Here is a 144,179-nt window from a genome sequence, read left to right as displayed (position 1 = left end):
CCTATCTTTTTATCACCAACAGAACCCGAGGCATGAGCCGCAGAATCGTTTTTATGCGGGGTGTTTAGGAACATGATAGGCAGCGCTTGCTGTCGCATGCGTACCGATACCAGCTCCCATCCAGCGACCTTCATGAACGTATTTCAGGCATAGTATCAAAATTTTCTCAAGATGATATTCGCAGGCTGTTTACTTCCATACAATTATCAATATACGTGGGTATTCATGCGAGTAGGGATCTCTCATCATACTGATGCTGATGATGGAATCAGTTCCGAATGGGATGAAAGGTTTAATGATTAATTACCCAATATGTGATTAAGATCTCCACAAAACATGATAAACAATGGTTTGGTGTTTGATGTCGTAACAGATTGAGTTATAGTTACTGTAGTTTAATTATACATTCAAGTATTTTAGTTTCTCTCCTAGATAAACGTCCTATGTTTGAGGCAGTTGCTACTCACTGCTAGGAAATCCATCCCAATAACAGAAGATATTGAGCTTGAAATGGGTCACGCACTTCTTAAAAGCTAACTTCTGCTCTTATACTCTCTCTTCCCTACATGTTTTGTCCACATTCGCATTTAGTTGGCTGTGCTTTGCTAACCTGATTTTGTAAAATCAATGATTTATCCGGCTGGAACCGTAAAACAGTTTGTAATTGTTGACCAAGTAGATCGTCATGGTGGTATTGATAAGAATATGTATATGTTTAATTTTTAAATCTCCACGTTTTCGCAAGGTGTCTAATTTGTTGATTTTCAAAAATTCATCAATTTCGCTGGTTAACTTTGAGTTATATTTATTTGAAAACCTTTGGTACTATCAAAATTTTGGGTAATCAATTATTATTCAGCCTTCGTGGGCCATATTCAGTTCTGGAGTGAAATAGAGGTACAGAAATGACACAAAATAAAAATAATAAAATAAAATTACCCTAAAACAGCTACAGTTTCACACAGTGTGCTCAAATAGAAAAGCAAATGTTACGCTGTCGCCTTTCTTGTGATCTTTTTTTCCCAACATTTTTATTTCATATTTTATTCTGCGTGTAAAAAAAACTATGAATTTTGTTAAAAACTTGAGAACATTTAACTTCACATAATAGTATGCAACAGAGCGTTGCGCTCTCTCGAAAATGGAGAAATATTTTTCAAATGGTGCAAATGGCTCTGAGCACTATGCGAAATAACTTCTGAAGTCATCAGTCGCCTAGAACTTAGAACTAATTAAACCTAACTAACCTAAGGACATCACACACATCAATGCCCGAGGCAGGATTCGAACCTGCGACCGTAGCAGTCTCGCGGTTCCAATCTGTAGCGCCTAGAACCGCACGGCCACTCCGGCCGGCAAATCTTTTTCACTGTAGCTTTAATATTAAGACGAAGATAACTGTAATGAATTAGGGATACTATGGTCTGAGTTTTTACAGATATATGGAACGCAATCGTCATATATACTATTGTTGGTGGCCATCTTAACGATTTTGTAGTTGAGAGAGGAGAGTTTTGGACAGTTATTGTGACTTAAAACGTCAGGGACTGTTAATGACTGATTCTCACAATATACTGTATTAAGTTTCAGCAACGTGTCCTGTGTTTTTCTCACATCTTCCTGAACCCTGGTTTTCATGTTTAATGATTTTTATCCACGCAAATTGTTGGGTTGGATGGAATCTGCATCACCATCTTTGTTTTCTCCAGCACATAATTTCGTTACGTAATTTCATTTTTTAAATACAACTAATTCACAACACGTTGACCCTCCACTCAATGCGCCGCAATAGCACAGGTACGAGCTATCTGCTACTGACAGTCAGAACCCAGCACTATGAACTGAAAGTGAACGCTTTTGCTAATGTGCTATGATTACCGCATTTCACCTCTGTTGTAGCGCATCTTCGCTGAACATATGAAATCACATTCACATAAAGAAATGGTATTCAGATTGGATTTGAACTGACAGAACAAGGTTTCAATGGTTGTTTGTTGAACTGAAGTGATAAAATTTCATTGCTGTGCTATTCACAAGAGATAAACTTATGTGGCACCAAGTTAATTAAAGGCCATTTAAACTGCTATTTCACGCTAATTAGTGAACAATGGAATCAAAATAGTTTAAGTATTACTTAGAAACGGACATAGCTTTCATTAACAATTTTATACGGTATTCAATCCCAATATTTCACAGAAGTTACAGAATTTTGAGAGTTCTATTTTCAGTTACATTCACAGCTAGATGACACCTGCGTCAGATTGCATAAAATATTATGCTAGAAAGCTAATAAAGCGTCTCATCGTAATATGTGTTAGTTCAAATGGAGAATATATGATCAGAACTGGTGCGTGTTACAAATGGACGACAGAGAAAGCTTTAATGTCGTACTTCTAGTGGATGCGTGGCAAAACAATGTAAAAATGATATTAAGAATAGCATTTTATAAATAAATAAGCTCTTGTGTTGCCACTGAAATCTTTGTGTTTGTATAATTCTTGAGTGGTTTCAGCTGAAAAACAATAAGTAAATACTGTATTTTAAGGACTGTGAGACTCTATGGACTATAAGACGCAACTTAATTACTAAGCATTTAAAAAAAAATAACATTTTTGTCATTTATATTATTATACTGCAAAGACAAACTAAAAAAAAATTCTTAGTTTATAAAACCGAAATGACCTTTAAAATGCCTGCAAATCGTCATCTGAACGTCCTTCTTTTTCTTCTTGCTTTTGCCATCATCGTTGTACTCTTCATTTATAGCCCGCATAATTTATTTTCATTTTTATTTTTTTCCATTACGAACCTACACTGAAGAGCCAAAGAAACTAGTCTACCTGCCCAATATCGTGTAGATCCCCCGTGAGCACGCAGAAGTGCAGCAACACGACGTGGCATGGACTCAACTAACGTCTCAAGTAAGGCTCCAGGAAATTGACACCATGAATTCTGCAAGGTTGTCCATAAATCCATAAGATATACGAGGGGGTGGAGATCTTTTTTGTACAGCGCATGGGGAGGTATCCCAGATATCTCAATAATGTTCATGTCTGCGGAGTTTGATGGCCAGCGGAAGCGTTTAAACTCAGTAGAGTGTTCCTGGAGCCACTCTGTAGCAATTCGGGACGTGTGGGGTGTCGCATTGTCCTGCTGGAATTGCCCAAGTTCGCCGGAATGCACAATGGACATGAATGGATGCAGACGATCAGACAGGATGTCACCTGTCAGAGTCGTATCTAGACGTAGCAGGGGTCCCACATCACTCCAACTGCACACACCTCACACCATTACAGAGCCTCCAACAGCTTGAACAGTCCCTTGCGGACATGCAGGGCCCATGGATTCACGAGGTTGTCTCCATACCCGTACACGTCCATCCACTCGATACAATCTGAAACGAGACTCGTCCGACCAGGCCACATGTTTCATCAACAGTCCAATGTCGGTTTTGACGGACCCTGGCGTGGCGATAAGCTTTGTGTCGTGCAGTCATCAAGGGTACACGAGAGGCTCTTAGACTCCAAAAGCCCATATCGATGTTTGCGACCGAAACGTTGAAAGGTTCGCACGCTGACACTTGTTGATGGCCCAGCATTGAAACCTGCAACAACTAGCGGAACTGTTGCACTTCTGGCATGTTAAACGACTCTCTTCAGTCGTCCTTGGTCCTGTTCTTGTGGGATTTTGTGTTTTACCTGATTCCTGATATTCACGGTACATTCGTGAAATGGTCTACGGGAAAATCCCCACTTCATCGCTACTTCGGAGGTGTCGGAGATGCTGTGTCCCGTCGCTCGTGCACCTACCTTAACACCGCGTTCAAACTCACGTCAGTGTTGATAGACATCCATTGTAGGAGCAGTAATCGATCCGATAACTGCGCCAGACACTTGTTGTCTTATATAGGCGGTGGCGACCGCAGCGCCGTATTCTACCTGCTTACATATCTCTGTATTTGAATAAGTATGCCTATACCGATTTCTTTGCCGTTTCAGTGTATCTACTAACACAAATATTGTAGTGTTACCGATATCTAAACAAATATCACTATCAATTCAAGTGCGCAGGGTCCGTAGACTGCAATGACGCATGACGGCTATACTGTGTTCTGGATTTGTGATGTAGGGGCGGGAGCGAGAGAATGCTAGCAAGCTTTTGAATCCCTGCAACTCATGTTTGTCGCATGGAGGCACTCCTGCTATCAGTTGAATCCAGTGCTGCCAGACAGAGATAGGTTTCTCGCAGCATCGAATACATGGCTATTTTTAAGACTGGCGGGAATTATAAATTATACACGGGGGATTTTTATATTAACTTCGAGTATAAGACACACCTCAATTTTGGAGGTAACTTTTTGAAGAAAGAAGTGCGTCTTGACACGGCGGCTAGTCAGTAACCTTGGGCCTTCAAGGTATGTTCAGGGTGGGGTTTTTTTTATAGGTCGTAAAATACGGTTAGTTAAACACGTAAAATGTCAGTTATACTTCGAGCAAGTTTTATCATATTGTCTTACTGACGACTGCTGGCATAACAACGTTTTATAGCAAAAGTAACAAACATGTTCCCTTTGTACGTATACAAATGAGCTCAACTACACATTACTAAAACCTGCTGCTTACTCATGTGGTACCATCTCGGTGCACTCCCCGTGTTAAGCCACAGATAGCTTCGTGTGTTAACTCTGCCCAACTGTAGCAGTGAAAATAACACATTTCTGATAAGCAACAAGGTAGGTGAAGGCAGAAATGTTGCAAGTTGACGTAGAAAAACGTGTTTTGTATGAGATTCGAATGGGTTATTCAGTGAGGTGACAAAAGTCATCGGATACCTCCTAACATGGTGTCGGATCTTCTTTCGCCCGGCATAATGCAGCAACGTGGCGCGTACTCAACAAGTCGTTGGCATACTGCCTCTGTAGCCGTCCATAATTGCAAAAGTGTTGCCAGTGCAGGATCTTGTGCACGAACTGACATCTCGATTCTTTCTTTCTTTTGCTTACGCCGTAGGCCCGCAGTGATCGCAGGGTCGGTGTGGTTAGAATGGATTTGGCAAGGTTAGTTTTAGGGGTGGCCGGATGCCCTTCCTGCCTCCATCCTGTACTCCCAGGGATGGAATCAGTGTACCCCAGCTGTCTGCATCTAGTGTAAATCGTGAAACAGTGCGAACGTGTTGCAAATGTCTGCTACGCGTGTAACTGAGGCGGAACGTGGGGACCAGCGCGGTATTCACCTAGCGGGATGTGGAAAACCGCCTAAAAACCTCATCCAGGCTGGCTGGCACACCGGCCCTCGTCGTTAATCCGCCGGGCGGATTCGATCCGGGGCCGGCGCGCCTACCCGAGTCCATGAAGCAGCGCATTAGCGCACTCGGCTACCCTGGCGGATCGAACTGACATCTCGATTATATCTCATAAATGTTTGACGGGATTCAAGTTGGGCGATGTGGATGACCAAATCTTTCTCTCGATCGTTTGGAATGTTCTCAAACCAGTCGTGAACAACTGTGGCCCTGTGACATGACATCATTGGTTGGGAATATGTAGTCCGAACTGGCTGCAGATGGTTTCTAAATAGCCGTACATAACCATTTCCAGTCAATGATCGGTTCAGTTGGACCAGAGGACACAGTCCACGCCATGTAAACACAGTCCACACCATAATGAAGCCACCACAAGATTCCACAATACCTTGTTCACAATTTGGGTCAATGGCTTCGTGGGGTCTGCGCCACACTCGAACTACTATCAGCTCTTACCAGCTGAAATCGGGACTCATCTGACTAAGACATAGTTTTCCAGTCCTCTAGTATCCAACAGACATGGTTATGAACTCAGGAGAGGCACTGCCTGTAATGTGGTATTCTTGGCACACTCTTGGCGCTGCGTGCCTCGGAATATTGAATTTCGTAATGACTTCCGAAATGGAATGTCCCATGCGTCTACCTCCAACCCATTCTGCGTTCAAAGTCTGAGAATTCCCGTCGTACATTCGTAATCACGCCGGAAATATTTTCACACGAATCATCTGCCAGCTCCGCCAATGCACTACTATACCTTTATACTTCGTGTAAGCGATTCTACGGCCATCAGTATATGTGCATATCGCTATCCAATGACTTTTACCACCTCAGATGTGGCACAGGTGTCAGATGTGACAACCCTTAGGCAGTACATTATGGGCGTTTTTTTTTTCGTGAATGATAATTTTATAGCTCACTTATACTAACAGTAACACTGAAACTAAAATTTTTGTTTAAATTACGAAATGAAACTCACTTTTATACACTCTGGATAAACTGTCCAACCACCGTACCTTAATTTTTTGACCCTTGTTTGTTTGCTTAAACAATCTTAGACGAGGTTAATCAGTACTGCGTATGTCCCAAATGACGTTTATTGAACAGTTCTTATCATTAACGCTTTAAGAACTCTACATTGAAGCCAGAGGACTAAACTCTGCCGTTTTGGTTGAACATAGATACGCCAAAATACGCTGACATTGCCTGGATGAACGTCTGGAATGTTAAAAACCAAAGATTTTAATCGCAGACGCCCAGTGTTCCTTCAAAGAGCCAAATGCAGTCTCTGGTCTACTTCTGTGGACGATGATAAAGTACAGAGAACAATTATTAAGAATATATGTGAACGAAAATCGTGGACTGAAGCTGCTTACTCCTGAATCAGAGATTGGGTGTGTAATTAATTTGCGTTTTTCATTTTTTACTAGGTCTAGTAACTGTATGTTTGAGGTAGTCTTGTACTTCGATAGTTAATCTGATTTCAGCGTTTATTGATAGTGAAAATGAAGAGAGCACTATTCTACGTTCCGGTGGAGGCCGTTAAACGATGTTTCTTTCAGAATGAAACAAATGCACTCATACAGAATTTGCAACTAACTTACACAGTTAGACAATAAAACTATGCGGAGAGTCGCCATAGCAGTTTATTCTACAACTGAATTGCTAATTTCAATTTACAAAAAATTCACAGAATTAAGGTATACAGGGTGAGTCACTAACTGTTGCCACCAAGAATAACTCCGAAAGTTTGAGAGGAGCTGAAAAATTTGTGGGAAAAAAATTGCATGGGACAACGGGGGCCAAAATATGATGTTGGTTTTTTTGTTGCGAGGTGGGGTCGCTTCAGAGATATGAAGGTCAACTTCGTTTTTTTAAATGGGATGCTATAGTTTATTTTCTCATAGTAGCTATCGAGACGAATCCAATGATGAGTAACAGCACGGTCTTTGAAGGTCAACGAAGGTTACAAAGGTGGTATATATACTGTACGTCCATTTACAGAAGGTGTTCGAGCGAGGCGGCGCAGTGGCTAGCACACTGGACTCGCACTCGGGAGGACGACGATTCAATCCCGCGTCTGGCCATCCTGATTTAGGTTTCCCGTGATTTCACTAAATCGCTCCAGGAAAATGCCGGGATCGTTTCTTTCAAAGGGCACGGCCGACTTCCTTCCCCGTCCTTCCCTAATCCGATGAGACCGATGACCTCGCTGTCTGGTCTCCTCCCCCAAACAACCCAAACCAAACAGAAGGTGAAACTTCCTTGCAGGAAGTTCATATCGGCGCACACTCAGCTGCAGAGTGAAAATCTCATTCTGCAAACAGAAGGTGTTCGAAGTGATGATCATTGGTATCAATGCAGTGCTGCAATCTTCTTATCGTGGGCTGAGTGGTATTCCTTATCACATCGGCACTTATCGAAGCACATGCTGTGACAATTCTCTCTCGCATATCTTCAGGTGTAGTTGGAACGTCCTTATGAACAATGACTTTTACGAATCCCCATAAGAAAAAATCCAGAGACGGCAAGTCTGGCAAACGAGCCGTCCACGACACATCTCCTCCGCGTCCCATCCTACGATTTGGGAATTGCCTCTGTTGCTCATTTCTAGCCATCAGCAAAAAAATGTGCAAGGCACCTTCGTGTTGATACCACATTCTGTTTCTTGTTCTTAAAGGTATTTCTTCCAATAACAGACCTAATGTTTCTTGCAGGAATGTGGTGTACTTCCTACCATTAAGATTTCTTTCGATGAAATAGGGGCCTATAATTCTGTCCTCCAGAATCCCACGCCATACGTTCACGGACCACGGTTTTTGGTGTGCAACTTGCCGCAGCCGACATTCATTTTCAGGTGCCCAATCATGCATGTTATGCAAATTCACATTTCCATGGTTCGTAAACGTAGCCTCGTCAGTAAGTAAAATCAAATTAATGTATGTGTAATCTCTCTGGATCTGAAATCGAGCCCATCGGCAGAATTCAATGTTACGCATGCAATCCGTACCAGTTGGCTGGCTCTGAGCACTATGGGACTCAACATCTGTGGTCATCAGTCCCCTAGAACTTAGAACTACTTAAACCTAACTAACCTAAGGACATCACGCACATCCATGCCCGAGGCAGGATTCGAACCTGCGACCGTAGCGGTCACGCGGTTCCAAACTGACGCGCCTAGAACCGCACGGCCACACCGGCCGGCCGTACCAGTTAATTCTTGGTGGAGACTGATATGGTAAGAACGATATTTATGGCGATGCACAACACAAACAACACCACTCTGGCTCATGCCAGATTCCCTTGCGATTTGACGCGAACTAGCACAAGGATCTCGAACCACAGTGGAAAGAGTACCAATTTCCGTTTCTTTAGAAACTTTCCTTTGCCGGATATCTTTAGAATGCGTTAAAGATCCAGTTGTTCTCAATTTATCACAGACATATTTAAATATAGGACGTGTAGGGTGAGTACGTCGAGGATATATTTCAGCGTATAAGTCTCTAGCTCTCAATGAATTTCGTTGGCATCCTCCGTAAATGAGAAGCATATCAACTTGTTCTTCGAAGGAATACATCATTCACATTCGCTTGATTCGACGATAGTAAACTTACCGTTCCTATTAGTGTTGTATTGCGAAACCGTCGAATGGTGTTTGCATATCAATGGCACGTTAGATGGATACGCCGTATTCGGCGAATATTTGCTATTTGCGCGATATATGAGAGAGAATTGTCAGAGCACGTCCTTCGGTAAGTGTGCTTCGATAGGTGCCGAAGTGATAAGAAATACCACTCAATCAATAATAATAAGATTACAGCAGTGCATTGATACCAATGGTCATCACTTCGTACGCCTTCTGTAAATGGACGTTCATGCCACCTTTGTAACCTTCGTTGACCTTCAAAGACCTTATTGTACATCATTGGATTCGTCTTCATAGCCGCTATCAGAAAATAAGTACGGAACTATAGCATCCCATTTTAAAAAAACGAAGTTGACCTTCATATCTCTGTCGCGACCCCATCTAGCAACAAAAAATGAACGTTATATTATGGCACCCGTTGTCGCATGCAACATTTGTCCCACAACATTTTCAGCTACTGTCATATTTTCGGAGTTATTACAGGTGACAATAGTTAGTGACTCACCCTGTATAACTGATATTCGAAAATGTATGACGACCGTATTGTATTATTCAAAACCAGTCTTTTGTTTTTTTCCCTTTGTACGTCCTTGTCTTAGATATCAGTACATTAAAGGCTCTTCGCGAGTTAGAGGGTGCCTAGTTCCTTCAACTGTCTCTCTCAATGGGACGTTGGTACTCATCTTCGTTACTTTCTTAGTTCGTTCTATTGCACCAAACCGAGCGAGGTGGCGCAGTGGTTAGCACACTGGACTAGCATTCAGGAGGACGACAGTTCAAATCCACGTCCAGCCATTCTGATTCAGGTTTCCCGTGATTTCCCTAAATCGCTTCAGGCAAATGCCGGAATGGTTCCTTCGAAAGGGCACGTCCGATTTCCTTCCCCTTTCGTTGCTAATCTGAGCTTGTGCTCCGTCTCTACTGACGTCGTTGTCGACGGGACGCTAAACGTTAATCTCTTCCTACTCTATTGCGTCAAGTAGTCTTTTGTCTGCGCGAATCAGACATTTTAGAGAAATTATAAAAAATAGCACTTAGTATAAGTTAATTGCTTTGGTCCCTAGTATTGTTCTCTACGATTCACACTATGGACTCCTTTGTACGTCTCAGGGTCATCACAGACATTTCCCAACTGCAGTCAGTAGAGATAAGCAAAACGTGCTCGTCATTTTTTGTTCATACTGTACATATGTAGTTCTTAGACTTCTTTCTATTTCGGGTCTCTTTCCTCAGGATCTTTCTGCTGTATTTAGAGGCAACTTTTTCTTGTTTTCCACTACTTTTTCTATATACGTATGCATTTTCTTTGCTATAGGCCGCTATTCTCATTACATGGCTATACTACTAGAGTTTAAGTATCACTCTTGTATCCACAACTAATTTAATAACAGCTTCTTGACTTTAAGTCTTCTGTTTTGTTTTAATCTTCCCTATTTTATGGCTCTTGGAAGCAATGAAAATCATTACGATGTTGGAGTGAACAATTTTTCTCTACCCGCAAGTCCATGTGTGGCCAGAGGAAACGCATATTCTACAGAAGTGTTGCAAACCAGTATCTAAAAACCGAAGGGTAATCGTCAATTTCATTGTTACTGGTGTACAGTTTTTCATATTGATATTTTCCTTACTAGTTCTCGCACCAGGGCATTTCACGATATATTCAAAATCATGTTTCTGCATTCTGGAAAAAGTACGTATGCAACATCAGCTCACAAGTTAAAGTTCCCTGCGCATGGTTGTTCATTGCTCTCCCTCACTTCCGTGTCCACACAGCAGCAACCTCTCGAGTGGAATCATTTTTTATGTCAATTAGTGTGCGTAATTTCGCTGCGTACACTCTGGTTTTCACATAACTGCTATAACAAGATATAACAAACCAGTGATTTGAGAGAAGATGGACGATACATAGTAGCGCTGTTCGTTATTGTCGCCTTCGCCATTTTCCGACTGCATGTGGAATGGAAGTATTTGAACTGAAAATAATGGGGCCAACGGCCTCGTCACAGTGGTAAAACAGGTTCCCGTCAGATCACCGAAGTTAAGCGCTGTCGGACAAGGCTGGCGCTTGTATGGATCACCGTCCGGGTCTGCTGAGTGCTGTTGGCAAGCGAGATGCACTCCGGCCAACTGAGGAGCTACTTGATTGACAAAAGCAGCGGCACCGGTCACGAAAACTGACAACAGCGGAGAGATAGTGTCCGATCGAAGGTCGATTTATAGCCGATGTCGAAGCTGAATAATCGGCTATCGCCCTAAACTTCGGCCGAACCAGAGAGTTTAACAGCTCCACGAAATTCCGTTCAGGTTTGGCAAAATGCGAATAAAATAATGACTTTTTAACCCTTTCGTGGGAAAAATTATTGAGCAGTTTTTTTTAATGAATGGACAGCAGATAGTTGTTAACAGATAGGTATATTTATCATACAGAATATCAGATTTGCTCCAATTGTGAAAGTGAGGTCACACAATAAGGTGGGAAGTATTCTTCCCACTGCCCTTCCTTGGAGTTAAATGACAAAAACAACTTTTTCAATATATGTCATATTTATTTGATAAATTTACTTCTCTTGTTACAATGATTGTTCACAATTACTTGCCATGAAATTTTCTGAAACATGGGTCTATGCAAAGTGGTATTTGAAAATGTGTACAAACACAGCGAGTGCTCTTTTCCGCAGCTTTGGTACTACAATGACGGCTCGTCCAGTAGGTTTCTCCTAAACTGGGTTGACATGACGAAAATCTTCAGGTACTTTACCCCTTTTTGCCGGAAAGACAGGTTTTTGTCCATGCCTTTTTTGGCACGAGAAGCCAGCGATCAATTGTGTGGCTAGATGGATCCTGTATGTGGGCTGATCATGCTGTCAACTTTCTCTTTTACTTATTTTCCACAGGATAAAACTGTTCACTGCAGCAACGTCCACCAGGAAATAAAATATTCTGTGCCACCATTTCACAGAACGTCTGCCAATAGCATACCTTTCTAGTAATTGATCAAACTTATCGACACGACCCATTATTTTGTTGTATTCTGCCACAACTTCAGGACAAAATGGTTCAAATGGCTCTGAGCACTATGGGACTCAACTGCTGAGGTCATTAGTCCCCTAGAACTTAGAACTAGTTAAACCTAGCTAACCTAAGGACATCACAGACATCCATGCCCGAGGCAGGATTCGAACCTGCGACCGTAGCGGTCTTGCGGTTCCAGACTGCAGCGCCTTTAACCGCACGGCCACTTCGGCCGGCTTCAGGACAAGAAATCTCTGTACTAGTACCATACTTGTTTTTCCTTTTCACTGTGGCTGTTTCTCATGGGTCATGAACTGAGGGCAGGAAAGTGACTGGACGGCTATCCACCCATTTTACTCCAGAAATGGCTCCTTTTGTTTCAAACTGGAATTCCCCTCGTTCCAATTTTACGTTTTCCTTCATAAATTTGGGTAAATCAAAAGTATTTACCTTATACTATAGCTTTGAGGAAAAAATCACAAAATGTCACGCAAACAGCACTGAAAGGCTCCTCGACAGAGCAACACTCAGCTATACAATGTCTCTGCGCGAAGGTACAGCAAAAACGGCGGGAACTTCCGACTGGAAGTAGCACCCTATACTGTTCACTAGGTAGTAGCACCATACAGAGGTGGGAACTGTAAATCCCATGGGACTAGGAGCGAGTTCATTGTAATGGGAAGCATGTTTCCCACGGCTCACGAAAGGGTTAAAAATATAATATAAAAAATGTAACGAGATGATTAAAATTATCTTGCATCCTGTAAGAAATAACAACACTTTGAAATAAACTCAATTTTAATATTTATTTACTTGAAAAATACTTGAACAATTACAGTTGGAAAAACACGTAATAATAGCCAAATGAATCTTAAATTTCCATTAGCGTTTTGATATCCATCAATGAAAAAGAACTGATAATCAAAATTAAACAGTCTTATGTTGTAACCTAAAAATAATAATTTGTCCACATTTTCGTCAATCAAGTTAGATCACCTGTCCACATATATCTCTCTCGCTGCGCTGAACAATTGTTCACTAGGAACACTAGTAGGAGGGGCAGGTAAACGTTTAAGTGTAGTTGAGCGTAGATAAGTATATGGACTAGAAGTCCATTCCTCAGAAGTAACGCGGATCTACTCGTATTAGAGTTGAAATCAATAAATGCGGTGCATTTCTTGAGTAAGAAAATCTCCTGTTAACGGGCTCGCACAACTGAGTCTTGAGCAATTTTACATTTTGCAAGATCTTCCTCTCTGTGGTCGATTTTGAATTAAGCTTGACGATCAACAGTATTGTTAAAGATACTGACGAAGAGTCACTTGAAATATGAAGTGTTGCTTGATGAGAGAACTTGAGTACCGTTGTACATTAGTTTACTTGCATCCATTGTTCTGCAGTTGGCAGTATTATCTCACCGCTTTCTGTGAGGTATAAATTGATAGCAGTTTTTTGTTCAACGAGTCTTTCCAACATTAAAAAAAAGGTTCAAATGGCTCTGATCACTATGGGACTTAACATCTGTGGTCATCAGTCCCCTAGAACTTAGAACTACTTAAACCTAACTAACATAAGGACATCACACACATCCATGCCCGAGGCAGGATTCGAACCTGCGACCGTAGCGGTCACGCGGTTACAGACTGAAGCGCCTAGAACAGCGCGGCCACACCGGCCAGTTCCAACATTAAATAAGTGCTATTCCAGCGGGTTTCGACATCAAAAATCTAAATGTGTTTGGGTAAGTCGCATGTTTCTTGAAACTTGTTTAAATATCGCGAAGCTTGTTCACATCTTTTCAAACGTCCTACAATTTTTCTATATTTTTTATATTACATCCATTACAGCAGCGTCTTTGAATCATAAATAATTAGCTGTAGCGTATGACCTACTCATCCAATATACGCAAAGTTTCCACAACGCATGGCTGCTTGCATATTAAAAGCATTGTCGCAGGTACCCATGTCGATTTTATTTGTTAAATTAAATTCGGGACTAATTTGACTAAGTTTCTTTGAAATATGCTGCCCTGTGTGATCTTGTTCCAAGATAATGGTTGCCAGTTTAACTTTTTGCCTTTTAGAGCTTTAATTAAGTGGCCTGTGCAACTCAACAATGAGCATGTCTTTGCTGGATTACTCCATGTGTCAGTGGTAAAGCTGACATATTTCCTTTAGTTTCTCGTACGTCGCTGGTATTAAAGTCGTTCTAAAGTATTTCTCAGATTTTCCCTCTACCTGGATAGAGTGTCAGGGTCAGTCAAATTGAGCCTATGAAATGCATCTCCTTCAACAACGTTGTATGGCAGAATGTCAACGATAATGAGATCCATAATACTTTCATCGATTCACAACGATATCGAATGATTATCAGGCCACGGCGGAGCAACTTTTTTCCCAATTACATCCGGCAAAGTAGGTAGTGTGACTACCTTTTTGTCTTGCGAAGAGTTAAATGTCTGGTCCCTATTTGATCAAACTATGGTGTTTTTCATTTATCTTACAATAAGCTGCCCATTCATTTTATGAAGTTTCGACCAATGATTTCTAATATTTGTAATGGTCTGTTCTTTTTGGATAAAGCAGTTCCAAGCGACAGTGATTTAATACACACTTTACAAGTTGCGATATGTTTTTCCAAAAATATTTCCAGATGGGATTTAGTCTCACAGAAGCCACTATGTACCTGAAGGAAAAAATAATAAACAATCACACCAACTATCTCGAGCCCGAATCTAAGCCGAAGCTTTTAATATGGCCAGTAAACAACATAATAAACGCACTTAAATACATAGAAAAATCCATGCTATTGGTGTAAATGCTAGTGCTCATCATACCCAAATTTACCTAGGGGCTTCGAACCCACAACCCCTAGGCTTAGTAAAAAAAAAATGGCTCTGAGCACTATGGGACTTAACATCTGAGGTCCCCTAGAACTTAGAACCACTTAAGCCCAACTAACCTAAGGACATCACACACATCCATGCCCGACGCAGGATTCGAACCTGCGACCGTAGCAGTCGCCGGTTCCGGACTGAAGCGCCTAGAACCCGGCGGCCACCGCGGCCGGCTAGGCTTAGTAGTTCCGAACGCGAGCCACTAGATCAGAGAGGCCGCGAATATGAACTTTCGATTAATTAAAAAAAAAGTGCACGTATAAGGTTACGGTCACAGTGCAACCGACGTCAGCCGTCAGATTATTTTCGACAGACGTCGATCGATATCTTCGGGCGATTGGGTAGTCACAGAGTTTCTGACCGAATTGGTCGATTACACAGGTTTCCGTATGTTCGGTTCGCATCAGTGAATGTGGTCAATGAAATGGGTATTCCACAACAAGTTTTACACTAAAATACAAATTAATAAAGGCAAGGCAATTCGTGTCGACGAGTTATTCTTACTAGAAAAACAAGAAGAAAATCCTGTGCGCTGTTTCAACTTCTCTAAAATTACAAGTTTCTTAGGTATTTGAAAAGTTAATTTCTTATGATTACCAATATCATTTTTTATTGTTCTCATTTTTCAGGACTACCTGTTGAGGCAGGAGGTAACTGCATGTCTTGCGAATTTATTGTTCGTCTTAAAACTCTCACGAACAGCAGCCAACGATGTAGAAACAAAATACACATTTTTTTTTCAAAAAGAAAATATGTGAGGCGAACAAATACGCCATTTCACGTACTGCTCAAACTATCTGGTTGAATAAAAAGGTGTAACATCCGAGTATCTGGCGTCGTTAACATGTAAGTACGTAAGGATAAAGAAAAAAGAACTTAGTATTTTGGTTCTTGTTTGTAGCAGTACAATACGCAACTCGACACATATATGACAGATACAAGCCCTCTTCTAACCAAACAAATGCTCTGTGGTTCAAAATTAACAATTTTTTTCGGTAGCTTACAGATAACTTGTCGTATTAGGACTCAAAACTCTTCATTCTTAAAGTGAACAATGACGTAAGATCCTAACATTCCAAAATATAAATGTAAAGTGGCACAAGAAGAATATTTTGAGCAGCATTTATTTTCAGAAATTAAATAGAATATAGTGCCTACTGTCGCTTGTAGAACAGTGACGCCCACGTGAAAAGTTGTAGCATTTAGAATACTGATCTGAATACTTTTTCGCAGAGATTATGCAGAGTGCTTTTTGAGATTAGTTTCTCTGAAAATTAAAAAAAAAATGTCGCACAAAATACTTGCAAAATCTAACCGGATCCCACAGCGAGGAACGAGGGCCGGCCATGTGAAAAATCGGTACAGCGAAAATACTAATATGTATTTTTTTTTAGTAGAGGTTAAACGGGGTACTTGTTGAGATTTATTTTTAAAAAAAACCAAAAGGAAGACATACGCATTCGGTAACAAGCGAATATGATGCGAGTTAAAACAATCTAAATGTACATGTCCAACTTTGAGAAATATCGCACGCATATAAACCTAACGAACATAGCTTGTAATGTTTCTCCAGTTCCCCGAGCTGTGGGGGACACGCGGCCAGGGGTAGCGAAAACAAAGGCCGCTGCGTAAGAAGAGAATGGCTTCCTCGAAATACTGTCAACACGCACGCAGTTTGGGCTTCGAATTCCTCGCTTGCTGTGGTGTAAATAGCATTAAAGTATTAAAAAAACGGGTTTCGTGAAAGCGTTAACCATAAGATGTGGTACATATTTATATCTATAATACAAAACAAAGAAAAAAATTAAATCCTGCTAAGACACGATTATTCAGTGAGTGATACACTGAAAGCCATGTAAATAATTAGTTTGATACTCAGAACGGGTACAATCATTAACAAGTCAATCTCAGTCACTACATAGTCCACTGCGCACTGAACGGCTGTTCATTATAGTGTCGCACACTGCAAATTGCTTTCATTGGCAGCAGTGCTTAGAGCTACGGAATATTCCGGATTCTGCCGACAAGCTCCGACAGGAGCTGAGAGAGCTCAGGAAACCAGTTAGACATTGGTCATCAGGGTGGAGTTGATGGCAAAGGAGACAAAGAGGAGAATCCGACAAACCGATGTTGTTCGGTCACTGTTTTGTGTCAAATTTCCTGTTGACCATGTGATACCACATTGCCCGGACGTTCTTAGGGAGGAAGGTCTGGTGGATGGTACTCCACACTATGGGCCACTAGTGTAACTGTAGTCGATGAAATAGGGCGGAAGGTGAGACCAATGAGGCGCAATGTGCCACGAGCTCCCAGTGGTAAGGTGGAGGCAGGCAGGAGGACTTCAAGCAAGCTGTGTGTTAAGGATGTGCCCTGTCCATTCCACTGTCTTCTTATAGTATTCGCATACAAGGCTGCAGCTCACCTGCAGACGTTGACGAGTCCGAGACCACCATTCCATGAGGGCAGCTTAAGTGTCTCACAACGAACTTTAACCATGGAGCCAGCTGCAAGATAACAGACAAGTACCACCTGAAGGTTGCGCCCAATGGCCGTCGGCAGAGTGAGCACTTGTGCGAGGTGGACCGATTTTGATGACACATAACAATTAAGGAATTCAACGCGATGATGTATGTCCTGGCGACGCAAGAGGTTCTGCTGGACGTCGTTGCGGATGACATGTAACAGGTGACATAAATTCGTTACGGCTGTGCGTGTGATGGTGGGGATAAGAGTGACGACGAGATACCGGAATGTCCACACTAGCGACAGGGATGCTGCTTCACCTTCCTGGTGGCCTCGTCCGACGTACGTCGTAGAAGATTTGGTGGCGTTCGTGGCACTGCCCGCAGCAACCCCATAACGCGTAATCAATTCGAGGACTGGTCGAATCTCGGAGCCGAAATGGACGAGGAGGAAGTCATCTGCGTATGCCCGGCAGCGAAAGGTGTGATGTTGTAGGGAGAGTCCAGGGAGATCGGTCGTCAGGTCCCCAAAGAGGGCCTCGAGGGCAACAGCAACAGGAAGGTGAGATGCATATCCGGCCTGCCACCGAAAACAGGAAACCGTGGCGCACTGTAATGAAGACGCTATCTAAATCCATAGCGACGACCACTGCATGGAGTCTGCAGATAGCCGCGGCAGTGTCCTGTGGCAGTCTGTACGTTAACCTGTCCCCCCAGGCCTCTTTTGCTCGGAGGAGAGGACACGAGGGAGTATTGTCCAGAGACACATTGCCAGTAAGTAGGCGAAGATCTTATAATCTGCACTGAGTAGGGTGAGCAGTCTATAGTTTGTGAGTGTCGAACCGGGGGGCTGGTTTGTGCATCAGAATGATAATGCCCGCAACAAAGGTGGGTAACACTGCTTTATGAGATGTAATCAGTTCTTGGAACATAGTCGTCCACCATGTTGCCACAAGCTCCTGGCAGGTTTAGTAAAACTCAGCCAGTAAGGCGTCTAAACCGGGCGATTTGTTTCACTGCACCCTTATCGACTGCGTCGTTGGCATCGTCTCGTGTGACCGCCGCTGTTAAAGTATCCTCCTCTGTGCGGGTGAGAGCGCACATGACGTAATGCAAGATGGAGTCATTCTTCGGCATCGGCATCTTCTCCCCTGCAAGTACATCGGTAGTGTTCAACGAACGCGATAACGATGTCATTCTGATTGGTCGCTTGTGAGTCACGAGGCGTGACAGAGTGTCGATGAGCTGTCGCCGACGCCGTTGTTCATCAGGCTCTACATGATGCATGGATGGAATTTCAAATTCCATCTGATCTTGGAGTCACGTCTGGTCACCACCCCCTGAAGTTTCTGGCGTGCCACACAATTATCCTCGCCTTACCTCTTTGCCATTCCATCTGGTTGTCTGGGCCTGACGGCTTAGCGTCAAGATCTCGGAGGACAGCATAATAACAGTTGATGGTATTACGACGCCATTCGGCTAAGAGGCGATGAGTGAATCGATCTCCATCTTGTTACCGAGGGTTGGTTCAAATGGTTCAAATGGCTCTGAGCACTATGCGACTAAACTTCTGAGATCATCAGTCGCCTAGAACTTAGAACTAATTAGACGTAACTAACCTAAGGACACAACACACATCCATGCCCGAGACAGGATTCGAACCTGCGACCGTAGCGGTCGCTCGGCTCCAGACTGTAGCGCATAGAACCGCACGGCCACCGAGGGTTGGGTCAGTGGCTGGCAGCGTTGTTACCGTCAGAGCGGGGTCGATGGCCGACCGAGGCGACGGGCAGTCTGAGGCGCCCTCCATTGGGGTAGGATGTGGCTCAGTTGTGGAGTCCTGTCGTCGTTGCGAGGTGACAAGAGAAGGAAGAGCCGCGGTGTAGGTCACCGGTAGCACCATAGTTTGCGACGCGGGTGGTCCGTCGGCGGTTGGAAGTTGCGTAAGGCACCATTGTAGGCATTCGGATCTAAGGTGCCCTTCTTTGCTACATGCGGAACAGGTCCGAGGCTTGCCGTCATACATAATTATTACTCGGCCATCTGCTGATCTGTAGACAGGAGGGGACGTGGCTATGAAGATCATGGGTGGCACCGTTTATGACAGGATATGTGTGAGACTGCGTCCATTCCTGCGCAGTATGGATTTGGGCTGTCCAGTACCATCCTAGTACCGCAACGACTTCCTCTGCAGGAAATTCGAAAACGCGTACCGTGCGCATACCTGAGCCTATGTGGTCGATGGTCACCGTCCCGACTTTGCCGTCAGCGCGACAGAAGCGGAGTCCCTGTTTGCTTTGACGTAGGATGCGATCGGTGGAGCGTCGTTACCGATTTTAACATAGACTGTGCTGTTCAAGATCGGTAAGTGTATTCCTATGATGTCCGTCGTCGGGATCTTCACTTCATCTCGCAGAAAACGCTCTACCTCGATTGGGTAGGGCATGGTCACTGCAGAAAGTAAATCGAAGTGTAGATTTACGGCAACGGTTCGCCATGTATCGTAAACGCTAAGACAGCACGTAAACAACGGCTGTCAGAATATAAACAAAGCGAGATCTCTCTCTCTGCACACGGAAACAATAGCTTGTCCGCTCTGTTGCCCTGCCAAAGGAAGAGTGACCTCGGCCACGGAGGCGGGTTGTTAAAAGAATTTATTTACATTTCAGGACAGACGTACAGTTCTTACTGTATACAACATTTACAGACAGTAGAAACCCATACAACGACAGTTAAAGAGCTTACGCATACCTCTTGTGACGTCGGGACACAAAAACGTAGCACAAGGCCTCTGATCAAGTATTGGAGCCCCATGCAACAATCTGTTCGGCCAAATGTTTTTTTTTTTAAGATAGATTGCTGATTGCGTATCTTATTCTATAAATCAGGAGTTGTCAACCTTTTTACCTATCGCCTACTTTTGATTCTGTATTATTAGTAAAATTTTGTGACCGTCCACCGGTTCCTCAGAAATTGTGACTGATAAGGTAGGGAACTCACTTTACAAAATTTACAAAGCCGAGTTACATTAAGTTAAAAAATGTAATAGTAGCTACTTACCAAATACTTCATGACAAAAGTTTGTGAAAATGTAAAGAAAATGTTTTAAGACCCCTACCGTTTACTGTCTGCCATGAAAACTGGAACGCCCGTTAGTGGGTAGTAGGGACCGCAGCTTTAAATGTTCATGCCATTATCGTAAGCAAATTTAAACAATGTGACAGCCTTTTTGTGTTCTACAACATAACAAAACTTGGGCTCCAGAACACAAAAATTTTTTTAGAATAAAGAGAAAGATGCAGGCGACTGGAATTGGTAAGGCCTCTTCTGGTACAACACAGGCTCTTAGGAGTAATCAAAAAGATGATTATCAATCAGAAACAGCAGTACGAATTTTACTTACTCTCAAACACAATAGAGTTTTATAAATTCAGTGAGATGTTTTTGAAATAGTTCATTACACATTCACTATTGAAGTAGTAACGTTACACAGAAAAAGTGCGCCTACATTTCACATATTCTCTTGAGATCCACATCTGTCGGTCTTTAAGATAAATCATTTCAATATCAACCAATTCATTCTACGGCAGAGTACCGCTACTTCACTGTCTACTTCACAGTCGAAGTCAGGCTTCATCCGGTGCGTCCAGTGGCTCGTCTGTGCAGGACACGAGGTTTTCCTCGTCAACCTTCGCATGCTCCTCAAGAAATTCTTTGGCATACAAGATACTGTTGTTGACCTGTACTGGCTGTCACAGTGTAGAAGAGGTTTTTGTAAGACAAGTGGTCTAGAGGGAAAGGGAGGAGGGGGTGGTCCCTCATAACACAAATGCAGACGGTCCCAAAACTGTCCCGATATGCTCAAAATCACCATATTAGTAACCAGTCACTAAATTTTATGTGTTTTTGTTTACGATCTGTTCGCAGGATTTGCTTCATTGTCAGGATAGGACTTTGTATGTTGGGCTCAAGTTTATTGTTTCTTCGTGGGAAACAGACTTTGTAAGTAGGTAATGTGTTAAATGCACTACTGCTGAGGAAAGTGCACAGCTGAGGTCATAGGACTGCAGATATTTCGACATCTTTAGTTTCCCGGGAGTACTGCATATGATGTACACATCAGAACTGCCATTTGACTATGGAGAAAAGTATCAGAAACGTATGGTAAATTAAAAACTTAAAATTTAATGATTGGTTGCTTTGTGTTTTTATTTGTATTAGTTTAGCTTTGAATAACCGTTTCTTCACATCGACGTTGATTATTTATCGACCCCGCTGCTGAGAACTGCAGTCAGCTCGATGAGAGGCGGTCATCCTTCACACTGTAAGGGATCCGTGATCCCACGAACATAGATGCTAGTATCCGACACCAAGGTCGATAGCAGACAGGAGTCGATTGTCGAGTGCTGCAGGAGGCTGTGAGACGAGTGTCGAGTGAGAAGTGGTGTTGGAGAGACGGGCAAGAATGGTGGTTGAGTGAGTAGTAAACGGTAAATTCACCGGTGTATGACAAATGAGCGCGTCCCCCTGATCGTCGTGGGGTGGACCCTCATCGATACCGATTCGCGAGTGATATGAAACCAAAAGTGACAAGTGCCGAATTACGTGTTTCGCGTCAACCGCGTCCGCCAGCAACAACCGTGGATTGCAGTGAGGATTGTTGTGAATGTTAACCGTCATCATTGCGTGTGACGAAGTACCTAAAATCAGCAACCAGTAAAAGATATAACTGTGATTAGATGTGTAAGGCGAAGGTAGCAACTGCCTCAGAATTTGTGTGTTAGTAGAAAATGCATATCAATTTGTACATCGCAATCTTTATGGTCTTTAATGATAGACAAACTTTCAATCATGAACTATTCCCTCTCAGAACAGCCGCACTCGGTTGAGATACCCCCGAAACCACAGCAGAAATACCGATAGCCTTTCATCCGTTAAGCACAATGTCATATAATCATAATAATTAACTGTTTGGCGGCTTCGGTAAAATACATAAAACCCAATAAAGGAATTTAAACGTGGGTGTTTCAACACCTTCCAATGAACTATGCATTTGATGGTCATCATTGTTACCTCTTAATGGTTCATTGTCTCACACTACATCTCTCATGTGAAGTATGTCGCTTTCCAGGTTTTTTTGAGTAGTCCCTGTGTTGTAATGTAGTCCTTTGGTATGACTCTCACAAGATGCGTTTAAGTTAAAGTTGAATTAATCGAAATTATATCTGAAAATATCGTTTTGTGGCAATGGTGCCCAAGGAAATAAGAAATATGTCTCCAAAGATGTTTATTTAAGACTAAAGATTACAAACAATTAATACCACAGTGCTAAATACATGCAGTGCAAATAAGGAGAGAAACGAATTCAAGAATAAATAACATCTAGCCTAGAAGAAATAGCATTTAGCTTAGAATAACCTTGCCATAGGACAGAACAGGGCCGTAGGCCCTGGCGGAAGGAGCGGCGGACACTGCAGGCCCAGAGTATGCCGCTCTGGTAGCCTGTTGAGGGGCAGGGGCGGCCCTGGCGGCAGGGGCGGCCCTGGCGGCAGGGGCGGGGGCGGCAGCGGAACCTGCGGGGGCGGGGTGGGTGCCCGGCTGGCGGTGCACGACGGCGTTGAAGCCGTTGACCGGATCGGCGGTGTAGTCGACGGTGCGGATGGAGCCGTCCGGCTCGGCCAGGCTGTAGCTGCCCTGGACGACGTCGCCGTTGCGGGTCTCCTGCTGGTTCTTGGAGTCTCCGGTGATGGAGTCAGACACGCTGTAGCCGTAGCTGTACTGGGGATTGGGGTCGTACTCTGTGGCGATGGTAGCAGGCGCAGCGGCGGCGACGGGGGCGGGGGCGGGGGCAGCTCTGACGGCGGGGGCAGCAGCGACGGCCTGGGCGAACCTGGCGACGGGGGCGGCGACAAAGGCGGGGGCGTAGCTGCCAACTGGGGCAGCGGCAATGGCCGGGCCGTAGCTGCTGATGGGGGCGGCGTCGATGGTGGGGGCGGCGTAGGCGGGCGCGGCGAAGGCGGCACCGGGAGCGACGATAGCGGGCGCGCCCAGGTACCCGGCGTGTGCCACGGCCGCCACGGCGGCGAGGACGATCAGCTGCGGCAGTCATGCAGTGGCTACTTTACCATATTGTTAACAAAAGTGTGTCCATTATCCATCATAAGAAAAAAAATCAATAGGTGCTCTCTGTCTGTCTGCACCTTGTCTTTCTGTTTGGGCTTTATTATGTGGAACCATTGGGATCATAATTTTTGTCTTTTTCATAACAGAGAGCTGTGCAATACTGCACATCTAGGCTGCGTTCCATAATAGCTGAGACTAGAGTTGTGCTATATCGAAACTGCTGTTCGGTAGTTTTGGAGCAGTACAAAAATGGCGTAGTAAATTGTAGGATTATTAATAGTATTTTTAGCATTGGTAGGAAAAGAAAGATAAACGAATGTGCAAGAGAGAAACCGGGAGGCACCGACTTCTCTATGTTTTGTTTGTTTGTTTAGCTGTTTCCTTTGCACATAATCAGAAACACACATCATTCAGTGTTAGTCCATTATATATTTTATATCTTTACAGAATACAGATTGCATTTTATAAGCAATAAAAATTACTTGATCGCCTAGCTTCTGCGCTCTGTGCATTTATGCAACAAAAGCAATAACTATTGGTGCAAGTACAGTTTACATGCACAGACATAAAATATATGTAGATAAGAATTGTTGTTATTTTGTACTCAATAGAACATTCTTCATCATGATGAAAGGCAAGAGTTTTCTTTTATTGTTGATAAATGCGGAAGTTGTTTATGAATAACAGAAACACGTTTTATATAAGTATGCCGATGTATTAAAGAGATGCTTGATACATTTTTGTTTAGCAAATATTTTCTTTATTTTACCTTTTTCTTGAGGAAATTGCGTTTTCTAGCGCTGTTTGATAAAATGTATAGTTTTCTTTATTTTTTACTTTTGTTGAGGTAAATATGTTTTGTAGCGCTGTATGATAAATTGTATAGTTTTCGTTATTTTTACTACAGTATCCCTCTGTTTTTCTTTACAAACAACAGTTTTCAAATAAAATCTGAATTAAACGTTGAAATGTTTGATTTTGCTATAAATACTGTTATAAGTACTGCTATAAATTCTTAGGTAGCAGACGGGAGAATAATTATGTACCAAAATCTTCCTTAGCTTATGTGGCCCTTAATATATCCTCACTCAGTTTCTAAATGTTTCCTGTTTTTAGAGGGATCTAGTTAGACATTGATTACATACGTAGAGTAAAGAAAGCGATTGTCATGAGGTAACGCCGGATAAGTATGCAACACACCTAACTCACAGATAATGCAAGTACGACCTTAACTGACCATGGTTACTAGGAAAACTACCGCTGTCTACGCTTACTCACGGCAGTCTGAGTAGCCTACGCCAGTTTTGGAACTTTAGCTGAGATACTGGACTCCAACGTAGGAGGACTTGGATTCAGTTATTCGGTCATTCTGAAGCATTTTTTTTATACTAGTGCGTACATGGTGTCACTGCCACTCTTACGGGACGTTAATCTCCAATCATCTTTCGCATTCCCGAATAGTTTCTTAGTCTCCGTCCGGTCATTCCGATTGTGGTTTTGCCGGCCGCGGTGGTCTCGCGGTTCTAGGCGCTCCGTCCGGAACCGCGCGACTGCTACGGTCGCAGGTTCGAATCCTACCTCGGGCATGGATGTGTGTGATGTCCTTAGGTTAGTTAGGTTTAAGTAGTTCTAAGTTCTAGGGGACTGATGACCAGAGATGTTAAGTCCCATAGTGCTCAGAGCCATTTGAACCATTTTTTTGATTGTAGTTTTCCTTGTCTATCCTGCATTTCTTCACGAGTCACATGTATCGGTCACGGTTCTTTCTTAGTCAAGAGTCCGCAGGTCGTGGTCGTGCGGTAGCGTTCTCGCTTCCCGGGTTCGATTCCCGGCGGGGTCAGGGATTTTCTCTGCCTCGTGATGACTGGGTGTTGTGTGATGTCCTTAGGTTAGTTATGTTTAAGTAGTTCTAAGTTCTAGGGGACTGATGACCATAGATGTGAAGTCTCATAGTGCTCAGAGCCATTTGAACCATCATAGTCATGACAGAAATTAACTGAATACTCTGCCTGTGTTGATATCGCTGTCAATCTCTGATCTTTTGATATCGCTGTCAATCTCTGATATTTTTTTTTTTTTTCTTCGAAGTATTAAACAGTGATGTGGTTTTTACCACGTAGACCAACCCTCGTGTAAATGTTGCGCATCCTTATTCCTAAAAGAAGGAACCTCGACTGAGCCTGAAAGTACCCACAGGACATCTGCGGTCTGTCTAACAGTTTATTATTTTTTTTCTTCTGACGCAGTTGTTAAGTTGAATTATCGAAAGTCTGGTATATTTGGATCAGATCGCAATGAAAATTTGGTTTTCGCTTCACGACGGGACATCTTCTGGTATCAGCGAAAATTTTGATGGCTGCGCTGCAAATTGCTAATATCTTAAGGTGGTCAATTCTGCCTAAAGCCGAACTAAGCTCTATGGATATGAACTGAACTAATCTGAACTAATGGCTGCATAAGGGTGCAATAATACAAAATTCAGTAGTACTGCTACTCTTCGCCACACGCGTTAGTCTAACTGAATGTCTTCAGGAGTAATGCTTGCACTTCACAGTAGTCTGCACTGCTCTGGTAGAAGAATGGCCAAATTGTTTTAAAACACCGTCAAGCTGTAGTACACGTATAATTAAGTTACCCCTGCTTTGTTCAAATATTCAAATGTATGTTAATTCCTAAGAGACCAAACTGCTTTAGTCATCCGCCCCTAGACTTACACACTATTTAAACTAATGTATGCTAAGAACAACACACACACGCTTGCCCGAGGGAGGACTCGAACCTCCGGCAGGAGGGGCTGCTCAACCCGTGACATGGCGCCTCAAACCACGTTGCCACTCCGCGCGGCTCCTGCTTTGTTCTTAATAATACTGGTTGTATGCTAAGAGTAAGTAAGCTGTTGAACACACTGATACATTACTATCTACCTTGATGTTCTAAACTGTCGTAAATACTCTGTGCGAAAATGATACCGGAAAACTTTGACGTCTCATAAAAGGTAATGCAGTAACAAAATGAATATATCAATCCATGAATGGAAAACTCTTTCCACAATGCTACGAAGTATCGTAAATGTGTGGACTGACAAGTACCCACACCCTAAGCGGTGGGACAAGTAGTAGATACGCGTAACTAAGAATGCAAGTTTCAAGAATTCGACAGTATTCTGTAACGAAGAAGAAGAGAAATAAAACGCTGAGATAAAAATAATCAAACGTAAGCGGCTGTCTTTGGCTGAAAAAATACGCAAAAAATTTGAATGAACCAGTATTTTTCGCAAGTGGTATTAAGAAACAAAGAAAATCCAAGACGTTAACTTGCCTTGCTTGTTTCCATTATTGGACACACCTGCTTACCATGGACTGATGTACTTGCTGGACGGTACCTGTCGCGATCTGATCATTTTTACTCGTTGCATGTGTACTGCTAACTCAATCATCTCATGACACTACCGGAATTAAAATACTCACATTCTTCAGAAGTTTCGACAAAATAAAGTACGTTATGTCCGGTAAAAAAATTTTACTGTAGCCAAGTTGGCATAAATTCGTCTTTATTTTCGAAAATCGATTTCGACAGACTTTGCTGTTATCTTATGGTCTTCAAAAATTTTTGTTAAAAAACATATTGTTTGTGAATTGCAACCTCAAGGCAGGTTATCACATTAGTGGACAAAACGTAAAACATTATGCAAAGCCTTGTCAGAAATGAGACATTTTCAATCAAAAAGCACTTTGTGCACATGGCAATGTCCGTATGTGCAGTGGTTACAAATGATTGTTAAGGCTTAAGCGCTACATAAACGGACATAGCCATGTGCACAAGGCGCTTCTCGGTTGTATATGTTTTGTTTCTGACAAATCTTTGCACAATGGCAAAATGTGCTACATTTCATCCACTACAGAGTACATTCAAGCCTTTTGAATGAACTATGACAGAAGCCAGAACAATAGAGGACTGGCGTACTAGGACAAGTATTGAAACTATGAAATAGTGCATTGACAATGGCTAGGCACTAGCCGAAATATAAATTGACTTTAGTGAAGCCCTAAAAGAAAGGACGACTGATTGCTGTGCTCTACCATTTTGAAAGTCATATCGCATTCATTGAGTGCATTCCACATTCCTAACGGAAGATAACTTATCCACATTACACCAAGTGGACATTTTATCCGGTCGTTATGTATTTTCTTACGATCGCTTAACGACGATACTTTCCCGTAGTAAACAGCATCGTCAGCGAACTCTCTTGTAGTGCTGCTGACCGTTTGTGTATACTGAGAACATTAAAGAGCCTACTACCATTCCTCTGTGCACTTGTGATGTTAATTTGTTCTGTGTAGAACTTTGCCTCCCAGGGTAATGTTCTGGGATCTGAAATACTCACCAGCAAATCGCTCAACTATGAAGATACTCCGTACGATAGCATCTTGGTTAGTATTTGACGATCCTAGGTAGACGCTTTGTGGCCAGTATTGTACCTGTCGACACCTGATTTCTAAAGTGAAGAATACGGTACCGTTTTTTTTTTTTTTGTGAACTTAGACGTTTTTCGGTTCTGGCAGGGGAGTGCATTAATTATGCTAGACTTTCTGTTATTTGTAGTTTCGTTTTTTTATTTAAAGTTCCTCTGTGTATTTTTTATATGTTCAGAAGGCGTAAATGTAGCTACCTAGAAGAATGGTTATACTTGAACTTTACATGTGGTCTGAAACAGATTTGAATAAAAACAGTAATTGAAAATCTTAACACATATTTTGAAATAACGCGTAAATTTCTACCTTCTGGTGTACATGAAATTTATTTCATAGTTTATATTTTCATACCAATATAACTTTTTGGAAGCCTATCTTCGGCACATGCGTATCTTTGGTTTTTAGAAGCATGGTCGATTCGGCATGTATGTAACATGTATGTAACGGAATGGGTGGAGTGAACCGTGTCAGCGTGCTTGTACCTGGGGGCTAACAGTTCTTTTTTATTTGGACTAAGTTGGCCGCTGTGGCCGAGCGGTGCTAGGAGCTTCAGTCCGGAACCGCGCTGCTGCTACGGTCGCAGGTTCGAATCCTGACTCGGGCATGGATGTGTGTGATGTCCTTAGGTTAGTTAGGTTTAAGTAGTTCTAAGTCTAGGGGACTGATGACCTTAGATGTTAAGTCCCATAGTGCTTAGAGCCATTTATTTGAATTATACAAAAGAAATTTCAGTTTCACTCTTATTATGACGAAATTTGTGTGCATCGTCTACGTCAAATGTATACGAAGAGTTTTAGCTTGCATTGAAGAAATAGCCAAAAACGAAGCTTGCGTTTTATTCAAGCAACTGATAAAAACCTGGACCACTCTCAACACCAGGTCAACAGAACACAGCATCCTCACCGGCCGGAGTGGCCGTGCGGTTCTAGGCGCTACAGTCTGGAACCGAGCGACCGCTACTGTCGCAGTTTCGAATCCGGCCTCGGGCATGGCTGTGTGTGATGTCTTTAGGTTAGTTAGGTTTAATTAGTTCTAAGTTCTAGGCGACTGATGATCTCAGCAGTTAAATCGCGTAGTGCTCAGAGCCATTTAAACCATTTGAACAGCATCCTCAAAACAACGCTCCCGAAGAGTCTACAATCGTTACGTGAATGTACCCCGCTCTAGATTATTAGGAAGTGCAAAAAGTGAGAAGTCTGCTCTGAAGTGCCTTCATCAATTAACTGTTTTCAGTAATATCATTGTGGGAGTTCAATACGTTTCAAGTAACGAACACTTTTCGAAAATCTAAGGACACTAGTCATTTGACTTGGATGTACCTCCTACAGGACATCGTGTATGGATAAAACAATCTGTATTCCATACCAGTGGTTTTTTTCTGAATCTGTGAAGACCGAGAAAAGTCTCTTGTCCTCTAGGATCGTCATGACGGAACTGGCCACACGAGACGTACCTTGTAAGCCATGCTGGAGGTGCCGCTGTCGTGGCGGTGCTGCTGGTGGAGGCTGCTGTGTTGTTCTGAAGCACCCCGCGGCCCCTGCCCTTATATACCTCGTGGTGAGCGCGTCACTCTAGCCGCCTCTTGCTGACACTCCTGTCAGGCCAGTTGTCGCAGCCGTATCGGTTACTCTTTCGTACGCCGCTGCGCCGTGCTCCTGGATTTCAGTGGCGTTTTGCAACCCCTTCGAGATCGGCACACATTTGCACCCACAGCTGACCACTGGCGTTACGTACTGACCAATTATGTGATCAGCTCGTGATTCCGTAAACGTCCGCGTTTTGCTTTCTTTCAATATGAGGCTAACGCTGCGTGCGGTGTCAACTGAAATAAAAGCATCAGAAAACTAAGACTGGGTTTGTCAGTCTCTACAAGCGGTAACACCTATTGCTGTGACTGTATTGGAGCAAGGTTCAAAATGGTTCAAATGGCTCTGAGCGCTATGGGACTTAACATCTGAGATCATCAGTCCCCTAGAACTTAGAACTACTTAAACCTAACTATCTTAAGGACATCACACACATTCATGCCCGAGGCAGGATTCGAACCTGTGACCGTAGCGGTCATGCGGTTCCAGACTGTAGCGCCTAGAACCGTACGGCCACACCGGTCGGCACTGGAGCAAGGTGTAAAGATTCTAGATAAGGAATAAATCTCTCTCTTATTACGTTTACATATCCAGACATACTGTTGAAGAGTGAAAGATTACATTCAGTCACGAACTCTGTTAATTATTCAGAGACGTTAGCATTGGTGTAAGATTTTTGTAGCGACAAGGTGGAACATTCAGTTTCGATGAATGGACAAATACGTAGTTCAGAGACAACAGCATAACTTCTCTTGTGGTGTACTGAATTCATTCAGCACGACCTTTGACCTACTGCAACCGTACAGCATGAGAGTGCTTTATATTTCTGTAATCATCCTTCTAGCTGAAGGGTAAGCAATCATGAGAGTGGCTCAGACAACAATAACTTACTTTATGTTATTAACTTATGTTAAGATAGTTTGCCTAAAACTATCTGTTGATGAACCCTCCCATCAAACACCTAATCAGCACTGATTCACAAAACATTGTTCTAGTGAAACATAAGTCACTCTTTTCTTCTACACAAAATATTGAGTGCTATTGACAATGGATCTTAAGCTGCTTCCATATTTCTAGATTTTCGGAAGGCTTTCGCCACAGTTCCTCACCAATGGTCTCTAACCAAATTGTCAATCGGAGTACCAACTCGAAAATGCGATTCGATTCCTTATTTACTGTCAGAAAGATCACAGTTCGTAGTAATTGACGGGAAGTCATCTAGTGAACTTGAAAATATGTCTGTTGTTCCCGTTGACGAGATATCTGCGTACTGCGAAAAGTAAAATGTGTGACGTCCTCCACACAGCTGCTAAAAAAGATCCACTACATTTCAGTTACATGATAAATCATACAAACTTAAAGATTGTCCACGCAACTAAATATCTAGGAAGTAAATTACGAAAAACTTAAATTAGAATCATTATACTAAAAAATGTGGAGCAGACGAAACAATGACAGTGTGTTTTGGCGGAACACTTAAAAGATGCAACAGATGGGATTGATAGACGACACTGGAAAAGTTCAGAGAAGAGCAGCTGGTATTGTATTATCCCGAATTAAGGAGAGAATGTAACGAATATGATAAGCGAGTTGGGTTGCAATCACTAAAACAAAATATGCTTTTTATTTCTTTTCGCGAAATTTCAGTAACTGAATTTTTCTCTGAATGTGAAAATATTTTGTTGACTCCAACCCACATAGGCATAAATTAGCATCATAATAAAATCAGGATGAGAAATTCTCCTATCATAGTACAAAAAAAGGCGAATATGTCCTTTACAGAGTTAGGGGTTTAAAAGAAGGGAACTAGTTTTCGACTTATGTGGCAGCTTCATAGACATTTAAATTGAAACATCTTGACATGTTTGAACTTTTTACTTGTTAGTATTAGTCCCATGCAATTTAATGTAATGCATCGTGTCAAGTGAAGTAACATGATACATAATGACATCCTTCCAAACAAATCCACCGCCAGAAATTTTATACCCTCAGCTATTACATATATGCTCTTTAGCCTGTGTTATTAATATTGTTTATTGCAGCTAGTGAATCCTCTGTATTTTGGATATAGGATCAGGGACTTTAGTCTGTAAATTGCAGGATGCGGGTGTGGCAACACCTTGCAGCTAAGAGAGCTCACTGCGCTGCGGAAGTAGGGTAACTCGAAAAAGAGCGATTACGTCAAAATGTTTTAAGTGTCTTTGAACATATTGGATAATTCGAAAAGCTAGTTGCCTTTGCTTTCAGTCCTAATTCTTGTCAGGATATATTCGCCTTTTTGTGCTATGATAGGAGTATTTTTCATTCTGGTTCCCAACTTTCACTCTACCATAATTTCGACATTAGGCCGCCATAGCTTGGCACTCGACATAGACTTTTATTGATTCGGGCGACGACTGCTCCTGTATAGGTCACTTAACTTGTCTTTCGGACTGTGCTGCTTATATCGCGGCAACACATAAATGCTTCACAAAACAACACAACGACAATTAATTACATGTGCTTACCTTCCTACAAGATGTTAACCGATTTGCAAAAGATTAAAACATGTCAGTGTAGCACATAAAACACACAAAAAACGTGTTTTTTTGCCCACAAAATCCGAATGACGCTAGATTTTTTTGAACGCAAGCTTTCAATTTTATCGTAAGAAGGCATTTCTTATTTATCTGCATCCGTTTAAGACGTTTCCATGCATTCGGTTCACTTAAGAATGATTTTTATGTGCTACATTTACCTCTACTTTAAACCATCATATCTAGACAATGGATAAAGATTATTGGATAAAAATTTTCTTTTTGATTTTATCCACTTATCTACCTTAGTACAAAATTTGAACAGCTTCGTACAAGTTTGAAGTGTAAAAGTGGTGTACTTCCAAAACCTGCCAGAAAAACATGTTTTTGCACGTAATTTGAAAGGTAGTAGTGGCGCGTGTAAAAAACTTACTGCCAATACGTTTATTGCACGTAAAATCGGACACAAGCTACATTTTTAAAGTGAGTTTTCAATTTTATCGAAAGAATGGATTTTTTATTTGTTTCACTTTAAACTGTTTCCATGCATTCAGTTCATGTAAGAATAAATTTTAAGTGCTACATTTAGCCCGACTTTAAACCATTGTATCTGGACAACGAATAAAGATTATCGAATAAAGAAAGTCATTTTGTGTTTATTCATTTATCTATCTTCGTGCAAAGTTGGAATCGATTCGTACAAGTTTAAAATACAGAAGTGGCGCAGTTCAAAAACCTCAAAAACCTACCAGAAACAAAATTTTTTTCCACGTATTTACACGTAAAATCCGAAGAGTCCACATACAAATTGTGCCACTAACTGAACATTAATGCCAGCCCAATTAATATTTTTTGCAAAAGGAATTAAACGATTCGCACAATTTGACTGGGCGCCAACTCCGGTTCGTCGTTCAAACCTTGCTTGATATACTGCAACAGCTACAGTAAGCTAGATGTTCTAATGGCTATGCAATTGGCCCCTGGGCCGGGCTAAACCAAAAACTTTTCACCTAATGTTCCTAGATCAAATAGGAACCGAGTCCCCCCGACCCCAAAACTACAATTCTGCGCGCGGCCTTCTCAAACATATTTGTTACAGCACTTCTGCGCTGTAACGATAAGAGAAATAGGCGCTCGCGTGCTGTTTGAGTGGAAGGGTAGAGAAATAAAGTAATTCAGTGAGACTCTGCCGAACACTGAAGTTCGAACTACAGAATAATCATAATAGAAATAAACGTTTTACCATATAGTATGTGATGTAGATGTAGAAAGGACGTAGACTGGTAAGCGAATCACAGTACCCCAAAAGTGTGGCTGTTGTTTGAATTCAGGTTACTGATAATCCAGGTCAGTTTCATTTTTTAACATTCGCGTTTTTACATTCCTTTCACAAATTTTATGTTGATCGTTTACTCTAGGTTTTCTACCAGGTTACAGTGCATTTATGTGTGTTTGAAACATGCTATTTACCTGAACCGATTTAGGGAAATCACGGAAAGCCTAAATCAGGATGACCGGACGCGGGTTTGAACCGTAGTCCTCCCGAATGCGAGTCCGGTGTGCTAACCACTGCACAACTTTGCTCGGTAGTAATTAGTGGTAAGTCGAGCGATGGTAGAAACCGGGAGGAGAGGTTACCTCAGTTTACCCTCTTACAAGGGACCGCGCCCACTAGTTATCACCGATTTCGTTCAGATTTGTGGTGTACGCACGGCTGGGCCAAAAATGAAAATGGTAGCAGGGAACCCCAGATGACCGAGCGTTTAGAAGAAACCCCATTTTTGGTGCGTTTCATGTGAGACGTGAGCCATTTATGTTAATGTAGTTCGAAGGCAGCGATTGGTGCTGCGGAACGAGTAAAGAACGGTAATATGACGGTCGTGAGTTCGAGTCCATATGCAGAAACCTTTCTTTATTTTCAATTCTTACCATATTTTTTTGCAAACTAACCGAAATAATACCAAATAAATTGTATTTATTAATATTTTCATAACAACTTGAACGACTAGAGATAGGAAGTTCATAGTCACAGGACGTGTACATCAGTATATTTTGCAGAAATGATTAGCATTTGAACCGTATCGGCCTACGGGTTCAACATCGATGTCGCGGCGCAGCACGCAACACCACCTACCGGTAAAATGTGCCTGCAGCTCTCGTTGCTATTGGATCAGTGTAACTTGATCAGACGTGCAGGATATCTCACAGACGTATGCACGCACCGAATCGTGAGTTTGAAAAAGGGCGCATTATTGGCGTGAGAGAATGTGATACACTCATCCGGCAAACTGATGCTCGTGTTTCGACAGTGCAACGGGTATGCAGCGAATGGTTCACGGAAGGCCGTAGAACACGACGAGATGGATCGGGTCACAGCAACCAGATCACCTTCCGAGTTGATCGACATCTCATCCGAATGGCATTGCAGGATAGATCTGCGTCCTCCTCGGCTCTGGTGCAAAAGTGGGACAGTGTAACGTATCGTACACTATCAGGGGTAACAGTCAGTCGCCGTCTATTACGGCATCGGTTACGTGCGCGCCGTCCACTTCTCCACCTACCTTCGACGAATTTGCGCGCCTTCCACTTCTCCACCTACCTTCGACGAATATGCAGAAACATGCTGTTCGAAGGTCAAAGTGAGATTAACGGAAGTCCTGTGTGCTTTAATTAGAAGTCCTTCTTGGAAACTTATTTGCAATGTCATAGTGAAAGCTGTCGTTACACCCCTTTCTTGGAAATTGTTTTTTCCTTTTCTTTTCAATTCCCTATGGAGATATTAACGAATAAAATATGTTAACCACTATTTCGGATTATTTGCAGTGCCTGTAACGTAAAAATTTAAAATACAAAATCAAAAAGCTTCCACATCCGCACTCGAAACTAGGACGCCCCTATTACCGTTCTGTGATCTCTCGGTGTTCCAAACGCTACCTTGAATTTACATTACCTTAAATGGGTCATGCCTCATCTGACCCACGCCACGATTGCTTTTTTCGCTAAGCGCTTGGCCATCTGGAGTTTCCGCTTCCGACACTTTCATTTCTGGCCGAGCCCTACATATACCATAAATTTGGACGAAATAGGTGAGGAAGAGGAGACATTGTTCCAGAGTAACAACATCCCAGTCACTTAATCAGTTTCACTGTATACACGACCTAAGTAGGTAGTGGTCCAAAATGTTACACTGCTGGCCATTAAAATTGGTACAACAAGGAGAAATGTAGATGATAAAAAGGTATTCATTGGACAAATATACTATACTAGAACTGACATGTGATTACATTTTCACGCAGTTTGGGTGCATAGATCCTGAGAAATCAATACCCAGAACAACCGCCTCTGGCCGTAATAACGGCCTTCATACGCTTGGGCATTGAGTCAAACAGAGCTTGGATGGCGTGTACAGGTACAACTGCCCATGTAGCTTTAACACGATACCACAGTTCATCAAGAGTAGTGACTGGCGTATTGTGACGAGCCAGTTGCTCAGCCACCATTGACCAGACGTTTTCGATTGGTGAGAGATCTGGAGAATGTGCTGGCCAGAGCAGCAGTCAAACATTTTCTGTATCCAGAAAGGCCCATACAGGATCTGCAACATGCGATCGTGCATTATCCTGCTGAAATGTAGGGTTTCGTGGGGATCGAATGAAGGGTAGAGCCATGGGTCGTAACACATCTGAAATGTAACGTCCACTGTTCAAAGTGCTGTCAATACGAACAAGAGGTGACTGAGACGTGTAACCAATGGCACCCCATACCATTACGCCAGGTGATACGCCAGTATGGCGATGACGAATACACGCTTCCGATGTGCGTACACTGCGATGTCGCCAAACACGGATGCGACCATCATGATGCTGTAAACAGAACCTGGATTCACGCGAAAAAATGACGTTTTGCCATTCGTGCACCCAGGTTCGTCCTTGAGTACACCATCGCAGGCACTCCTCTCTGTGATGCAGCGTCAAGGGTAACCGCAGCCATGGTCTCCGAACTGACATGCTGCCCCAAACGTCGTCGAACTGTTCGTGCAGATGGTTGTTGACTTGCAAACGTCCCCATCTGTTGACCCAGGGATCGAGACGTGGGTGCACGATCCGTTACAGCCATGCGGATAAGATTTCTGTCATCTCGACTGCTAGTGATAGCAGGCCGTTGGGATCCAGCACGGCGTTCCGTATTACCCTCCTGAACCCACCGATTCCATATTATGCTAACAGTCATTGGATCTCGACCAACGCGGGCAGCAATGTCGCGATACGATAAACCGCAATCGCGATAGGCTACAATCCGAGCTTTATCAAAGTCGGAAACGTGATGGCACGCATTTCTCCTCCTTACACGAGGCATCACAACAACGTTTCACCGGGCAACGCCGGTCAACTGCTGTTTGTGTATGAGAAATCGGTTGGAAACTTTCCTCATGTCAACACGTGTGAATGCTATGAAAAGGTAATCATTTGCATATCACAGCATCTTCTTCCTATCAGTTAAATTTCGCGTCTGTAGCACTTCATCTTCGTGGTGTAGCAGTTTAAATGGCCAGTAGTGTACTTCTGTTTCATGACTGAGAAACGTATTATTCGTATAAGACAAACTGTATAATTTCAGGACTTCCGAAGATGCTAGTACAGTGCTACACAAGTACAGTGGGTGTGAATTGTGCAGCAACATGCTGTATGTCGTACATAATGCGCTGAATGTTTCCAATATGAATATTATGTGACCATATTTTGTATAAATGTTGTTCTGTGTATGTCCTGTGTGAACAAGATTTCTGATGGTTAAACGTACAGGCTGATGTATAAGAGTTCAGATCCATTTGTGTGCTTGTGTTGTATTGTAGAATATGAGCTTTCGTTCTTTTTCTCTTTGTGCAAAGTGTATATGAGGCGCAAATGCTTATACCGTCCACCAGTGCCTAGATGAATGTGGCTAACCGCCTCACAACCACACTGAGCCTGACTTGCAGAAATGGCTGGGCAATAACTGATCCCATATCGAGGCAGCAGCTACTACATGATCTGACTGCACAGCCACTTCAGAGGGTTAAAATGTTCCTATTGGAATGTGCTGCAAACATGGAGCGTCGTTTAACTGTTTACTTGTCTTAGTAGTGGTTTTGCCAATTATGTAAGGGAGCCAATGGAGATCAAATGTTTTGGTTAGTTTCACTGTGTTGGCAAGCGCTTGTTATATTGCCCAGGTAATAGTTCAAAATCGTGGTATATAGATTCCATTAGTTAAATAAAATGTTTTTCGACGATAGTTTCACATATTACACTCAAGCGCGAAAGAAACTGGTGTAGGCATGCGTATTCAAATACAGAGATATGTAAACAGACAAGATACGGCGATGCGGTCGGCAACGCCTATATAAGACAACAAGTGTCTGCCGCAGTTGTTAGACCGGCTGCTGCTATTACAATGGCAGGTTATCAAGATTTAAGTGAGTTTGAACGTGGTGTTAAAGTCTGTGCACGAACGATGGGACACAGCATCTCCGAGGTAGCGATGAATGGCGGATTTTCCCGTACGAGCATTTCACGAGCGTACCGTGAATATCAACAATCCGGTAAAATATCAAATCTCCGGTATCACTGCGCACGGAAAAAACTCCTGCAAGAACGGGACCAACGACTACTGAAGAGAATCGATCAACGTGACAGAGGAGCAGCCCTTGCGCAGATTGCTGCATATTTCAGTGCTGGGCCATCAACAAACGTCAGTATGCGAACAATTCAACGAAACATCATCGATATGGGCTTTCGGAGCCGAAGGTCCAGTGATGTAGCCCTGATGACTGCACGACTCAAAGCTTTACGCCTCGCCTCGGCCCGTCAACACCGACATTAGACTGTTGATAACTGGAAACGTGTTGCTTGGTCGGACGGACCTCGTTTCACATTGTATCGAGCGGATGGACATGTACGGGTATAGAGACAACTCATGAATCCATGTCAGCAGGGCACCGTTCAAGCTGTTGGAGGCTCTGTAATGATGTGGAGTGTGTGTAGTTGGAGTGATATGGGACCCGTGATATGTTTAGATAGGACTCTGACAGGTGACACATACATACGCATCCAGTCTGTCCACCTGCATCCGTTCATGACGACGGACTTGGGCAATTCCAGCACGACAGTGCGACACTCCACACGTATAGGATTGCTGCACAGTGGCTGCAGGAACACTCTTCTGAGTTTAAACACTTCCGCTGGCCACCAAACTCCCCAGCCACGAGCGTTATGAAGCGTATAAGAGATGCCTTGCAACGTGCTGTTCAGAAGGGATCTCCACCCCCTCGTACTCTTACGGATTTATGGACAGCACTGCAGGGTTCGTCGTGTCAGTTCTCTCCAGCACTACTCTAGACATTATTCGAGTCCATGCCACGTCGTCCTGCGGCAGTTCTAGGTGCTCGCGGGAACTCTACAAGATATCAGTCGGGTGTACTAGTTTTTTCGCTCTTCGCTGTTTTCTTCCTTCCTTTTTTAGAAAAGAAATATAAAGGAATGCATATCGCTGAATAGGGGCCCGCATTTCGTAAGCGCTACAGGCCACGCACTATCTTAAAAACGTTCAGTTATCGTCTTGTTTCCCCGAATAAAGAAACAGACGTTCTCCTTCGTGAACAAGACTATCGGAGAATAGGATGTCATGGCCATCTACATCTACATCTACATGGATACTCTGCAAATCACATTTAAGTGCCTGGCAGAGGGTTCATCGAACCACCTTCACAATTCTCTATTATTCCAATCTCGTATAGCGCGTGGAAAGAATGAACACCTGTATCTTTCCGTACGAGCTCTGATTTCCCTTATTTTATCTAGGTGATCGTTCCTCCCTATGTAGGTTGGTGTCAACAAAATATTTTTGCATTCGGAGGAGAAAGTTGGTGATTGTAATTTCGTGAGAAGGTTCCGTCGCAACGGAAAACGCCTTTCTTTTAATGATTTCCAGCCCAAATCCTGTATCATTTCTGTGACACTCTCTCCCATATTTCGCGATAATACAAAACGTGCTGCCTTTCTTTGAACTTTTTCTATGTACTCCGTCAGTCCTACCTGGTAAGGATCCCACACCGTGCATCAGTATTCTAAAAGAGGACGGACAAGCGTAGTATAGGCAGTCTCCTTAGTAGGTCTGTTACATTTTCTAAGTGTCCTGCCAATAAAACGCAGTCTTTGGTTAGCCTTACCCACAACATTTTCTATGTGTTCTTTCCAATTTAAGTCGTTCGTAATTGTAATACCTAGGTATTTAGTTGAATTTACGGCTTTTAGATTAGACTGATTTATCGTGTAACGAAGTTTAACGAGTTCCTTTTTGCACTCATGTGGATGACTCACTCTTCTCGTTATTTAGGGTCAACTGCCAATTTTCGCACCATTCAGATACTTTTTCTGAATCTTTTTGCAGTTTGTTTTGATCTACTGATGACTTTATTCGTCGATAAACGACAGCGTCATCTGCAAACAACCGAAGAAGGCTGCTCAGATTGTCTCCCAAATCTTGACTTTCCGTCAATTACTGCGAACTGTGACCTCTCTGACAGGAAATCGCAAATCCTCTCACATAACTGAGACGATATTCCATAATCACGCAATTTCACTACGAGCCGCTTGTGTGGTACAGTGTCAAAAGCCTCTGAAACCCCTTGCCAATAGCACTCAGCACTTCATGAGAATAAAGAGCTAGTTCTGTTTCACAGGGACGATGTTTTCTAAAGCCTTGTTGACTGTGTGTCAATAGACCGTTTCCTTCGTGGTAATTCATAATGTTCGAACACAATATGTGTTCTAAAATCCTGCTGCATATCGACGTCAACGACATGGGCCTGTAATTTAGTGGATTACTCCTACTACCTTTCTTGAATATTGGTGTGACCTATGCAACTTTCCTGTCTTTGGGTACGTATCTTTCGTGGAGCGAACGGTTGTATATGATTGTTAAGCATGGAGCTAAAGCATCAGAATACTCGGAGAGGAACCTAACTGGTATACAGTCTGGACCAGAAGAGTTGCTTTTATTAAGTGATTTGAGTTGCTTCACTACTCCGTGGATATTTACTTCTATGTTACTCATTTTGGCAGCTGTTCTCGATTCGAATTCTTCTTTTGTGAAGGCATTTCGGAAGACTCTGTTTAGTAAATCTGCTTTGGCAGCACTGTCTTCGATAGTATATTCATTGCTATCGCGCAGAGAAGGCATTGATTGTTTCTTGCCGCTAACATACTTCACATACGACCAGAGTCTCTTTGGATTTTCTGCCAGGTTTCGAGACAAAGTTTCGTTGCGGAAACTATTATAGGCGTCTCGCATTGAACTCCGCGCTAAATTTCGAGCTTCTGTAAAGGATCGCCAATCTTGGGGATTTTGCTTCTGTTTAAATTTGGCATGTTTGTTTCGTTGTTTCTGCAACAGTGTTCTAACCCGATTTGTGTACCAAGGAGGATCGGCTCCATCGTTTGTCTATTTACTTGATATAAATCTCTCAATTGCTGCCGATACTATTTCTTTGAATTTAAGCCACATCTGGTCTACACGTATATTATTAATTTGGAATGAGTGGAGATTGTCTCTCAGGAAGGCGTCAAATATGATTCATTCCACCGTAGGCGAAATACGTTTGAATTCCAAGTGTTGGACAAAAATTTGCAAATTCCGGGAGAAATGCATGCTTAGAAATAAATCAGATGCTAGCCAGGCCTGAAGACGGTGCTGTTGTATTTGACCACAAACGGCAACTGTGCAATGTTCTCAGTACGTTGCAACTGTCAGTCCTTGTCAGAACAGTGTTCCGTGTAGTTACGAGTGCATTAAATCGGAGCTGAGTGAATTCAAAAATGAGCAAATTTCTTTTTGCTATTCTTGTGATAAGTGTTTCCGTAACCAAGGATGCCGAAGTGTTTCGTATTTCAAGAGGCATCATATTGAAGATTTATAAGGCACACAGGAAAAAGAGGGAAAAACAGTCGCTAAGTCACCATACGGACGAAAGTGTCCGTTAAGTGATCGTGACAGACGGTCACTGAAGAGGTTTTTGAAGAAAGATAAGACGGTAATAGCTCCAGACGTCACTCTAGAAATGAATGTCACACTCACGAACACCGTTGACACCACAACAACACGGAGGGGGTTCCAGGAGCAGGGAATTACAGCACGACCTGGAATTCCGGAACCGCTCATCAATGATGCAAATGTCCGTCACAGGAAAACGTAGTGCCAGAGCTACAACACCTGGACTATGGATCAATAGATGGATATATGTTGTTTCAGACTTTCCACCTTCTGTCCGAGTTCACGTTCCAAGAGCGAAACATGGCGGGGCATCTGTGATGATATGGGCTGCCAGATCGTGATAGTCCATGGGAGCCATGGTTACTCTGGAAGTCCGCGTCCCATGGTACTATGCTTGTACCCCAATGGTGATGCTGTGTTCCAAGACGACACGGTCCCTGACCATACAGCTCACGTAGTCCAGGACTGGTTTTGTGAGCTCTACGATGAACCATCGCATCTCCCCTGGCTACCAGAGTCACCACATCTCAATGTTATTGAGCCTTTGTGGTCTACTTTGGAGAGAACGTTGCGTGATCGCTTTCCACCTGCATGATTGTTACATGATCTTTCCACTATTTTCGAGGAAGGGTGGTATAAAGTTATCTTTTTATCTGTACAGCACCAGTATTTATCCATTCCGAGACGAATGGAAGTTGTTTTGAATGCGGACGGGTTCGCTGTACCGTATTAGGCATGGTAAAGTATTGTGATTATGGCGTTTACATATTTTTGTCCAGCCACCATACAACCTCTGAAATTAAATGAGTGGAAACCGTGGAGGTGGAGTCAGCGTTAGCCAGTAGCATGAACCGGTACAAGTAAAACGCGTTCAGAAACCCTGAACCTGCAATGTAATGATAGCTACTACCACATAAAACCGCGACAGCTCTTCTTACTTTCTAATTACTGTCCGCCCATAGTATTTCCTTTCAACGATTACTTACACCAAGGAGAACCGAATAATAATATTCGCCAGCGATTCATCTACGACACTCTTACGAAGTTTTTTGATGATAGAAACTATTCTTTCACAAAACCGCCTCGTAGTAGTGTCGTAGACGTATTGACGGAGTGTGCTCTACCATTGTCTTCCATGAGGAAAACATAGGCGCCTTCAGTAGTTGTTAGTTACCTCAGAAAGGTTTCAAAATATTATTTAGATACTTATCATTAATATAATTTGTTGGAAAAATGTCGGTCCAGTAATTTGTGTTGCATTAGCTGCAGGCCACACTTCTGTTTTCATATCTTGCACAGGTTCTTGATATAAGTGATGAGGATTGTTCTGCTAGTTAATATGTCGCTCGTACACAGGTCTATGGGCAGATGTTACTGACACACCATTTTAGTGTGTTAAATGGTTCAACGATTTTCTCAGTCTTCTTTCAAAGGTCGCCCTAATTAGTCAGCTTAAAACCAATTGACCATCTTCCACACTAACAGAGTAACGAGCCTTAGCGTCATACAGTGGTCACATTCTGCCTACGGAATATTGTCTCCTGGAGAACATCGGAGACAGTGCGTGCTTCATACGTGGAACACCCTACATCTGTCTGGCTTTGGACAAATCTTGTGAAACTTTCTGGACATAATGAAACTCTGTGTCACATGGAGACTCAAGCTCGGAAGCTTTGGCTTTCGAGGGCATATACTGTATCAACGTGATTTCTGATGCTGGTATCAAAGCTCAACTTGGCTGAGAAGTCCACCCTCGAGTGGCCAGCACGTCTGACTGGTATGCAGTGGGTCCAGGTTCTATTCCTGGCCGGGCTGGGGATTTTCTCAGCTCGTGGACTTGGTATTGCGTTGCTTTCGTGATCAGTGACATTCCCAAGTTGCTCAATGCGGCGTCACCTTAAAAGACTTGCAACTTGGCAGCCGAAGATCATTAGGTTGTGGCTCCCGGCCATCCATGCCATACTATCGTTTCGTGGCAGAGTTAGGGGAATACCTGTACGCAACTATGGTCTACAGATTTGATATAATTTTTCTACTCAAAGGAAGAGATTAACGTTTTTCAAACTGGTAATATTAAGCTCGTTCTTATTGAACTAGTGTGTGTAGTGTCTCTGTTTGTATGTCTGTGAAGGAAACTAGCTTGATCGTCGTCAACTACTCCCACAGCATACGTAATTTCGTACACGTAGACAAGTTAATCTCGTGGTTGAGAAGTAGCTGCCGACTCCGACGGTTGTCTGTAAAATTTTTGAAATATAAGAGAAAGAAAACTTCTCGAATTCGAACACTGCCATTCACATTTGGTAATTCGATGATTGTTTGCGAGTAGAGTAAAATGAGTTTTTAGCAGAGAAAACTTTCTCTATTCTTTTTACCGTGTTATTGAAGCAGGTTCTACAGCAAACGTCGACCACCAAATGTTCGAAGTCCTATACAAGCTTGTAGCACATAATAGTTCATCGCAGAATCCTTTGATCAAAATTAAATATGCTCAATTACCTTTGAAATGCTACAAACTCTACTTTAACATTACATATCTCTTGCGAATCTCAGATAACACAAATTACTCAATGTGGCGGCTAACAATGACTGATTCATTGCACACACTTCCTACACGTCCTCTCCTTATCCTGTCTCGTAACAAAGTCCAGTCACATTCCGATTTTCTTACTTTTCATCGCTCGCCATGGAGCAACGCGGAGTCAAGGAATAAACATTTCGCTCGCCTATGCGAAGCGCGCCACCTCGCGATGTATCTTCTCTTTAAACCAATAACAATAGAAAGGTCGTTGAACCGATCAGTCTCTTCCGGCAGTACGGGGCAAGGGATACTATGCAGATAGGTTACTAGGACGTCTGTTCGAAAACTTTCTTTATATCACTTACCTTCGAGCCAGCGAGATGCAAAAACATTCTATCCACGGATTTCTTCTTCTTGGAACCCCACAGTCTTTGGTCGCTTAGCGAATTCTTGTCTTGGAGGCAACGCCCTGCTGATCATTCCTGTATCACAGCACTTGACGTCTGCGTTTAGCGTGCCTATGTTGACTTAGAGACATGGCACACTTGTGTTTTCGCCAGCCGATGTAGTAGTCACATAGCATGGATGCTGTCAGCACCTTTCACGGTTCTGTTGCTCCAGATTCGAGGACTTGCTTAGTGTTTTTTTTTTTTTTTTCTTCGATGGCCATTTCTGTGCTGCAACATGAAGGCATTTACAGTTAGAAAGATGCTTGCTATCGTACTTTGGCGTAATACTCTATTCGCATAATTTTTAACATCGTATATGTGCTTTCTTTGGGACAAAAGTTAAACCTGTTGTTCATAGCTATAGACTTTGTTCCATGTTCAAGGATCAATATCGGTCTTTCATTAGTTCATTCGCCGGCCGGACTGACCGAGCGGTTCTAGGCGCTTCAGTCTGGAACCGCGCGACCCCTACGGTCGCAGGTTCGAATCCTGCCTCGGGCATGGATGTGTGTGATGTCCTTAGGTTATTTAGGTTTAAGTAGTTCCAAGTTTTATGGGGCTGATGACCTCAGCTGTTAAGTCCCATAGTGCTCAGAGCCATTTGAACCATTAATTCATTCGTGAATATAGATAGTGGCTCACGTTACTACCCCACTTATTTAGAATTGCTACGGCGATTGGAAATTATATGGAGTTACTTGTGTTCTAACTTTGAGGTTTATGCTAACGGTGTTCCACGCCGTCCCACGGAAGACGCCTGTAATCAATCTCTCTTCAATTATTTCTGATCCCGTAGCCACTTAAAATTTATTAACCCAGCCCCAATGTGATCAGTCCCAAACGTGATATAGTCAGCGCCAGTGTGATAGTTTGCTATCAGTCCAAAGTAATAACTGACGCTAGCACACTTAAATAAAAACGTTATATCTTCGGTTGAATCGTTTTTTCAGAGAAGCTACCATGAACAGATTATATTCTTATTTCGTTGCATGCATAACACGTGCTGATCCTGACTATGTTGAGAGTGACTGTGTCATTAATAATTTTTATTAGAAGTTGCGAGGCTATACAGCATGGGTGTTCATTGACATTGGGAATGGCGTATGCTCTGAGGTTGTCTTTCCAAGTTTGGTATTTTGGTTGTAATGAGGTATTAACTGAATAAATGTTCAAGATCTTTATCGTTGCATTATGAAAGTCCTTCGTATCTCCGAATATCTCTGTAAAAATAAGATCGCCTTAATATTAACATGGATTAACATCTTATATAAATGGACAATATTTTCAGCGTGTAAATTGTGACGTCATATCAACTAGATGACGATGTTGAGGTCCCATACTCCGAGGAGCGCAGGGGACGAAGTGGAAGAGCCGCTGTACTAGGCAAGGTCCTAGTGGAGGTGGTTTGCCTTTGCCTTCCTCCGACCGTAATGAGGATGGATGATGACGACGACACAACAACACCCAGTCATCTCGAGGCAGGAAAAATCCCTGACCCAGCCGGGAATTGAACCATGACCCCGCGCGTGGAAAGCGAGAACGCTACCGCAAGATCACGTACTGCGGACGTCAACTAGCTACTCAGATAAACCTTCAAAAGCAGTAGGAGGCTTTCAACGGTAATCACGACGTCTCGCGTCGCAACTGGTAACATTTCACGGGCTTTGTACGATTCTCAAGAATGAGCTTAGAGATTTTTTAGCTTATTTCGAGATCTGGAACCTAAATGTGGTACCTTGTAATATAATTACCTGTAGATCTGAGGTTTCATTTACTCACGATAGGGTATTTCTCCATGTGACTGCCTATCCAGAATAAACTCGATTGATTATGGCGATCCGGAACGGTAACACGCGATTATTTACGGGATTAGCTTAGTGAAAACCGTCGCCCACTTGCGGTGAGCGTAGAGGAGGACTGGCATTGCGAAACTCGTGTCACAGCACAGCACGGCACTGCAGACCGCACCGCACCGCAGAGCAGTACGGGTGTGGGCGTGGCCGCGGCCGGTCACGTCTGCGGCGGCGCCACCGCGCGGCACACCTGTTCCGCGCCCCACTGTGCGACTACCGGCTGATCAACTGCCTGCAGCGGCACAGGCAAACACAAATGCTGGAAATCCATAACACGAGTCAGACTCATGCCTCTCATCGTCACCAGCCATTTTATCTCCAATGCTGCACACAGACCTTCTCGCCTATTATAGTCTCCAGACATAAACGCCGATTCTACATTTTATCTCATTTAATATACTTACCTTCTATCAGGTTTTGATCTTGGTCTCTTCTTATTTGTTGGAAGAAATGAAAACTCCTTGGTCTAGCGACAGTCCATTATCCTGGCTACGTGTCCCACCCTCCTTCATTCCATTTTGGTTGCAGCCACAATCACGTCTTCCAGTCCAAAATATTCCCTCATTCAAATTTTTTCATGTAATCCCTGTATGAATCTCTCCATTATTTTCAGACAACCCTCATATTTAGAATAGTTTTTACATCTAAAGTCAAATTAAATTAAGTTTTTAAAACTAATTAGTCCGCCCTAGGCACTCCCTGTCATTGTTACATTTTGTGTCTTTCTTTCCCGGTTAATTCAGTCGTTATTTTCAACTGCTCAAAATATAAAAATCCGTCATCTGTTTCTGTGACTTCATCGGTAATTTCTACTATTATTTTTTCGATGTGTTAATCATACAAGGCCGGCTGCTGTGACCGAGCGGTTCTAGGCGCTTCAGACCGGAACCGGGCTGCTGCTGCAGTCGCAGAATCGAATCCTGCCTTGGGCACTGATGTGTGTGATGTCCTTAGGTTAGTTAGGTTTAAGTAGTTTTAAGTCTAGGGGACTGATGACCACATACGTTAAGTCCCATAGTGCTTAGATCCATCTGAACCATTTGAATTATACAGGGTGTAACGAGGATGAGCGTAGATTTTTTATTCGTGTCTGATGATAGTGTACTGAATAACATTACATCAGTGATTTCTTCATTTGCAGACTAATAATTACAGCTGTTAGGAATACTATGTTTTTAAGTTGAGTAGCAACCTCAAGTACATGTGGCAAGAACATGCCAATAACGTGTATTTTCCTTTTGAGGAGCAGTTCAGGCGTTGAAGTGTGGGTTCGTAGATGCAAAACGGTTAGCACTGACAGGCATAGTGGCGCAGTTACGACCATGCATAAAACTTCAGGTAGTAAATTGTGGGTGACTTGTGGGAAGACTGTTCTACACAGAGAAAAACAACCAACACATTGATGAGTGCACATATTAAGGTACGACATATAAAAATATCTGCCCTTATAGCCGTTACACCATTTTGTATTACAATGCCTAACAAAAAGTAAAGCACACAGATGACATGGTCAGCTGTCAATGCACCTTCACACGCGTACACACCGTCGTGGGAGATTCCGCATACTCGTGTGAGGCAGCGCTATCAGCACCTGACTGATTTAGAAAGTGGCCTTATTGTGGGCATCCATTTGGATAGCTGGTCGAAGGAAAGTATTTCGGAAACTTTTTACTAGCGCGTATTTCTTTTTCCTTTTCTCCATTAAAAATTCAGAAAATATCCACTAGGACTAATGAAAAAAATTTTGGTGATATGAAATCTATTTACTCGACACCTCTTTCAGTTATGAATGTCCCACTTCCTAGACGTAGTCTGATAGAAGCATATATGGTCTTCAGAGCATTGTAGTGCTAATTCATAGGCCAATCTCACGTGGGGCTGAACGAAACCTTTACACTGCCTACTCAAATTATTACGACCAACTTGCTGCTACCCAGAGGTAATGCCATCTGCAAAATGAAAAGTACGATAGTGGACTTTTCTGCAGCGGAATGGGAGGATCGCTGTTTATAATAGACTAGAACAATGACTGGTACTTCTTACATGGCGTTATTGGACGATTCTCATGAAGGTATGAAGGAAGATCAGAAGTAAGTTGGTTAGTTAATGTTCCATAGATGACGATTATTTTTTAAGATTTACAGGATATGTATACATGATTGGTGTTAACGTTAATGAACACATTATCATTCTATTCGTACTCACGCAAATACACTTGAAAACAAGTCTTTTTTTTCTTTGCCAGCTTCTAAGCAGAAATTCATCAATAAAATAGAAGGAGTAGTCCAGGAGAAATGATTTTAAATTAGATTTAAAACTTGCTACGCTACATTTCAGACATTTCATGTTGTTAGAAAATGATCAAAAATATGTAAATGGCTTAGGAAACTGAGGTCATGCAACTTTAGTTCGAAGCTTACAAGCGAAGACACTGTTGCTTAACTGCAACAAAACACGTAACATACAGTTTGTGGTGGAGAACTCTCATAGGAGTTTCACAAATATAACAATGAATTCCACTATCATTGGCACTGAAACTCGAATTTTGTTTACCTTGTATATCTTTTCTCTATCATGTCCCACCATAGATTTTATTTACTAATGTCTGGGGGCCAAGACAGATTCTTGTGGTTGGTCAGTCAGGCAGTTTCATCTTCCATTAGTCATCTGAACGATTCTTTTATCGAAATCATGTGGAACGAGTCAGTTTATTGGTATACATGAGACATGATTAGCGTTAACATTAATGAACATATTAATTTTTAGTCAAAGTTATGCCACTTCATTTAAAAAACAGTTGTTTTCTTTAGGCTATCAATTTTCAAACAGAGATTCGCCCATGGAATAAAAGACATTGTCCAGGAGAAATGACTTTTAGGTTAGACTTAAAACTTGCTTTGGTACCTGTTGGAAATGAACAAAAATTTTTATTGTTCCATACTGAACCCCTCTCTGAGCCACTGTTAGCTTTAACAATGGACAGTAAAGATCATTTTCCCTCTAGTGTTGTAGGTATGTACATCATTGCTCTTCTAAAATTTTGACGGCGCACTTAAAATGCCTAGCTCCTTGAAGAGATAGCTCCATGACATCCATGGCGGAACACCACATTTTATTCTTACTGCTTGCTTTTGTGCAATTAGTATTTCTTTCTAAGTGATAAGTTACCCCAGAAATTTTTTCCATACATCGCAGTTAAGTAAAAGTATGCAAAATACGTCAGGAGGTTGATACATTTGTTTCCAAGATTAGCAGTTATATGAAGAGCAAAACCAGGTGAACTTAATTGTTTGAGAAGCTCAGTAACATGCTTGTCCTAGTTCAAGTTTTGGTCAGTATGTACACCCTACTCACTGACTACTGCTCAAGTGCTACATCAGTTCTTGATATGGCTCTGTATGTTGCACAGAACTGAATGTAGTGCGTTCTTTTTTTTTTTTTAAATTTAGAGAGAGCATTTTCAGAGAACCACTTAATAATTCTTTAGAAAATATCATTTACCAACATATCTTTTACTTTCTCTCTAATGAGATTTATTATAACACTAGTATTGTCTGCAAAAGCTACCAATTTCGCTTGTTGGATGTTAAGTGGAAGTTAATTCACATAGATAAGGAGTAGGAGTGGACCCAAAATTGATCAATGTGGGACTCTCTTTGTGATTTTGTTTTTTACCCCAGTCACTAAAATTTTCTACCTTTACAACATTATCTGAATTATTTAGCATAGTGCTCTGTATTCTGTTTGTTAAGTGTAATACAAACCAACTGGGAGTAAAGCCATCAATTCCAGAAAGCTTTAATTTTTCTAAGAGAGTATCCTGATCTATATAATGGAAGTGTTCAGAGAGATCACAGAAACTATCAACTGGCGATATATTGCGGTTTAAGGCTTGAACTATTTGATGAGTAAGTGTATAAATATAATTCTCAGTTTAGTAACCTTCCTGGAATTCAAACTGTGATATGCTAGGTATGTTTTTTCCACTTACGTGTGCGACTGCTGTTGAGTGCATTAATTTTTCTAATACTCTGGAAAAAATGTCATTTAGGAAATGGATGATAATTTTTTAAGTGTGTCCTGTCACCTATTTCTGTGAAGTGGTTAAATAATTGCATATTTTAACATGTCTGGAAAAATTTCCTGTGCCAGTGTTGCATTTCATATATCACTAAGGACATTACTTATTAAATTCGCAAACTTTTCAGAATTCTGTTTGAAATTCCGTCAACCCCACAAGAACTTTAGTTTTCTAGATTTTTTATAACTGTATTAATTTCAGTGAAGGGTGTAGATTCTACTTCTAGTTGCTTAAAGTTTTGTGGCATGGCATTTTTAATAGTTCACTTTGTTCTTCAACTGAACCATTTAATCCTATATTTGCAGCCATATTTAGAAAGTTATTGTTAAAAGCACTTGCAACTTGTAAATTATCAGTCAGAACATTGTAATTTATTTCAATTGTTACACAGTCTTGTACACTGACTGGGTGTCCTGTTTCCCATTTGAAAATGTCCCCTATGGTTTTAATTTTATCATGTGTATTATTTAGTCCTATCAGGACATTCGTACTCCTGGACATTTTATTGACTATCCTTAAAGTACTACAGTAGTTTATAGTATTCAAGTAATGTCAGATATTGATGTACTCTGGCTTTTGCAAAAATTTCCTACTTCCACTTGCATGAGATATTAATTCCCTTAGTTATATACAGCTTACTTGTTTTTTTAATGGATGTCTTGGATAATTTTTTTGCAAAGTAACTTTCAAATATTGACACAAATTTACTATGGAATGAATTGAATTGACATTAGCATTTCCTTCTACATATACCTGATTGCATACCACAGCTTTTAACCTATTCTTGTATCCTGTTCTCTGTAATAAGCTCAGTGCTTTGTATGAACCTGTCTCTGGGTTGTAGTGTGTCATACTGTTTATTTCCATTAATTGTGCGTCATGATCGGATAGTCCATTAGCATTGGGTAACATTAATTGTGTCAGCCTGAGCACTGTCTATACAAATGTTATCAAGCAGTGTATTACTATTCTGCTACCCATGTGTTCGAAAACTGATTTCTGAAATTAGATTAAAACACCCAAATAATAATTCTAGTTCATTTTTCTTGACCATATCTTTTAAGAAATCTACACTGAAATCTCCACAAACTACTGTTTCTTCTTATCTGACAGGTAGCTCAATACCACAGCTAGATTTCTCATAAATAGTTGAAAGTTTCCTAGAGGGGATCTGTAGACTCTTACAATTATCGGAAAAGTATTCTGCAGTAGAAGCTTACAATTTCATGCTTCTAGGTTCTGATTAACACAAAAACTATTTATTTCAATATTTTTGACTTTGCGTACAACTTTTACGTATGTTGCAACACCTTCTGTTTCCATGTTAAGTCTACATCAAAATTATGCAATTCTATAAGCCTTGATATTTAATTTCTCCATTCCTGTTGTTACGTGATGTTCAGAGAGGCACAGAGCTTCTACCTCTTCAGAATTTTCCACATCTTCTAGACATACAACCATCTCATCTATCTTCTTTTTTAGCCCTCTAATGTTCTGATGAAACAAATTAATTTTATTTTTCTGGAAACTGTTAAATGTATTTTGGCCTTGTACTGCTCTAATTTCTTGATTCAATGTTCTCTGGCTGTAACTAGACTTTGACCTAAAAACTGGCCTCTTTGATTATAGTAGCCACAGGGATTTTCTCTTGTGTGCTTGGGTGCTTGTGGTCCCCCTTACAGTTTCTGCAAGATGCTCAGCTAATCTCCTCCCCCTCCTCCCCCCCTCCCATTTTTAGATTCAGGCTGTGATTAGTGTATTCCCATCTCTCAATCGCCGCTAGAGGCACGGCACCGATATGAGACTATGCTTCAGCCAGAAAGCTCACTCAGCTCTTTGTTCGCAGGGCTAACAGCCGTGTTAACACAGGGCTAGTCATGTTGCTGCACAACTTCAACAAACACCACACGAGTGCGCGCTGTAGCTGCTGCTACACAAGGCCCCTATGCTGACATAAAACTAAATCTGACGCCAGGTGCACGATGCCTGTGACCTGATATTCTGTGCCTAGCTTTTCTAGTAGCAATTGGCCTACACCTCTCCAGTGACTGCTCCGTAGTAGCAAGACTGTTTTTTTCCTGCATGAGTTTTCTACCGACCTAAACTTACAGTCGTTCCTACGAGTCTGCTGCACTCTGTTAAGTTCAAAAACTGGTTGAGGTACTTCCTCTATTTCAGGCAACACGTCAAACTGATTGCTAACCGAAATTTTAAATGTCATTTTTCAGATTCTTTCAATTTGCTCCCATTGTGTCTTTCCGCCTTCAACATGTCTAATTCGAAATATACCATTTCAAATTCTGCCTGGAGGACACAAATCTTTTTTCCTTCTTCCACGATTATCTTTTCTCGACTACATAATCTGACACTCCATGGAAGAGCCCCATCTGACACTTTTTCAACTTCACCGCTACATGCTCCGCAATAAAATCCCAACTCACAATCCTGACATTTTTCTCCCACACCACCACACCAATTAACCAACGGCGACATCCACATTTGTCACACATGACGCTACTCTTACAGTCAGCTAAAGAGCACTAAAAGCACACTTACACAGTAATAAAGAAGTAATCAGTAAATCTTATCTTTCGATGAGTTGTGCAGCCACCTTCCAGGGGTGTGTCAGACGTAGAACAACACGGCCGAAGTTCATTGAACGTTGATAGTACAAGACACGAAGTGAACGAAAACTATAAAAGCATGGTATTTTCTAACATCACTCTCAAACCGACGCTATCAGGGAATTATTTAAAGCACTGTAATGGATCCAAGACAATGCGTAATGATTATACGGCGCGCAGAAGTTAACGGTAACTTATAAACACACCACCGATTTTCGCTTATCGTAGATTGTATTTCACAGAAGACTTGAAACGAATGAAAACCCTAAAAGCACGGTATTTATGCGCTATATAGCAAATAAAACCGGAAACTATGATGAGCACCTCACTGTTGTAACAACTGCTGTTGTTTACTTTCGAGCACGTCAGTGCATCCGCCTGCAACGGCTGCCAACTGCCAACTGAATGTAACGTTCCATCGACGACGAGCTCTTACAGGCATAGCGAGGCTCAGATATAGGAGGGCTGGAGAAATAAGTCAGCCGGATGCCTTTCAGATGATTAGCTGTAGCGTCTGACTCAGTCGATTTAAGATCACAGAAACTCTGGTTGATCGGAGGAGGATTTAAACCGCTGTCCTCCTGAATGCAAATAAAATGTGTTACGGGTGCATCACCTAGCTCGTTGTGAGGTGAAGAAGGAATAGTCACGAAATCGAGAAGGATAGTGATATTCCACAGTCCACTGTCAAATGTAAGCACGTAGCTCGTTGCAGAGACGGATGTATGCAACTTAGACCGCGGAATATTTCCCACTTTGTTCGGTAGAGTGGTCCTTGAGGATCTATTCTAATTATTGCCCTCAAAAATGTTTGAAGTTGATGGATTTTCGATGAGTGATTAGATTGTATGTGCCGTAAACGCAAAAATACACTGCTGGCCATTAAAACATGATTGAGCTTAACGATTTCCGTATTAAGAACTAAAATCTTCCTTGAAGGTCGTTGCTATATTTTTTATCGAATTTGCCAACACATTCTCCTAAACAGAGCTTGATATGCGTAGTCCAGGCTTGTTAGGCCTACATAGGCACTTGGATCTTTGATGACTGCAGTCACTTTGAGAGCTGCTGAAGCTTCGGAGACGTACAGTGGAAATCAGATAGCGAACGTAGCAGTCGAGGTTGTGAGCAGATGGGCAAATGCTGGTAATGGAGGCGAGATCAGAAATCAGGAGAATTTGTTGAGACCTTGATCATAGTCATCGAATAATTTTTGGACACTTTAAGTCGTCTAGGACGCATTATCTTGCACTCCAAATCCTCCAGGGTCTTCGGCGTTTTATTTTCTGTCTTTTCCCAAGCGCGTCTGCTGCTACTTTCTGCTTGTCTGAGTATAATTTGTTTTTGTAGTAAGTGCACTTGGTATACTTCGTTTGGTGACAATGTTTCATCGGTTCTTGGATTTTTCTCTTTTCAGGCAGATCATGCTTCGCAATTGATAAATTTATATCTGTGTCCGAATCAGAATCAATCAATATTTTCACATCTCTGAAATGAGATCGTAGTTTATCTTTCATTATAAGTTAGAATATGTTTGAGCTATAGTCATATGTGCATCATCTAAAGTTGCAAATATACTTTTTTACGATGTAGGTATTTGTAATCGTTAAATGATTCATGCAATCAAATAGTTTATTTCCATTGTTATTGCACTCCCCCATTTCAAATGATTCAGGTTGTACTGTCGGTGTAGCATTCACTCTTGCATTAAAATCACTACACACCATTATATAGTCATTTCCATAGACTTTATCAATCTTTTGGGGCTCTGCTCAATAGAAGTTTTGGAATTCCTTGCTACTTTTCTGTTACCGAAGTATGTATGCTTACTGTACTCAGGTAAATTTATACTCACTTTCGCTCTCGCAGACACAAGCTATAACGAGTTTGTAGTTACAAAGTTTTCAACTTTTTGAGTGAAAAAATGACACGGAGTATCTCACTTTTCGTCCATAGTTTCTGTGCAACACTACCACAAGTTAGAAAATACTCAAGCAGTTACCGTAAGTTTCTTTCTTGTTACTACAATGACCGAAATTACTAGTTCTCGCCTTCAATATTTTCTGTAATTTCATTTCTTTGGATCTGAGCAGGCTTAAATTCCTGTCTCTTCTGCTAGTTACAAGTCTAATCTTAATTACAAGTTTCTTTTTTTTGACATACTTTTTTTTTAACGATGCCAATAAAAACCATAGTCTTTCAGCTCCTCTCTACTGTTTTAGAAACTAATCCTGGAAATAAGTGCTATGTTCACGGCATCTGCTGTATGCTGCACGCAGTCTAATGCCAGAGTCTAAATGTCAAACTGCTCTTACTGAAAACGCTACAAGGTCCTGTATTTATGCCCATATCAAATGTCGTTGAAAATATGGCATAATATTACCATCAAACTGGGAACGAGCCTTTTCTTTATGAGTAACTGACTTTTTTTTTTTTTTTTTTTTTTTTTTTGTCATCAGTCTACTGACTGGTTTGATGCGGCTCTTCATCTCAGAGTAGCACTTGCAACCTACGTCCTCAATTATTTGCTTGACGTATTCCAATCTCTGTCTTCCTCTACAGTTTTTGCCCTCTACAGCTCCCTCTAGTACCATGGAAGTCATTCCCTCATGTCTTAGCAGATGTCCTATCATCCTGTCCCTTCTCCTTATCAGTGTTTTCCACATATTCCTTTCCTCTCCGATTCTGCGTAGAACCTCCTCATTCCTTAACTTATCAGTCCACCTAATTTTCAACATTCGTCTATAGCACCACATCTCAAATGTTTCGATTCTCTTCTGTTCCGGTTTTCCCACAGTCCATGTTTCACTACCATACAATGCTGTACTCCAGACGTACATCCTCAGAAATTTCTTCCTCAAATTAAGGCCGGTATTTGACATTAGTAGACTTCTCTTGGCCAGAAATGCCTTTTTTGCCATAGCGAGTCTGCTTTTGATGTCCTCCTTGCTCCGTCCGTCATTGGTTATTTTACTGCCTAGGTAGCAGAATTCCTTAACTTCATTGACTTCGTGACCATCAATCCTGATGTTAAGTTTCTCGCTGTTCTCATTTCTACTACTTCTCATTACCTTCGTCTTTCTCCGATTTACTCTCAAACCATACTGTGTACTCATTAGACTGTTCATTCCGTTCAGCAGATCATTTAATTCTTCTTCACTTTCACTCAGGACAGCAATGTCATCAGCGAATCGTATCATTGATATCCTTTCACCTTGTATTTTAATTCCACTCCTGAACCTTACTTTTAGTTCCATCATTGCTTCCTCGATGTACAGATTGAACAGTAGGGGCGAAAGGCTACAGCCTTGTCTTACACCCTTCTTAATATGAGCACTTCGTTCTTGATCGTCCACTCTTATTATTCCCTCTTGGTTGTTGTACATATTGTATATGACCCGTCTCTCCCTATAGCTTACCCCAACTTTTTTCAGAATCTCGAACAGCTTGTACCATTTTATATTGTCGAACGCTTTTTCCAGGTCGACAAATCCTATGAAAGTGTCTTGATTTTTCTTTAGCCTTGCTTCCATTATTAGCCGTAACGTCAGAATTGCCTCTCTCGTCCCTTTACTTTTCCTAAAGCCAAACTGATCGTCACCTAGCGCATTCTCAATTTTCTTTTCCATTCTTCTGTATGTTATTCTTGTAAGCAGCTTCGATGCATGAGCTGTTAAGCTGATTGTGCGATAATTCTCACACTTGTCAGCTCTTGCCGTCTTCGGAATTGTGTGGATGATGCTTTTCCGAAAGTCAAATGGTATATCGCCAGACTCATATTTTCTACACACCAACGTGAATAGTCGTTGTGTTGCCACTTCCCCGAATGATTTTAGAAATTCTGATGGAATGTTGTCTATCCCTTCTGCCTTATTTGACCGTAAGTCCTCCAAAGCTCTTTTAAATTCCGATTCTAATACTGGATCCCCTATCTCTTCTAAATCGACTCCTGTTATTTCTTCTATCACATCAGACAAATCTTCACCCTCCTAGAGGCTTTCAATGTATTCTTTCCACCTATCTGCTCTCTCCTCTGCATTTAACAGTGGAATTCACGTTGCACTCTTAATGGTACCACCGTTGCTTTTAATATCACCAAAGGTTGTTTTGACTTTCCTGTATGCTGAGTCTGTCCTTCCGACAATAATATCTTTTTCGATGTCTTCACATTTTTCCTGCAGCCATTTCGTCTTAGCTTCCCTGCACTTCCTATTTATTTCATTCCTCAGCGACTTGTATTTCTGTATTCTTGATTTTCCCGGAACATGTTTGTACTTCCTCCTTTCATCAGTCAACTGAAGTATTTCTTCTGTTACCCATGGTTTCTTCGCAGGTACCTTCTTTGTACCTATGTTTTTCTTTCCAACTTCTGTGATGGCCCTTTTTAGAGATATCCATTCCTCTTCAACTGTACTGCCTACTACGCTATTCCTTATTGCTGTAGCTATAGCGTTAGAGAACTTCAAACGTATCTCGTCATTCCTTAGTACTTCCGTATCCCACTTCTTTGCGTATTGATTTTTCCTGACTAATGTCTTGAACTTCAGCCTACTCTTCATCACTACTATATTGTGATCTGAGTCTAAATCTGCTCCTGGGTACGCCTTACAATCCAGTATCTGATTTCGGAATCTCTGTCTGACCATGATGTGATCTAATCGAAATCTTCCCGTATCTCCCGGCCTTTTCCAAGTATACCTCCTCCTCTTGTGATTCTTGAACAGGGTATTCGCTATTACTAGCTGAAACTTGCTACAGAACTCAATTAGTCTTTCTCCTCTTTCATTCCTTGTCCCAAGCCCATATTCTCCTGTAACTTTTTCTTCTACTCCTTCCCCTACAACTGCTATCCAGTCGCCCATGACTATTAGATTTTCGTCCCCCTTTACATACTGCATTACCCTTTCAATATCCTCATACACTTTCTCTATCTGTTCATCTTCAGCTTGCGACGTCGGCATGTATACCTGAACTATCGTTGTCGGTGTTGGTCTGCTGTCGATTCTGATTAGAACAACCCGGTCACTGAACTGTTCACAGTAACACACCCTCTGCCCTACCTTCCTATTCATAACGAATCCTACACCTGTTATGCCATTTTCTGCTGCTGTTGATATTACCCGACACTCATCTGACCAGAAATCCTTGTCTTCCTTCCACTTCACTGACCCCTACTATATCTAGATTGAGCCTTTGCATTTCCCTTTTCAGATTTTCTAGTTTCCCTAGCACGTTCAAGCTTCTGACATTCCACGCCCCGTCTTGTAGAACGTTATCCTTTCGTTGATTATTCAATCTTTTTCTCATGGTAATCTCCCCCTTGGGAGTCCCCTGCCGGAGATCCGAATGGGGGACTATTCCGAAATCTTTTGCCAATGGAGAGATCATCATGACACTTCTTCAATTACAGGCCACATGTCCTGTGGATACACGTTGCGTGTCTTGAATGCAGTGGTTTCCATTGCCTTCTGCATCCTCATGTCGTTGATCATTGCTGATTCTTCCGCCTTTAGGGGCAATTTCCCACCCCTAGGACAAGAGAGTGCCCTGAACCTCTATCCGCTCCTCCGCCCTCTTTGACAAGGCCGTTGGCAGAATGAGGCTGACTTCTTATGCCGGAAGTCTTCGGCCGCTATGCTGATTATTTATCAAAATTTACGCAGTGGCGGGGATCGAACCCGATGCCGAAAACGTTTTGATTATGAATCAAAGACGCTACCCCTAGACCACGGGTATAGGTAAGAAATCAAAATTTCCATCTCCTTACGCCCATGTCAAATGTTAGTGAATATGTAGCATTATGAAAAAAAGAAAACAAATTTGAAAGACCATTTTTACGTGAAGAAGCTTAATGTCTCCCTGATACAACGACTGTAAATTTAAAAATATCTGGAGCGAATAAGTGCACACATCTTTTTCCATATACTTCTGAAATCACCCCCAGAGAAAAAAATATTCCACTTTTCATTCACCAGGTAAACATGAAACTTCAAATTGTTTTCTTTCGTAGAACGACAGACACAATGGTGCTAGCATTAACGCTAAGAGTCCACATCGCTTGATCAGGATATAAGTATTCTTCTGGCAGACCTAGAAACGCGCAAGGGGGCTGTTTATAACAGTAATCGCCAGTAGCATGTCAATAAGTGCCTGCAGATGGACGGACGATAGAGTATCGATAAAACAAGAGAGAGCTAAAACCGATTTGAAGCGATCGTTTTCACAAAGTTCCGTTGTTAGCACGGACTGTAGAGACACTATTTTCTTTCAGTTCATCTCTCGGGATTGCCTGCAACTCACTAACGTTTAAGAAAAAATTGGCATAATCTGATTTCCTACTCAACTATCTCAATGTTGCATTACCAACATTAGAAAAAGGTTTTAGGTTGAGTGTGGTTAGTATTTGGAACCTGGTAGGTACGTGTCCATGTAATTAATACAGAGACAAGTTTTACACATGCAGCTGACAGAAGAGACGCAAGGAAATAAGTATAAGACATCTTTATTTGCATGTTATGGGTACAGAATGAATGTGATTGCGAACCCAGCAACAAGTAGGGTTCAGGGTTGCCCATGTGGGAGCCGCCGGATGAGATTTCACGCAATGACAGTCCTACCGTACGGGTAGACAGGGGCAGCGTAGGGAGCGGCAGCATAGGTGGCGTAGGCGGGTGCAGCGATCGCTGCCCTAGCGAAGGGGGCGGCTGCGATGGCGGGGGCGGCGACGGCGGTCCTCACCACAGGGGCGGCGGCCACAGCTGGGGCGGCGATGGCAGCCCTGGCTACGGCGGGGGCGGCCACGGCCACAGGAGCGGGGGCGGCAACAGGCGGGTGGACTCCGCCCTCCTTGTGCACGACGGCGTTGAAGCCGTTGACGGGGTCTGCGGTGTAGTCGACGGTGCGCACGGAGCCGTCGGGCTCGACCAGGCTGTAGCTGCCCTGGACGACGTCTCCGTCGCGGCTCTCCTGATGGGTCTTGGAATCGCCGGTGAGGGCGTCGGACACGCTGTAGCCGTAGCTGTACTGCGGGTGCGGGTCGTACTCGGCGGCGGCCACGGCTGCGGGGGCGGCGGCAGCTACCGGCACTGCGGCGGCCCTCACGGCGGGGGCGGCGACGGCCACAGGGGCAGCGCGGACGGCGGGGGCGGCGACGACAGCCGGGCCGGCGTAAGCGGGAGCAGCATAGGCGCTGGCGGCGTACGGAGCGTACACCGCGGGAGCGTCCAGGTAGATGGCGCGAGCCACAGCCACTACCGCCGCGAAGATGATCACCTGGATGTAAGAACGTACCAGAATTCGATAAGCACTGTTACTTTCTCTTTTTTTTCATTCTCGCAATTACTTTGAAGTTAGTTTTTTATTTTTCGCTATTTGTAAAATAATCCCTATGCAATCGACTACTGGCTTCAGTTAACTAGAAAATTACTGAAAAATATTTTCTCTATTCTCCTCTATTCGACGATTGTTATGAAAGAGGCCATATAGCTAGCCTTAATTTTTTTCTGTGATGTTTGATGCACAAGGAAGGGATTAGGTCTCTGGCCTTCTTCATTCCGTGTCTTGTGTCCATTACGTTTAAGGTTCTAAAATTTTAATGACCGATGAACAATTTCGCCTGTGGCGTTAAACGTTCGACAATTAGTAATATCTACTACCCGTTTTAGTGAATGAAGAAGTGGTTATAAGACTAGAAGTGTTTGAAGTAGGAATGGGCTTCAACCAACGTAAAATCATACTGATTTAGATTTTTCGTAATTTCGCAAAACCACATGTGACTTTCGTTGGGACCGTTCCATTAACATCGTTATTGCCGCATCTCGCACTTATTCCTTTCGTCGCGTAACTAGACAATTAACGAGCTCCATATCAATGGGGCATTAATCTCTAACCATTATTATAACTAACATATTAAAAAAACCACAAGTCGCACACAGCTATAACCAGTTTCGCCCCTGACGCGCGAGCATCATCAGGTCTACAAAAATTATAGTATTTAGCAATAACAGCAAAAAATTTTAATCATTAAATGGCAGCTAAGGCGAGTGACAATAGTTAGCATGATGAGAAGAAGTCAGGAGGTTAAAAGCACCATGCGGTATCGCAGCTAAACATAAAGTGATGTGGCTTGGATCTGCCATGCTTACTGTAAGCTAACTGATCAGATATATGACCAGAGCAAAACGATGTAAGTTATCACATTTGACAGGGAACGTAACAGTCATATCGATATTTACAAACCATGTACTAACATTATTTTCTGTTGCACCACATCGAAAGATCTGAAAAACCCGTTCAAATTGAACTCACTGTAATCATTTAATAAATTTTGCAAGTTTCTTTCCTTTTCCGTAAATATCTTCAATTCCTCTTCCACTTTAAGAAAGAGCCTTTACCTGCTGTGTCGGTTACGCTCATGCTATTCTGAATTCATCCTAGGGTGTGCTGGTTGCGTTTAAATACTCGCCTTGACGTACGTTCAGAATTTGTGTAACCATGTTCTTCATAGCGTAAATACTCGTAAAAACTGTGTTCCAGCCTGAATAGTAATTTTACCCATCTCCTCCTTTCCCCACAACATGTTGCCACCGTGGCAAAAATCATAAGTTATTGCGTCGTAAACTGCTTTTAGTGATTAACTTTATCTGATATTGTTTCTAAGTACAGTAATGTTTACACATCTGATGATACTCGCGTCTGATATGCGAAACCGGTTAGAAAATCAAATTTTCTGGGACCTTCGACTGTTTTATCCGAATATTATGGTTGGTTGGTTGATTTGGAGAGGAGGGGACCAAATAGCGAGGTCATCAACCCCGTCGCATTAGGCAAGGACGGAGAAGGAAGTCGGCCGTGCCCTTTCAAGGGAACCATTCTGGCAATTCCCTGAAGTAATTTAGGGAACTCACGGAAAACGTAAATCAGGATGGTAGGTCGCGGGTTTTAACTGTCGTCCTCCTGAATGCGAGTCCAGTGTGCTAACCACTGCGCATCCTCGCTCAGTCGAGTACTATGTGTCGACGGAAATCCTTAAGTGCGTTTACTATGCTTTATTCCATCAGTAGCCTCCCAGTCAGAGCAAAGAAACTACAGTTCAACTGTGGCTGTCACTACTGGCAGGAGTTCATAATTTTTAGAGCATAAGGTGACAGAAATCAATCTATCCCTCTAAACAAGGTGAAACTATCTTCCAAACATACACGGAAAGTATGTGGGCATGGTTTTATTCTCAGTGGAGAAAAATATTGGTTTATTGTTATTTGTCGAATACACTATTAAATTCTGCGCAACTTCCATTGAATGAAGTGAACCACCATTGTGGACATGAAATTTCAACTCTTTTGATCTTATAGGCACGTTAACTACGTGTACAGGATAAACTGAAAGGGAAGAAAACTGAATGTAGAAAATTGCGAAAATTGTAGGCAAATCCATGTGTGGTTTTTTCTGACATGTTTCACTTCAGTTTCACTAACGGATATGTTTCTTCTGTTTCTTGGCAAAGAATGTCTGCATAGAAAAATGATTTAATAAAATCTTTTTACCGTGCCAATAAAGATGTAACCTAACTAGTGTCAGAAGCACAGAGGGTGGACAAAAATATGTAAACAACGAAAACGCCACACAGTACCGTGCCTAATACGGTGTAGGAAACCTGGAGGCATTCGACACAGTTTGCAGTCCTCTCGTAATGGAAAAATACTAGTCCTATATGATTTTCAATGGAATCTTATACCATTCCCCCTAGTGGCAACTTGAGGTAACGATGATGGAAGTGCATAGCGATGACACACCCCTCTCTCCAAATTGGACCACAATGGCTTTATAATACTGACATCTGGAGACTGTGATAGCCAGGGAAGAAGCGACATTTCATCCTCGCTCTCACATAATCATTCCTGGACGATGCGAACTATGTGAACAGGGAGCCCGTAATCTTGGAACACAGCATCACTATCGGGGAACTAACGTAGTACCACGTTATGGACCTGATCAGACAAAATGGAGACATATTCCTAGTCAGTAATGCGACCTTGCAGAGTAAGCATGGGGCCCTTGGAATACCACTACACTACTGTCTAAATCATCGCCGAACACCCGCACATTTTCACTCTTCGTACACAGACTCGGCCAGAACTTGGAAACAGTGAGAAACAAGACTCATCCGACAAAATCGTATCCCTTCATTGCTCCATGGTCCGTGTTTTATGGCTTCGGCACCACGTTCCTGTTACGGTTGTTTATGTCACTGATGAGCGGTTTTGGAATCCCCTGCTTATGGAGCCTCTTTCGTGTTTTTTGGTACTGACAGTGTTTGCAAGTGCGACATTCAGTTTTACAGCGACTTTCGCGGCTGTAGTTCTCTACTTTTTCTTCACAATCTTCCCCAATAACCGACCGTCACGGTAACTCAACACACACTCCGCGTTGTGAATTAGCGGATGATGTTTTTCTTCTTTTCCCTATATGCAGTATAAACCTTCCATACGATGCCTCTTGAAACACCAAACACTTCAGCTACCTTGGTTATGAAAGCACCCACCATACGAGCTTCAGCGACTTGCCACGTTCGAATTCACTTAGATCTGACATAATGCACTCACATCTACACAGAACACTCTTCCGGTCACGGCTCACACTTGCAATGTATTGACAACATTACGCAGGTACCTTTCGTGGTCAGACGCAACGGCGCAACCTGCGGAGTTGGTTAGCATATGTACTTATGTTCAAGTTAGCATTTCTTGTAGCATTTTGCATATTTTTGTCTAACCCCTATACTAAGAGGATTGATTGACGGCAGAAAATTTTTCTGCGAAATAGAAAACAGGTAACTTGCCTTCCCTGTAGAAACAAGCAACAGATGCATCTAACTGATATGGTATAAGATTTGTATACTACAGTATCCTATTCCCGACATATGATACAGTATTTAGGAAACAGTACCTTTATCTCGGAACCAAACGTTCTATTGCCAAGATAGTATAAACACTTCTTCGTTTTCGGCGACCGGTTTCAACAGAGTTGCTGTGATCTCCTGTCTTCAAAATGTTTTGTCACAAAACGTGTTCATTGTGAGTTGGAACTTCATTCTAAGTTGTCATAATAGTGGATAAAATGTAGCATTTTATATAAAGGTTTGTTAGAGATAAAATATTTACAGTCAAAAAACACCTTGTGCGCTTGCTATGTTCGTATATGTAGCGCTCACAGATGATTATTAAGTCAAAAATCACAATATACAGTAAAACGCGCATGAGCACATCTGTTTGCGTTGGCCTGACACTTTCCGTTAATGGAAGACTTAACAATTGTCTGTGGGCGCTACATATACGGACATGGCCATGTGCTCAAGTTGCTTTTTGTTTGTAAATGTTTTATTCTGTCAAACCTGTATATAATGTGTTATTTTTTTCCACTAATATGACAAATTGGCATAAGGTTCGAACTCATAATGAACATGTTTTGTAAGAAAAATTTTTGAAGAGTAGAAAATAACAACGAAGTCTGTCACTTCTCAGTATCCGAAAATTCAGTTCGTTTATCGGTGGAAGAAACTGTAAAATAATTATTTACTGACACTGGAGCATACTAGTTGTGATGACGAGAAGTCACGTGAAACTCATACTCCCGCCTTCCAGATATCGATGTTTACTGATTTCGTTAAATCTGCTTGTAGATTACACTTAACTAACTGCCGGTCAGAAAAAAATTAGTATTATACACTTCCGAATTATATCTTAAGGCACTCATATGTAGCAGTATCTGCAGATCCGGAATATAGTGTTATCAAATCAGAGTAGGAAAACGAAAAGCGAGAGAAGAAATTATAATAAGTGCACCTACATCGTTTTCCATATAAAACGGTGTTGACGTCTGTCCAGAGGATGAACTGTGCAAGCAATCTGCAGTTTTAGTATTGAACTTTTCCCTGCTTAATACTCTCGACATTTCGAAATTTAACAGTATCAAAACCTTCAGAACATGTCAACAGTCCACTGCAGAAACTATACTCTTTCAAGAACAGGAAATGTCATGGAAGACACCATAATTATTGCATCAGAACGACTCATTAAATGTGTCGTCTTTGATATCAGCGTGCACATTTTGCAAAGCAGGTGAACTATGGAAGATAGGAGGTCTATCCAGAAAGTAACCTTCGTCTTCATGCCGCATAGGAAGTAGTGGGTGGAACCAAACAGTCGCTATATTGGAAATGAAACGAGCGTTTGGCGTCATTGGGCGAGAGGCCCCTTGCGGGGCAGGACCGGCCGTCTTGGTGTAGGTCTTATTACATTCGACGACACATTGGGCGACCTGCGGACTGCATGGTGATGAAATGATGATTAATACAGGACAACATCAAGTCCCTCAGCGGATAAAATCCCCGACCCAGCCGGGAATCGAACCCGGGCCCGTAGGACTGCAATTCGTCACGTTGACCACTCAGATATCGGGGCGAACAGTCGCTATATTGATACACGCGAACATTAGTACCCTTAGAGTTGCGATAGCAAGAAAGTCATAATGCTTCTCATTTCTCTACAGTAGCCATTCAAAATGAGCGTTGCGATTGATAAACCAGCCAAATGTACAATTTGTTCTGTATACGATTTTAAATGACAAAAAATCTCAAAATCCCTGCCCTCGGTGGGTCCAAGCACTCTTTTTTAGGACCACAAAACTCAAGGGCCATTTCCTGATTTGAAAAGAAGAATTATTGCGTTAGTTCGAACGGGACATATCTGAATATTCAACCTATAGCTCAGAGTTGGCTGACAATGATTTCCACCTCTTCACACACATGGTAAAGTGGCTCGGCTCCCAACGCTTTGACCAAGACGAATATATATATATATATATATATATATATATATATATATATATATATATATATATATATATATATATTCTAAGATTTTTCTAATAAATTTGCTACAGTTATTCCAATATCTCATTTATTGGCTAATGGAGATGTCTGGAGATGTCATCTCTGATATTCTTTGGACTAAGCATCCACAGTAACGACATGAAGCTATGAGAGTTCAGTAGCAAAATGAACTCATACTCAAGTTTCAGTTCGTCAAATAAACGAGTGATATACTGAGAAAAGCTAAAAAAATGAACAAAACTTTAACTAAGTGTTTAGAAGTTCGTGCTATGAGCTACTGATGGATACCAACTCATATTCACCCACGGAAATGTGAAAGTTATGTACAACGAAGAATGGTAACTTACGCCTTATGTCCCAGGATATTTTTACTATTTAATGAGTAAGCTTTGAAACCTGATAACATAATGCTAATAGCTTTGCTTGAAACTTATTTGGAATATGGCTTAGCAATCCAGAAAATGTATTATTGTCGCATATTGTCTAATAGAGACTGAAAAAAAACTGTGAACAGACCGCTACAGAAATTCAAGAATCAGTGCTACGATTTTCTAAGAAAAATATTTCCTACGAGAGAAACTATACAGCATAATACGTTGCACGTAACTGAATGTTCAATAAAACATTCTACATAACGCGTGGAACAGTGCCACAAGATTCACTTGGCTGATATGTTAGTTAAGTCTCTGTTCTCAGAGATTCTGCGGACGAAGTACTTGCCGGCGCCTGACGTAACGCAAAGAAAGAAAAAGTTGTACGTCAGAGATGGATAGGAAATGGATCGAACTTGTAGGACTGCAGCTAGTTCTAAAGTCACGTTCACTGCGTTTTCGAATAAATCCTACATTCGCTCATACTGATGCGAGAAAAATTCCGCGGTTGAGCTCAACTAGCTGATGATCCAATCGTATCACACTTCATCCAACACTACTTGTAGAGCCACTGAGATTACCATACCTGCGTCCTTCGCTATGAGCAAACTAGAAACGTAGAGTGACCACTTTTACTGGTAAATAAAGACACAGGTTAGTGTTTGAGCCGAAGGGAGGCCCGCCTACCTTGTAAGCCATGTTGCTGCCGAGACGGTTACCGAACTCTGGCGGCCTACCTGGGACGGCCGGCTTTTATAGCGCACGACTCGGCAACAGATGGCTGAGAAGGCTGCCCTCCGAAATTCTCCATCAGGCATATGTCAACCTGCAGAAACGCCTTCACTGCAAAAGTGGTCGCACCAATATCGGGTCATCTGGTCTGCTGTCCCATCCCACTGCTGTGAGCGCTTGACCTGAATTATGGGCACTAGATCTCTGGTACGAAGACTGTCGATGAATTACCTCGGAAAAAAACTATTTATTGACAAATAGTACGGATTCAGAAGATACCGTTCTTGCGAAACACATCTAACTCTTTATCCTCACGAAGTAATGAGTGCTATCAACGGGAGATACCAGTTTGATTCGACACTTTTAGATTTATAGACACCCTGCCTCACAAGCGACTTCTAATCAAATTACATATCTACGGAGTATCACCTAAGTTGTACGACTGGGTTCGTGGGTTCCTGTCAGGAAGGTCTCACTTCGTGGTAACTGATGGAAAGTCATCGAGTAAAGTCCCCAACGAAGTGTTATAGCCGGCCAGTGTGACCGAGCGGTGCTAGGCGCTTTAGTCTGGAACCGCGGGACCTCTCGGGCATGGATGTGTGTGATGTCCTTAGGTTAGTTAGGTTTAAGTAGTTCTAAGTTCTAGGTAACTGATGACCTCAGATGTTAAGTCCCATAGTGATCAGAGCCATTTGAACCATCTGAAGTGTTACAAGCCCTCTGCTCTTCCTGATCTACATAAACGACATATGAGACAATCCAAGCAGCCTTCTTATATTGTTTGCAGATGATGCTGTCATTTACCGACTTGTAAAGTTATCAGATGATCAAAGTCAATTTGCGAAATGATCTAGACAAGACATCTGAATGGTGCGAAAAGTGGCAGTTACCCTAAATAACGAAAAGTGGGAGGCCATCCACATGAGTGCTAAAAGGAACTCGTTAAACTTCGGTTACACGATAAATCAGTTTAATCTAAAAGTCGTAAATTCAATTAAATATATAGGTATTACAATTATGTTAACTTAAATTGGAACGATCTCATAGACAATGTTGTGGAGAAAGCAAACCACAGACTACGATTTATGGCAGAAGCGTTAGAAAGTGCAACAGGTCTACTAAGAAGGCTGCTTACACCAAGGTCGTCCACCTTTTGTGGAGTACTGTTGTGCGGTGTGGGACCAGCATCATCTACATCTATATCTAAATCTACATCTACATGGATACTCCGCAAATCACATTTAAGGGCCTGGCAGAGGGTTCATCGAACCACCTTCACAATTCTCTATTATTCCAATCTCGTATAGCGTACGGAAAGAATGAACACGTATATCTTTCCGTACGACCTCTGATTTCCCTTATTTTATCGTGGTGACCGTTCCTCCCTATGTAGGTTGGTGTCAACAAAATATTTTCGCATTCGGAGGAGAAAGATGATGATTAGAATTTCGTGATAAGATTCCGTCGCAACGAGAAACGCCTTTCTTTTAATGATGTCCAGCCCAAATCCTGTATCATTTCTGTGACACTCTCTCCCATATTTCCCGGTAACACAAAACTTGCTGATTTCTTTGAACTTTTACCGTGTACTCTGTCAGTCCTATCTGGTAAGGATCCCACACTGCGCAGCAGTATTCTAAAATCAAATGGCTCTGAGCACTATGGGACTCAACTGCTGAGGTCATTAGTAGTATTCTAAAAGAGGACGGACAAGCGTAGTGTAGGCAGTCTCCTTGGTAGGTCTGTTACATTTTCTAAGTGTCTTGCCAATAAAACGCAGTCTTTGGTTAGCCTTCCGCCACACACCGTTGGGTGGCTTGCGGAGTATAAATGTAGATGTAGATGAACATTTTCTATGTGTTCCTTCCAATTTAAGTTGTTCGTAATTGTAATACCTAGGTATTTAGCTGCATTTATGGCTTTTAGGTTAGACTGATTTATCGTGTAACCAAAGTTTAACGAGCTCCTTTTAGCACTCATGTGGATGACAGCACACTTTTCGCTATTTAGGGTCAACTGCCACTTTTCGCACCATTCAGATATCTTTTCTAAATCGTTTTGCAGTTTGCTTTGATCTTCTGATGACTTTATTAGTCGATAAACGACAGCGCCATCTGCAAACAACCGAAGACGGCTGCTCAGATTGTCTCCCAAATCGTTTATGTAGATAAGGAACAGCAAAGGGCCTATAACACAATTTTGGTGGACGCCAGAAATGACTTCTGATTTACTCGATGACTTTCCGTCAGTTACTACGAAGTGTGACCTCTCTGACAGGAAATCACAAATCCAGTCACATAACTGAGACAACATTCCATAAGCATGCAATTTCACTATGATCCGCTTGTGTGGTACCGTGTCAAAAGCCTTCCGGAAATCCTGAAATACGTAATCGATCTGAAACCCCTTGTCAATAGCACTCAACACTTCATGTGAATAAAGAGCTAGTTGTGTTTCACAGGAACGATGTTTTCTAAACCCATGTTGACTTTGTGTCAATAGACCGTTTTCTTCGAGGTAATTCATAATTTTCGAACACAATATGTGTTCTAAAATCCTGCTGCAGATGGCACGGACGGAGGACATCGAAAAAGTTCAAAGAAAGAGCAGTTCGTTTTGAATTATCGAGAAATAGCGGAGAGAGTGACAGGATGTGCATGGGTGCAATCATTAAAACGAAGGTGTTTTTCCATGCGGAAGGATCTTCTCTTGAAATTTCAGTCACTAACTGTCTCTTCCGATTGATCCCACCTGCATAGAGAGAAATGATCATCATAACAATCAGAGCTCACACTGAAAGGTTTAAGTGTTCGTTTTTCCAGCACGCCGTTCGGGAGTGGAACTGTAGAAAAATACCTTGGAAGAGGTTTGATGAGTCCGCTGTCAGGCGCTTAATTGTGAATTGCAGAATAATCATGTAGATGTAGAAGTAAAGGACATTAGAAGAATCACAGACCCACAAAGATGTAGCTTCTAGATCGTTATTTACACCGGCTGACAAAAAAAACTGAAGAACCCAGGAGACATGATCTTTGACAATGCAACTTTGTACACGTACACACCATCGGCAGGTATGTAAATTATAAGAGTGCCTGCCCTATGTCATCCTTCCCTTAGTTGTGAATTTTTGCCTTCCGAGCAGTTTCTATTTGCAATTAGCGTGGTTTGTGTCACTTACAGAAACTGCGTGAGCCTGACCACCTCTGTGTTCGCTGAGCGCCATGTGCTGCTTTCCTGGAAAAGTAACATAGCTGTAACTCCAGGTATAACGATTGTGGTGATAAATTTTCATTGTTTGGTTTTAATAGTACTTCTCCTTTTCAAATGATACCTAGCATTGTCAGCGTCTGTTCAGGCGGCGGGAGTGTGACGGCAGTCACAGGTGCTACTCGTGATGTCATGAACTTTTATGATTAATATGTTCTTTTAATTATGTTTTAGATTCTGATCTGGCCGGGTCTATTAGTACACCGGGTACGCTGTTGGAGAGCTGTGAAATTTTATGTGTTGGCAATCTCGGTGTTGTAAGGCTAGACTCCTTACCAGATTCTTGGAGTCTCACTGGTTCGGTGTGCCATCTTACACTGGTATCTGATCATTACATTATTAGTAGAACCAGAATTTCAAATCGGAAGGGAAGTTCAAAATTGTTATTTAAAATCTATTTAAACTGTGTTTGTAGCTTGGTTACATTAATACACTTATTTCTGGTTTTCGCCAGTGTTTAAATTCTACTATTCTTTAAATTCTTAGTTCAGTCAGCTAATCGTAGTTTACCAGCTGTTGTTGCACCTTATTCTGGATTAACTGTTCAGGCAACTATTTGTTGCCATTGTGTTATCGTGCCAATTGACCTTCTGGTGTTCCTAGGCAGCTTCTTCTCGCATGAAAGTTATTTTAGGTACGCCGTGATGTTGCCTTATAGGTCAGCTAATGTTTCTACAGTCCATGCATTCAATTATCCCAACCTGAGAAGGGTGAGCACACTGGCAGTACGATATTTCTGACCAGCATTTGTGATTCACTGCGCTGTTAGCTTGTTTGAAGCTCTATAGCACAGTGACTGTGCTTAAGTTAAGCTTTATCCTCACTGGTTCGCGTGGGCCTAAATTTTTTCAGAATTTGCAACTTTTTGTCTTTTAGCTTGGATTCCTTTTGGTAAAATGCCCTTTCTGTATCAAGTTTTCCGTAGTCACCTGGATGATTTTATGGCCCTTGTACTGCGTATATTTGTCAGCTCTCTGAAAGGATCATGTAAAATTTTGGCTTGTAATTTAAAAAATTCTTTTGGCTTTGGTATTTAAACTTGTTTAAACAATTCACCCATTACTAAAGTTTTGATAGTCGTCGTTACAATTGACCTTCAAAATTTGGTCTCTAATTTAAAAACCATTCTGTTAGCTTGAGACATTTAAATTTGTTTAAACATTTTAGCTGTCACTAAATTTGTGTTAGTCATTGTTAGATTGACTTCTCAAAAGTTTAGCTTTAAATTTTTCAGGTCTCTTAAAAGACCGTGTTGAATCTTAAGTATGCAATTTAAAACATTGTGTGAGACTAGTGTACCTGTGGTATGGATGTTAAATAAGTTACGCCGTTGTGCTCCTTTGAATTCAAAACATTCCACTTATTGTTTTAAGAACTGCTGATTTCTAAAAGATTATTTCATTGTGTTGTACTATTGCAGTTTTGTTAAAAATTGTTTAATAAATATGAATCACTTGGAAAATAATAAATAATGTCATAACCTGGGGCCTAGATCTTCCAAGCATTCCTCTTAACCTGGCTTGTGGGACCTCAGTTGATAGCAGAGAGTGTTTTGGATCCACAGACTTCTGGGTTAAGGGCCCAGGACTTATCCCCGACTTACCATTTAACGAAGGTATTAAAGTTATATTGATTTAGGTATGGAACAAATTTGACAATACGTTTGAGTGGACACAAGTGCAGAAACCCAAGGAATATGGCAGCAACGTCTGACTCCCATGGGGGAATGGAGTCATAACAAATTTATGTCAAACAGAAGCAATGTTACAGAAACATCAATAACCTGCTTGCAAGCAGTGGCTGGAATTCGAAATATGCTATTGAGAAATTTTGGAAAATAGGGGTAATGTTAGAACTACTTGGAAAAAAGAAGATGGCAACATCCAAGCACACTCTACAGAACCTCAGCCATTGACTTAGCCAACTTAAAGAAACTTGAAATAGGAAACTCAAGAGCGATAGACAAAGTGAAGTTAGTCTCACCTGCTCACTCAGATATTGCTCATGAGTTTAGGGATATTGCAGCGTGCAATGTTTATCAGTTTTTGATTGAGATGTCTGTTTGCACTTTCACATTGCTAGATTTGACAGTGTATCCTGAAGACTCCTGTACATTTTTGGAGAAGGATCTGATTGAAACATCAAGCCTACTGGCTTTGGAATCTGCTGGTGGACTTAATTGGTGGGTTGAGCTCAGAGCATGTTAGAGTCTGCAGCAACTCGCTATGTCTGTAGATGGGAATTGTTTGTTGCATGCTGCATCTCTTGTAATGTTATCCAGGCAGGCTCAGGGAGGATGAAAGGTCTTGTTACAGCCTCCTTTGACAACCCAAAATTTGAAGGTCTTATCTGGAAGACCCAGGGAAAATTAAGTGTCTTGTCACAACCTCCACTGACAGTTCAGAATTTGAAGAGCAATAATCATTGCAGTAGAATTGCCATAATGAGTAGAATTCCATTGATCCATCTTTCATAAGCTGTGAAATCTTGTGATACTCAACATAGTGCCATAGTTAATTGCATGAAGCCATCCAGCATACTCTGTCCATTAAGTACTGAGTGTGCATATTAATCAAGATTGTCTCCCATGTGCACCCAGAATACATGAACCGAATTTACAAAGGAAGTAGATAACTATTTATATACATCTTAATACCATAATGATTTGTCCAGAAAAACATATAATTCCATCTGCATGTGCCTTATCCAAAATGCTTATGTGATATACAATCAGTAGAAATGGTTATCCCCTAATGTGTAACGCTTCTCAGTAAAGTTATGGTCTAATTTCAATCAGTTGCTTAAACAAATAAATAGTTAATGATAATTCTGGTAGCAATTGTCCATGTTACGTATCCATCCTGATCTTAAAGCACATCACATAAATGAAAGATTTGTATCCAGTTTTCTAGTTACACCCATGTATCTGTCTGGCAAGAATGCTGTAACCACATATACTACATATTGCAGCATTATGAATAACCAAGATCACTACCATACTTATACTAACTACAATCACTTCCTATGAATGTTAATGAAAACAGAAAAATACGACTGACAGAATTCACTGAACAGATGCAAATCCAAGCTTATGAGAATATCAAAGAAATACCTACACTACAATAAAGAAAGCGAAGTAGTACCTGCCATAAAACATCACCGTCTCCCTGACCACATAACACTTCAAGATTCAATAGACAAGATTACTTTAAATGGCGTATATCATTACCAATGGCAAAGATCAATGGCAAAGTCACTTACTCTAAGTACGATATAACACCTCAAATGCCTAAAAATGAAAGTCTCTCAGTTGCACTACACTCTACAAAATACTTGTTACAAGCCAGTATTCAGAATTGCAGAAAATACACAAAAATATATTCCTGCACAAGCAAACTTTAACTCTTCTCCAGAAAATTTTCTATATTGTTTGATTTTATGATAAACTGCATGAAAACTTACAAGACAGCACTTTTCTGAAATCTTTTACTTATATAAAGTCTCTGAACTGATAGTTTCACAAATACACTCCTGGAAATGGAAAAAAGAACACATTGACACCGGTGTGTCAGACCCACCATACTTGCTCCGGACACTGCGAGAGGGCTGTACAAGCAATGATCACACGCACGGCACAGCGGACACACCAGGAACCGCGGTGTTGGCCGTCGAATGGCGCTAGCTGCGCACCATTTGTGCACCGCCGCCGTCAGTGTCAGCCAGTTTGCCGTGGCATACGGAGCTCCATCGCAGTCTTTAACACTGGTAGCATGCCGCGACAGCGTGGACGTGAACCGTATGTGCAGTTGACGGACTTTGAGCGAGGGCGTATAGTGGGCATGCGGGAGGCCGGGTGGACGTACCGCCGAATTGCTCAACACGTGGGGCGTGAGGTCTCCACAGTACATCGATGTTGTCGCCAGTGGTCGGCGGAAGGTGCACGTGCCCGTCGACCTGGGACCGGACCGCAGCGACGCATGGATGCACGCCAAGACCGTAGGATCCTACGCAGTGCCGTAGGGGACCGCACCGCCACTTCCCAGCAAATTAGGGACACTGTTGCTCCTGGGGTATCGGCGAGGACCATTCGCAACCGTCTCCATGAAGCTGGGCTACGGTCCCGCACACCGTTAGGCCGTCTTCCGCTCACGCCCCAACATCGTGCAGCCCGCCTCCAGTGGTGTCGCGACAGGCGTGAATGTAGGGACGAATGGAGACGTGTCGTCTTCAGCGATGAGAGTCGCTTCTGCCTTGGTGCCAATGATGGTCGTATGCGTGTTTGGCGCCGTGCAGGTGAGCGCCACAATCAGGACTGCATACGACCGAGGCACACAGGGCCAACACCCGGCATCATGGTGTGGGGAGCGATCTCCTACACTGGCCGTACACCACTGGTGATCGTCGAGGGGACACTGAATAGTGCACGGTACATCCAAACCGTCATCGAACCCATCGTTCTACCATTCCTAGACCGGCAAGGGAACTTGCTGTTCCAACAGGACAATGCACGTCCGCATGTATCCCATGCCACCCAACGTGCTCTAGAAGGTGTAAGTCAACTACCCTGGACAGCAAGATCTCCGGATCTGTCCCCCATTGAGCATGTTTGGGACTGGATGAAGCGTCGTCTCACGCGGTCTGCACGTCCAGCACGAACGCTGGTCCAACTGAGGCGCCAGGTGGAAATGGCATGGCAAGCCGTTCCACAGGACTACATCCAGCATCTCTACGATCGTCTCCATGGGAGAATAGCAGCCTGCATTGCTGCGAAAGGTGGATATACACTGTACTAGTGCCGACATTGTGCATGCTCTGTTGCCTGTGTCTATGTGCCTGTGGTTCTGTCAGTGTGATCATGTGATGTATCTGACCCCAGGAATGTCTCAATAAAGTTTCCCCTTCCTGGGACAATGAATTCACGGTGTTCTTATTTCAATTTCCAGGAGTGTACATTCCGACAATCACTGCACCTTACGGTGGACGTGAATTTTGGCATTTAAATTTGTTGTCCTACGTTTGCGCAAGGAACGCTCGAAAAATCGTCTGTTCTGGAAGCTGTTACTATTAAGATAATAATGAAACTGTCAAAAATAAAATTATATTTACCGTACTTGTGAAGTGCAATGCAAGTGGTATCTTATCAATTTTCAAAAAATGCTTCTACAGCACACAACTTTCGACGTACAGTGCGAGTATACAAACACACTGATAAAGGTAAAGACTGAAGAACGAGGAAATAAACTTAACGACTGATAAATGATTACAAAGACTCCAAGTATAACTATGCTCCCTTAACAAGAATTCACCCTTTCATGAAGTTCTCACAACTAGAACCGTTAGCAAAAATCTATCTTAATTGTTTTCCTGTATAAAATTACTTTCCTTGACACGTATTTCAATTATAAGACAAATCCGTGTGCTTCACTATAAAACTTTTTACAGTAAACTTTAACCATACGCAATGCTCTAACAACAAGAAACTACACAATTACGAATATATAAAAAAAAGCTGGATTATCTTAGAAAACTTCCCTTCTGACGTTCTTGCGTTCATATCATCTCATTTCCACAAAATTTTTCCTCAGAGTAAATTAATGCAAAATGCTTTTCAAATAATGCCGCCTCCACTACACAGCAGGTCAGCTTCCATCCTTCTCAAAGCAAGTACATAGCCAGACTGTCTGGCGCACACTAACTGCTACTCCGACAAAGTAAAACTAACCTCTCTGACCAAGATCTATGACCCCAAGAACAGACTTACAAAGAATTTGGTTATATCGATATGACAGATGTTAGGTACATTTATTAGATTCGCAATTTCATTCACATTTATGGCCAAACTACCTGAAAATTGATATGGCAAATGGAACAGTCTCCTTTTAACTTATACTGAGTCAAGGGGAAAACTAAATCTAACTGTCCGCAAAAATAGCGTGATAACGACGGTGACGGTTGCACAATTGTAGCAAATCATTTCCAGCCTCTGTTCGTAGTATTCGTTAACGGCTACAGTGGAGATGGTTATCGGTACCCAGGGAAAGGAGGCTTCCTTCAGGTTGGGGATGATGTGCTGGTCTTTCCCTGATCGAAAAGGGTAGAGTGTGGGAATGCTAGGCTGATTTCAAGAGCGAGTAATTTTTCTTGACGACCGAAGTTTTCCAGCGCCTGGTGGAAATAACTTCTGAAGGTCTTGGCAGGAAGTAGAACATTCTAGCGACGATCTATCAGCGGGAGTAGGAATTCACTAACGTTGGTCCACAACAGAAAGCCCTGAAGATCATAGCAGTTTTGTGAAGCAGACTGTAGGTTGCGAAATCGGGGAAACGACTGGCAGCCCTCGTCTAATGTACGAGTATAAGACGTGAAACCTGCAGGAGATGCTGGTGTTTTGCTGTTGTACTTCTGAACTGAGGAAGTGCTGATTCTTTATGATCAATCAAGCTATTTCTTGCAGTTTCAAAACCTGTGAAAATCCGAGAATGCGTTCGCGCACGCAGGCGTGAATTTGTGGATGAGTCGTATCAGTTTTTTATAGGTAAGTGCTGCTGTTTAGGGAATGAGTTCATGCTCAGTAGACGGAGTCCTTGAGCTATGTTGAGAAGCCAAACAACTAGCTGGACCGAGCTGTTCAGTGAGCAAGATGCACTTTAGTTGAAGAAACCATATTCGTTTCCATAGCAATTTGAGCACGATGTTTTTGTGTGATTTGTAGTGGCAACTTCTGCCACCGAATGTAACAGCAGCACCAAATGTAGTGGGAAGAGGTAGAAGGCTCCATATTAAAACTTGTCAGAGGTTTCCAAGTGATTTATTGTTTCCAACTACAGTGCCACTTTCCCCTCTCTCTGTGTTAGCGGGTCCCGCAATGCTGAGGACACAACTTTGCTGACTCCAAAACGGCTTGGCATGGAATGACTGCCTCAGCGACCCATGCACACACTGCTGTGTGTCGCCTTGTACATCCTCGACGTCAGGATGTGCCAACAGTCGACTCAGCGGTCTTCGCCCCTGCTGCCTCAGCGCCGCTCGCTGGGAGCCGCAACTGGTTCACTGCACGCTTCTTTGCCGTCATGGTTCAGATTACGGGCGACAACAAGTGCCCATGATCCAGGGTCCGAATCTGCGGCCCTCGCCCTGGATGTCTCCAGTGCAGGTTGGGAGCCAACAAGTCTGCCCGCAGTAGCGAGCAGTGGAGTGGCCTGTCGCTGACTGGCTACGGACCCTGCGTCAGCCTCAGAGGGCTGAAGCAGCGACCCACCAGGGACTGGAATGCTGGCGCCCCATCTGCTGCAGCGTGTAGCCGGTGGTGAGACACGCCCCGCCATCCAGGAGAGCTGTCACACTTGAATGCCTTGTTAGAAAACCAGCACCTATTTATACGCAGCTGTGCACCTCTGTTTTGCTAACGCACCACTTCGAGTCACGTACTCACGAAACCTGTGTTGCACCAGTGGGCCCCTTCTGCCTGTAACTCGCGACATGCAAACTGCTGTGTTTACTCTTTTTCAGTGGTTTGACGGCCCTGTGGCCTCCATTCTGCTTCACAATCGCTGGTCAGTGTAACTTACTGTCAACAGGCCCGCACCTGGCTGTAACTTGTGTGCTCAGAAATGTTGCACCGAATCTAACTTTCCTATCTTATACTGTGGTGCCACTACAGATTTTTCCCAATTGCCTTTAAATTGTATTTTACGGACTTTTTTGTGGAATTAGCGAGCAGAAGTTGCTACGACTCAGCTGGAGTAGGTTTATGACCTGATAGCGATATACATACAGCATTCCATTCCAGTGGTCGGATTTCGGAATCTTCCTTAGAGCTGTTAGACAGCTCTAGGGCTTCAATTATTGACGTTGGAGTATTGAGAAGTGTCACACTTCTCGTGCGTCAAAACGAGTTTGGCGACCCTTTTTTAAATTGGTTATAATGGTATAGTAGTACAGAGAATGAATGCAAGTCCACCGATAATTTTTTCCGCTTAAATCAGTGGAGTAGTACATGGCATAACTTGTCCTGCGCGCTGCACATACTCGTACGTAGGGGGTCAAAACTTAAGGACGGAAGTAACTTTCACATGATGTCTCAAATGAAGTGTGACACATCTCAATGAAACTTGTGCCATGCACAGAAAGAACTGCTGCAGTATAGCACGGAATGTAGCCAAAAGAAATACGCAGTGAGACAAACAGAAATGCCACTTTTATTTAAAGACGGTAACTACACTGGTCATTGCGGTTTATGATGGCTCCCAGAGACATGGTTCTCATGGTGGCCCCCTGATACATGGTTCTTAATAAGGTGCATGATCATCACGGATGGCAGTGCATGTTCTGCAATGTGCTCCCTTGTCGGACACAAGGCTGGTAAGGAGTTCTTATTGTGGGGTGTTGTGTTATGTCACCAGTGCGGTTGACAACTGATGGATGGTTCATAGTGCATGTGGACGTTCTGCAATACGGCTCCCCAACTTCTCGGTGGGATTTAAGTCCGGGGAACGATCAGGCCTGTCCATTCGCCAAATATCGTCTCGTTCTAAGAGCTTCTTCACCTGCACAATTCGATATCGTCGCGCATTGTCGCCCATAACAAGAAGTCAGGGCCAAATGTACCACTCAGAAGACACTTGTGGGAAAGCAGTACAGTATTATAACAGCGTTGACCGATGAATGTTCCTTGTTAATAGATTTGGAGATCAGTACGTCTCTGCAACATTATGTATCTCCATACTGTTTAACCTAGACCGTCAAAGCGATCATGGATCATGTTCGAAAATGAATCTGGATACCTTATGTGTTCCCACCTCTCGCCATACGAGGGTACTTCGAGAATCACAACTCAGACAATCTGCTCTCATCCGAGAAGAAGACACGACTCTACTCCTCATTGGTTCAGAGCCTATGATGTTGGCACCATTTGCAAACGGTGCCGCTAATGTACGGGCGTCCACGGGACACAGTGCACTGGTCACCAGGCAAAGAGACCATACCCGTGCAGCTGCTTGTCACTTTGGAGCGTGGGATTGCGTATCTTGCAATCTTGTTAAATGTGGTTGCAATTGCACCCTCTGTTTGACGTAGATCCCGTCTTGCCTGTTGCACAATGTTGTGGTCATATGCCAGTGTAGTTTATTGTGGTCGATCACATCTCGGGCAGTAGTGCCTGTGGTTCTTAACGCCTGCCATGGATGTGGAAAAATTCTGTGAGCAATACCAAAGTCCTACGCTAACCTTCGTCCTTTTTCCAGTTATCCGCTGATGTTTCCCCTTGCGAAGTCATCCAAATGTTGTCTCCGGACCAGGTTGTAACGGAGAACACCACCGCAGTGCGTCGAAACTTCTCACTGATTGACACATGCTGTCTTTTCCGACTTCTTCATCTGCCTCGCGTTGCGCCATTTGGCGCTATAGTAACCATAACGTCATGCCACGTGACGTCCAGCTTTCTGTGCACGACTGGGAGACCTCTGGCAACATTCTCTCGCGCTTTCAGTCATTTTTAACGAATAGTTGATATGTTATGGTACTTTATCCAATAAATACTTAAATTTTGCAGAGCAGTGTAGGTATGAGTGTGTAGATTCTAGATGCCGTTGCGTATAGGTATTCGCGTGACGCCACAGAAGCTCCGAGGAAAAATGAACAGAACGTTTCACAGTCTCATTACTTTTTCGAGACACTTTCCATATTGACACTCATATGATATAACATTCAGTGTCGTGTATTCTCGCCAGTGGAAATAACGGTTCATTCCATTTGTAAATTGTAAAATATATGCTGCTGCTGTGGCTGTAACTGCATCGGATTTTTTTATTGTGCAATATCTTTATTGTTATGAGTAAATACTGATAATGCTCGGCCGGTTGGCCGTGCGGTCTAACGCACGGCTTTCCGGGCGGGAAGAAGCGCCTTGACCCCGGCACGAATCCGCCCGGCGGGTTTGTGTCGAGGTCCGGTGAACCGGCCAGTCTGTGGATGGTTTTTAGGCGGTTTTCCATTTGCCTCGACGAATGCGGGTTCCCCTTATTCCGCCTCAGCTACACTATGTCGGCGATTGCTGCGCAAACAAGTTCTCCACGTACGCGTACACCACCATTACCCTACCACGCAAACATAGGGGTTACATTCGTCTGGTGTGAGACGTTCTCTGGGGGGGCCACCGAAGACCGAACCGCACAATAACCCTGGGTTCGGTGGGGGGCGGCGGAGGGGTGAAGTGGACTGCGGTAGTCGTCGTGGGGTTGTGGACCACTGCGGCTGCGGCGGGTACGCAGCCTCTCGGTCGTTTCTAGGTCCCCGGTAACATGCAATATAAATACTGACAGTAAGAGATAGTTCTATTTCGGATTAGGTACCAAGCATAGTTGGATTATAAAATATTGACCAATGTACCTACTGTAAAAGACGAGATTCAAATTTTAAACGTTTTATGGTAGGTAACACAACCATTATATTCGGCTGCCATAGCATGGTACTGAAGAAGTGGTGAGAGAAAACTGAACCGCTGTTTCCCGTCTCCACCGTTGCCACATCGTTTACACAAACAGATCGCTGACCTTCCAGAAGGAGAGTGGTTTCACATTTGACAAAGGATATTGACGTTTTAAACCTGAAACCACTTCGCATTGTGTGGTATAATATATATTCTGGTTACTAACATGACTATAAAACAGACGTAAGCTGGTCACTGGTAAAGGAGTTTGTGAATAGGACTGAGGACAATTACCAATGCTGTACACAAGTAAAATATGAGTCAACGCCTTTATTTACACGACATAAATACAGAGATGGCCAGCAGATTTCCACAGAAGCAGCTGCAATATGTGATTGATAGCCATAAAATGATTTAGCCGAGGTAAGTTCTAGCATAGGGGTAGATAGGAGCAGCGTATGCAGCCCTGGCGAAGGGGGCGGCGGCGTAGGTGGCGTAGGCGGGGGCTGCGATGGCTGGCCTGGCGATGGGGGCTGCTGCGATGGCGGGGGCAGCGACGGCGGTCCTAACCACAGGGGCGGTTGCCACGGCGGGGGCGGCAATGGCAGCCCTTGCTACGGTGGGGGCGACCACGGCGACGGGAGCGGGTGCGGGGGCGGCGACTGGCGGGTGGACTCCGCCCTCCTTGTGCACGACGGCGTTGAAGCCGTTGACGGGGTCTGCGGTGTAGTCGACGGTGCGCACGGAGCCGTCGGGCTCGACCAGGCTGTAGCTGCCCTGGACGACGTCTCCGTCGCGGCTCTCCTGGTGGCTCTTGGAGTCGCCGGTCAGCGCGTCGGACACGCTGTAGCCGTAGCTGTACTGCGGGTGCGGGTCGTACTCGGCGGCGGCCACGGCTGCGGGGGCGGCGGCAGCTACCGGCACTGCGGCGGCTCTCACGGCGGGGGCGGCCACGGCCACAGGGGCAGCGCGGACGGCGGGGGCGGCGACGACGGCGGGGGCGGCGGCGTAAGCGGGGGCGGCGTAAGCGCGGGCGGCGTACGGGGCGTACACCGCGGGAGCGTCCAGGTAGATGGCGCGGGCCACAGCCACCACCGCCGCGAAGATGATCACCTGCACAGTAATTTGGCAGTTGGTGTATGCTACTTAATCCGCTTGTAGAGGACATTGCTGTTTATTCTAAGTGATATCATACATCCATTGCATTTTACTGAAGTAAGATCTTCAAATTTTCTTTCAAATCGTAATTAAAGTCTAAAACTATTGTTTTTGGCAAGTGTGACGATCGTTTGCGTGAAAGGGTGAAAAGTGAAGCCCATCTCAAGAGCGACAAGTGTAGTTGTAAAAGCAACAGGCCCTCCCATATGTTCAGAAATTGTGAAAAAACAACTTATCAGCAAGTGGCCCTGTCATACTTCACATAGGTCAACCTATGAAGAAAGTAGTTGGCTATGGTTGTTATGATACGATATCTATGTTTATGGTTGAGACATGGAGATATACCATTATTGAAAATATGTGCCAGCTCCAGAGAGTTTCCCCACATCCATCAACAGTAGGATGCACCCAGTGTCCACCCATTAAGAATACTGTTTCATGTCGCATAGTTCTCCCTCAGTCGAAGTAATGACTCTACATGTACTGTTAAGGTAGGGGTGTATTATAACAGCTGTAATCCGCCCACATACTGTTTATCGATTTATGTTTGGTCATTCCTTACTATAGTGAGGCTGGTTACAAAGTTAGGAATCGGGCAATCATAAGTAGCCAGTTTTTGAGGGCGAACGTACTCCTAACATGCGCCGGTAACTGAAGTTCTGACAGAGAGCCTACACCACATGCCCTATATATTCTTCCACATTCTTCTATGATTCATTCGCTTCCAAATTGCCGCAATAATAAAGAGGTTGTATTATGCTAACACTTTTGTATGACACAGTTCCAATTTAAATTCAAGTATCAAGTCCCTACTTGTTCTGATCGCACTCACACTACAATTACAGCCACATCTATCACCAGCTTATATGAGTTTACCATCGCTGCTTCATTACTGTTCGATTGTCCGACACGAATTTAATCCTGAGCTTCAAAATTCCCAAATTTCTCACACACATAAGTGTCCTACTCGCGTGATGGCTCTGATGCGATTGAGTATAACCTTTCCATCAGATACTTAACTTTTCTACGAAGTCCCGAAACTTTTCTACGAGATCACGGAAAGCGCGGGCATTTGAGATCCGCCCTGCAAGTATGTTCTAGCTCGACTGAGTCACTCCTTCCCGCCAAACGATCTCCAAGAGTCTATTTGACCTGCTAGACCATGTGGCATCTCCGCCAGCGACACTGCTGCGCTATAGCAAAGTAACGTAAGTTGTAGATTCGATCCTTCAAGTATAGGATCAGTATTTCTACCCGTACGCTGGTTGGACGGTTCAATATTAACGGGCACACTAAGCGACGCCCTATCCTTGTGTGCATCAGAGGTAGTTTTTTAATTGAACCTGTAGTGCGGTCTCGAACGGTCGTTAGTATGACAATATTGCACATAAGTTTGAAAATTCTTTGCTGTTTTTCGTCCTCTACTATGCAGTTTTAGTCGTTGTCTTCTTGATTGTAAAAGAGAAACAGTGGGTTACAAATCACGGGCAATATCAAGAAATCATTCAGAGACCCAAATGTTGACAGATGTGATTGTTTAAAATAGCTTATACCATTCTAAGGCGAGAGCATGAACGAACAGAGCGGTAGAGAAGCAATTATATGGAGATAGGTAAGGAATCTAGTATGTAAGCCAGCTAGGTGGCCGAGCGGCGCTAGGCGCTACAGTCTGCAACCGCGCAACCTCTACGGTCGCAGGTTCGAATCCTGCCTCGGGCAGGATGTGTGTGATGTCCTTAGGTTAGTTAGGTTTAAGTAGTTCGAAGTTCTGTGGGACTGATGACGTCATAAGTTAAGTCCCATAGGGCGCAGAGCCATTTAAACCATCTAGTATGTAAAGGTAGACTTACTGTGTGCAAGAGAAGTCTAGATTCTAAGAAATCATTGCTCAGTAACGTGGAAGATACAAGAGCTGATACAATTCACAGACTATTTCTGACCTGTCCAAGAGAGGCAGTGGGACAGATTGCGATTTACAGGTAAATGTATAATAAAGACTGTAATCTCCTTGAACTTCAAATGCAAATCACCATACATTTTGAACACTGACTGACACAGACATAGACATAATTGTGAAATGTAAAGTGACACCGCATACGGCTCCTTTTCGATACAACAGCGTACGAGCACCAGAGAACTATCTAAGTTGTTTTCCTCTAGCTTTCACTTCCAAACATGCGAGGACTAAAAATTCAAAAATATTTGATTTGGCTCTAGCGGCACTAGTGATGGAAAATGAAGCACTAATATGCCATTTGAGTTTCCATGAATAATGACCTAAGTGTTGGCGTATGCGCACTAATATAGTCGGCCCAAGCACGTTAGACGGTTACGGACACGTATTGATGCTAATGGATGCCAACCGCATGATTAAAAATTAACAGTCACTGTAAACAGTGAGAAGTACCGCCGCTGCTTCCTCGGTTTAGTGTATCACACAGCACTTAAGTTTTCGAACCACAGAAGATGGATTTGCAGAGCCACTGATGCGCTGGCCTACCTTGCAAGCCATGTCGTTGTCCAGACGCTCGACGAACTCTGCTGCTGTGTCCTCGACGGCTGGCTTTTATAGCGCGCACCGCTCGAACAGATGGCCGAGTAGCCTGCCTCCTTAAATTTTCCATCAGGCACCTGCCACGGTACACAGCCGCCTGTGCCATAACTTCAGAGGACGACCAGCTAGTGCGCCTTATGGTCGTAACACGCCCATTGTGGTTGCAATACTCACTTCAGCATCTGCAGGCTTCGATGCAGCTACAGCAGTGGAAGTCAGTTTAAAGGGAGGATTCCAACAAAAGTAGTTAACACTGTCTGAAAAAGACGTATCGAATTTATTATGAAAGTAGTAGATAGATATAAGACATATACAATCAATATATATTTACATAGATTCTTTCGTATCATGAGTAACAAAATAAGAAGTTCGCATTTCCCGGATGAATTTCCATCCATAAACACACTGACTGTCCTGCTGTGTTACTGCATTGTTAAGTAAGTACTTTTTCCAATCTCCATGTTTCCTAATTACATCAAAAATTCTTTTCGGCATTGATTTTGTTATTGTTGTTGTTGTGGGTTTCAGTCTTGAGACTGGTTTGATGCAGCTCTCCACGCTACTCTATCCTGTGCAAGCTGCTTCATCTCCCAGTATCTACTGCAGCCTACATCATCCTGAATCTGCTTAGTGTATTCATCTCTTGGTCTCCCTCTACGATTTTTACCCTCTACGCTGCCCTCCAATACTAAATTGGTGATCCTTTGATGCCTCAGAACATGTCCTACCAACCGATCCCTTCTTCTAGTCAAGTTGTGCCACAAACTCCTCTTCTCCCCAATTCTATTCAACACATCCTCATTGGTTATGTGATCTACCCATCTAATCTTCAGCATTCTTCTGTAGCACCACATTTCGAATGCTTCTATTCTCTTCATTTCCAAATTATTTATCGTCCATGTTTCACTTCCATACATGGCTACACTCCATACAAATACTTTCAGAAACGACTTCCTGATACTTAAATCTATACTCGATGTTAACAAATTTCTCACCTTCAGAAGAGTCTGCATTTCATATCCTCTCTACTTCGACCATCATCAGTTATTTTGCTCCCCAAATAGCAAAACTCCTTTACTACTTTAAGTGTCCCATTTCCTAATCTAATTCCTTCAGCGTCACCCGACTTAATTCGACTACATTCCATTATCCTCGTTTTGCTTGTGTTGATGTTCATCTTATATCCTTCTTCCAAGACACTGTCCATACCGATCAACTGCTCTTCCAAGTCCTTTGCTGTCTCTGACAGAATTACAATGTCATCATACAGTGCATTTTGTTACGGTTTGTAATTCTTGCAGGGAAACTGTCGCCCACTCTTCTCATATCGCTCTTTGCAGCTCACATACAGCCTCAGATTGCCTTCCATTGTGATAAACATGCCAAAGGTTTTCCCAGTGTATCAAATCCGGGCTACGTGCAGTCAAGAGAAATACATGTATATCTGTATCTTCAAACCACTTTTGGTCGAAGCAGAGTCATATACAAATGCATTTTCTTGTTGAAACATTTAGCTTTCGTTCCCTAGATCCTAGTTCTGTATCTAGCACTTCAATGAACATGTTAAGAGTTCATTCTAGTGTTCAGCCAAACAATGGGTGATTTATCTTTAGTGCAGAAGGCTGCCAAAATCATAACTCTTCCACGACAAAAATTTCTACTCATTCTTACCTGCTGTTCTGTTCTTGGATTCATGCCAGTCTCACTGAAATCCACACAGTCCATCTAAATTAAACTTCTTTTCATCACTGACAATCATTTCATCCCATTCCGAACTCCTTGAGATATGTTTTTCAGCAAAATGTTTATGCTTGGTTGTTAGAGCAGATATTTGTCATGTTAAAAAATTTGTCGTACATGTCTGGCAGTTACTGGCAACTGTAAATCAGCAACAAATCGAGAAGAACAAGTTGTATCCCTTGTTTTGTCCAAAAGTAACCATTTCTATGCGTCAGATGATTTTCTACTTTGCCCGTACTTTCCGTTCAGCACAGAATAACTAAATTATCAATCACTGTACTTGAATGGATCAATTTCTTTGCGATTTGACAATTAGAGTTTACATTTAGTTTTAAGCAATGATTTTTGATTTTTCTGCAAATGACGAACGTTTTCTGTTTGGCATGTCACAGTCGTGGTTTATGTACACAACACACACTGTCACTATTAGTGCGTTTCCTATATGCAGTAAAGGCAAGTAATCACCCACTAACACCACACGCAGACGACTGCCTTATACCAACTTCTACCCTCTACCACCTGAATCGCTGAGTCTTGTTGTATACTGTAGTGCTGATACCAAATACAATTTGTCTGAATTGTCGATATACTGGTTCTCATACTGCTGCAGATACTTCGTAAACTGTGCACAAGTATTCCAACCAACAACGCTATTTTTTCTACAAATACCCATGCCTCTATACTGATTCCCTATACTGTACAGTGAAACGCTTCCCGTTACTTTTTGATAACACCTTTACATGCCTTGTGCCTCAGACATTCCAGTAATACGCGTTCTTCATTCAGTTAAATCTTTTAGGCATACCTGTACATTAAAATTTTGCTGATTCGCATTCTCCCATAGTACATAACGCCAATGCAAATGTGAAATTTTTCCGAAATATAGTACTGTTTTAAAGACTATGTGCTTTTCTTTAAAGAAATCGATAGGGACTTCATTTGCAAAAAGCAATGAGGAATTGCTTAAAGGCATTATTTAATTTTTCTTCTTCTACTGTTATACACCTGGTGCCCCAGAAGGAATGCTCAACACACAGGGATATGACAGGAACGGCCATTCGAAGAAAAAATCTGGTGAACATGGGCTCTAAAATCGGTACCTTAAAAGCTACGAGCACTTCTCTGTCGTCGATACTGTGAAATAAACCTCTTCTACTGCAAGCTCTTTGCTTTCTACATTTTCGGAGACGGTAGTATGGATCAAAACAGGAAAAAAAATGTACTGAATATGGTCTCTAAAATCCCTACCCTAAGAATTATGAACGCTTGTTCAGCAGAATATATGTGCTTCACAGAAGCGAAGATGAACAAGTGCTCATAGATCTTAAGGTACGCATTTTAAAGCCCTCGTTTTCTAGAATTTTTTCTTCGAGTGACCGTTCCTGTCATGTCCCTAAATATTGACCTTTCCGCTTAGTACAGTCTGTACTGGGACTGACAATATTACTCGGGTCATCTTTCAGAATCATTAGCTATTTTCGCTTGAAGTGTCATTAACATACAACAGAAATAAGATAACTTCAGAGGTGAGACGGTTAGCTCTCTCCAAGATAAAAATCTTCAGGATTTTACGAACTGTCTCTCCCCTGACCGAAAAGTCTCTCCTTTCTGTTCCAATACGTAGCAAAACTGTTCGTAAAAACGTTTCTCTATGATTAACTGTGAACCAAAAATCTAGCTACTTCCTGTGGAAAAAGAAACCGCACTTCATCATTTGGAGGTACTGTTTCCAGGAAAAAGGTAAAAATAAAAACTTTGGTTTTGTATTTGCTAGCACACTTACTTCATTGCTTGTCAGCTGATGGCAACCTGACGTGTCAAATAAAATTTTTTGCGCTTTATCTATCGTTGACAGAGGTAGTCTCTTTCACGTAGTGTAAAAAATGGACTGAACTTACTTAGAACTTTATAATGAGATGGTAATCACCTTGTAGCAAAAATAAAACAAATCCTCTGTGCTTTTCTACATAAGCATAATGAAGAAATTACATGAAATATCATTAATGCCAACTACAGTAAAAATATCAATAATGTCAAACGAAACAGTAGCACTAAAGCAGAGAAAAAGTATCGGCTTAAGCAAGAATGGAAAAGCTGAAAGATATATATTATAATAGGAAAACAATAAAGAGATAATTGAGTCGCTTTTAAAACTGACACGTTCTTAAGGCGTGTAGTTCAGTCTTATGGAAACTTCGAGATAGTTGATTTCATATGACTACAGTGGATAAAAATTCCATGTATTTCTTGATTCTACTAACAGTTAGAATACCAAACTTATATTATTCTTCATTGTTACAGCCATGGCACGTAAACACATAGAAGGATACACAGTGGCATGTTGGTCAGTAAACCAGTAATAAAGCGCTTGTCGTAGTCATATCGCATGTCTCTTAGTCTTGGACGCAATGAAACTTACGAGGCTTCAACATAGTCCTATAGTTGCAAGTTGCGCAAATGAATTGCTGTCCAAAATTAAAGCAGCGAACCGCAATTTCTCCGTCTTGTGTCTAATTCATTGTATAATCATACAAACTGTCAACATATGTCCATAAAATCGTGTTCTGCATGGAAAATGGCATTCCGGTCAACGGACAACCACATGAACGATGACGTCAGGGCACTTATCAAACGGGGTAGTGTTTACCAGGTAGTCCCACATCCACAATCGCTGTGTATACAGTCACCGACGATGCAGTGTGGCACAAAGAAGACGCCCACCAGACTCTTTGCCGTGGAGGCCGATAAGCAGAATGGAAGCAGGATAGTTGAAAACTGATGAGGCCCAATGGCTCAACTGAATCGTTCTGTTGTTTCTAGCATGTGGCAACAATTTATAGAGACCGAAACAGTACGCCAGAGACCAGGACAGGGCCCACCACGTGTGATATCAGAAAGAGAGGACCGTTATTTGGATGTAAGGGCACCACAGCACCGCCTTAGTACTGCACGGCAGTTGGCATCTCTTCTCGCAGCGTCCACTGAACGTGTTGTATCCAGACAGACGGTGTACAGAAGGTATCGGCAGAGTGGCCTTTATTGTTGGAGACCTGCTCTATGTGTACCTCACATGAGTCTTCACAGATGGGAACTTCTAGATTGGAGTCATCAACATGCCACCTGGGCGGCCGAACTTTGGGCCAATGTTCTTTTGACAGATGAGTCCCGATTTGGTCTGGAGAGTGATTCTCGACGCATTCGTATCTGGAGGGAACGTGGAACACGATTTCGGGACCCAAACATTATGGAAAGAGAACGATATCGAGAAGGATTCCTAATGTTGTGGCCAGCGATTACGTTGACGACATCAACATCTCCTCATAAAATTGTGTAGGTGAATCGTCAAGATTTAACTATTGTCAGGTATCGTGACGAGATCTTGGGACCTCATGTGCGCTTTTGCGAGGTGGTGAAGGCCCATACTTCGTACTGATGGACGACAATGACCGACCTCATAGAGCAAGAACGGTTGGTGTTTTCTTTGAAACGGAAGATATTGCACACACGGTGTGGCCTGCTCGCTCTCCCGATTCGAATCCCATAGAGCATGTCTAGGGTGCACTAGGGAGAGAGGTTATATCACGTCAGCATCCACCAACCATTCTCCAAGATTTGAGAGAACGGGCGTTATTACCTCAACATGAGATTGACGATATCATTCACAGCATGCCCCGTCGTTGTCAGACCTTGGGTGCAGCCAGAGGTGGTCACACCCTGTACTGCGCACTTTAACCAGTTGTAGAAATGTGTGTGCAAATACGTCAAGTTGGAAAAAACGAAAAAAAATTTGTCATTTTTAGGCATATTGCAGTTGTCTCTGTTCTCTATTCTTTATATTGTTTCTACTTGACTGTCCCCTGTTTATAGTGTTTTGTGTCAAAACAAACACAACCCTGCAAAATTTCCGTTTGTTGCTTTAATTTTGGACACCAGCGTATCTTATGTGAGCTGGGTCGGTAAGAAATTTCTAGTAGTTGTGACTTAAATCATAGCAGTAACATTTGGATCAGATGATGTTTCCATGGATTTAACATCAGCGTTGTATCAAATCAAGAGTATCGCGAGTTATATGGTCTTATTTTCAATTTTATTGTTTATTTTATTTGGTTCAGTAGAGGTAGGGGTGGCAAAAAGTGATAGCAGGTTGGAGTTCAGGAGAATGACGACTGATTTGTTTGTGAATGAAATACTGCTTAATATTTTCTTGGGTTCAGTTTAAAGCCCAGATCCTGCACTCATCCGGGTACTGTACATACTCTATCAGTTATGCGTGTAGCGCCAGAGGTGTTCTATGTACGTTTGGTGCTTGAACAACGCTGATGATCGTCGGCAAAGAAGATAATTATAGGAGGACAGAGGAAACAGGATAATACCCTTCACAGAATCCCAACATGTCAGAGCCCTATGACATTCCTGAAATATCTCGATTTCTACAATATCCTTCGAATCCACTGTAACATATTCCAAGCTCGGTGAGAACAAACCTTAAAACAGCACTCTACATGGAATTTTTGTGCCAGTCACTCGAGAAAAGTTACCCCATAATGTGGCCAAACAATTAAGCAGGATCATTCGTAGCTGGGATTTTACATTGTTCTTCAATAGTTAGATGAGCTTCGGATTTCTAATGTTTTTCATTGTGGGATTCAGGTAGGCTCCAATTACTTTGTGAGTGGTCCTGCAGGAATTATTGGGTTAGCTTGTTTGTCCAAGAATATTGCAGTACTTCAAGAGGATATTATGAATATTAGTATCATAAATGATGGGGTAAGAATAAATCTTGAAGGTAACAACCTGCAGAGAGCTCCAGTTAATGGATGAGGGGGCTTTAATCAATGGGGATGTCACTGATTCACGTAAATTCTAATAAAGCTGCGTTTACTACACTGATTGGTTGAAAGGAAAGAATTGTAAACGTTTTAGTGGCGTGGATCTTGTCTAAATTTGGTTTATATTCGAGCGCGAGTTTCCAGAGATGAACTGCGAGTTTCTGGGCGTGTAAAGGGAGACCTGCAGTGAGAGTATTGACATTAATGTGGTATTTAAGAGTCGTAGTCGTCGTTCAATATGGAAGACGTACGATCCAAGTGTGTAGAGGGAGCGTGAAGTTGTTTTTACGATTCCTTTTGCGGATGCCTAATGTGGAATCGGCATCCAGAGTGATTGCTCGTGCCTAGCGTAAAGATGCGGGACGTTTTATTGACAGACACTAATAGTACGTTGCTAATCAGCTGGAAGAAGCTACAGTCGAAAACAGTGGACTTGACAAGATTGAGCTGAAGTGAATGAAATATGCTGTTTCTATGGAACCAAATTTTTGTTTCGACATGACCGACTTGTTCAGATATGTTTTAACTATTTCTAAAACGTCACCTCCAGAAGTTTGAAGACCATTTTACGGGACACGATTAGGTAGCTAGGTGCAGCTGGTAAGAGGCCTTATATCTTAACGTCCGATAGCCAGATCTGAGGGTTTTATGGAGAGCAATCGGTGTGCTACAGGATATTTCCCAGTAGACAACGAGTTGTGGTCTGTAACCCCAACCTCGCGAATCAAAGCGTGGCGGGCGAGACTTCTAAAAACCGTTTCACAAATTGAGAGCTGATCTGCGTCTGTCAATCATTATTTGGTTCACAGACAGAAATGTAATTACGGCATGCGTCCCTTCCGCAGCAGCGGAGAAACGTTGCTTGTCGAGAAATTTTTACGAGTGACTGAAAAAAGCAGGATGTCAGACTTTATTAAACACTTTGCCAGCATCAATGCGGCATTTATCTAGACAGCGCAATTTGCAACTTTTTTTTCTTTTGGGGGGGGGGGGAGAAGTAGTTTTGTTATGGCTTTCAGGAAACCTGATTTGTTTTCGCTAGCAGAAAAGTGTCCGAAGTCGAAGTGCACCAACTTGAAAAAGCATTTTATAAACGTGACGTATTATCTGAGTCACAGATCCCATGAATTCTGGATGTCATTAATTGCACAATTTACCAAATTCTACGAGAGAATCAACTATAGCACAGAATATTGGAAATAATTGTTATTTACATTATTTTTATCTAGAAAGCCAGTGTTGTTTTCAGAATGTGACCAGTTGTTAGTGAGAAACTTCATATGCTGTTGTCAAATCCTCGTGGTTAATATGATGTTCAAATGGACTTATTTTCGTCGATACATTGCGATCATTAGGAAGGTCTTTATGTACCTTGTATCGCTAGTCACTCAGAACAATGGAAAGGCTTCATGCAAAGGGCATGGACGACGACTCAACGGTTTGGTTTCCTCGATATAGGATCTTCCTCCTCGACTTAATAGATGATATCTCGCAGGTGACATAAGATTAATTACAGGGCAAAGAAGCTTTTTAGTATTTTTTTCTTAATGTCCAATCTTCGCACAAATATAAAAATCCGTACCAGCTATCCTGAGTTGCAACCTACAGGACGGCGTTTGGAGTTAATGTTCCTGGCCCTTAAACTGAGCGTCCAATGTCTCTACGAATGCCAGCTGTCTTTCTTCTTCTGTTCTGGTGATGAAGTTTGTCAGGATGAAATGAAAAAAAATTATCCTTTACTGTTTTAGCCTGTTAATCGTGAACTAGGAAAAACAGTGAGAAAATCTATGGTACCTTGCTTTGCTGTGTTGTATGTAAAAGTCACAACAGACAACTCTTCGTATCCCTGTGTTTCTGTTCGGCGTCAGAGTATCGCTATCCAGTGAATATTTTCCTTAAAATGTTATTAAAGCGTTCTTTGAAGGCATTTGTCTATAGGGGTCGGTAGGTGTCACTCTGTGGACGCTGTTGCATCGTGAAATTACTCCAGGCATCGGCCGCGATGGAAACAGTTTATAACGACTAGAGATCATTAAACTTTGGTGCTATATATTTCAAAACTGTGTCTACTACAAGATACGTGCCGACTTCCAGAACTTTGTAGTCGGTACAGTTCTGAGGTGTGGGGTTGATCTGTTATTCTGCGCAACGGATTTATCTGAGATGTACTCTTTACCCTGTGGCTCCTGCAAGATGGAATTTCCACCCCCCACACTACTACAGAAGTCAGACAGACGCTCCTAACGTTCTAAAGAGAAATGCCTGAAAAACTTTCAGCAATAAATATCTTCTGGAGTCGTCTGCTGTCAGGAAATGACACAAAAATTCACAAAATTTCTTACGTAACTAGCGGGATACTTGGGTACTGGAGTAGTGCTAGTTAGTGTCAGAAAAACATGAAACTAACGAAAGTTATTATTTATTTTGCAAAAATTCTGAGAAATCACAATGGTACTATTAGTTATGAATTGAACAAGTTATATCCTGGTTCTTTTCGGAATGTGAAGTTACCTCTCAAGGATAGGATTCGCTAATGAAATTTCTATACAAAGTTTCAGATGGTTGTTGACTTGGCAAAATGGCTGAGAGGCACGCCTACTCAACTTGAATAATTATCCTTTAGAATGTTGCTAGGTACTGTCGAGGCTGTCGCGTGTGAAATGCAGTGAAGTGTACTGTTGTGGAGGAAATATGGGGCTCGCAATAGCTGTAGCTCACAATACCGTAAGCTGCTATGACTGCTGTCTGCGCCGCTCGTTGCTGACAAATAAGGTAACTCTCTTTCTATCTGGATTGATCGTCGCCAATCAAACTCTCCCTATGCCTTGATGAAGTCAAGGATTCCTATTCGCCCTTAGTCTAACTATTGGCGTGGTACACCGGTCAGATAACCAGTCCACCGTGATGCCACTCAAAATTCGCTCGCAGGAATTTAACTATAACTCTGTCCGTTCACACTGCACAATAAGTGTGTCGGCCAACACAGTGAACAACGCTTAATCGCAAAGACTCAATATAGAGTAGCACTTCGATTCGCTCTCGACAGAGGTGATCTCCCAGTGAAGTACTGAGGAGAGACTTGTTCCTCGCTCTTCGAGTACACGTACGAGCGCACACGCTCTCGTTACGTGTTCTCGCTCCAAGAGCGACAACAGAACGGCCTCTCCACGCTAGACGTGAAGGGGTACATCTTTTGGTCTCTTCCATTATTCCTTCAGCTCAAGGCGTCAGAAATATCGTCTGCCAATCAGCATTGATCTTCTAAAACGGGAAAATGACGTTTCGTTCAAGGCGACCAATCTGGAAACCTGTAGCATTGGCGTTTGGCGTTTGCTGTCTCCCTGTGAAAATCTCTGAAACTGCGTCCTATGTGTAAAGAATGTATAGGCTGGCCGCTTCCACACAATGTAGCGGAATTTGCTTTTAAGCCGAACACGGGGTTGTTCCCTCCTTTCACTCAGGCCCACGCTGTCCGCTACACGGGCGGTCACCAGCCGACATAGGCTGGGTCGTCCTCTGAAGGGACCAGCGTCCCGTTGTGCGGTTTCCCTCCCAAACTAAAAGCTCCTGTGACTGTCATGTCTGGAATGTAGGTGTGTACGTCAGCCTCGAGTATTTCAACCACGGTGCGCTTACTTTTTAATTGCATATCGTTTACATGAATTCATACAGACCACGACGTCTTACACAGTTTTGTTGATGGTGTAGAAAGTAAGATGATTAGAGCATATCTGTAGCCCTTTATTACCATCTGTCGGTGTGGGGAACGTCTCCAAGATGTCGTTTCCATTCGGATGAAATGGAGCAACTGCACGAGCATCGGTACCAGATGACCGGGGATAAGTGAGAGACATGCTTCAGTCGTTGGCGTTCAGTAGTACAATGATTCTTCTTGGAGAAGTATGGATACAACTTATTCAGTTCCAGGCTTGAGTGCCTCTTTAGGAGAGGAAATGAATTATCGAATAAAAAATACAAGGTGCCATTTAAAAAAGTCAAAGCGCTGTTCGTATCTTCGTAAAAAAAAGCTACAACGAATCTGACTGATGTCCTTCTCACGGCTAAAGAACATTTGCTTGAAACATTTTGTAACTTGCATCTGGACCAACAGTTATTTATGGTGGTCGAGATAAATGGGACACCCTGTAGCGTCATTTAACTCCGTTGGGGTGCTCTCCAAACTACCTTAAAATCTGTCGATTTTGCTCCATTAAGAGTGAAGAGTGGTTTGTCAACACGAAGTTACGTTTCGTAATGAATGCACGTTTCGTAAGCGCTCACGAAATTGCGGACCTAGCTGAACTGCCTGCTTCTGCATTATCAATACATAAACCGTTCTAGCTCAGTATAGGATATATTAGTATATAATTACAATATAATTATATAATTTTAATATGTGATAATATATCTAACTACATCCCTAACAATGAACCATGGACCTTGCCGTTGGTGGAGAGGCTTGCGTGCCTCAATGATACAGATAGCCGTGCCGTAGGTGAAACCACAACGGAGGGGTATCTCTTGAAAGGCCAGACCAATATGTGGTTCCTGAAGAGGGGCAGCAGCCTTTTCAGTAGTTGCAGAATGACTGACCGATCTGGCCTTGTAACACTAACCAAAACGGCCTTGCTGTGCTGGTACTGCGAACGGCTGAAAGCAAGGGGAAACTACAGCCGTAATTTTTCCAGAGGACATACAGCTTTACTGTATGGTTAAATGATGATGGCGTCCTCTTGGGTAAAATATTCCGGAGGTAAAACGGTCCCCCATTCGGGTCTTCAGGCGGGGACTACTCAGGAGGACGTCGTTATCAGAAGAAAGAAAATTGGCGTTCTACGGATCGAAGCATGGAATGGCAGATTCCTTAATCGGACAGATAGGTTATAAAATTTAAAAAGGAAATGGATAGCTCAAAGTTAGCTGTAGTGGGAATTAGTGAAGTTCGGTGGCAGGTTAGGTTACGTTAGGTTAGTGTTTAACGTCCCGTCGACAACGAGGTCATTAGAGACGGAGCGCAAGCTCGGGTTAGGGAAGGATTGAGAAGGAAATCGGCCGTGCCGTTTCAAATGAACCATCCCGGAATTTGCCTGAAACGATTTAGGGAAATCACGGAAAACCTAAATCAGGATGGCTGGAGACGGGATTGAACCGTCGTCCTCCCGAATGCGAGTCCAGTGTGCTACCACTGCGAAACCTCGCTCGGTCGGTGGCAGGAGGAACAAGACTTTTGGTCAGGTGAATACAGGGTTATAAATACAAAATCAAATAGGGGTAATGCAGGAGTAGGTTCAATAATGAATAAAAAATAGGAGTGCGGGTAAGCTACTACAAACAGCATAGTGAACGCATTATTGTGGCCAACTTAGACACGAAGCCCACGCCTACGACAGTAGTACAAGTTTATATGTCAACTAGCTCTGCTGATGACGAAGAGATTGATGAAATGTATGATGAGGTAAAAGAAATTATTTAGATAGTGAAGGGAGACGAAAATTTAATAGTCATGGGTGACTGGAATTCGATAGTAGGTAAAGGAAGAGGAGGAAACTTAGTAGGTGAATATGGAATGGGGGTAAGAAATGAAGCCGCCTAGTAGAATTTGGCACAGAGCATGACTTAATCATATCTAAGACTTGGTTCAAGAATCATGAAAGAAGGTTGTATACATGGAAGAGGCTTGGAGATACTGTAAGGTTTCGGATAGATTATATAATGGTAAGACAGAGACTCAGGAACCAGGTTTTAAATTGTAATCCATGTCCAGGGGCAGATGTGGACTCTGACCACAATCTATTGGTTATGAACTGTAGATTAAAACTGAAGAAACTGCAAAAAGGTGGGAATTTAAGGAGATGGGACCTGGATAATCTGACAGAACCAGAGGTTGTAGAGTTTCAGGGAGAGCATAAGGGAACAATTGATAGGAATTGGGGAAAGAAATACAGTAGAAGAAGAATGGGTAGCTTCGAGGGATGAAATACTGAAGGCAGCAGAGGATCAAGTAGTTAAAAAGACGAGGGCTAGTAAAAATCCTCGGGTAGCAGAAGAAATATTGAATTTAACTGATGAAAGGAGACAATATAAAAATGCATAAAATGCAGCAAATGAAGCAGGCAAAAAGGAATACAAACGTCTCAAAAATGATATCGACAGGAACTGCAAAATGGCTAACCGGGAATGGCTAGAGGGCAAATGTAAGGATGCAGAGGCATATCTCACTAGGGTAAGCTAGAGCCTGCCTACAGGAAAATTAAAGAGACCTTTGGAAAAAAGAGAAGCACTTGTATGAATATGAAGAGCTCAGATGGAAACCCAGTTCTAAGTAAAGAAGGCAAAGCAGAACGGTGGAAGGAGTATATAGAGAGTCTATACAAGGGCGATGTACTTTAGGACAATATTATAGAAATTGAAGAGGATCATAAGTCGAAACAAGTCCCCAGGAGTAGACAACATTCCTTTAGAACTACTGACAGCCTTGGGAGAGCCAGCTCTAACAAAACTCTACCATCTAGTGAGCAAGATGTGTGAGACAGGCGAAATACCGTCAGACTTCAAGAAGAATATAATAATTCGAATCCTAAAGAAATCAAGGGTTGACAGATGTGAAAATTACCAAACTATCAGTTTAATAAGTCACGGCTCCAAAATACTAATGCGAATTCTTTACAGATGAATGGAAAAACTGGTAGAAGCAGACCGAGGCAATACAGACCCTACGACTTGTCTTAGAAGATAGATTAAGGAAAGTAAAACCTACGTTTCTAGCATTTTTAGACTTACAAGGGAGGCCACGACGCTTGGAACGCGGATTTACTGCAAACTTCGTATACTCGTAGTACTCCATGAGGACAACAAAATGTGTAAGCAGTAGCGCGTATTTCTCAAGCGTTATTGAGAAAATCGCAAGAAAATTTCGGTCGTCAAATATGTATCAGTACGCGGCCATTTTTACCATGAAGCGGCGACAGCCGAGTGGCTGTCGGCACGGTAGCTCAGCGTGTTCGGTCAGAGGGTTTAGTTACCCTCTGTAATAAAAAGTTGAGTAGTCAGGATCAACAAACGAACTTGAATGGACGCCATGTACCGTCCGCAATGACCAAACGCAACGATCAACAAGGAACAAAATGGAAAAAAAGTGGTTAGCGTTCAATCCCTGTAATCACTGGATCGAGTTTTGTTCGTCAGTTTTTCTTTCATTTTCACCACAGTCATTTTCTTTGCTATTTATATTAAAATTGATATTATGGGAAAAATACGTGTAATCGGATGAGCTTCTATTAAATTTACGATGTTATTTGGTAGTCTACAATTTTTTTTTCACAAATAATATAATATTCATAACTATCGACTAGTAAACGACCAAACGCATAAAGTGATACTGAAAATGTGTGCTTGTCCGTGTCTTCAAAATTGTTCGTATTTAATCGCAAGAGAACGAGAAACTGCTTCTCGTGAAGACGCTATTAAAAAACACTCGATACCGCATGATAAATTATCAGCGCCGATATTTAAGGAAATACTGCGTTATGCATGGTTTGCTTTCAAATTATCGGCTGAAAGAGAGGTTTTTGAAAATGTTAACGAGGTTTGTTTTTCCAAGGAAAACCTCAAAAGACCTTGCGTATGCGGAAACTTAGCATTTATTCAATGCAGCTGGTGCCGTTTATGTTTTCCATGTTTTTACGAAACATCCACCCTGCAAATTGTACCCGTAATGTGGATAGCGACGATTAATTGTACATCTTAGAAAGTCGTCTGTTGCGGTCAAAACTTGCAGGTAACAAGTAGTTTCGGGCTCCTTCTAGACATAAGGGATTTCTCAAATCACGGAAAAGCATACATTTTCAGTATCACTTGATGCGTTTGGTCCTTTATTAGTCGATAGTTATGAATATTATATTATTTGTGGTAATAAAAATTTGTAGACTGCCAAATAACATTGTAAATTTAATAAAAGTTCATCCGATTACACGTATTTCTCCCATTATATCAATTGTAATATAAATAGTAAAGAAAATAACTGTGTTGAAAATGAAAGAAAAAAAATAACGAATGGGACTCGATCCAGTGATTACGGGACTTGAATGCTAACCACTTTTTTTTGTTGTTCATCTCATTTTGTTCTATTTATTGTTCGTTTAATTCGTTCGTGGCGGACGTCCGATGACACTCGCTCAGGTTGCTCGTTGATCCGTTCACTCAGTTTTTTATTACAGAGGGTAGCTAAACCCTCCAACCGAACACGCTGATATACTGTGCCGGCAGCCACTCGGCTGTCGCCGCTTCATGGTAAAAATAGCAACGCACAGGTATATATTTGACGACCGAAAGTATCTTGCGATTTTCTCAATAATGCTTGAGAACTACGCGCTACTGCTTACACATTTTGTTGTCCTCATGGAGTACTACGAGTGTAAGAAATGTACAGTAAATCCGCGTCCCAAAACGTTGTGGCCTCCCCTTGTCAGAGAAAGCTTTTGACAATGATGACTGGAATACTCTCTTCCAAATTCTGAGGGTGGCAGGAGTATAATACAGGGAGCGAAAGGCTATTTACAATTTGTACAGAAACCAGAAGGCAGTTATAAGAGTCGAGGGGAATGAAAGGGAAGCAGTGGTTGGGAAGGGAGTGAGACAGGGATCGGTATATTGAGCAAGCATTAAAGGAAACAAAAGAAAAATTCGGAGTAGATATTAAAATCTATGGAGAAGAAATAAAAACTTTGAGGTTCGCCAATGACATTGTCATTCTGTCAGAGACAGCAAAGGACTTGGAAGAGCAGTTGAACGGAATGGACAGAGTCTTGAAACGAGGATATAAAAGCAAAACGAGGTAATGGAATGTAGTCGAATTAAGTCGAGTGATGCTGAGGGAATTAGATTAGGAAATGAGACACTTAAAGTAGTAAAGGAGTTTTGCTATTTGGGGAGCAAAATAACTGAAGATGGTCGAAGTACAGAAGATATAAAATGTAGACTAGCAATGGCAAGGAAAGCATTTCTGAAGAAGAGAGATTTGTTAACATCGAGTATAGATTTAAGTGTCAGGAAGTCGTTTCTGAAAGGATTTCTATGGAGTGCAGCCATGTATGGAAGTGAAACATGGACGATAAATAGTTTGGACAAGAAGAGAATAGAAGCTTTCGAAATGTGGTGCTACAGAAATAAAAACTTTGAGGTACGCCAAGATCGCTGAAGATTAGATGGGTAAATCACATAACTAATGAGAAGGTACTGAATAGAATTGGGGAGAACAGAAATTTGTGGCACAACTTGACTAGAAGAAGGGATCGGTTGGTAGGACATGTTCTAAGGCATCAAGGGCTCACCAATTTAGTTCACATGGTTCAAATGGCTCTGAGCACTATGGGACTTAACTGCTGTGGTCATCAGTCCCCTGGAACTCACAACTACTTAAACCTAACTAACCTAAGGACATCACACACATCCATGCCCGAGGCAGGATTCGAACCTGAGACCGTAGTGGTCGCTCGGTTCCAGACTGTAGCGCCTAGAACCGCTCGGCCACTCCAGTGGGCACCAATTTTGTATTGTAGGGCAGCGTGGAGGGTAAAAATCTTAAAAAAAATGGTTCAAATGGCTCTGAGCACTATGGGACTTAACATCTATGGTCATCAGTCCCCTAGAACTTAGAACTACTTAAACCTAACTAACCTAAGGACAGCACACAACACCCAGTCATCACGAGGCAGAGAAAATCCCTGACCCCGCCGGGAATCGAACGCGGGAACCCGGGCGTGGGAAACTAGAACGCGACCGCACGACCACGAGCTGCGGACTAAAAATCTTAGAGGGAGACCAAGAGATGAATACACTAAGCAGATTCAGGAGGATGTATTTTGCAGTAGGTACTGGGAGATGAAGAAGCTTTCACAAGATAGAGTAGCATGGAGAACTGCATTAAACCAGTCTCTGGACTGAAGACCACAACACATATTACTAAAATATTTCATAAACAAGAAAGTCCCAGAAACTTGAAAAAAACCATACATGATAATCTTTAAATAATTCTAGGATGCGGGAATGGAAACGGTGAGCCAGACGTCGCCTGCCAGTGATTATAATAGTTATAACAAGAGCGATACACCTAGCATGCGGCAAGATATAATCACCTGTGCGTAATGCATCTCTTATATTTAAATGGAAAATTGCGTTATTTTATTAGTCATTTTGCACTAAAAGAAAGTAACCACATTTAATGAGTTTTCGACCGTTAGATACAAACATCCATCTATTAAACAGGGAACAAAACTTTTAAAAGCATATCCTAAGACACAAAAAACGACACACCACGAAGGAATTATCCGAAAGGGACGGAAATCGTTAGACGTGATGTACATGTACAGACTAATAAATGGCCCCTTACGGCACAGCGGCATGCCGACGACATTCTACACCAGATTTTGTAGCTCTTCATGTCACCGCTAGCTGAGTGGACAGTGCTGTGCTGCGAGGCGGTCACGCGCCAGAGCGCTGCAGCCGAGGCGCGCAGCGTGTGTTTGTGTTTACTTCGGCCGCTGTAAGTGCTGTTTCTCTTCTAGACCACCATGGCGCACAAGTATCGAAAAAAGACATTACCTTTCAACTTTTGTTTCGACTTCTCCCGACCCAAGGCAGTGGAGGTAGAATGATTTATTGGCGATGAAGTTGAAATACCACCAACGGATCTAATTGGTATCCACTTGTCATAGTTAGCAGTACCGTATACGTCAAAATGATCAACGATACGGCCTGCGACAAGGTGCTTCAAGAGGCAAAACGTGGACTGCGCCTCTGTCATTCCGACGACAACGTCGGACCCGTTACTGTCGATCACGCAGGTCTCGGCTCACAAACGATAAGCATCTTCGAACTGCCGGTCGCACTACCTACAGACGTCGTCATCGCGGCGCTCCGTCCCTATGGCAACGTTCTGGAGCATGTCGCCGAACTATGGGTACAATTTCAAACCCATCTCGTTTTAAACTGTGTCAGACAGGTCCGCATCGAGTTGCAGAAACACGTGCCTTCCTATCTACGTATCGGAGGCTGCCGTGCCATTATAATGTACGACGGCCAACCTCGGACCTGTTCCGGTTGCGGGAAAGAAGGTCACCTACGGTCTGATTGCATTCAACGACGTGTCGCGCAGCTCCCGTTGTCGGAAGCGTCCGTCACACACATGATGACCGCCCTACCGGTCACTTACGCAGCGGCTCTTGCCACGTCTACAGTCTCGTCTAGTCGGTCGCCCGGTCTCTCCAATCGGCACGTCCCACCGTCCCAGTCACCTACGGACGGTGCAGACGTCCCACCTGACAACCTTGCCGCCGAACAGGCTCCCGCACCGGACGCTGAGGAGACCAGTACTTCTTCACAATATCTGTTTGACAATTTCATTTTACCCACCGACGCCTTCGAACCAGGTCGACGCTCCTCCTTGCCGTCGTCCGACACTGGGGAACACGTGCGCAAACAACGCTCGCCACGTGGGCGCAACCGCCGCCGACGTTCACCCACGAGCTCTCAAAGCGTCGCTACCAAAGACGACGAAGACGACATCCAAGCAGCCGATATTTCCACCCAGAGGTCGGCGGAGAGCTTTCACGATGAACAAGACGTTTCGCAGGACGGGACCACCATGCAGGTCGCCACGCACAATGAAACGATCGGTGCGCAGGTTGAGACGCCTGTCTCCCCGCCGATAGCTCCAGGTCTCTCTCACCACGACGCAATACCCATGGACATTGGACAGACCCACAGCACAGGAGCATGGGTCGACGACGTTGAGGAAGGTACGCCCTCTCCTCCGGATGAGTTGCCTCCCCCTTACGAGGCTGCCTGTTAACATCAAAAGCGAGGCACTGCAGCTGATGGGACGGGGCTTCCTGTCGGTGCCCTCCTCATACTTCCCTTGGTGATGGTAGATGCTCGTCCACAACCACTGAAACAAACGTACCGGTTCGCCACACTGAACATCATCATGATCGGCACTGCACCCAAGCTGCAGCTCCTATGTCACATGCTTCGGACTTCTGACGTCAACGTCGCCCTTCTTCAGGAAGTACGCGTTGCCACGCTACCACCGGTCTACGCTACGACTCATACACTTCCACATGTGGTCAATCAGGGCGTGGAGTGGCTTTCTATACATGCGAAGGAATCCCACTCACGGACACGACAACTCTTCCCTCTGGTAGGGACATGGCTGCTACCATCTTCGACACGCGCGTCATCAATACCTACACTCCGTCTGGTTCCACGAACCGTCGGCAGCGGTCTACTTTTTTCGGACATGACGTGGCCGCCCTATTTTCTGGGCACTATGATCGCCTTATCATGGGAGGCGATTTCAACTGCGGCCTCCATCCGCAGGACCAAATGCCTGGTTATTCGCCAAGCCCGGCGCTGCTCACTTTAATCGAAAATTTTCATCTAATGGACGTTTGGGAAAACATTCATGGAATACCCCAGGTTTTACCCGTTATACAGTACATTCTGCGAGCAGACTGGACCCGTTTTATGTCTCTGCCCACATTGGCAACAAAGTCTCCCAAGCAGAACGATGGCCCCTTGCATTTTCGGACCATTGCGCCGCCATTTGCTCCCTGGCTTTGCCACCTCAGTCTGTATGGCGCATCACAGGTTACTGGAAGCTTAATACCTCCCTCCTTAATGATCCACACTGCCGACAATGTATTGCCACTACATGGGCGTCTTGCGAAAGACGATTCCCGCAGTACACATCCACATTCCATTGGTGGCTCAATTGTGCCAAAGCTGCGATCAGAAAGGTGTTCATGCAGTATGGCAAGGAAGCAGCAGCATGGCATCGAGACACCACAAATTTTCACTACGCCGTCCTCCGTAAGCTCGAAGCGCGCCCTCCATCACCTGAAACCCATAGTGAACGACAGCGTACTAAAGATCGTCTCCTCTCTCTCCAACGTGCAGGACTGCATGGTGTCGTGGTGCCTTCCCGACGACAGGACCTCCTCCACGACGAAACGCCATCCACAATCCATGCCGTATCCGACCGTCGCCGTCGACATCCACTTTTCGACCCCAGCATCACGACCTCCGACGGTGTTCACCACACAACACAGGCGGCAGTAGTGTCTGCCTTTGCTGAACATAATCGCCAATTTTATGACGACGAACCGATGGCAACGCCAATTCCTAATGATCTTCGTCCTTCCCCTGATCGGACCCTCACCGTCGCTGAGTCAACGTCCATGATGTCTGCAATCACCGCAGATGAGGTGGTAGATGCGATCAACAAAGGTGCCAAGAACTTATCACCAGGACAGGATGGTCTCCCTGTGGAGTTTTACCGGGCGTTCACCACGTTAATGCTTCCTCGCTGGACGGAAATGATCCAGGAACTCTTTACTCCGTCCTTCCCATTTCCCCCTGAATTCGTCACTGGCATTCTTCTGCCTGTGCCTAAGCCGAAGGGAGGGTCTCATGTCTCTGCATATCGCCCCCTTACATTAATGAATACAGACTATAAAATCTATGCACGCCTCTTAGCAGCGCGCATACGCACCGTCTTACCTACGGTCCTTTCACCAGAGCAAACTGCACGTGGTACAAAGTTGTGACCGCGCGTAGCACCCTCATCCGAAAACCATCTTACCGACAAACTTTTGCCGGTTATCTCCGCAGCATCTTCCTTGACCCCACTCAAAGTTGGGGTGTGCGATGCCTACCCGTTACGTAATGCAACACCCTTATCCACGTTCTCATGCATCTAAAAAAAAGCAAGAAGACAGAATATGTTATATTTTGTTGTATTTAATGTTTTTCTAATATTTTTGTTCAACTTACAATCATTTGTATATGTTTAAATGATACCTTGAAGGACTGTTGCATTATATATATATATATATATATATATATATATATATATATATATATGTGTGTGTGTGTGTGTGTGTGTGTGTGTGTGTGTGTGTGTGTGTACTGTTAGTTTTTTTCAATAAAGACTACTGAAAAAAAAGCGGTCAGGGTGACGGATTGCTGTCCTACGGGCCCGGATTCGATCCCGGCTGGGTCGGGGATTTTCTCCACTCAGGGACTGGGTGTTGGGTTGTCTTCATCATCATTTCATCCCCATCCGGTGCGCAGGTCGCCCAATGCGGCGTCGAATGTAACAAGACCTGCACCAAGGCGGCCGGACCTGCTCCGTGAGGGGCCTCCCGGCCAATGACGCCAAACGCTCATTTCCATTTCTTCCATGGCAAGCAATGCTATGCTTCATTTCAACAATATAATGCCCCTCTGCACACGGAGAGAGTTTCCACCACTTGCCAAGCCCTTCCTTGGCTAGCAAGGTCGCCGGATCTCTCCCCAGTTCAGGGCATTTGGAGCATTATGGGCAGGGCCCTCCAAGAAGCTCGGGATTTTGAAGATCTAAAGCGCCAATTGCGCAGAATTTGGCACGATGTCCCTGAGGAGGACATCCAACAATTCTGTCATTCAATGGAAAGCCGGATAACTGCCTGTTTTAAGTGGAGGTACCGGTGAAATTTCAACCCGGTCGTAATAAAATCGTAAGAGGCTGAAAATTTATTTCATAATTTATTTTGGCATGCTGAATTAAATAACTAAATCCAATTTTCGGAACGAAATTGTTTTCATCACTTTCGAAGTTCTGGTTATCGAGAAATTTTTTTATTGTGACCATTTTGTCTCAAAAATCTTAAGAATATTTAGTTTTCTATCACTAGGTAGTTATGTACAGTGCAGAAATTTAATTGAAACATAAATGTTACATATGTCAGTATGTGAGTCACCTAACGTTACCGCTGGATATATTTCGTAAACCACATCAAATACTGACGAACCGATTCCAAAGACCGAACGTGAGGAGAGGGGCTAATGTAATTGGTTAATACAAACCATACAAAAATGCACGGAAATATGTTTTTTAACACAAACCTTCGTTATTTAAAATGAAACCACGTTAGTTTTGTTAGCACATCTGAACATACAAACAAATACGTAATCAGTGCCGTTTGTTGATTGTAAAATGTTAATTACATCCGGAGATATTGTAACCTAAAATTGACGCTTGAAACCTCCGACTTTCAGTTGCGTGTTGTAACAAACACGGGCCACGGTCGGCGAGCAGCATCTGCAGGGACATGTTTACGATGACGACCGTGTTTACGAGCGTGGCTGTAGTGCACTGTTGTGGTTTGGTCTAGCTGTCGCAGTGTCCCATGTAGCGCTTGCTGCTATTGTTATCCTGCATTCGTCTCCGCACGCAGACCAACTGTAGTACACCGTGTTACCAGACGTCTGTGATAGTGTAGTGATGTAGGAACTGTGACCATGGTGTATTCGAACTCTGAAAAGGCGAAGATGATACTCATCTATGGCGAGTGTCGACGAAATGCAGCTGAAGCCGGGACAGAGAGCATCCAACGTGCTGCACATTGCAAAACATCTACCGCCAACTGTATGCAACAGGTATGGTCGTAGCACGCAAACGGGTCCGTAACAGGCCCGTCACAGGAGAAGCCGTCGGGGTCTCTGCCTCGTGATGACTGGGTGTTGTGTGGTGTCCTTAGGTTAGTTAGGTTTAAGTAGTTCTAAGTTCTAGGGGACTGTTGACCAAAGATGTTAAGTCCCATAGTGCTCAGAGCCATTTGAACCATTTTTGAACAGGAGAAGCAGGTGCAGTTGGTGTGTTAGCTGCTGTTGCCATGAACCCACACATGAGTACACGGGACATTGCGAGAGCCGGTGGACTGAGTCAAAGTAGTGTCACGCGCATACTGCATCGTCACCACTTTCACCCGTTTCATGTGTCGCTACATCAGCAATTACATGGTGATGACTTTAATCATCGAGTGCAATTCTGTCAATGGGCATTAACAGAGAATGCGTTGCTGTTCTACCTGTTTACCGATGAAGCGGGTTTCACAAACCACGGGGCAGTGAATCTACGGAACATGCATTACTGGTCCGTGGACAATCCTCGCTGGCTCAGACAGGTAGAGCGACAGCGACCGTGGACTGTAAATGTATGGTGCGGAATCATTGGCGACCACCTCATTGGTCCTCACTTCATTGCAGGGGCCCAAACAGCTGCAACATACATCGAGTTTCTACAGAATGATCTGCCAACGTTGCTCGAAAATGTCCCACTGGAAACGCGTCGACGTATGTGGTATCACCATGATTGTGCACCTGCACATTCCGCAATTAACACTAGGCTGACCCTTGACAGGATGTTCGACGGGCGTTTCATAGGACGTGGAGGACACACAAATTGGCCAGCCCGTTCTCCTGATCTTACACCTCTGGACTTCTTTCTGTGGGGTACGTTAAGGGAGAATGTGTACCGTGATGTGCCTACAACCCCAGAGGATATGAAACAACGTATTGTGGCAGCCTGCGGCGACATTACACCAGATGTACTGCGGCGTGTACGACATTCATTACGACAGAGATTGCAATTGTGTGCAGCAAATGATGGCCACCACATTGAACATCTATTGCCCTGACATGTCGGGACACACTCTATTCCACTCCGTAATTGAAAACGGAAACCACGTGTGTACGTGTACCTCACCCCTCATGGTAATGTACATGTGCGTCAGTGAAAAAGACCAATAAAAAGGTGTTAGCATGTGGACGTAACATGCTGTTCCAGTCTCTTCAGTACCTAAAGTCCATCACCGTTCCCTTTGGATCCCTACGTAATTCGGTGCTCTCCGATACACACGATCGAACAGCGGAGGAGTGGAACACAAGCGTCAACTTTAGGTTACAATATCTCCGGATGTAATTAACATTTTACAATGCAACAAACGGCACTGATTACGTATTTGTTTATATGTTCAGATGTGCTAACAAAACTAACGGGGTTCCATTTAAAAAAAACGTAGGTTTGTGTTAAAAAACATACTTCCGTGCATTTTTTTTATGGTTTGTATTAACCAATTACACTAGCCCCTCTCCTCACGTTCGGTCTGTGGAATCGATTCGTCAGTATTTGATGTGGTTTACGAAATGTATGCGGTAATATTAGGTGACCCACCCTGTATATGCATTAACTGTACGAACATCTGCTACGGTCGCAGGTTCGAATCCTGCCTCGGGCATGGATGTGTGTGATGTCCTTAGGTTAGTTAGGTTTAAGTAGTTCTAAGTTCTAGGGGACTGATGACCACAGATGTTAAGTCCCATAGTGCTCAGAGCCATTTTGTACGAACATCCGTAATCGTCTGTGTATATGTGCCTAATGTATATTAGAGCCGAAATCAACTTAAATAAATAAGTGTAACTATAGTTTACTTTTTTCTTTTTGTAGTTTCCAGACTCGCGATTTACGTTGCCGGGGGACTCAGTTGTGAACTGGAAAGTAAATATTTATAAAGGTTTCTGGTCCAGAATGGGGGCGGCAGGGTGTGAGGTTTATAGGTGACTGAAGTTCTAACACAGAGCAGTTACTCTACATAATTACATTCATATCACGATACAAACATACATACAATCTGGCAGTAACGCCCCTGCAGTCTACCTACTCTATTCCGGGTGGCCAGCTTTACCGCAGGTGACCTCCCGCCCATGTCGACACAGCGGAAGCGGAAATGTGTGATGTAATACGTCAACTGAATGTGAAGAATACAATTTTGAGATGTATCAAATTTTCTTTTATTTATTTTACCTTCACACTGGTCCAAAAATTGTATAATGTCGTAGTAATCCTATTTTATGCTAAATTCTTGACACACAACATAAACGAAAAATTTTTGAAATTGGTTTAACTTTTCGTATGAATATACTGTCAAAAAGGCAATTGTACTTCAATTTCTTTGAAAAAATAGAAATGATCGAAACGGAAAAATGCTACTCGTCGCCGGCCGGAGTGGCCGTGCGGTTCTAGGCGCTACAGTCTGGAACCGAGCTACCCCTACAGTCGCATGTTCGAATCCTGCCTCGGGCATGGATGTGTGTGATGTCCTTAGGTTAGTTAGGTTTAATTAGTTCTAAGTTCTAGGCGACTGGTGACCTCAGAAGTTAAGTCGCATAGTGCTCAGATCCATGTGAACCATTTTTTTGCTACTCCTCTGGTAGTTTAAAAAAAATTAGCTCAAAGCATTGTTGTGAATACATTCTGTGATTAACAAAAACTACACGTGTGGCTTTGTAAAAATGATTTTTTCAAAATTCAAAATTTAAAAAGTGATGAAAAAATTTTGCTTCGGGAACTGGGTTTACCAAATGAATTCAGCACGTCAGTGTAAGTTGTGAATTAAATTTTCAGTCCCCTGCAATTTTTTTTTTTTTTTCTACAGGGATGAAATATCACCGGGAGCTCCCCTTAAGGGCCACAGGTGGACCAATGTGCTATTTACTTGCTCAATTTGTGAGGGTCTTTGTCTTGAACAAATTGCACATCTTTTCTGAAACTGCCGGCCTTTGTGGCCGAGCGGTTCTAGGCGCTTCAATCCGGAACTCCGCTGCTACTACGGTCGCAGATTCGAATCCTGCCTCGGGCATGGATGTGTGTGATGTCCTTATGTTAGTTAGGTTTAATTAGTTCTAAGTCTAGGGGACTGATGACTTCAGATGTTAAGTCCCATAGGGATTGGAACCATTTTTTTCTGAAACTGTAATCATTTGTTTGTCTGTATATGCACGTTACATCTACCGATTTCCGTCACATTCGGATAATTTCATCGTGGTGCGTTATTTCCTTATGTCTTGAAGCGTATCTAATTATGAACTGTGAGTCCACCTGTCGAAAACTGACAAATAATTTTAATGAAATCGTCATTTCACATTCCTTCTGGTGGACTCGTTAATAATAGTTGTGTAATCAGCAAAGAGTATTTTTTCTTCATTACTAGTGTACGATAACACGTCATTTACAGGGTGTATCACAATTAATGGCGTAATCAAGTACATTTAGAAGTAAAATACATCCCTTAAACGCTATAACCACATCCTCATCTTCGAAGCTGTGAAACAAATCTCTTTTATTGTAAGCTCTTTGCTTTCCATTGATAGGTGATAGAACGGACTGAAACGGGAAGAAAAATCCAGTAAAGATGGGTTCTAAAGTGCATGCCTTAAGAGCAGGGCGCGCTCGTTCAGTAAAAGAGATGTGTTCACGATAGCGAATATGAACAAGTGCTCATAGCTCTTAAGGTGCACACTTTAGAGCTGATGTTTAATAGACATTTTTTCTTGTTTTGGTCAATACCACCGCTTAAGCAAAGAGGCTGCAGTAGAAGAGTTTTGTTTCACCGTATCGAAGACTAAGTGCCCAAAGCCTGAAACGTCCCCTTAGAAATATTAGTGAATTACTGTGCTGATAAACCTCTTACGTTATTTGATTTTCAAATAGCTGAGCAATATTGAACCTACTCAGACATTTCTCTCTTTACTTACTCTGATCATCACTAAACTGACATACAATATTTTTTACCCCAACTAAATCTGACTTTCAATCATCCCTACAAAAGATTGGCCCTGACTAACAATAACCTATACCTTCCATGAATCACTTACCTCACAAAAATCTTCGTTACTCGAACTACTGCAATACAGTGAGCGCCACTACTGCCAGCTAAATAAAAGATTCTAACTACTTAAGGCACTAACTACTGATAGGCATAGACAGCAAATGAAAGATTTTGATAAAGAAAAAAAAATGTATTTACCTTAATAATGTTCGAAGGTCATTATATACATATATATATATATATATATATATATATATATATATATATATCCGTTCGTGACATCCAGTCTTATAAATTTACTGTCTCTGATGGACACACATCCAGATTATCTGCTCTCAAAACTCCGCCATTTCTCTCCCAACATCCACCACTGCTGGCGGCTCACCTCCAATTGCGCGACGCTACGCGCTGTTAATATCCAACTGCCCAACACTACAATAGCAAATTGCAACAATGCAAACCAGCCACAGACTGCACATAGCACAGTCAGTGATTTTCGTATAGAGCGCTACGTGGCGTTACCAACATAAAAACCTGAACAGCCTACTCTCATAGCCCCCATGTTCCCCACAAAAATTTTACAAATTGTTTTGGGCACTGGCCAATACATATTTGTTAAGAAATGTTTATATTAACGCTAACAAATATATGAAATGCACACACTTATCGATACAATGTTGGTCAAAAGCTAAAATTTTCTCACAGTCCATAAAGACAGTTCTGATCATTCATCACAGTATTAATTACAATTTTATGCACAAAGTCTGAGCAGTAAAAGAAAATGCACACGGAAGTAGTGGATTTCCAAGCAGTCTTGAAGAAGTAGTGTTGTCCTTCCAACAGAAAGAAACTAAGTTCTTGCAAAAGATTATTACAGGCACCATTTTGCGATCTTCTCATTATCTACTCCCTAACCCAAATACTTCTCTTTTTCTTTTTCACGTTTTGCATTACAATTACAAGAGTTGCAGCATATCTCACCCGCCTACTTGTCATTTTACACTTTGGCTGACACTCGTAGTTGTACTGAAAGCATATGTAAACAGTATCAGCAAGTTGTTGACGCAAGTTTCTTGCCAAAGAACTTGCAGAAGAATCTTGCTTAATTCTTGCACTGCTGTGTAAACACAGCTGCAAGCGAGCAATAACTTCTGCAAGCGACTTGCTAGTGTAAACCCAGCTTTAGAACCAGCAATGCTGTTAACCAGTCCCTTACTGACTTATTAACACACGTGCAAACACTAACAGTCCCAACTTCTCACATATTGTGCATATACTATGACCAACAGAAATGTGTGCAGTGAAATGAAACTTAATTTGAAGAACTGGTGTCTATACAATTATAAATTTACAACATAAGAATACAATCACAAAGGTGCAAAATACATCATTAAAGAACATAACAATACAGATAACATATGTAGTGGTACAAGCTTTACAAAAGAATAGAAATAAACATATACATCAGTGTTACAGGAATTATGACTTAAGTAAATAAATGAAGTAAATATAAACATTAATTTCACACATGAGCATTAAAACAGAACAGAATAAATTATGTATAAACATTTTTACAAAGTAAATAACGTAGTATTAATGCAAATTATATTTGAGGAAACAATATTCCTCATCATAGTAAATGTAGCTTAATATTAGAAGAGAAAAAAATTCTACGAAACAGTACACAGAGACAGGAAGAACACAAATGCGCAGGGGTACACAAACACATAGCGGGATAACACAAAAGGAAAGGACAGGGTTTGCTTTTCTGCAGTATTTTGCAAACAAAACTTTCTTTACTTCTTGGAGATCCCCCTTCGTTCATCATTATTCCAAAAAAGCCCTATGTATACCTGCTTTCTGTAATCTATTCATATCCTCTTCCAAAATAATTATACTTCATTTAAAAAAAAACTTTTTCGTCATGGTTTGAGAGCCAATCTTCAAATTTCAAAGCTATTGACTTACCTTCCTTCTCTAAACTTTTTTCAGCATCGTGAAAGTTTAAGATTGCTTTGTATTCATTCATAAAGTCTACCCCCAATATAATTTCTGTTGACAATAATGGAATGATAAGGAAGTTCATAGAGAAACTGTGGCTTTGACAAAAGAATTCTAAGTTGGTTTTTGGACGTACATCTACACTTTTTCTAACGATTGCACCTTGTAATTTAATCTTACGTAACGGAAGTGTGGGGTAATCGTTCGATTTGATGCATTTGCTAAAGGCTCTTTCACTAATTACAAGAAATGGGACTGCCAGAGTCAAGTACTGCCCTTAGAAAAATTAGTGAAGTACTGTACTGATAAACCTCTTACGTTATTTGATTTTCAAACAGCTGGGCAAAACTGAACCTACTCAGACATGTCTCTCTTTACTTATTCTGATCATCACTAAACTGGCATATAATATTTTTTAGCGCAACACAATCTGACTTTCAATCATCCCTACAAAAGAACCCTTCATGAATCACTTACCTCACAAAAAATCTTCGTTACTCGAACTACTGCAATACAGCGAGCGCCAATACTGCCAGCTAAGTAAAAGATTCTAACTACTGAAGGCACTAACTACTGATAGGCATAGATAGCAAATGAAAGATTTTGATAAAGAAGAAACAATGTATTTACCTTAACATTGTTAAAGGTCATAATATATATACACTCCTGGAAATTGAAATAAGAACACCGTGAATTCATTGTCCCAGGAAGGGGAAACTTTATTGACACATTCCTGGGGTCAGATACATCACATGATCACACTGACAGAACCACAGGCACATAGACACAGGCAACAGAGCATGCACAATGTCGGCACTAGTACAGTGTATATCCACCTTTCGCAGCAATGCAGGCTGCTATTCTCCCATGGAGACGATCGAAGAGGTGCTGGATGTAGTCCTGTGGAACGGCTTGCCATGCCATTTCCACCCGGCGCCTCAGTTGGACCAGCGTTCGTGCTGGACGTGCAGACCGCGTGAGACGACGCTTCATCCAGTCCCAAACATGCTCAATGGGGGACAGATCCGGAGATCTTGCTGGCCAGGGTAGTTGACTTACACCTTCTAGAGCACGTTGGGTGGCACGGGATACATGCGGACGTGCATTGTCCTGTTGGAACAGCAAGTTCCCTTGCCGGTCTAGGAATGGTAGAACGATGGGTTCGATGACGGTTTGGATGTACCGTGCACTATTCAGTGTCCCCTCGACGATCACCAGTGGTGTACGGCCAGTGTAGGAGATCGCTCCCCACACCATGATGCCGGGTGTTGGCCCTGTGTGCCTCAGTCGTATGCAGTCCTGATTGTGGTGCTCACCTGCACGGCGCCAAACACGCATACGACCATCATTGGCACCAAGGCCGAAGCGACTCTCATCGCTGAAGACGACACGTCTCCATTCGTCCCTCCATTCACGCCTGTCGCGACACCACTGGAGGCGGGCTGCACGATGTTGGGGCGTGAGCGGAAGACGGCCTAACGGTGTGCGGGACCGTAGCCCAGCTTCATGGAGACGGTTGCGAATGGTCCTCGCCGATACCCCAGGAGCAACAGTGTCCCTAATTTGCTGGGAAGTGGCGGTACGGTCCCCTACGGCACTGCGTAGGATCCTACGGTCTTGGCGTGCATCCGTGCGTCGCTGCGGTCCGGTCCCAGGTCGACGGGCACGTGCACCTTCCGCCGACCACTGGCGACAACATCGATGTACTGTGGAGACCTCACGCCCCACGTGTTGAGCAATTTGGCGGTACGTCCACCCGGCCTCCCGCATGCCCACTATTCGCCCTCGCTCAAAGTCCGTCAACTGCACATACGGTTCACGTCCACGCTGTCGCGGCATGCTACCAGTGTTAAAGACTGCGATGGAGCTCCGTATGCCACGGCAAACTGGCTGACACTGACGGCGGCGGTGCACAAATGCTGCGCAGCTAGCGCCATTCGACGGCCAACACCGCGGTTCTTGGTGTGTCCGCTGTGCCGTGCGTGTGATCATTGCTTGTACAGCCCTCTCGCAGTGTCTGGAGCAAATATGGTGGGTCTGACACACCGGTGTCAATGTGTTCTTTTTTCCATTTCCAGGAGTGTATATCAGTTCATGACATCCAGTCTTACAAATTTACTGTCTTAATGGATACACGTCCAGATCATCCGCTCTCAAAACTCCATCATCTCTCTCCCCACATCCACCACTGCTGGCGGCTCACCTCCAATTGCGCAACGCTACGCGCTGTTAACATCCAATTGCCCAACACTACAATAGCAAATTGCAACAATGCAAACCAGCCACAGACTGCACACAGCACCGTCAGTGATTTTCATATAGAGCGCTACGTGGCGTTACCAACATAAAAACCTAAACAGCCTACTTACAAGTTCTTCAGGTATACGTTTAAGAGCGATGTTTACTAGAAATTTTGCTTCCAGTACCGCGCACTTTCAACTGTAAGCTTTCATGCCATTATTACGATATACCATGTATTTGCAATAAGGTGTGGCGCCTCTTTTTGAACCACTTAATATTTTAAGAAACAGTAATTCTACCTGTACACCATGAAAGTGGGTGTAGCCCACAGTGATATGATTTACACACAGTTCCATGTTCGTCTAACAACACAGTAAGGAGCCAGCGGTCTTTGTTTCTTTTCTCATGTTGTGTGACTAATTACGACAATGAATAGTCCATTTCCTGTTGCAACAACAACACTCAAAGGCGACTTGTTTAATTTTCCTTACGTAATTTTCCACCCTTTTTTTATCCTGAAGAATTGAAGTTAAATGTGACCATTGTAACTGTACTAGTGGAAGCTAGTGTGGATTTGCGTGTTACTGTTAAATTATTTTAATGTTTAATAGCAATTTATGTTTTTCAGATGCAGTCACACAAGCCGAAACTGTTCAGTCACTTTGGCTTGAGCTGAGAATCAGTGCGTTTTAAGAAAGAGAGGTATTCAATCAAGATGCGTATGAAACAGTTTTTTACATGCAATCCGTTAATAATGTAATGCTTAAGTCAGAGATGTCATTGAATTAAGATGAGCATTTTCTCAGTTACGACAAGCTGATAACTGTTCCTCACGAAATATAGGGGTAAGGAAATAAAATAAATATTTCATTAACTTCTTTTCATAAAATTAAGCCAAATATCAACAGACATCAGTTATAGAGGACAGAACTGAGTTTCCATCTGAGCTCTTGATATACATACAAGTGGTTCTCTTTTCTCCAAAGGTCTCTTTAATTTTCCTGTAGGCAATATCTATCTTACCCCTAGTGAGGTAAGCCTCAACATCCTTACATTTGTTCTCTAGCCTTCCCTGCTTAGCCATTTTGCACTTCCCGTCAATCTCATTTTTGAGACGTTTGTATTAATTTTTGCCTACTTCACTTACTGCATTTTTATACTTTCTCCTTTCATCAGTTACATTCAATATTTCTTCTGTTACGCAAGGATTTCTACTAGCTCTCGTCTTTTTACCTACTTGATCCTATGCTGCCTTCGCTACTTCATCCCTCACAGCTACCCATTCTTCTTCTACTGTATTTCTTTCCTCCATTCCTGTCAATTGTTCCCTTATGCTCTCCCTGAAACTCTGTACAACCTCTGGTTTAGTGAGTTTATCCAGGTCCCATCTTCTTAAATTCTCACCTTTTTGCAGTTTCTTCAGTTGTAATTTACAGTTCATAACCAATAGATTGTGGCCACAGTCCTCATCTGCCCCTGGAAACGTCTTACAATTTAAAGCCTGGTTCCTAAATCTCTGTCTTACCATTATATAAAATATCTGATACCTTCTAGTATCTCCAGGCTTCTTCCATGTATACAACCTTCTTTCGTGATTCTTGAACCAAGTCTTAGCTATGATTAAGTTATGCTCTGTGCAAAATTCTACCAGGCGGGTTCCTCTTTCATTCCTTACCCCCAATCCATAATCACCTTCTACGTTTCCTTCTCTTCCTTTCCGTACTGTCGAATTCCAGTCACCCATCACTATTAAATTTTCGTTTCCCATCACTATCTAAATAATTTCCTTTATCTCATCATACATTTCATCAATTTCTTCGTCATCTACGGAGCTATTTGCATATAAACCTGTACTACTGTAGTAGGCGTGGGCTTCGTGTCTATCTTGACCACAATAATGCATTCACTATGCTATTTGTTGTAGCTTACCCGCACTCCTAATTTTTTTTATTCATTATTAAACCTACTCCTCCATTACCCCTATTTGATTTTGTATTTATAACCCTGTATTCACCTGACCAAAAGTCTTGTTCCTCCTGCCACCGAACTTCACTAATTCCCACTATATCTAACTTAAACCTATCCATTTCCATTTTTAAATTTTCTAACCTACCTGCCCGATTAAGGGATCTAACATTCTACACTCCGATCCGTGGAACTCCAGTTTTCTTTCTCCTGATAACGACGTCCTCTTGAGTAGTCCCCGCCCGGAGATCCGAATGGGAGACTATTTTATCTCCGGAATATTTTACCCAAGGGGACGCCATCATCATTTAACCATACAGCAAAGCTGCATGCCCTCGGGAAAAATTAAGGCCTTAGTTTTCCCTTGCTTTCAGTCGTTCGCAGTACCAGCACAGCAAGGCCGTTTTGGTTAGTGTTACAAGGCCAGATCAGTCTATTATCCAGACTGTTGCCCCTGCAACTACTGAAAAGGCTACTGCCCCTCTTCAGGAAACACAAGTTTCTCTGGCCTCTCAACAGATACCCCTCCGTTGTGGTTTCACCTACGGTACGGCTATCTGTATCGCTGAGGCGCGCAACGGCAAGGTCCATGGTTCAGGGGGGGGGGGGAGGGATAAGAGTACTAACAACAGCTATTCAATACAGCAGCCTTTTATTTTGAAACAATGTCACATTCACAAATGCTTTTAAGGCAGTGAATAGTGATGTTAAATTTTTATTAGAAGTCTTAGTTCTGCAAGAACTTATGAGGTAATTCATATCCAAATCCCACACTGTTTCCCTCCCTATGAACATGAATGAATGAAACTGCGGGCAATACAGGAACAGATCTCTCACAGATTGATTAACCAGTGAAGTGGTGTAGTGGCTAAGATTGCAGTGTAGGAATTTGGAGCAGCTTAGGTCATACCGCAGTCCTGTTGCCGTGTTTCTGTGGACTATAATATTTTTCCCTGACTGTTTCTGAAGAGCTGTTAGTATCTCTCTCTAATGACTCGCACGCCACTGAGTCATTATACGCTGTAAAGTGACATTAAGTGACCATCTGGCAAACAAGGGAGTCAATGAGTTTCTGGAAAGTGTCAACAGGAATGTGGAGCCATGACGACACAATAGTCATGGTCCGCTGCGCTTGGTTTTCCCGTTGAAGATCAACGGTGCGAACTGCCCGATCGGGGTGGTCTCACAGGTTCTCTATTGGGTTTAAATCTGGGGAATTTGGTGGCCAAGTGGCTACGCTAAACTCTTCCCTATGCTCTTCGAACCACGCACGTACACTACGAGCTGTGTGACGCTTTGCATTGTCCTACAGGTAGATGATGAGGAAAACAAACAACACTACTGGCCATTGAAATTGCTACACCTAGAAGAAATGCAGATGATTAACGGGTATTCATTGTACAAATATATTATACTAGAACTGACATGTGATTACATTTTCACGTAATTTGGGTGCATAGATCCTGAGAAATCAGCACCCAGAACAACCACCTCTGGCCGTAATAATGACCTTGATACGCCTGGGCATTGAGTCAAACAGAGCTTGGATGGCTTTTACAGGTACAGCTTCCCATGCAACTTCAACACGATACCACAATTCATCAAGAGTAGTGACTGGCGTATTGTGACGAGCCAGTTCCTCGACCACCATTGACCAGACGTTTTCGGTTGGTGAGAGATCTGGAGAATGTGCTGGCCAGGGCAGCAGTCGAACATTTTATGTATCCAGTAATGCCCGTACAGGACCTGCAACATGCGGTCGTGCATTATCCTGCTGAAATTTAGGGTTTCGCAGGGATCGAATGAAGGGTAGAAAATGGTTCAAATGGATCTGAGCACTATGCGACTTAACTTCTCAGGTCATCAGTTGCCTGTAACTTAGAACTAATTAAACCTAACTAACCTAAGGACATCACACACATCCATGCCCGAGGCAGGATTCGAACCTGCGACCGTAGCGGTCGCTCGGCTCCAGACTGTAGCGCCTAGAACCGCACGGCCACTCCGGCCGGCAATGAAGGGTAGAGCCACGGGTCGTAACACATCTGAAATGTAACGTCCACTGTTCAAAGTGCCGTCAATGCGAACAAGAGATGACCGAGACGTGTGACCAATGGCACCCCATACCATCACGCCCGGTGATACGCCAGTACGGCGATGACGAATACACGCTTCCAATGTGCGTTCACCGCGATGTCGCCAAACACGGATGCGACCATCATGATGCTATAAACAGAACCTGGATTCATCCGAAAAAATGACGTTTTGCCATTCGTGCACCCAGGTTCGTCGATGAGTACACCATCGCAGGCGCTCCTGTCTGTTATGCAGCGTCAAGGGTAACCGCAGCCATGGTCTCCGAGCTGAGAGTTCATGCTGCTGCAAACGTCGTCGAACTGTTCGTGCAGATGGTTGTTGTCTCGCAAACGTCCCCATCTGTTGACTCAGGCATCGAGATGTGGCTGCACGATCCGTTACAGGCATGCGGATAAGATGCGTGTCATCTCGACTGCTAGTGATACGAGGCCGTTGGGATCCAGCACGGCGTTCCGTATTACCCTCCTGAACCCACCGATTCCATATTCTGCTAAAAGTCATTGGATCTCGACGAACGCGAGCAGTAATGTCGCGACACGATAAACCGCAATCGCGATAGGCTACAATCTGACCTTTATCAAAGTCGAAAACGTGGTGGTACGCATTTCTCCTCCTTACACGAGGCATCACAACAACGTTTCACCAGGCAACGCCGGTCAACTGCTGTTTGTGTATGAGAAATCGGTTGGAAACTTCCCTCATGTCAGCACGTTGCAGGCGTCTCCACCGGCGCCAACCTTGTGTGAATGCTCTGAAAAGCTAATCATTTGCATATCACAGCATCTTCTTCCCGTCGGTTAAATTTCGCGTCTGTAGCACGTCATCTTCGTGGTGTAGTAGTGTAATGGCCAGTAGTGTACATGGTCCCCAAGGATAGATCCATATGTCTGTTGATCAGTTGTTCCTTTGAGAATGACGAGATCACCCAGGTAATTCTAAGAAAAAGGTTCCTCATACCATAACGCTCCTTACTCCGGCCTGGGCCGTCCGGACGACTGTTGCACGTTTTTGTTTGCAGACGATTCACGTCTATTGAGCATAAAACGTGATTCATCAGAAAAGACCAAATTTCACTACTCAGTGGACGTTCAGTTGCGCTATTGGTGTGCAAATTGAAGCCTTCGTCGTAGAATGAACAGTCAGTGTGGGGGCATGGTCCAGGCACGTGCGGCAACGTTCGGTGAACGGTCGCTGAGGAGACATTGTTGGTAGCCTTCGGTTCATCTGGACGGTCAGCTGCTTAACATTTGCAGTCTATTCGCACGAAAACATCTCCGCAGTCGTCACTTACGGCCCGTGCTGCACCAAAGATGCCCAGGCGCTGTCTTCGCATAGAGCCATTTTGCCATGTAACGTTAACGACGGGGCGGCACGCGAACAGTTTACAGACTTCGGGGTTTCGGAAGTACTTCCACTCTTGGTCCTAAATCTATTGATCTTGCCCTATTGAAGGCTACGTAAACTGCTCCATTTAGGCATCACGACAACGGCTGCAGTGTTTTCCGGACACGTTTTATGTACCCTCCACTGCTAGTGCTACCATCTGCCGTCTGTGAATGGTTACTGCATGCTGACATCGGACATAGGTGGTGATCATATTTATGTGATTGAACTGCGTACAAGAAATCCCTGAAATAAATAAGGTATAAGAAATCGACTGAGTGTAGACATCTGTGATCATGTCGGAAACATGTTTACTTGTTTGCTACTGCTAGATCCCTAAGCCAAATAGTATATGTATGTGTATTTTGAGGTTATAGAATGTTTGGTTACAATAATCTTAGAATGCAGTGTTACATTTTTTTTCCGGCACAGCAGTGCTTGTGCTTGTTCAATAAGTGATTATAATAAATACACTTATACCATTTGAAGTTGAGGACCAATGCATTCCCAACTCTATGGTTTTTATGTGTATTACTGTTAATTTGTAAATTAACAGTGAGAATATTACGCACCAGTCGTCTAAAGTGTGTCATTTATTTACCAAAACATGTTTCGGGACTACATAATTTCCATAGCAAGTTCTATGACACATGGAAATACAAATCATTGCTTCGCATTACTAGACATACTGACACACATGCAGATTTATCTACTTTGGCCTATAGCATCACATACATAAAGTTAATATGCCATTCGTCACCATGAAAAGTAGAAAGCAAGTAGTAAATATGCAACGTCAAGCATATAAAACTTTTTCTTACACATCTCATATTGGCGCATAACACTCCAACAAAGACACGTTCTCGTGTTATGGATTACACTATCATTTTGTGTATAGATCGTACCCCCCCACAACTATACTGCTGTCTACAGTAAATTTATGTCTGAAGTCATAGCTAATTCTGAAAAACAATGTTTCACCTACTTCGCATTGTCAGCATCCACTGAGGATAACCAACAACTTAACGGCTGCTAGGGAGATTAGGTTGGTGGCTGGTTCTCACGATGACGTCACTGCAGTGGGCTCAAAAATGCCCCTTGGACACCCCTGTATCTTCTAATGGGGAAAATAATCTCTGTTTCCCCAAATTTAACAGTGAACCATCTTTTCTCCAGCGTACCATAAATTGATACTGTCTGTGACGGTTCCCAACAAATCGTGATCAATCTTGAGGTACTTTGCTACCATCGATGAACCATTATCTTTATTATTATGCTCTTCAAACCAACAAAGCAATGTAAATCCACAGAAATATAGAGTCATGCCATATTGGGTAATTATCTCATTTAAAACGGCAAGATTGTTCAACAACAAAGTTGTTGAAATTGCATTCCAGACGGACAACGAAATGAAGCAGAAGATGAAGTGTAAGACTGACATAGGTGTCAGGATTGTGAGATGAAGTATGTGGTCAAGTACGAAGAGTCTTTAAAATAAAGTTTAAATCTTCATTGTAAAAAGCAGATGACTAAGAAATTATCATTACCAAAAACATTTAATGTGTACCATCACTATAATAGCATGTGTAATGGAGTATTAAGGTGATAAATACAAGCTTGAGACTGAATACTGCTTCATTGTTACCGTTTGGTTGGCTGTGCTGCATGACGATGGCACAGAGGCAATCTTTGCTAAGGGCTTAACGCTGCTGTTATACTTCTCTCTCTCTCTCTCTCTCTCTCTCTCTCCATCTATCTATCTATCTATCTCTTTCTCTCCCTGTCTTCTCCCTATCACTCAGTCTCGCTCTCTCTCACTAGGGATGGCCAGATCTGATTCTCTGATCAAGCAGGAAGGATGATCTCCTAGGAATGAAACTATATTATGAGTCAGCGCCTTTATTTACATGGCATAAATACACAGATGATCAGCGAATTCCAGGGCAAGAGTTTATGTAATAGTCATACGTCAGTGGAAGTCTAAAACGGGTTCAGCGGAGGTAAGCTCTGCCGTACGGGTAGAGAGGGGCAGTGTAAGCAGCCCTGGCGAAGGGTGCGGCGGCGTAGGTGGCGTAGACTGGAGCTGCGATGGCTGCCCTGGCAATGGGGGCGGCTGCGATGGCGGGGGCGGCGACGGCGGTCCTCACCACAGGGGCGGCGGCCACAGCAGGGGCGGCGATGGCTGTCCTAACCACAGGGGCGGCGGCCACAGCAGGGGCGGCGATGGCAGCCCTGGCTACGGCGGGGGCGGCCACGGCCACAGTGGCGGGGGCGGCGACCGGCGGGTGGACTCCGCCCTCCTTGTGAACGACGGCGTTGAAGCCGTTGACGGGGTCTGCGGTGTAGTCGACGGTGCGCACGGAGCCGTCAGGCTCGACCAGGCTGTAGCTGCCCTGGACGACGTCTCCGTCGCGGCTCTCCTGATGGGTCTTGGAGTCGCCGGTGAGGGCGTCGGACACGCTGTAGCCGTAGCTGTACTGCGGGTGCGGGTCGTACTCGGCGGCGGCCACGGCTGCGGGGGCGGCGGCGGCTACCGGCACTGCGGCGGCCCTCACGGCGGGGGCGGCGACGGCCACAGGGGCAGCGCGGACGGCGGGGGCGGCGACGACGGCGGGGGCGGCGGCGGCGACTACAGCAGGGGCGGCGGCGTAGGCGGGGGCAGCATAAGCGCGGGCAGCGTACGTAGCATACGGAGCGTCCAGGTAGATGGCGCGGGCCACAGCCACAACCGCCGCGAAGATGATCACCTGGATGGAGAATAAGAATAAGTATCATTGTTGACAGAATAAGTATTATTGATGTCTCCTATAAACACTGGTTTACATTCTGAAATTTGGGGTAACTAATCCGGCATATGGAATGAAACTTCTTTTACGTTGTGGCTACTAGAATACTCTGATCATATTATAGTTTCTACCACTGCTTGAATGTGCACTAGGACATTTAAAAATGATCTACCTCGGAGATACTAGAGTGCGAGTGCCGCATTACTAGCAGTCATAGCTTTACATACGAAAAACATCACTAAGTAGTATGTGGCTGTGTCCAACCAATACATGGACTCTCCTTCGACGAAATATGTTAACTGTGTGGCTAATGACGCTGTATGCCTTAGGAGGGGGAACGTGGAAATAGTGATAGAAGGGGACAACTCTGGCGATTTTCCAACTAATTCCCTATAGTCACGGGCTTAAAAGTGAGCTACGTTACTGGCTCTTTGTTCCCTGTGCAACGCCAGAGGAGATTTGATGAATATTTGATAGCATCTGGTGGTAGGATGACATCGATGCTCACCAATGAGCGTTCGTGACATTTATCGTCACTGAATGAAGTATTTTAAGCCCCTGGCATGAAATGTGATTGCTGTTAAGGAATGTAAGTTAACTGTATATACCAGGCGAGGTGGCGCATTAATTAAGACACTGGATTCGTGGTTCAAATCCCCGTCTTGTCCCAATATAGGTTGTACTTCTCCTCTAATGACTTCGTAGCCCACGGGACGTTAAGCTCCTATGTTCTTTTTTCTACTCTTTGTAAAAGAAAGTAATAATCTTCGTAAACATGCATGTAGTGAGATGGAGCGGATCTGGGTGGTAGAAACAAGGAGGGCATCTCGAACCAATGACATGAAAGTGTTACTAGTTGCAGAATGATAGCAGAGTCCTCCATCCATCAACCCACGAAGCTGATGGAAATGGTACGCACTGAAACACAGAAAAAAAGCATGTCGACGAGGTATTTATTACTGTCAGGTGAAGAATCGAAATTCTTGTCTCATAGCAAAAGTCCATTTTTTGTGAACATTTGTGAAGTTTTAGCTATAAAAATAGCCAAACGTGACACCTAAGGAAGGAGTGATAGTTTTGTTTGTGAATGGAAAGTGACGACAAAAGATAGGAATTGTTTTATTCTGTAAATGAAATAAGCTTAGATTCGTAGAGTATAGGTTTAGATAGTGAGACGAAAACATCGACTGACTGAGTATTCTTTTCACAACTAACTGTAAGTTTTACAGCATTCATTCGTCAGATTTTAATGATAATTTATATGCTTCTAGGTCCCCTTTGTGTTCCATAATTTTAACAAGCAGGAAAGAAATCAGTGGTTGATAAATTTTGGGCTTCCTGCATTCCACATATTTGAAATTATAATCAGGAATTAAGCTAGTGATTTCGATCGAACATAGAACAAAGTCAGTTAAATGAAAGACAAATTAACAGACGCTCAGAACGTAAACCAATACACAGTACACGTGCCACCACAAGCTTCAATTTATTTTTGTCTTTTGTGGCTCTCATTCACTCTGTCGTCACTGATAAGCTAAAAAAAAGCCATTTCTTCGTAGTAAAGCTAAACGTAAAGTGATATAGACGATGATGGTAACGCTCTATTTCTCTCGCGGTTTCAGGAACACTGATAATGAATCATGTTTCTCTTACAATGATATTAGTATTGAAACGTCCCCTTAGAAAAGTTTGTGAATTACTGTGCTGATAAACCCCTTACGTTATTTGATTTTCGAACAGCTGAACAAAACTGAACGTACTCAGACATTTCTCTCTTTACTTATTCTGATCACCACCAAACTGACACACAATATTTTTTGCGCAACGCAATCTGACTTTCAACAATCCCTACAAAAGAATGGCCCTGACTAACAATAACTTATAACTTTCATGAATCACTTACCTCACAAAAATCTTCGTTACTCCAACTACTGCAATACAAACAGCGCCAATACTGCTAGCTAAATAAAAGATTCTAACTACTGAAGGCCGTAACTACTGATAGGCATAATTAGCAAATGAAAGATTTTGATAGAGAACAAATAATGTATTTACCTTAATAGTGTTAAAAATTCATAATATATATATCAGTTCATGACATACAGTCTTACAAATTTACTCTCTCTGATGGACACACGTCCAGATCATCCGCTCTCAAAACTCCGCCATCTCATTCCCCACATCCACCACTGCTGGCGGCCCACCTCCAACTGCGCAACGCTACGCGCTGTTTACAACCAACCAGCCACAGACTGCACACAGCAGTCAGTGATTTTCATATAGAGCGCTACGTGGCGTTACCAACATGAAAACCTAGACAGCCTACTTACAGTATCATTGTAAAATTGTTCGAGTACCGTCCTATTAGGTCCACTATGCTCCACTATGGGAAACAAAACCCCCTGCTATTTCATGTTCAAAACAGATTATTGCTTAGGTCAAAACAGAGTATTGCTTACGGCTGGAAACACCTCTGTTCTCAGATAACGAACAGTGGAGGTAAGTCCTAGCAACAGCTTCCCGAATTCAGCGTAGAAAAAAAATACGCCTGTTTCCTCGAGACACAGAAGGTGGGTGCAGTGAAGAGACAAAGCGCGCGCTCGCCTACCTTGTAAGCCATGCTGCTGCCCGGATGCTTTGCGAACTGTGCTGGGCTGCCCTCGCCGACTGACTTTTATAGCGCTCAGTGCGGGAACAGATGGCCGGGCACCCAAATTCTACATCATGCACCTGACACGTTACAGAATCGACTGTGCAGCAGCGCCGTAACTCCAAAGTCGAGCCAGATATCCTTCTGTGTTGTTCGTAACGTTGTCCATTGTGGGTGCTGGAGTCACTGTAGGAGCTAGGGGTTCAGAACAAAGAAATGGCGCAAGCTTGGGCGCGTCTTTTTCACGAATGCATTACGAGACTAGTGCTTCAGACTCTTCTACAGCTGTTAGCTATCTTCCAGTAAGGTACGTTGGAAGTCGATTTTTGTCTTCCGCTGAGGGACGCTCGGGCAATAGCAATACATTGAAAATACACGCGGCCAAGGAAACTCCAAAAGGTAGAAATTATTGTACTTAATATCAATTTAGGAAGTCAATAACGTAGCAAAACTTTAGACTGTTTTGCCCTTCTAAAACACTGCAAGACAGATTGTCACGTTGGTTTTTCTTACTTGTAAGGCATTCATTAACATTTTAAAAAATCAGTTTTATGTCTTCGTTTACTGTTTTTGTCTGCATGCTAAGTGAATAAGTTTTCGTAGCACAATAATGGTTAAAATCTAAGGTCTCTTTCTTTCTTCTGTCAATAAATGTTGTAAAACTGACATCAAATAACTATTTCAATAATTAAAAGTACGACATGCGTCGTCTTTCAGAATCTCGTTGATAAGTTTTGATAAACGGATCGCTGTACAAAGGGTTGTCATTTTTTTTTTAAGGTTCATATCCTTATGACCCTTATCCGTCAGTTACGAGGTGCATTTGTAATGGTATACAATGAATGACAGCTCTATGGCAGTTATTTTATTTTTTGTTTTGCCACTTACATATTTTATATGTGTTAATGTGTCACATTTCTTTAAATTTATTTATATTTATGTGTGGTTAAAAAACAAAATAAAATTAGTAGTGCACTAATGTTTTGTACGAGGCTCTTAGACAGTTTTCTATGTTGTAGGAGGTTCTGTAAGAGGTTCTTATACCATTCGTATTTAAAATGGCAATAACTGAGTTAAGTCATGGAAGTGTAATTAGACAATGCCTTGTATATTTCGTGTCTTTCAACTTTGTTAGCTAGTGTGCAGCAAAAAGCGTATCCCATTTCTTCAAGAGTCTTGGAGCCGTCCTTGTAAATTTGGACGTAATTCGTGCAGCCGTGTTTCGTAAGGGTAATTTTGCACTAACTGTCGATGAGGACATACAATATAAAATGATATTCGAGAAACTTGCTCACTGTTTTACTGCTGAACTGCAAGTGACGTAGTTCGGATCGGATGCTGTCTTGTTTTTAGAAGAGTCGTCTATAAACATGACTCTTGGTTTTGTGGCGCATAAGTACATGTAACAACCGTATCGTACTGACCATCACCCTGTTCGAATTTCTTTGTCTATGTAGTATGAAAATCTTTGCTAACAACTGTTGTCATCCGTAGATTTTTTTTCTGCAAGGAACGCGTTAGTCGGTTATTTATCATTACGCTCAAAAATATTCACAGTACACAGTAGTGTATCTTTCACAAGTTTTCTAGTAAATAAAACGTAGTGTTTCTGAACTATATGCTCCCGTAATCCATGTTGTTGTTGTGGTCTTCAGTCCTGAGACTGGTTTGATGCAGCTCTCCGTGCGACTCTATCCTGTGCAAGCTTCTTCATCTCCCAGTACCTACTGCAATCTACATCCTTCTGAATCTGCTTAGTATATTCATCTCTTGGTCTCCCTCTACGATTTTTACCCTCCACGCTGCCCTCCATTACTAAATTGGTGATCCCTTGATGCCTCAGAACATGTCCTACCAACCGATCCCGTCTTCTGGTCAAGTTGTGCCACAAACTTCTCTTCTTCCCAATCCTGTTCAATATTTCCTCATTAGTTATGTGATCTACCCATCTAATCTTCAGCATTCTTCTGTAGCACCACATTTCGAATGCTTCTATTCTCTTCTTGTCCAAACTATTTATCGTCCATGTTTCACTTCCATACATGGCTACACTCCATACAAATACTTTCAGAAATGACTTCCTGACACTTAAATCTATACTCGATGTTAACAAACTTCTCTTCTTCAGAAAAGCTTTCCTTGCCCTTGCCAGTCTACATTTTATATCATCTCTACTTCGACCATCATCAGTTATTTTGCTCCCCAAATAGCAAAACTCCTTTACTACTTTAAGTGTCTCATTTCCTAATCTAATTCCCTCAGCATCATCCAACTTACTACATTCCATTATCCTCGTTTTGCTTTTGTTGATGTTCATCTTATATCCTCCTTTCAAGACACTGTCCATTCCGTTCAACTGCTCTTCCAAGTCCTTTGCTGTCTCTGACAGAATTACAATGTCATCGGTGAACCTCAAAGTTTTTATTTCTTCTCCATGGATTTTAATACCTACTCCGAATTTTTCTTTTGTTTCCTGTACTGCTTGCTCAATATACAGATTCAACAACATCGGGAAGAGGCTACAACCCTGTCTCACTCTCTTCCCAACCACTGCTTCCCTTTCATGTCCCTCGACTCTTATAACTGCCATCTGGTTTCTGTACAAATCGTAAATAGCCTTTCGCTCCCTGTATTTTATCCCTGCCACCTTTAGAATTTGAAAGAGAGTATTCCAGTCAACATTGTCAAAAGCTTTCTCTAAGTCTACAAATGCTAGAAACGTAGGTTTGCCTTTCCTTAATCTTTCTTCTAAGATAAGTCGTAAGGTCAGTATTGCCTCACGTGTTCCAGTGTTTCTACGGAATCCAAACTGATCTTTACAGAACATATTAATTAGAGCTAGAAAGGGATTCCGTTTCCCATCAAGTGTGTAAGAGAGATCGAAGGGTCGAAGGATATTGTACGGCTTCATTAACTTTCAATGTGGCCTATTCGAAATGTAGATGCCATTATAATCTGTAGGTCAGATGTATTCTTAGGAAGCTGACTGAGGATTTATTAGGAAAAAAGAAGGGAGATGAGGGTTTCACGTCCCTTCGATGACGAATGAGGTAAGACAAAAGCTCTGTCTGAGGACGATTAAGAAAGAAAATCAGTCGTGCCCTTTCAAAGCAACAGTCCCGGCAACTGTCTTACGCGATTTAGGGAACCACAGAAAAAGTAAATGTGAATCTTATCACTGTGCCGCTTCGCTCAGTATTTTTAATAGTTAAAAGTATAACTTCTTTTGTCATTAACACATTTTTACCACTTCGGATGCAAGAGTATTATGACAACTCTGAAGCATATCTTCTTCTTGTTTTCGTTACCGCTTACCTTGTCTTAGGTGCCCGCTCCATTGTTCTTAAGTTTAAGCTGTTTTATTTTTTGTTTTATTTAACTTTGCGGTCTGATGCTCTTCTTGTCGCCACAGTCGTCAGTCATCTGGGGGAGCGAAGTCGTGTTCGCCTCCATTCTGAGAATTTTGCGAACTTTGACTATGTGTCATCGTATCTTAAGGGTTGGAGCAACGTCCTGTCTGAGGCGGAAAGTGGAGACCAGTACAACATTTGCCTAAACGAGCGTGCGAAACCACCTCAGACCACAATAACGCTGGCTGGTGCTGTAGCCACTGTCGTCAATCCGCCGCGCGGATTCTATCCCGGTGTGGGTCACCTTGGTGTCCCGTAAGCACGCACACTGCACACTGCGCTACACGAGGAATTATTCTGAAGCACTTGTGTACTGAATGATTTCGACTGGTTTCCGGGCAGGTCAAAAGTCGGTGTAACATTACTAACTGTTACATTCAAAGTCTGTCTATATACTTTAAGAAAAATAACGATGTACCACGAACGAAATATGCGAATGGGATGGAAATCGGTAGAAGTGACGTGCATGTACAGACGAACAAACGATTAAAATTTCGGAGAAATTCGATGATTCGTTCAAGAGAAAGAGCATTAGAAATTGAGCAAGTCAAAAACGCGTTAGTCTAGCTCTGGCCCTTATACAAGCAGTTATTCGGCTTGGCACTGACTGACAGAATTGTTGGATGTCCCTCTGAAGGCCGGCCGTCGTGGCCGAGCAGTTCTAGGCGCTTCAGTCTGGAACCACGCTGCTGCTGCGCTCGCAGGTTCGAATCCTGCCTCGGGCACGGATGTGTGTGATGTCCTTAGGTTAGCTACTTTCAAGTAGTTTCTAAGTCTAGGGGACTGATGACCTCAGGGGTCAAGTCCCATAGTGTTTAGAGCCATTTGAACCATTTTTCCCCCTGAAGGATATCGTGCAAAATCCCCAGCTGCCTCGAGAGCCCTGCCCCATAATACCCCATACCTTCTCAGTTGAGGATAAATGAGCAAACGTGCTGGCTAAGATATGGTTTGGCAAACGCGAAGACAAGCAATAGACACTCCCATCGTGTGCGGGCGAGAATTACCTTGCTGAAATGTAAACCTAGAATTGCTGCAAAACAGATAGTGGAATATCGTGAACGTAACACTGTGTTGTAAGAGTAACTCAAGTAGAATTCAGTGATAAGTCCCGCTTCGAATTTAGCCCCGATGACCAACGAAGACATGTGTGAAGACGTCCCAGAAAGCGGTAGGATACGTAACGCATTGTCGCCCACCACACAGCCCGACAATCAAGAGTGGTGGTCTGGGGTGCCGTTTATTTTCATGACAGAACCTCTTTGGTAGTCATCCGGGGCACCCTTACATCACAGCGCTACGTCAACGGTAATCTACTCCTAGTTTTCTTGCTCTTCGTGGTAAACCATCATGGGCTTATACACTGGTGTCCAAAACTAAAGCAGCAAACAGAAATTTTGCAAAATTGCGTTTATTTTGCCACAAAACTGTAAAAACAGGGATAGTAAAATGAAAACGATCTAAAGAATACAGAACATAAATAACTGCAATATGCATAACGGTAGACAAAGATGTTTTTCGGTTTTTCCAACTTATAAGATTTGCACACACATCCCGACAACTGGTTGATGTGCTCAGTATAGAGTGTGACCGCCTCTGGCAGCAATACAGGCTTGACAACGATGTAGAATGCAGTGAATAATGTCATCAATCTCATGTTGAGGCAATAACACCCATTCTTCCTGCAGAGCTGCTCTTAAGTCTTGGAGAGCGGCTGATGGGTGCTGACTTATGCAACCCGTCTCCCTAATGCGTCCCAGACACGCTCTATGGGATTCAAATCAGGAGAGCGAGTAAGCCACATCTTGCGTGCAATATCTTCCGTTTCCAAGAAAACATCAACCACCCATGCCCTATTACATCGAGCATTATCGTCCATCGATACGAAATGCTGAGCGGTTGCTCCCGCGGAGGTTCGAGTCCTCCCTTGGGCATGGGTGTGTGTGTGTTTGTCCTTAGGATAATTTAGGTTAAGTAGTGTGTAAGCTTAGGGACTGATGACCTTAGCAGTTAAGTCCCATAAGATTTCACACACATTTTTTTGATACTAAATGTGGGCCAACAGCACCTCGTAAAACCCCCCATGAGGTCCTAAGATCTCGTCCCGATATCTGAGAGCAGTTAAACCTTGCCGAGTCACCTGTACAGTTTCGTGAATAGGTGTTCGAGTGGTAAAAATAATCCCTGCCCATAACGTTAGGGATGCTCCTCTATATCGGTCTCTTTCCATAGCGTTTGAGTCCACAAATAGTGTTCCATGTTCCCTCGAGATGCGAATCCGTGAAGAATCACTCTCCAGCCCGAATCGGGACTCAAGAACAATGCCCACAGTTCGACCGTGCAGGTGTCAGGTTGACGACTCCACGCTACACGTTCCCTTCTGTGAAGACGCGTCAGAGATACACATACAACAGGTCTCCGACAACAAAGGCTACTCTGCCAAAGCCTTCTTTCACCGTTTGCCTCGATACAGCACATCCAGTGCATGTTGCCAGGTGAGATGCCAGTTGCCGTGCTGTACTAAGGCGGTACTGTCGTGCCCTTACAGCCAAATAACGGTCCTCCCTTTCTGGTAACACACGTGGTGGACCCTGCTCTGGTCTCTTGGATACAGTTTCTGTCTCTACAAACTATCGCCACATCCGAGAAACAACAAAGTGGTTCACTTAAGCCGTCGAGTCACATCAGTTTGCGATTCTCCTGCTTCCATTCTTCCTATGGCTCTCCACTGCAGAGACACTGGTAGACGTCTTCTTTGTACCATAATGCACCGTCTGTGACTGCGTCTACAGCGATTGTGGATGTAGAACTACCCGGCGAAGACTACCTCGTTTTAGAGGTACTGTGACGACATCGCTGGCGTGGGTGTCCGTTGACTGGAATGCCATCTTCCGTGTAGAACACGATCGTACGGATATCTGTTGAGAGTTTGTATGATTATATCGTGAAGTGGACACGGGACTGGGAGATTGCGATTTGTTCAAAATGGCTCTGAGAACTATGGGATTTAACTGCTGTGGTCATCAGTACCCTAGAACTTAGAACAACTTAAACCTAACTAACTTAAGGACACCACATACATCCATGCCCGAGGCAGGATTCGAACCTGCGACCGTAGCAGTCGCGCGGTTCCAGACAGTAGCGCCTAGAACCGCTCGGCCACTCCGGCCGCCTGCGGTTTGTTGCTTTAATTTTGTTCACCAGTGTATTTCAGCAACATAATGCCGCCCGCACATGGTGAAAGTTTCTCCTACTTGTCTTCGTGCTTGCTAAACCCTACCTTGGCTAGCAAGGTCGCCGCATCTCTCTCCGACTGAGAAAGTCTGGAGTATCTTGGGCAGGGTCCTCTACCAACTCGGGATTTTGACGATACAAATCGCCAACTGCCACGACAATCCTCATCACGACATCCAACAACTCTATCAATCAAAGCCAAGCCGAATAACTGCTTGTGTAAGGGCCAGAGGTGGACCAACGCGCCGGCTGGAGTGGCCGTGCGGTTCTAGGCGCTACAGTCTGGAACCGAGCAACCTCTACGGTCACAGGTTCGAATCCTGCCTTGGGCATGGATGTGTGTAATGTCCTTAGGTTAGTTAGGTTTAATTAGTTCTAAGTTCTAGGCGACTGATGGCCTCAGAAGTTAACTTGCATAGTGCTGAGAGCCATTTGAACCATTTGGACCAACGCGTTGTTCTCAATTTGTGAAGCATTTTCTCTTGAATAAATCAGCCATTTTTTCTGTAATTGTGGTCATTTGTTTGTCTGTACATGTACATCAAATGTACCGATTGCTGAACTATTCGCATAGTTCCTTCGTGGTGCGTCGTTTATCTCTGTCTTTTTCTTTTTTTTTCAGAGTGTACAAGGTTTACTAGTGGTGTATGTTTCTCAATATTTCTACGGTCATATAGAAAATGCTGCACGTTTTAATTCCTGTCTGTGTCTGTGTGAGTTCCATGACGCGAGATGTAGGCCGCTACCGTAGTAAATAAACAAGAGTGTTTTGTTAGCATTCAAACATTTTTTACACTGATTGCAGTCCGCAGCGCCAACTGCATCTAGACGCGTGGAGAACAAATCATAAATAATTACTGCATTCTATAACTGGAGAAATATATAGCTTTATTAGGTACCTCGTGCCCAAGACAGCAACGTAGTAGGACGGTATATGTGTCTCACATGCAATCAAAGAGGCCACTAACTTCACAACTTTTCCTGGTTTTCTAGCAACTCTTCGCGTGAATAACGCTTATGTTCAGATGTGTGTGAATTCCCAAGAGACCAAACTGCTGAAGTCATCTAGACTTACACACTACTTAAACTAACTTGAACTAACTTATGCTAAGAACAACACACACATCCATGCCCGAGGGAGGACTCGACCTCCGGTGGGAGGGGCCGCGCAATCCGTGACATGGCGCCTTTAATTGTGCGGCAACTGCGAGCGCCAGCTCCGTGTGGCAGTAACGTTAATCACATTTCTTTAGTTCCATATATATTTCTTTGGCTTTGCATACATTTACTTATTTGATAGAGCTGTGAGAACGTTATATACGTCCTACAATTCTGTAGCAAGACACTGCAGTCATACAGATCCATCTTTTTGTGCTTAATTATACACGGTTGAGTCACATTAACGTGACCAGCGCCTATATTCGACGTCAGTGTGCAATAACTACTCAGAACGGCAGGTGGAAGCACAGTGAATGGTATATAAAGCGTGTCGTGGCGGTGGAGGCGGGCAGGCGGGGGGAGGGGGGGGGGGTGTGGTAACGGTGCAATCATTGTCACAGTGCAGCAATGCAGAAACGGAGCAATTTATCTGACGTTCAGTAGCCCATGATCATTGGTTCTCGAGCCGTGGGTGAAAGGATTTCTGAAATGGCTCAGTATGCAAATTGTTCGAGTGCCATAGTGGTTAAAGTAGATTGGACACGCCCAAATGGCGCTATCCAAATCCGGCGGCGAGGCAACTGAGGGGCACCATGAGCTGCAAATATCACAGTGAACGATGGCTGCGGAGATGTGTACTGGTGAATAGACGTGCAACTGCTGAATTATACGCTTAAAGCCGGCGGCAGGCATAAAACATCATCCGAAATTGTACTGAATGCTTTCTCAGAAAATTATTTTGAACAATTAGATCATGAGTCCACTCGAAGCGTAAATCGTTGCGAAAGCATACTTACCTTTTAGCAACAAATAATCCTGGACAAATAGTGATTGTTGTTATGAATACAGGGATTAGCGACCACAAGGCAGTTGCTGCTAGGCTGAATGCCGTAACACCTACAACCGTCAAAAAGAAACGCAAAGTACATCTATTTAAAAAAAGCTGATAAAAATGCTCTTAACGCCTTTTTAAGAGACAGTCTTCACTCCTTCCGATCTGATCATGTAAATGTAGAAAAGTTGAGTTTTGTAGAAGTTCGAAATATAGCGCGTATTCAATGCGAGATGCTTTTAATAATTTCCACAGCGAAATTCTGTCTCGAAATCTGGCAGAAAACCCAAAGAGATTCTGGCCATACATGCTGCACACCAGTGACAAGACGCAATCAATACCTTCACTGCGTGATAACAACGCTGAAGTCACTGATGATGCTACTAAAGCAGAGTTATTAAACACGGTTTTCTGAAACTCCTTCACCAAAGAAGACGAAGTAAATATTCCTGAATTCCATTCAAGAACAACTGCCAAGATGAGAAACATAGAAGTAGATATCCTCGGTGTAACAAAGCAGCTTAAATCACTTAATAAAGGCAAGGCCACCGATCCAGTCCGGTTCCTCTCAGAGTAAATATCTCCATATTTAGCAATTATACACAACCACTCGCTCACAGAAAGATCCGTACCTAAAGACTGGAAAAGTCACACCAATATCCAAAAAGGAAAGTAGGAGTAATCCGCTGAATTACAGGCCTATATTACTAACATCGATTTGCAATAGGGTTTTAGAACATACACTGTATTCGAATGTTAGGAAGTACCTCGAAGAAAACGATTTATTGACATATAGTCAGCACGGATTCAGAAAATATCGTTCTTGTGAAACACAACTAGCTCTTTATTCTCATGAAGTGATAAGTGCTATCGACAGGGGATGTCAAATTGATTCCATATTTTTAGATTTCCAGAAGGCTTTCGACACCGTCTCTCACAAGCGTCTTCTAACCAAACTGCATGCCTACGGAGTATCACCTCAGCTGTGCGACTGGATTCGTGATTTCCTGCCACAGTTCGTAGTAATAGACGAAAAGTCATCGAGTGAAACAGAAGTAATATCCGGCGTTCCCCAAGAAATTACAATTACAAATAACCTAAATTGGAACGATCACATAGATAATATTGTGGATAGAGCAAACCAAAGACTGCGATTCATTGGCAGAACACTTAGAAGGTGCAACAGGTCTACTAAAGAGACTGCTTACACCAGGCTTGTCCGCCCTATTCTGGAGTACAGCTGTGCGGTGTGGGATCCGCATCAGGTGGGACTGACGGATGACATCGAAAAAGTACAAAGAAGGCAGCTCGTTTTGTATTATCGCGAAATAGGGGAGATAGTTTCACAGACATGATACGTGAGTTGGAGTGCCAATCATTAAAACAAAGGCGTTCTCCGTTGCGACGAGATCTTCTCATGAAATTTCAATCACCAGTTTTCTCCCCCGATTACGAAAACATTCTGTTGGCACCCACCTACATAGGGAGAAATGATCATCACGATAAAATAAGAGAAATCAGGGCTCGCAGAGAAAAGTTTAAGTGCTCGTTTTTCCCGCGTGCCGTTCGAGAGTGGAACGGTAGAGAGATAGCTTGAAGGTGGTTCATTTAACCCTCTGCCAGGCACTTTATTGTGAACAGCAGAGTATTTACGTAGATGAAAACTGATCGCCCAGGTAAACCAAGGGGTAACAACACTGTCTCCTCAACGACTGTTCAGTGAACGTTCCTGCGTATGGGTGTCCACAGCAGGTGTCTGGTTCTCGCAGCATTGCTGACTGCTGTTCATCGGAGACGAAGGCTGAAATTTGCACGCAAGTATCGAAACTGTCAGTCCACAGGGCAGCAGTTGGTGGCCTTTTCATATGAATCACATTTTATGCTCCATCGGACCGACGGCCGTTGGCGTGTACGTCGTTAAACGTCTGAAAGCGAACACCCTGCGACAATTGTCGGAAGACACTAGGCCACAGGAGGGAGCGTTGTGCTCTGGGGAATATATTGGTGTCACTCGTTGGGTGATCTCATGATTCTGGAAGGCGCACTGCATCAACACAGGTAAGCATCTATCCGTGGGGATTATATTCAAGCTTATGAAAGGTGGTCACATTAATATGGCTGGACAGTGTAGATAACTCTGTTTGAATGACTGCTGCTGTCGCTGGTTTCATCTGAACTCTAATTCTCTTACCCTTACCATTTATATTCTTTCTAAGATGGGCGCTGTACGGATACATCTATCTGCCGGTGCTTTTAGGGTGTAAACAGCTGCTACTTTTATCGAAAAATTAAATAAATTGCTCAAGTTCCGTTCTGCTATTTATTTCCACACGCAAAATTATTCTTAGAAGAGGTTGGTAGTCTCTGAACTGATTGTTCACTTCCATGATTTGCAGCTTTACTGAGCTACTCTCTCCAGAATGTGAAAATATTGTCTGTACCACGTCAACGACCACTTGAGATCATGTGTTCGATTCAGCAGAAAGACGTTTGTCATGTAATCCATATTCTCTTGCTACGTGATAGTTGTTATAGTTGAATTTACATTTCTCAATAAGCTATTTGACTTCTTGATGTTCACATGCATTGTGTTTCAAAATATTTGCGACAAACGTCGAGGAGTAACAAATCACCTCGTGGGGAACAACTTCTGTTCGAAACAAAATATTCGCTGACATTTCCCAGCGGTGCTAGGTGTCCTATAGTATTCGTCGATCCTGGGACGACGACATTTCACAGAAGTAGTAGGATCCACTAACCAGCTGCGCAACATACTACCTACTTCAGTAAATTGATAGTTTATTTTGAACAAGAAAACGGTAAGAATGACTGCCTCTAAGCGGAGGAAGACGTTTTAGAAACGAATAAGGAACTGCAATTTTGTGCGGCCTACCGCATTCCACACGGAACAAATGACTGAGTGACAGGAAACAGACAATGCGCCACAGAGTGCCTATGCGCTGCCACCTCTCAGTAGATCAGTCAACGAAGTCCAGGAACGATCGCATAGGGGGAAAAATACTGTAGTCGCTAACTTTGTTGCTTTGGTAGGAATGAGCGACATGAACAAAAACTAAAAACCGCCACCGGTGGGATGTGAGCGTGGGGAGGGAGGGCGGTTTAAGGTCACAAGATTCAGAAAACTACGGGTTTCGGCTTCTAGATGTAGGTAACCGAATAATTCTTTCAATAAATGCAGAAGTACGACTATTAACAAGAGCATCAGACGTTCTTCACTCATGAGCAGTACCTGCTTTAGGGGTTAAAATTGACATCACACCAGGTCGACTAAATCAAGGAACATTTAGAATAAACCTGCTCAGAAGTTTGTGGAGCAAACCACAGATTTATACCAATTGCAATTGAAAGAACTTCAGTAAATTTACTTATCAAGTGATTATCTAAGATAATCAAAGGAGTTAGTTAAAATGTATAACATTAGAGTGTCAATCTAAAATAACTATGGACGTATTATTATTAATTACAGTAATTGTAGGTTATGCCGTAAGTTATATATTATTTATTGCCTATACAAACCGAAACATACTTCATGGACATTTAATTGAAACCATCTGAACAGCATTACCAGTAATTACCCTAATTTTTATTGCTCTCCCATACAAATGATCGCATAGGAGGGAAATTACTGTTGTCGCTAATTTTGTTACTTTGGTAGGAAAGAGTGACATCAACAACAACTAAAAATCGCCACCGGCGGGATGTGACCGCGGGGAGGGAGGACGGGTTAAAGTCACATTTGTATGTTTTTTTTGGATAACTCGCAAACCGCTGCTTATAGAAAAAGCGTTTCCAAGTTCGAAATTGAACTACATTTAAATTTCGTGTAAGAAATGTCATATTCATCTTTGTCAAGGACTTATAATTTCCCCGTTACAGGGGATAGAAAAATTGCAGATTATCAAAAATAATGTTTTAATCGTATAAAATTAATGTTACCCGTTAAATGAAGTGGGTTAAGAACAAATGTGTGTACTCAAAAATGGTTCAAATGGCTCTGAGCACTATGGGACTTAACATCTGAGGTCATCAGTCCCCTAGAACTTAGAACTACGTAAACCTAACTAACCTAAGGACATCACACACAACCATCCCCGGGGCAGGATTCGAACCTCCGACCGTAGCGGTCGCGCGGTTTCAGACTGAAGCGCATAGAACCGCTCGGCCACTGTGTGTACTCTTCTCATTGTTTATAGGAACGTATTATACTTAAAAGCTCACTTAATAACTTGAAATAAGTACTCATTTAATAAGCTGAAAATAACTCCACTGTATAAACATGAGCTCAGTCATTTGGTCTATTCACATACGAGAATTGGTCATGAAATGCTAGAGAGGTATAGCTTCTCTGCAAAATAAAAGGCAAGCAGCACTCGCATTGAAGAAAATCTCCTTCCCTGAACGGATGTTAGAGTTGCCGTACGGGGAGACTAAGAATCAGTCTCTCTCCCTAGCAGTGTACAACAGTGGGCAGAGATTTACGTAGAGTCTGTCCATACGCGTTTCTTGTGTTCGTATTATTAGTAACTCGTATCTGTACTCCACCTAGTGTTAACGCACTCTGTGGAAAATACACAACATCCGGCTATGTCTAACCATTGTATCGTCAGTGATTCCTAAGGCGCCCTGCAGAGGGTCGCTGTAACTTCGTGGAACGCCCTGTAGTTGCTTCGTGTGACATATTAAGTTAGGTCGAGTGGAGAATACCTGCTCACTTTGCAGTTTGCAGATATTTGAAGCAGGGAACTGCATGACCACAATCTGACGACCTACCTTTCCTGGCAATTCATGGTCCAACTGCCCTGCCCTCTCCACGCAGTCAGACCCGAGAGCACAGTTTATCTTTTAACACGGGTCTGTAACACTTAGATGTGATACACACATTTAATTTTGTATTAGTCTACTTATTGAGCAATAAACTCTAATTTTATACCACTACAACACTATTTTTATTAATCTGTGATTTTTCCACCCCCTGCCACGCGCAAACGAGTAGACCTACAGAAAAAATGAATACGATCATTTTTGTAGAAAATTTTATGTAGTTTATTTTTGTACTGGGAAACATTTTCGTTGGAAGTCGTGGTTTTTGAGCTATTCAGTAAAAACATACAAAACGGGCCCTTAAACGTTGCCCCCCCCCCACCCCCACCCCCGTCCATACACTCACGCTCGCACCCCAACTGCGGGGCATTTTATTATCTTGTACATGACACTTTCTCCTACCACTGTACAAAAATTTGCAATTGCAGGAATTTTCTCCTGAGTTCATTTGTCTTTTTTCACTTTTCTGCTGTTTTCATTTCATAATGTTGCAGCAGAACACTGAAAAAGATAAATGAACTCGTAGCACAAATATAAGACTTACACATCCCAGAAACCTCATCACTCATCTTTTTCGACATAGAGAACATGTACACCTCCGTACTCACTGCAGGCACAATAAAACTAAATGAAGAAAACTAACAGACGTACAACGAACTACCTGCAGACAATATTAATGAAATAACTAAAACCCTTGAAGCAATCACATCCCAAAATTACTTCAAATTTGAAAAGGAATTTTATTTACAAGAAGATGGGCTTCCAGTGGGATCCCCAATATCAGGAACACTGGAAAACATATTCTGTCTTTAGTTGCATAGACTGAACATACTTCCATGAGCTATCTATCTACGGGTGGCAAGAGACCGCGACAGGACAGGTGTTTCGCGTATTTCGTATATAAAGATACTGCTCATCGGGAAATTTCATGTGCTTTCACGTCGCTAAAAATTGCTGTCGACGTGGAACAACGATTGGGATGGATTTCATGACGAGCAAGAATATGAGCGCAAATGTTAACCAGTAGTATCAAAAAGGGCGGAAGTGTCAGACCATTGCAGAAGCCAAGAAGTTGTGGTGTTGCTCCTAACTTACCAGTCAGCTCCTCTAACGAGTGAAACGAAGGAAACAAACCGTCTTCCGTGTGGGCTCGGAAACAACGCGTTTGATTGTGAATCGAGCAGTGAATGATGCGCTGATTAATTAAAGTTAACCAAGGGAATATGACTGACCTGGAACGACCGTACCACAGTCGTAATAGCGGAAAGAAGCCAAATTTTACTCGACGAATAAAATGTTTTGTGCAGTTAATTAAGCAAACAAATAACTGATGTGAATTCATAGTGTTACCAAGTCTCTAGCACAGATTTTCCCAAATTGTGTCCCGCGTAACACTGGTGTTCCGCAGGAAGTGAATAAGAGCTCTGCGAAAACTATTAATAACGTGCCGATTTTTTCCGACATTTTGACGATACTAATTGTTTTTAAAGATTTTATTATGATTTCTGCGTTATTAGTTATAATTTAAAATTGAATTAATCAGAAGCTAAAACAATTTTTTCTCATTTTTTAAAATTTTCTTAACCTTTAAAATAAACAAGCAGTTCATTCAGATCACAGACGCAGTACCAGGATTCTCAGACTATTCAGTCAGAGAAAAAGTGAGGGAACCCCTGCCCCACCTTACAATAGAGAAAATCATGAAGATACTTCAGACCTCATGAACGGTAAATGTTACTATCTGTATTAGGTGCACTTAGTATTCCTGTATGTACGTCTGCTCTCAGTACAATTTACTCGCCAAAAAGACACTTAGGAAGGGGTCCATTGCGGTGTACACTAACAACCCGATGTAGACGTTAGAATTCAGAAGAATGTCAGAAGAGTGACAGAACGGAGACCTTGCTAGGACTCATTAAAGGAACCTGTCTCAGCAAGAAAACACGGTTTTACGGCGTTTGACACTATTTTCTACTAATACAAGATAACATTAGAATCCAGTAAGCTGCCTCACAGCTTAAAATCCAACAAAGACAAATTTTTGAACCTAGATTTAAATGATTTTAAGAACAACACCCCCAATAAAGCTGCCCTAATTAACGGTGCATGACATGCTTTGAAAACACAGATAATAATCTAACATTGCTTCGTAAACTAAAAAATGGACACAAATTGAACCTCTATGAAGAATTTGAAATTTTTATTCACAAGTGAAAATAGACAGAACACGCTCAATGACAAAGTTGAGAAAGTGGCAGAGAAGGTTTTTATAAGCATACTAGACGATACACAGTAACTTTTGTAACTATTTATTTTTGAATTTCCTAAATCATAAATCACTCCCAAATTCCCAAACCGAAATAAATAAATTTCATACTCTTATTTTTTGCGACAGTCGTTTTCTTAAGATAAAAGGTAGGAAAGAATTAAACACTTATATATTTGTTACTGGTGTCTTTGACTCTCAATATATGCTAGTAATGAGTACCCTTTGAGGTACAAGGCACTGTATGTCTACATCTGTACAATCTCTGGACTGTTGATTTTCTTGTTTCGTACTTTTGTGACATCTAAAGTTGAAAATCTATATTCATGACGAATCACAAGGTTTTAGTAGCGAAATGATACTCAAAAGAGACAATTGGCTACGTCCAGCAAACAAAAACGTGATGTAATCCATTTATCCACTTGAAGATGAATGTGTAAGACCTTGAAGCGCGCCTTGGTAGAAAATAAAAAGTGATTGACTCATATAATTGTTTTAAGTTACCTGTTGTTGTTGTAAACAGTAGCAGTTTCCTAACAAAAGTTCAAAATGGATGACATAAGGTAATTTTCTACTGCCATCTTGAAAGAGCGTTCCTGGAAATAACTAGTTAACTTTCACAAGAGCATTCTGAGGGAACTCCACAGATTTGTTACATTGCAGTTATCTGGCTGGTAAAACCGCTAAGGCTCCCGAGATTATTAAAGGTACTTAAATTTTGTCCTTGATGTTTACAGCGCCATTACCGATATTATACGGAAAAAATGATCTCATTCTTTGTTACGTTATGAGGACTCCAAAACCAGGTTATCGAGAAAAAACACAGGGAAACTTTGGAACATGATGCAACAAGTGGGGCGGCTAAAGGAAATCAGGGAGGATACGAAAGAGCTAGAAATAGCCCTGGGCGATTTGCAAAACAAAACATACAATTTATAGGAGCTGAAAACATCGAAATGTAATTTATACCAAAAGCAGACAAATGTCAAACAAAAGAATGTTTACAGATGAGGAACGACAAAAACAAAAATGTGACATAAGAATCGAGTACTTGATATGCAAAACAGCAGTGTATTTTGTTGATCAGATTATCGCTCTCAGAAATAAACAAGATCTAGAACATGAACAAATAGGAATAAAGATGGATGAGTAATACCAACTGTTAGAGAATCAGTGATTAGTAGTAAAAAAAATAGATTCAATGAGGCAGAAAAATGTGGTACTTATAAAAACAGAAATCAATAACATTTGCAAAACGTGATAAAAGTTCAGAGTAATGAAATGAGAAAAGAAACTGGAATTTGAAGGGACTACGGCACAGACTAAAATTAGGACAGGATCACGTGCATGCAGCACTCAGAGACTTTCATCCAATAAAAAATCTGATAATGAAGAGTTCGTGCACCCCACTGTTTCGCCTGATTTGTGCTTCAATCCGTTCCGCGACGAATGTACGGTGCCAAAATGATCACAGCTCCCTGGCTGCTGAAGTGGTACAGCCTAGGCAACAACGCGTCGCTACACAAAATGAAAATGTCACGTAGAGCGTGAGTTACTATTAATTAAAAACTGTCAGATCTTTATGCTGAATCCTGTATTATCCAAATTCCTCTTGCATTAGTTACTCCCAAACAAAATGTATAACGTAAAATCTTTCACGTTGTGACATACATTAAATGATTTTTGCTCTCTGTTCGCACATTCCGACTCGAGTAGTTCTAGCTGTCTGATTTCTAAAACCCCTGTCATTGTGAATCTATTTGTGAGTCACCCAAAGATGGAAATTTTGTGCTGCTGTCACCGATATTCAAGAAAGGTAGTAGGAGTAATCCACTGAATTACTGGCCCCTATCATTAACGTCGATTAGCAGCAGGATTTTGGAACAAATATTGTGTTCGAACGTAATGAATTACCTCGAAGAGAACTGTCTATTGACACACAGTCAACACCGATTTAGAGAACACCGCTCTTGTCACATATAACTAACTCCTTACTCACACGAGGTGATGAGTGCTATTGACAAGGGATTTTATATTGAATCTGTATTTATAAATTTCCAGAAGGCTTTTGATGCTGTACCAGACAAGCGGTTTGTAGTGAAATTGCCTGCTTATGGAGTATCGTCTGAGTAATGTGCTGGATCCGCGATTTCCCGTCAGAGAGGTCATTGTTTGTAGTAACTGACGGATAGACATCGAGTAAAACAGAAGTTATTTGTAGTATTCCCCAAGGTAGTGTTACAAGTCCTTTGCTTTTCCTTATCTATCTAAACAATTTACGAGACAATCTGAGCAGCCGTCTTAGGTTTTTTGCAGATGATTCTGTCGTTTATCGTCTAGTGAAGTCATCAGAAGATCAAAACAAATTGCAAAACTATTTAGAAAAGATGTCTTCATGGTGCGAAAATTTGAAATTGACCCTAAGTAGTGAAAAATGTGCGGTCATCCAAACGTGTGCTAAAAAGAATCCGTTATACACGATAAATCAGTCAAATTAAATGGCCGTAAATTCAACTAAATACCTAGGAATTACAATTTCGAACATCGTAAACTGGGAAGAACACATAAAAAAAAATGTTGTGGGGAAGGCGAACGAAAGACTGCGTTTTATTGGTGGAAGATGCAACCGATCTACTTCAGAGACTGCCCACACTACGCTTGCCCGTCCTCTTTTATAATTCTACTGCGACTCCTTACCTGATAGGATTAACAGATTACATCGAGAAAGTTGAAAAAAGAGCAGCACGTTTTGTATTAGCGAGAAATAGGGCAGAGAACGTCACTGACATGATACAGGAATCATCAAAACAAAGGCGTTTTTCGTTGAGACGGAATCTTCTCACGAAATTCCAACCACCAACTTTTTCCTCTGAATGCGGAAATATTTTGTTGACGCCGACGTACATGGGAAGGAACGATCATAATAATAAAATAAGGGAAATCAGAGCTCGCACGGAAAGATATAGGTGTTCGTTTGTTCTGTGCGCGGTCCGAGATTGGATTACTAGAGAGTTATCGTTAAGGGGGTTCGATGAACCCTCTGCCAGGCACTAAAATATGATTCGCAGGGTATCCATGTGGATGTGGATTTGCTGTAGCACTACGGCATTTTCACGTGTAAATTTTCACGTAGTGTATGCTTATAGCTTTTGATCAGTCGCACTTTTCTCGAGTCTTTAATATTAATTTCCCACCAGTACATTACATTGTGCTCAGATGTAGAGCAATAATTACAGTCAAAATAATATTTTCACTCAATTACGTTTAGATATAGTATAGATATATTTAAATT

The 144,179-nt window shown here is 42.7% G+C and overlaps 2 protein-coding genes across 2 annotated transcripts; both read right to left on the bottom strand.

Annotated features, from left to right (window-relative positions):
• Nucleotides 1-22,894: 22,894 nt before the first annotated feature.
• Nucleotides 22,895-29,374, bottom strand: LOC126456417 (cuticle protein 21-like; the record flags this gene model as incomplete). Its single annotated transcript, XM_050092169.1, has 2 exons — nt 29,363-29,374; nt 22,895-23,410 (listed from the first exon to the last, which is right to left on the bottom strand). Coding segments are annotated over exons 1-2 (528 nt in total), but the record flags the coding sequence as incomplete, so codon positions are not given.
• Nucleotides 29,375-59,055: 29,681 nt separating this feature from the next.
• On the bottom strand, nt 59,056-125,235 carry LOC126456416 (calphotin-like). The gene is made up of 6 exons (XM_050092168.1): nt 125,104-125,235; nt 121,704-122,456; nt 83,913-83,975; nt 80,672-81,367; nt 66,517-66,579; nt 59,056-59,841 (listed from the first exon to the last, which is right to left on the bottom strand). Exons 1-6 carry the CDS (start codon nt 125,113-125,115, stop codon nt 59,167-59,169), a joined length of 2,262 nt encoding a protein of 753 aa, XP_049948125.1. The 5' UTR covers nt 125,116-125,235; the 3' UTR covers nt 59,056-59,166.
• Between the last annotated feature and the right edge of the window lie 18,944 nt (nt 125,236-144,179).

The sequence above is a fragment of the Schistocerca serialis genome, chromosome 2 (genome assembly GCF_023864345.2).
Source record: "Schistocerca serialis cubense isolate TAMUIC-IGC-003099 chromosome 2, iqSchSeri2.2, whole genome shotgun sequence".
Classification (NCBI taxonomy): Eukaryota; Metazoa; Arthropoda; class Insecta; order Orthoptera; family Acrididae; genus Schistocerca; species Schistocerca serialis.
The sequence above is the reverse complement of the archived record's forward strand: the minus strand, read 5'-3'. Positions and strand labels throughout refer to the sequence as shown.

Bases quoted from the DNA above. Each gene is read 5' to 3' on its own strand.
- LOC126456416 (XM_050092168.1), bottom strand. The intron at 81,368-83,912 runs GTAGGCCAGCGC...ATTACTGTGCAG, and splicing joins ACAACGACATGGCTTGCAAG to GTGATCATCTTCGCGGCGGT. The intron at 59,842-66,516 runs GTAGGCGGGCCT...TCTTACATCCAG, and splicing joins GCAGCAACATGGCTTACAAG to GTGATCATCTTCGCGGCGGT.